At 40.2% G+C, this 141,260-nt stretch overlaps 8 protein-coding genes and 1 long non-coding RNA gene across 31 annotated transcripts in view; 5 read left to right on the forward strand and 4 right to left on the reverse strand.

Moving 5' to 3' along the window:
* The first annotated feature begins 901 nt into the window (after positions 1-901).
* On the forward strand, positions 902-4,636 carry ASDURF (ASNSD1 upstream open reading frame). Its single transcript, XM_085066000.1, has 4 exons — positions 902-1,069; positions 3,222-3,275; positions 3,831-3,906; positions 4,496-4,636. The coding sequence occupies exons 1-4, from the start codon at positions 995-997 to the stop codon at positions 4,564-4,566; spliced, it is 276 nt and encodes a 91-aa protein (XP_084922126.1). The 5' UTR covers positions 902-994; the 3' UTR covers positions 4,567-4,636.
* On the forward strand, positions 4,589-8,318 carry ASNSD1 (asparagine synthetase domain containing 1). The gene is made up of 3 exons (XM_085065995.1): positions 4,589-6,070; positions 6,963-7,144; positions 7,989-8,318. Exons 1-3 carry the CDS (start codon positions 4,589-4,591, stop codon positions 8,248-8,250), a joined length of 1,926 nt encoding a protein of 641 aa, XP_084922121.1. The 3' UTR covers positions 8,251-8,318.
* Positions 8,319-8,557: 239 nt separating this feature from the next.
* Positions 8,558-13,547, reverse strand: OSGEPL1 (O-sialoglycoprotein endopeptidase like 1). The gene is made up of 8 exons (XM_085065996.1): positions 13,226-13,547; positions 12,825-13,074; positions 11,799-12,186; positions 10,709-10,913; positions 10,479-10,627; positions 9,783-9,913; positions 9,570-9,641; positions 8,558-8,707 (listed from the first exon to the last, which is right to left on the reverse strand). Exons 2-8 carry the CDS (start codon positions 13,034-13,036, stop codon positions 8,617-8,619), a joined length of 1,248 nt encoding a protein of 415 aa, XP_084922122.1. The 5' UTR covers positions 13,037-13,074; positions 13,226-13,547; the 3' UTR covers positions 8,558-8,616.
* Positions 13,548-13,936: 389 nt separating this feature from the next.
* Positions 13,937-20,622, reverse strand: ORMDL1 (ORMDL sphingolipid biosynthesis regulator 1). Of its 3 annotated transcripts, none has more exons than XM_085065999.1 (5): positions 20,489-20,622; positions 20,183-20,251; positions 18,914-19,107; positions 16,400-16,551; positions 13,937-15,402 (listed from the first exon to the last, which is right to left on the reverse strand). In XM_085065999.1, the coding sequence occupies exons 3-5, from the start codon at positions 19,085-19,087 to the stop codon at positions 15,267-15,269; spliced, it is 462 nt and encodes a 153-aa protein (XP_084922125.1). In that variant the 5' UTR covers positions 19,088-19,107; positions 20,183-20,251; positions 20,489-20,622; the 3' UTR covers positions 13,937-15,266. The 3 variants fall into 3 exon arrangements, with proteins under 3 accessions (XP_084922125.1, XP_084922123.1, XP_084922124.1); XM_085065997.1 differs by having other exon boundaries at positions 18,914-19,094; positions 20,489-20,560; XM_085065998.1 differs by lacking the exon at positions 20,489-20,622 and having other exon boundaries at positions 18,914-19,094; positions 20,183-20,338.
* Positions 20,488-64,612, forward strand: PMS1 (PMS1 homolog 1, mismatch repair system component). Of its 5 annotated transcripts, none has more exons than XM_085065989.1 (13): positions 20,488-20,547; positions 22,832-22,985; positions 26,891-27,073; positions 28,988-29,090; positions 30,211-30,374; positions 41,757-41,873; positions 45,613-45,735; positions 46,823-46,966; positions 48,190-49,085; positions 52,998-53,453; positions 53,976-54,106; positions 62,265-62,425; positions 64,191-64,612. In XM_085065989.1, the coding sequence occupies exons 2-13, from the start codon at positions 22,854-22,856 to the stop codon at positions 64,380-64,382; spliced, it is 2,802 nt and encodes a 933-aa protein (XP_084922115.1). In that variant the 5' UTR covers positions 20,488-20,547; positions 22,832-22,853; the 3' UTR covers positions 64,383-64,612. The 5 variants fall into 5 exon arrangements, with proteins under 5 accessions (XP_084922115.1, XP_084922119.1, XP_084922118.1 ...); XM_085065993.1 differs by lacking the exon at positions 20,488-20,547 and adding an exon at positions 20,704-20,845; XM_085065991.1 differs by lacking the exon at positions 20,488-20,547 and adding an exon at positions 20,814-20,833.
* A 32,502-nt stretch (positions 64,613-97,114) lies between these two features.
* Positions 97,115-103,663, reverse strand: MSTN (myostatin). The gene is made up of 3 exons (XM_085066001.1): positions 103,184-103,663; positions 100,984-101,357; positions 97,115-98,883 (listed from the first exon to the last, which is right to left on the reverse strand). Exons 1-3 carry the CDS (start codon positions 103,554-103,556, stop codon positions 98,503-98,505), a joined length of 1,128 nt encoding a protein of 375 aa, XP_084922127.1. The 5' UTR covers positions 103,557-103,663; the 3' UTR covers positions 97,115-98,502.
* LOC146434461 (uncharacterized) lies at positions 98,806-100,314 on the forward strand. The gene is made up of 3 exons (XR_014853391.1): positions 98,806-98,926; positions 99,453-99,534; positions 99,679-100,314. It is a non-coding gene; the product is annotated as an uncharacterized LOC146434461 (long non-coding RNA).
* Positions 103,664-109,447: 5,784 nt separating the features above from the next.
* Positions 109,448-140,812, forward strand: AKAP19 (A-kinase anchoring protein 19). Of its 16 annotated transcripts, none has more exons than XM_085066027.1 (8): positions 109,448-109,627; positions 109,986-110,079; positions 113,233-113,313; positions 120,231-120,270; positions 121,418-121,491; positions 132,906-132,978; positions 133,571-133,647; positions 136,993-140,812. In XM_085066027.1, the coding sequence occupies exon 8, from the start codon at positions 137,151-137,153 to the stop codon at positions 137,412-137,414; it is 264 nt and encodes an 87-aa protein (XP_084922153.1). In that variant the 5' UTR covers positions 109,448-109,627; positions 109,986-110,079; positions 113,233-113,313; positions 120,231-120,270; positions 121,418-121,491; positions 132,906-132,978; positions 133,571-133,647; positions 136,993-137,150; the 3' UTR covers positions 137,415-140,812. The 16 variants fall into 16 exon arrangements, with proteins under 16 accessions (XP_084922153.1, XP_084922157.1, XP_084922156.1 ...); XM_085066031.1 differs by having other exon boundaries at positions 133,578-133,647; XM_085066030.1 differs by lacking the exon at positions 133,571-133,647.
* The window catches only part of HIBCH (3-hydroxyisobutyryl-CoA hydrolase), a 40,196-nt gene continuing 39,746 nt past the window's right edge, over positions 140,811-141,260 (reverse strand). For both annotated transcript variants that reach the window (XM_085066015.1, XM_085066014.1), the window contains exon 14: positions 140,811-141,260. This exon is cut by the window's right edge and continues 1,521 nt beyond it. The gene's annotated coding sequence lies outside the window, so the exon portion shown is untranslated.

Here is a 141,260-nt window from a genome sequence, read left to right on the forward strand (position 1 = left end):
GAACATCCTAGGTGGATGGTCTTAAACACTCATATAATAATAAAATCATAGAATCATTGAATGGTTTGATCTGGCAGGGACTTTAAAGATCATCTCGTTTCAACCCCCTCCCATGGGCAGGGAATAAACTGGGTAGCTCAGAGCCTTGTGCCACCTGGTCCTGAGCACTCCAGGGATGGAGCTGCCACAGCATCTCTGGGCAACCTGTGAAATGTCTCATCACCCTCTATATAAACAATTTCCATCAAGTATCTCACCTAAACCTGCCCCCTGACAGTGTGAATCCATCCCCACCCTTGTCCTGTCACTACATGCTCTTGTAAAAAGTCCCTCTCTATCTTTCTTGTAGAAACACATCATAATGAACGTAATAAAAGATATAATCTTAATATCTGTAAATACCGTATCATCGATATCTCCCCTGGAATACCTTTAAGCAAACCACTTAAAGGGGTTTGAGGGCCAGCTGCTCGACATCAGCCCAGATTCACCAAGCAGCTCCTTTCCTTTTCGGGGTGCTCCGACACACTCCACAAGGCGGGGTACAGTTTCCAAGCCTCATTCCAAACATCTTTTCACCGTGGGCCTGTCCAGGAGACGGTGTGACAGACACGGTGTGACAGACACGGTGTGACAGACACGGGGTGACAGACACGGGGTGACAGACACGGGGTGACAGACACGGGGTGACAGACACGGGGTGACAGACACGGGGTGACAGACACGGGGTGACAGACACGGGGTGACACGGTGCCACACGGTGTGCCAGCCGGCGCAGTGCTGCCTTTCCCCGGGCGGGGGCGCGAGTCCCCTCACGATTCCCGCCATCCGGCTCGCGCCCCCGCTCGCGCCCGGCCGCGCCTGCTGATTGGCGGCGTTCCTCGCTGCCCCGCCTGCGCATGCGCTCTGCCGCGCGCGGCCCGAGTGGCGGAGGGTGGGAGCGTGAGGGGGTGTCGCCGCTGCCGGGTGTGAGCGCTCGGTGTCCGCCGGGGCCATGTCGGGCCGCCCGCCGCGGCAGGAGGACGGGGAGAGCGCGGCGCTGCGCCACAAGGAGGAGCTGAGCCGGCGGGTGAGCGGAGGCGGCCCCGCGGGGCCCTGCGCGGGGAGGCCGGGCTGAGGCGGCTCCCGGAGTCTGTCGCCTGGGATGCGAGCGGAGTGAGGAAGAGGAGGGCGGTGCTGTCAGGGAGCGGGGCTCCTGTGCCGGGGTTGTGCCTTCGGGACCCTAGAGCGTCCCGCGTGTGGCGAGCCCGTGTCGCCTCGCTGATAGCTCGCTTGTCAGGTTGGCGTTTTGGGTCTTGCTGCTTCAAGTTGAGCTTGAAATGTCAGGTGAGGCGCAATGAGGTTTTTCTCATAGAATCACAAAATATCGTGAGTTGGAAGGGATCCCCAGTGATGGAGTCCAATTTCTACCTTGCACAGGACACCCCAAGAGTCACACCGTGTGCCTGAGAGCATTGCCCAAAAGCTGTTTGAGCTCTGTCAGGCTGGTACTGTTGACCATTTCCTTGGGGAGCCTATTCAGTGCCCGACCACCCTCTGGGGGAAGAACCTTTTCCTACTATCCAGCCTAAACCTCCCCTGACAGAGCTCCAGGCCATTCTCTGTGGTCCTGTCACTGGTCACCAGGGAGAAGAGATCAGTATCTACCCCTCCACTTCCACTCCTGAGGAATTTGTAGGCTGCTGTGAGGTCTTCTCTCTGTCTCCTCCAGGCTAAATAAGCCAAGTGCCCCTCAGTTGCTCATATGGCTTCCTTGTAATACCTACTTCAGCTTCATCTGGCCAAAATGTCCCAAGGGATTTCAGCTGCAGAGGCTGATGCTCCTCATGCATCTGTGTCCTCATCCCTGGTGCCCATCACTGGTCCGTATACAATCTGCCAAGCCCTGCAGAATTGCTTTCACTCAAAAAGCCATCATAGCACCCTTACAGTATTTGAATGACACCTACAGGGAAGCTGGAGAGGGACTCTCTGTCTTCTACTGTAACGGTAGGACAAGGAGTAATAGGTACAAATTGAAAGAGGGCAAATTTGGGTTAGATACTTGGCAGAAATTCTTTACTGTGAGGATGGTGAGGCACTGGAACAGGTTGCCCAGAAAAACTGTGGATGCCCCAACACTTCAAGTGTCCAAGGCCAGGTTGGATAAAGCCTGGAGCAACCAGGTGTAGTGGGAGGTGTGCCTGCATATGGTAGGGGGATTGGAACTAGGTGATCTTTCAAGTCCCTTCCAACCCCTTAACATTCTGTGATTCCATGAAAAAGTTACTTCTGTATGGCCATGTTGCATAGAGACAGTGATGCTTTTGATTGCCTGAGAAGCTGCAAAGCTGGACCATCACAGAGCTACAGGTTGTCATTTCTGTTGTGCCTGAGTGGCTGGTTTAGTCCACAGCAAAGGATGGCACTGCTGCTTTGCATGCTGGTATTCTAGATACAAAGACTGATGTAGCTGCTGGAAAAGTTGTACTTTCAGTGTGCCATATTCAGCTTGGCTGACCTAGCTCTGTGGCAGCTTCCTACTGTTGCACCAGTTCCAGGAGACACAAAGGGAGAACAGAGAAAACCATATTGTTTGCTTCTAACAAAAAGCATTAAGTGCCCTCTGAACAAAGTGTGCTGCAGGTTTGGCTTTTATGACAGTCCTTCTGATTATTCTTTAGCATTCACAGCTGCCATTGTGAAAGAAAATGGGAATAACTGCCTCATCGACCAGTGGAGAACAGAGTGGTAAATCCCACTAAGGAAGTTAATGTAAAAATCCAGAGCAATAGAAAGGCTCCCATTGTTCCTAATACAGTTCTGGAGTATTTGGGTTTTCGTTAATTTCATTTTGAATCTGGAGCATCCCTGTGATTATAAAGTGTGTTCTTGATACTATGCTAAATTTTGTTTTCTAAAGGTAATTGATGTTGCATTAGTTGTGTACATGTTCTCTTCCAGGGGCAAAAGTGTGCTCACTGATTATAAATAGCTACAGGTACTCTGGCTTCCCAGAGGCTTTTGAGGGTAGGAAAAATACCAATGCATGCAACTTAACCTGATTCTAGAGAAGTTAAGTATGCAATTTTTATATTTATTTTGTCCTCAGTGATTCATTTGGAGAGCAGCAGCTATACATGAATGTAGCTGTCTTAAAATATCAGTAGACATGTTCACCACCAGGATTATGATACGTCTTGTTTTTATCATTAAATTCAAATGTATCTTTTGCCTTTCAGATTAAAGAGCAGAAGGTTGTAGTCGATGAGCTTTCTAATTTGAAGAAGAACCGGGTAAGGTTTTACAAATTTGCTTTTGACTATTTCATTTTAACGGAGAAATAAACATATAGACAAGAGGGGAAACAAAATCAGAGCATGCTGTCTTTAATTTGTTTAAATACAGATTTTAATACACAAGTGGTCTGCTGTTCTCAGAATAATTTGTCCTGCAAATGATTTGATTATGTATACTTCTGCAGTGTAACACAGTATGTTGTTGGGGGTTTTTGCTTTTTTATGTTTTATCTTAGTTATTTCATTAAGATGTTTGAGCTGTTCACAAGGATTCATGAGGTATTCTTACTTTTTCTGTGCATATGTTTAAAATAGAATGTGATCCCTCATGGATGAGGAAGAGAGAAATTCAGAATTGTCTTGGGTTAAGTATTAAATGCTTTTGATGGTTAAACATTCAGCATCATTAGAATGTTGGTGTTGTCAAGGCAGAACTTATCCCTTCACTTTGATAGCAGGAGTACATCATAGTGGACCCACACCAGCTTCTGCTGCAGTGTGGTTCCAGAATCTACTGCTTTCCCTTAATACAGTGTGGCTTTTGTTTTACAGAAAGTTTATAAGCAGCAACCCAATAGCAACATATTCTTCCTTGCAGACCGAACAGAAACGCTGTCTCAGTGCAAAAGTAAGTTTGCAGTGTAAAAGTATCTCAAGTAGTGAATATTTAAAAGCTTCTATTTATAGCTGATTTCAGAGGTAGATTAAAATGAGAAACTGGCAGCTGTGTGTCAAATACAAAGTAGTAGAATGGATAATAGAGGTGATGGAACAACTATTAGTAGAGCATAAATTTAGAAGTATAAATTTAATTTTCTGGATTGAACAATGGCTACTTCTCTTTCCTTTGATTTGGATTAATACTGTGGACGTTTTAATGGTCAGTTCTCTTTTCTTACTACAAATGTGTAAGTCATAGTGATTACATAGGCAGGAGTTGGCCATTCCCATATTGTAGTGTAGCTTTCTTCGGAAGAAAAAAAAATCATAATCTTTGGACAATTAAAGAGGAATTAAGCTACAGTGAGCTTATATAGTTTGTGTTAGTAATGATGGAACACAAACATAGTACTTTGGTTAATTAGTGTTTTAGGTTTATTACTTTAATTTAACAAGTGGTTGCAATTACTAATTTCTTATATATACTCTTAAACTTGTTTGCTCATAAACTTTCCTGTTTATGAGACTAATTATTTGTATAATTTTCTCTTACACAGATACATTAGATGAATTAAAGAAGGCACATCAGGAGCTGGAGAATTCAGAAAAGGCTAAAATCAAGAAGTAGTTCATGTGACTTCCCCGTTGCAATGTGTGGTATTTGCTGCGCTGTTACCTTGTGCAGCCAGCATGAGATTTGTGACTTCCTTAGTGAAGACATTCTCTGCCACTTGAGAAGACGAGGCCCAGACAGTAGCCAACAGTTGATAAAAACTGTGTCTGATCTCTCTTACAAATGTCTGTTTTCAGGCCATGTGCTTCACTTGAGAGGACTGGTGACTCCTCAGCCCCTGGAAGATGCCGATAACAATGTTTTTGTTTGGAATGGAGAAATTTTCAATGGAGTGCATGTAGGAGATCTAGAGAATGATACTGAAGTAATGTTTCGTCACCTGACATTATGCAGCAGTGAAATGGACATTTTGTCACTCTTCTCTTCACTTCGGGGTCCCTGGTCTTTTATTTATTACGAAGCACCCAGACACAGTTTATGGTTTGGTAGAGATTATTTTGGTCGTCGTAGTTTGCTTTGGCAGTTCAGTAATGAGTTTGACAGTGCTTTCTGTCTCACATCTGTAAGTGGTTATTCTAAACTAGGCAACCAATGGCAAGAAGTCCCAGCATCTGGAATTTTCAAAATTGATCTCAAAGCTTGTGCCACAACTAAATCTTTGTCTTTAACATTGTTTCCATGGGCGTACAGCTGCACAGAGAAAGCAGTAGAAGAAACATTCATTCATGTTCTTGGCCAAGTGTCAAAAGACTTACCAAACCACATACCTCTCGTGGTGAATAAATCAAAGCTGTGTCTTAGAGCACCAGTTATACCCTTAAACAAAACAGTTTCTGAAGCTTCAGGTGAATGTCCAGGCTCTAATTCTAGTAACATTAACCATGTGGTTTCTGTAGACACCCTTCAAGAATTTCTTGCAGAGGAACATAAGAAAAAACTAGCTTGTCAGTTTATTGATGTTTTAAGTGAAGCAGTCAAGAGACGAGTTCTGTGTCTCTTTAGAGCTCCAGATGAGAAAACAGGAGAAGTTCCAAGCATGTCTCATACGAAAGCACATGTGGCAGTGCTCTTCTCTGGTGGCATTGATTCAATGGTTATTGCAGCCCTAGCTGATAAACACGTGCCTTTGGAGGAGCCAATTGATCTTCTCAATGTAGCTTTCATGATGAAAGAGCAAGCTAAGCACAAGGGTACCACTAAAAGACCCACCAGCCATGAAGTACAGCTTGATTTGCTTTGTCCTCAAGAAAGCTGTCAAGATCTTGATGCTAACACTGGTGCTCATTTATCTTGCTTTGATGTTCCTGACAGAGTCACTGGTAGGGCAGGACTGAAGGAATTAGAAGCCATTAACCCTTCAAGAATCTGGAACTTTGTGGAAATTAATGTTACAGTAGAGGAATTGAAAAAAATGAGAAAACAATGCATTAATTACTTGATCTACCCACTGGATACAGTCTTGGATGACAGTATTGGCTGTGCAATGTGGTTTGCTTCCAGAGGAGAGGGTTTCATTAATAATCATGGAGAACTGAAACCATATAAAAGTCCTGCAAAGGTACTAGGTTTTTTGTTTTGTTTTCTGCCTTGTTTGACCTCTGAATGCAAAAACAGTTTTGTTGATTCAGAAATCAGCTGGGATCTTGGCTATTCATAAGGCTTGTGAAATTCAGTGTCAGAATAGTTTTGTAGTATTTGTGCAATTCTAGAGTTAAAAAATGCATTCAGTTCGTTATGTAATGTGCATGGCTTTTCAGTGAACTTGGATAAGCATCAACATGAGTAGGAAAAAAATAACCACCATCTATCATTTTTTATTCTGATTTCTCACGTCCCTATTTCTGATGGTTTGGGTAGGGAAGACTGAACTGTTTAATTTCAGCTGTTGAAAGCACAGTAATGGGCCAGATGTAATAGTGTTTTTTCTCTTGATAACATTCTACTGTACTTATTGAGTAGTATAAGACTTTTTTACTTTGTGTAATGTAGTTGTTACTAACCCAGTAGCTGGTAAATTAATAGTACTCTGGGTGTACATTCAGGTAACTGTTTTACAACATAAGACATACACATCATCTTTGGCAACAATTTTTTTCATAAAGGCTGGTGTTGAACAAATGCTGTTTATTATCATAGAAACTAATAAAGACATTTTTCAAATATATGTATTTGTGATACATATGATATGATTTTGATGGTTTTTCCCTGCTCCACTAGCAATATTTGTGTGTACTTCTAGATCTGATTTTGAACATGTTTCAAGTTACTAGTGAATTTCCTGGGAATTGTTTCAGGCTTTGTAAATGTGTAAGGTACATCCTCTCAAGATAAGTAATACCTATAGAAGATGTGTGTTAAAGTTATTCTCCTTAAGATGTAGTTAAACATTTAAGATCTGTTACGTATTAACTTGCATAGACACTAAGATTTCTTATATTCTGTTTCCTTAGGTTGTGCTTACAGGAATTGGAGCAGATGAGCAGCTTGCTGGGTATTCTCGACATCGTGTTTGCTTCAGAAAAGATGGCTTAGAGGGTCTTAATAAAGAACTTGAAATGGAGTTAGGTCGCATTTCTTCTCGAAACCTTGGTAGAGATGACAGGATTATCGGTGATCATGGAAAAGAAGCCAGGTATTACTGTTTTAACATGGAGCAAAACTGGTTTTGCCGGTTAGATGCAGTTTTTAACACTCCCAACAAAGTTTTAATTGAAACTTCTCTGTTTTATTGTCTCTAGCTCTGTTGCAACTTTGTAAATGTGTACAGTGTTGTGAAGTTTTGTGGTTTTGTTTGTTAGTGGTTTGTAGCATACTGCGGAGGAGTTACTTAAGGAAATCTAGCAACTTGATTTCCATCTAGAAATTTTAAGAAGCAGCTACAGATGTTGAAATAGGCAAATTCAAGCTGGTTTTATCATTTTAAGTTAAACAGTCTTCTGCACAATTCTGAAGTGTTCTAATGTGGACCTTTGGGGAGTGTCTGTAGAGAATGACAATATAACATAGAAGCTGTGTATTACTGTCCACACAATGAAGGCATGATCAATATCCACTGCATTTCCTGACTGTTAAGTCTGAAGAGTTGAAGAATCATTTTATTTGTGTCTAGTTCCTCCATGCTACCATAAACTTGCAAAAAATTCCTTAGGTGTTGTCCAGGAGCAGAGGCCACTCAGGTGCATGAAAGGTTTTTTCATGGGATCTTTGTGCCAGTGTTTTTTCCAAATCTGTTCTTAGTTGCACATTTTCAGTTCAGCACAAGAACAGTTGCAATGGTGGATGTGTAGTGCTCTTAACCATGCATGGGATTATGTACAAATGCCTGAAATTCAGAACGGTATCAGAATTTTTTTGTGTAAATCTTTTTGTTTCAAAGTTACAGAGTAATTTCACAGAGTCTTTGCATGTGGTAAAGGGGGAAAACCAAGACTATTCCTATGAAATTCTCTATTTCCCCACATCTGTTTCTCTTCCAGGTTTCCTTTTCTTGACGAAGATGCTGTTTCATTCCTCAATTCTCTGCCTGTCTCAGAAAAAGCTGACTTGACTTTACCTCGAGGACTCGGTGAGAAACTGCTTCTGCGCCTTGCAGCCAAGGAGTTGGGCCTGACAGCCTCGACTGTTTTGCCAAAAAGGGCTGTACAGTTTGGATCTCGGATTGCAAAACTGGAGAGCAACAGTGAAAAAGCATCTGACACATGCAGCAGACTGAAGTTACTTTCAGTAGAGGACCTGTAGAGCTGTATCATGAAATGTTGCACTTATTCTATATGCAAATCCAGTAAATCTTTCAAGTTTTCTTAGAATGTTTGGTCTGTTCTTTTTACACACTTGGACATAATTATTAATAATCAAAGTTGTACATGTGTATGTGTATGAGGGAGTCACTATAAAAGCATCCTGTACTTTTAATTTTTTTGTTTTAATAGTGAGATTTGCTTGTTTGGAATAGTAACTGGAATCACTGATGATAGCACACAGCATTTGTTTCTCTGACAGGTGATTTTCAACACTTGTAACCCAAGCACTGTCACTAAACATAACATATTTAAAACAGTTTTTATTGAACAATTTATAGTTGCGTTTACTTTATTAAGTTACTCTTTAAGATGCCAACCATCGTATCTTTTTTAATTTTGGCACCTTGATGGAAGCTTCTTCAACTCTTTTTGAAATATCAATTCCAAGAGGAGCTCTAGAAAACAAAATTATGTATTTGTTAAACATTAACATCATTGCCGTATGACACAGATGTACATCTTCACAGATCTTTTTTACAATTAGCATGAGAGTCACAGTATTTCTGTACATTCCCTGCACTTCTAAGACTGTTACCATTAAAACAGTCCAGCTGAAGCTGTACCTGGAAACATCTTTACACTGAGGAAATATTTGCATTTGTAGCCCTTCCAAATTCTAGAAACAAAACTGTGAATTCAAAGCCATCTTCTGGGGGATGTTGTTTTATTTAGTATCTGATTTTAGTTGTTGCATTCATCAGTGAGATATAAAATTAATTAAGACACAGAGATTTGCAGGTATCTTTCTATGATAATCTTAAATAATGTATTGTCTACAGCAAGTAAAACTTAGTCTTTTATTCACTGAAATGTACAAAGGAAATTATTTTTGAAGTATTTTATAAATTTTTACGTGAAAATTTTAATACTATTTTTTTTTTTTTTGAGACCATCCAAGTATGTTTTCCTGGAAAGGGAAAAGACCTACAAAAATTCCCAATTTTAAGACCAGCCGGTACTTTTGAAATACTAGCATTGTGTTTGGCCTTAAGCCTAAGATCTACACAATCGTAGGAGGGCACATGGAACTGTTAAGATGAATGGTAAATTTAGTTTCTGAGCCAAAACAGATATAAATGCCAGCTGTGATCATTTGTATTTAACAACCACCTTACAGCACCTGTACATTTTCAAATTTGTATGTGCTGCAAAGTGACTCCTCAGCAGCTTGTGCCTCTTTTTGGTTGTGACCTCCCTCCCCTTTTGCTGGCCACACTGCCCAGTGAGGAAAGAGGCTGGGAATGCAGAGTCACTCACCTTGGTTCGTAGCGGATGCCATCAGTACTGTGCAGAACACCCAGTCCTGCACGCAACCTTTCAATGCCATTCCTGAGCGAGAAAGCAGTTATGCAAAAATGTGTGTCACAACTCTGAACACCTGCACACGGTTCAGTCACCACAAAATGAGGTTCCTGACTGATGTCAATTTTAAATGTTGCAGGAGTACATGCAAAGAGAAACAACTCCTACCATGCAATCATAACACCATTATCAGTGCAGAGTCTTGGAGGAGGACACAGTAAAGCAAAATCATTTGCATCTGCCAAATTCTGTAGACCTTTTCGGATATACTGATTACTTGCAACTCCTCCTGATACAACCTGACAGCATTTCAAAGAGAAAAAAGGCATTAACTCAAAAGTACTGATGGGTTACACATAACTAACATCCTGTTTTAAAAAGGGTTATCAGCTGAAGTTCAAAGACAGCAATAAATGCTGCATTTGTAGATTAAAACATACCAGAAGAGAGTATGCTAAGTGATCCTATTATGCTAAAACACTTTCCTGAAGTATGTCAGTCTAGTGGAAGGTGTCCCTGCCCATGGCAGGAAGGTTGGAACTGGATGATCTTTAAGATCCCTTCCAACCTAAACCAGTTTATGGTTCTACAGTAACTAGAACAGCCATCAACTATTGGGGAGCACAAGGTCAAATTATGTGGCCTAAGTTGTTATGGGAGGTTAGATTAGATGGTAAGAAAATCTCTATCTAGCTTAAAACCCAGCTAAATATTTATGTGACTATTACTTTAATCCTGGTACTTTAACAATATAATACATGCTGAGATCTTCCTCCTGACAAGGTAGAAAGTACAACAAGGCATCTGCATCTTAAAATGATGTTACAGAGTCAAATAGAAAAAGGAAAAAAAAGATATACCCACCAAAGTGGCATTTTTTGATGGTAAAATGCTGTTTTTGACGCAGAACAGCATGGCTCGGTATGTCCTCTGGATAATATGAACAGCTACTGCATGCTGTACAGCAGCAGCAACATCCTTAACACAGGACAGGATCTCACCTTCTTGAATACCTATAAAAGTATATGATCAAAGGGGGGTTCCTGAGTATAGGTCATCAAAAGCTCAGTTTGTATCAGATTACTTAAAAATACCTGCTTCTTTCTCTTTTTGTACAATGGCATTATAGACGAGGTTCTGAAGTCCAGAGAAAGAGAAGTTGCAGTTCTGATAGTGCTGCATGGGCAGTTGGAAGGTGAGCAGCTCCTGGTTCCCAGTCTGAGCCAAGTGCTCTATGGCCTTCCCCCCAGCCATGCTGTGGCACTCTGGGTGCTTTCTTAAAGACAGTCTTCGTGCTACCTGAGGAGATAATAAACAACAGACTTGCAATCACTTCCTCCTGGAACTGTATTGCTGTATTGTAGTCCATGGAGTAAAACCTGACTACACAAAATCCAACCTCATGTGAAATTACAAACAGGGCATGGTAAGGATAAGACATAACACCAGCCCAGCGGGGTTTCTTTTTCCCTGGAGTATTTAGAAATGCAATTCTAGAACAATCTGGGCAAACATAAGGATCAATACATTTTGCAGGATTTGTAACTCCATTTTTAAGCTATAGGAAACATACACGGACTATCATACTGTATTACCAGATACACAGGAGCAAAGTTGGTTTCAACGTTTGAAAATCCCCTTTCTGACTCCATGCACTCCCCCAATTTTTTAATTAATGTGCACAAATGCTGTTTAAAAACTGTGTCCGAGAATAAATGCGTGACCAATTTTACAGACTGTACTCAGCGACCCAGAAAACTTAAGATTCTGAAAGCCAAACCATGCTTTCCAAAATGTAAAAAATAAAATTAGTAAGAAATGTTTTAAGATGCATTGTTTTAAACATGACAATATCCTTTAAAATACCTCTATCAATCTTCTCAAATTAATACAACTTCTTTGTATAATCAGTATCAATGAAACTTCCAACACCAATTTTGGGTATGTTGACTGTTTTCTAAAATATAATTAATGTAGGTATGTTAAAATTGATGGTTTGTGTGCCTTTTTAACAGTCTTTTGGGTTTTAAATCTATGGTATTTCAAAACAGAAAAAAAAAGTTACATAGAATTCGTATTGCATTGAACTGCTGTCCTCAGGCTGATGACAACACTACTGTTATGTAGTATAAATGCAATAAAAGGAAGAAAACAACTATGTTCACTTATGTAAGGAAATACTACCTTATCCAGCATGTCACCCGGTGCAATATCGATGGACTGTCCGAGCAGGAGGAAATCTGAAACTCCTCGTGCTACTGCTAAGAGACAGTGGCCTCCAGAGATTAGGAGAACTAAGAAGGGAAATTCCAGGTGATGTGTGAGCCTGACAGTCAGTGCATGAGCCTCCATGTGATGGATGGGGATGAAGGGCTTCTGGTGCCTGTTAACCAAGCTCAGGCTGTACTGCAGCCCCACGCCCAGGCTCAGAGCTAACCCAGGTTTCACTGTAGTCGCCACAGCTGCAAGATCAGCCACAGAAACACCACTGGCATGAAGGGCCTCTTGTACCACTTGCTCGATGTTTTCTCTGTGAAGCTGCTGTGCCACCACAGGAATTATTCCGCCTGCTCTGGTAAAACCAAGGAATTACAATGCATTACAATGCATTGGTATTTCATAACAGATAGAACACCATAAAAATAGTTTTCAGGCACCTCTTAACCTTGTCATATCCTGCCTGTTTCCTTAATGCATTCTCAAATGCCTTGTTTAGTGTCAGGGGCACTAAAGAGAGCATAATTATCAGTGAAACATCAGAAAAGGATGTAACTTGCCCTTTTTTGATACAGATGCTTTTTAAAAGTATCTCAACACTGTTCCAAAACAATATAACTTAATATTCACAACCCCTCACTTGTCAGTTCATGTTCTTAACCACCAATGCTTATATGTGATTAATTTTCCCTTGATAGACGTTTGGTGGTTTTAACAGTAACAGTGATTCATCTTTTATTCAAGCTACAGAAGTAATCTGTCTCCTTGTGAAAGAAAACACTGGAGGAAACTTGTTAAATACATTGCATTTCTTTCCTCCCCCTTAGCACTGACTCAGGCAGTACGTGTTGGGGCCCAAGTGATACAACTTCACACCTACCCACCACCTACCGAGTTTTATGGAGCAGGGAAGACTTTCATATGGATATTATAAGTAACAATAACAATAAAATTGTTATTAAGGCAGAAGCCTTGAGAGAAATCTATTCTTACTGTAAATGAACTTCCTTCTGACAGTGCAGTGCTTCTCCCAGAACACAGCCAGCTTCATCCACCACAGCAGCGCCGGTGTCGTCACAGCTCGTCTCTATTCCCAACACCAGTCTGCCAAAACGCTGCTTTCCAGAGTGAGCAGAGCTGCTCCTCAGCCACGCAGCTCGGCCGTGTTTAACTGACTGCAAAAGGCTTTTGGCAACACCGTTCATTGTTTATAATCTACCTGGTGGTTATGTCTAGAAGAGAACTGTATAGTTTATTGTTACTGGAGGGTTTTCAAGAACTTGTTCTGCTCTGATAGTCTGAAGAGGTGGCGTTACTTTTAAAGTTATGAATGGTCACACGTGACATTTCAGACCCTAATAAAAAAATAGTTGGGAGGTAACATCTTGTTTTACCTGAATTACGTGTGACGAGAGTTCCTCACCACGCTTGCTGGTGGTGCTGCTCGCAGCCCTAAGGGAGGTCACAGCCCGCCCGTGGCCCGCAGCAGAAGCGCCCCGTGGGTGCTGTGCGGGCAGGGCAGGCCAGCTCTGTCCGCTCTGCCGCTTCCCGTCACGGGCTCGGCCCCATCCCCTTCCCCGCGGACCCTCGTCCCGCCCCGGCCAGCGGGGAGCGGCGGCCGAACGCCCCGCCCGTGTCGCGATCTATCGCCACCCCAGCGCGGTCCCCGTGTCGCGATCTATCGCCACCCCGCCGCGGCGCTCGGCTCCGCCCTGCCGGGACACGGGGCGGTGCTCCGGGCTCGGCGCAGCCGCCGTGCGGGGAAAAGGCCTGCAGTACGCAGCCCTCCGCGACCCAAGGGCTTTGTCCGCCCGCCCCCAGGCATCCCGGCCCCGGGAGCTGCGGACACCAAATGCGGCCGTGGCTTGAACTCCCTGCCCCCCGGACACAAGGGAGCGACTGTCAGAGGTAGCACAGACTTGTGGTGGCCGTTAGTTAAAAATCAGCCGCTTTAAAAAGTTACCGCTTTCTGTGCAAACACCACAAAGAAGCAATTAATTCCAATTGCTAAAGAAAATTCGTAACTCATTGCCCTTTTTCTTAACAGCATCTTTATCGATAAATAGCCAGGAAATTACTGTAGCAAGAAAAGACATACACCACTGTGGGCTTGTCTTTTTTTATTTTTAATTTTTTTTCCAGCTCACTGGCTGTCACTGCAACCGAAATGTAAATCAACTCTTAAATGGAGTCTTCCGTTAAATCTGAGCCCATTTTGGCTGGCAGACGTAATAGCAGACTTCAAAATTCATCCTTTTTCCACGACAGAGAAATAAGTGCTCAGAGCTGTAGATGTACCTCCTTCACTCTAATTCCAGAGCTGATTATATACAAGATTACCCCATACTACACAGTACCCCTAAAACACAGCATTCCTCCACATTTCCAAGACATGCAAGTTATCTATACCTCTTTCTGTAAAAGCATAGTTAGTCCGTGTGATTTGCCTACTCACCTACTTCTAGTTCAGCTTCTATTCTAGCTTACAACCTACACAGTTTCCCATACATGTTCTGACACTTGCTCTGTAACAGAGCAGCCTCTCCTACAACAGCAGCCATCCTTTCCCCACCACCTCACAGGCCTCTCAGCTACTGAAAAATAACCCATGGGTCAAAATCAGAGAAAACAGTCAAAAATCCACACCTAAAAAGAAATCACAATTTTTCAGGATGTCCCATTTACACATAGAAAAGGCAGTATTCTGGTAAGCAAAATGAAATAAACATAACAGTGACAACTTGTAAAAGTGTACATAAACCAAGCTATCGAGTTGATGTAGAAACCCCCTGAGCTGGCAGTTGAGGACTTTCTTCAGTCGTTGTGACAACAAAAAAATTTTTAAAAAATCCAAATCACAAGAACAGAGAAGGCAGGAATTATACCATCAATTTATGCTCGCTGTCACAGTACTCACTGTGAGACAAACTTTTACAATGCAATAACAAGCACAACCACCTACAATCCATACAGCAGAAACGACCTAATTTCACTTAATCTAAGAATGTGGCCTCACCAGTCCTTGGCATTGAGGATCCTGGATTTATATGTGAAGTTACCACCCGCGTAACGGATGATGGGTATTTGTGAAACACTGCTCTCCATTTCAGCTGTTACTTGCACCTTCCTTACAGCCACTTGCATCAGCCACACGTACAGTCTTAGTGGGGATTAGGCTTTAGAGCTGGGCCTGCCCAGTTCTTCATGGAAATCTTCCTTCTACAGGTTTCCAATCCACGTTTAAGTATTTGAAGGCATCTTCTCATAAAGTCGATTTTCATCCTAGACAATGCTGCAGGAAGCAGGAATTGTATCTCAGACATAAAAGCATCTCTCCCTGACTACGATGAGATGCTCAGCACAGCAGACTACTCATTTCCTTCACCCGGGAGCAGCAGTAGCCATGTCAGGGGTGGCCAGCGTTGAACCTTCTCCTTAGTATTTATTGATGCCAAAGAGTCGAACACCATGCAGCTGTGGCAGCTTGGGGATCAGCACGGTCAGGAGAGAGGCTGTGTTGAGGATAAAGTGTGTCGGATCATACTTGGTATAGAAGCTCGTCAGGAAGTACCTGCAGGAGAAAAGGGAGCAAGCTTAGCTGATGGCAGCCTTGTCTAAAACACATACAAAGCATAGCTGAAAAAGTGCTTTAGTGATCAGTAAGATTTTACTGTTAATGACATTTAGTCCTGTATTAAATATCTCACCCGAGGTTCTAGAATTTCTATAGAAAAATTCTGGTCTAAGTCTCTTCTTCCCATACTTTTCAAGGTGCTAAAAAGCAACTTTTAGTCTACTATTTTCCTCTAGCACTCCTCCCCACCTTTTTTTGAGGAGTTACATATATTTTTTCAGTTTGTGTCCCTTACGAACCAACTTTCTGAACATGGTGCAGGATTTTCCCTCTGCTCTCCCTCTGCCATGTAAGTGGACATGTAAATTTTCTTCAGGGACAAACAGAAAGACTTTTAGAGTCAGATAATATGTATGTATCTGATTTTTCTTAGTCATACAACCACACTTTTGTCAACACAGACAGGTGCGTAGAATTTCTAAGCCATAATGTAGTATGTTAGTGTAAATAGAAGACAGTATGTATGAAGAAAAACTGACACCAGACCCCATTCACTGAGGACTGACACACTCCTAGTTCACTAACTGGAAAATGGTTAATAAATACTGTCACAAAAGAAATTAGATTTTCAATATTTATGACTTCACAATCTCTTAAAGAACTTCAAGAGTTAATAGTAAGTTTTCCGCACAGCATTTCTAATCTTTAAAACCTGCCCCATTAATAACTGTTTACAAACTTCTGCTTCAGTATGTGGAGTGTCAAAAGCAGCAGAAGAAAGATTGTTGATTACATGGCCTGGAAATACATACTCCCTACTTTTGTGATGTAGAAATAAACAAACAAACAAGCAAGCAAAGACAGAAAATAATTTTAGACTGTAAATTGCATCCCATTACGTTGCAGCTTTTGAAATCATAGCTTTATGATTCAATTAATCTATAACATATGTTATAATACATGTTATTATTCAATAACACAGTTTTGAACTCACAGAATTATAGGAGAGATTGTGAAGAACTTCCTTGAAGATGTGAATTGTACTCCATAATCCAGTTGCTCCCAGTGTGTTAGTAACCTAGCTTTCCCCTGATCAGGTGTTTCAAAAGGAGTTCCCTTTACTGCATGCAAAAACACATACATTCCCTGGGGAAAATAAAAAGCGAATACAGAGGCACTTTTAGCTATATTTTTAAGTAATTGTTACATAGTTTAATGCATTATTTAAAAAAAAAAAAAAAAAAAAAAAAAAGAGTGAGTCAGTTCTCACCCAGAAGAGCTGCTAGCCTGTAATGACAAATTATTGAAGAGGAAGGAAGAGACAAGAAGTGATTTGCCCGAGACTGTGCAGTCAGTGGCAGAGTCAGAATTAAAGCCAAAGTCTATGTGACATCCAATCCACGCCCCTGCCTTCTACATTAGCTATCAAAAATTCCATGAAATCAACAGAATTTTAACAAGTACAGTAAACAAGTGTGTGGCTGCTGATTTGTACCACCACTTTCCTAGCGCAGTATTAACTGAGTGATGAGTAAAGTGTGCACAAAGCAAAAATCAACCTACAAATATTTCCAATATCCCAAGAACTCCTGAAAGCTTTCTCTGCCTCCTACCAGCTTCAAATCCTTAGAAGCTGACACAGCATTCTGTTGAATATCATCTGTCCATCTCTTTGCTGCTTCTCTTAAACCATGCTGGACTTTCTCGGTGACTGTTCCTGTTTGATGGGAACATGCTATGCCTGGTTTGTTCTGGAAGATCTCTTTGGGCCTCTTGGTTTCAAATAGGGAAGTACACCCTCTTCCAGTTTTAAAAAACACTTGTTTTCTATCAAAGAGAGCACACCAACTCCAAGCAAGTGTCTCTATCAGAAAATATCTAAGATTTCCTTTTCTTTCTTATGCACACACAAACATTTTTATAGAAAGCTTTATGTAGAAAAAAAAAATCACATTTCTTCCAAATTCTTATTATGGAGGTGAAATCTCAACAAATCACTTCATGTCTCCTTCTACCTTTTTTTTGAGGAACAGCCTCCAGACCAGAGCCCTGTGAACCTACGACAATTGAGTTGTTTAATCAATTTTTTGATTCATGACATTTGCAGCGTCTCAGTTTGAATAACAATAAGGACACTTTTAGGACAGATTGAAATGCTTACTACACATTTTTTTCACAGTGGTACTTGCAGAAAGAAGCACCAGAAATGCTTTCATGGTCAGCTAAGAGTTTTCCATTAGTGGAAACCCAACTTTTTTTTTTTTTTTGTCTAACCATTCAAGGATTTGTTTCCAAAAGAAGTGCCATTTAAATGCTGAAATATCCCAAAGTGCAGTTTATACTCATCTTCTAGTGTTCCACTACAAAACTACTTGCCAGTGCATGCTCTCATCCCTGTTGTCATTACAGCTACTTGCAATGAGTTCAGTAAGGCATGTGGGAAATATTTAGTAATACTTGTCTCTGCCAACATCTTCTGAAGTCAGACATGTCTGATGCTGTCAAAGATAACATACAAAACACTCTAATGACAGTTACAATTCCACCAGTAGTTTTAAACGTATCTACAAAAAGCTCAACTAAAAATTAAAACTTTACATTCAAGCAGATATTACCCATCCTCAGTCTTTACAGTGAACTATCATTTACTTAAATAAGGAAGAAATATTTTTGCCAAGTCTTCTTCGCTGGTAATCTTAGAAAGCTGAGTTAGCAAACCTCAAGTATGATGTAAATTGCTAGATTATGGCCCTTTTTTCTCCAAGCATGGGAGGACCAATATAGACAGTTGCATTACTTTAAGTGATTACAACAAAATTATAGCATCCTGGGCAGAGAAGCAGAAAGCAGCTTACAAAATCTTTTGCATACAAAAGTCATCATGCAAATCACAACTCTCTGAATAACAAATGGTTTTAGGGCTGGGGTCAAAGTAGTCCAGTTTTTCCCACTGCTTTCAAGCAAGATTTCTCAATTGTCATGTATAGTGACAACATTGTATGCTGAAGCCATTCTGAATAACAATTTATGTTGCTTGGCCAGAAATCAAAGCTAGAAGAAATAGAATTCAAATGTTTCTCTCAAAGAAAATAGGTAAGGTGCTGAAATTCAGGATTTTGGGATGCTAACAGACTTATGTAGAAAAATTAGTAGATAGAATCCAAGAATTAAAAATGTGATGGTTTGTGAATTCAGTACAGCTCTCTAATAATACACAGAACACTGTCAAAGTTGGTTGGCATGATGATTTAATGTCTGCAACCCTCCAGAGTAATCAAATGTCGTTTAAAAGAATATTTCACGTCTTTAGTGCTTAAACAGGACGTGATCACATATCACTCCTCCTCCCCAGAACAGCAAATAATCTGTGGATGGGCCAAGCAGAGGTGGTGTTTTGGACAACAGGATTTCATTGCCCATTCAGATCGGCTATTTTCCTCTTCCCTTGCCATTGAAAATACACATGAAGAACAACTTCTCAAACTCTGTTCCAAGAGAGGGTACTCACCAGGTTGTGAATGACATTTGTTAAAGTCCAGGCGACAGGGACACTAAAGAAGGGAATGCTGAGCAGGACAATGTGCAGCATGCCGACTCCGAGCGCGTATGTCAGCCACATTCCACGGCTGTTCATCACCCGAGTGTTTGGATTTACCTCGCTGTGGGCAACTCCAACGTTCATTTTTACCCTATAAAACAGATCTGTTTGAAGACTGAGACTACTGTTACAGAGCAGTACTTAACATACACAATTTTCAAACATGGGGAAAAGCTGCTTCAAAGAAGCAAGACTGGAGAGACCACAGTGCCCAAACTAGGATGTACCTCAAGATCTTCAAAGTATGGTTTATAGAGAAACCAGTACAATGGGACAGTTCGGAACTGTTTGTTTAAAACAAGTCCAAACAAATAAAACTCACAAGCCTGCTACAGAAGGGACATTAAAAAAAAAAAATAGTAAGCTGTGATGTCAGAAGCTGAAGTTGCAAAGCTGTAAGAAACCAAGCTAGTAACTTTTGTCCTCTGAATAAGTTTCTCCATCTATGACAATATCCAGAGCTCTTTTCCACTTCCCATATCAATCTTCCTCCTCTTTCTTGTTCATGTAATGGTTAGTGAAGAATTCTGCATATACAAATTGCCCAACCACCTACTTCTAGAAAGAACAATGAAGCAGTAATCTACACCTCTTTCACTTGAAACAAAGTGAAGATTTCCTCCCCTACCCATCTGCTAGTTGTCAGACAGACATTTCCATCTTTTAAATCTGGCTGAAATTAGAGAACACGTTCAAAAGTTTTCTAAGCAACTGACACATGCAGAGATACACAGGCTAATTTCATATGCTGAGATATTCAGTGGATTGACAGAACTTACCTACAGTGGCACTCTCGTCCTATTGCAGTGAAATTTGTAATGATAATTAAAAAAACCCTAAACTATTGCTTACTTCAAACTCACGTGATCTCCGGGACTATGTATATTCATTTATGGGACCAGGATGAAGCTTGTTTTTCAGCAATCATCTGAATCAGAATACAAAAGCACTATTTACCCAGCAAAAGCAGCCTGCTTTTGGTAGGAAGTTTGTTTCTGACACTTACTTAGTGCTGTACAGAGCGTAAAACAAATATAAAATACCGAGAATTCTGCAATATTAACAGCAGCAGACTAAAACCAGATACGATGAGCCTGAGCCCGACCCGGGGCACGGCTGACAATGCTCAGTACCTGTCGCAAAGCACTGCAAGCCGAGCACTTGCAGGGAACACCTTACCTGAGATGGGCCAGGCGATACCCTGAGCTGTTCCTCTCTCGCTGGGATGCAGCGCCGCCGAGCCAGTGCCTAGACAGACATCTTGCCGTGACCCACCATCCCTTCCCCTCTTGCCCCACGCTCCCAGCCCGATCCGAGCGGCAGCTCGCCGCCCCGCCGCGTTTCCTCTGCCATCCCTTCCCTTCCCGGCCCCGCTCCGCCGCCGCCCCGCCGCTGCCCGGCCCGGCCGTGCCCGTGGCCTTCCCTGCAGCCCGGCGCGCAGGCGGCCCCGGCCGCCCGTCCCTCCGCCCCCCGCCGCGGCCCCACCTTTCCGCAGCCCCGCGGCCGCCGAGGAGCCGGAGCGGAGCGCCGGGCGCCGGGCGCAGGTAGAGCCCGCGGTGCCCGTGGGCAGGGCCGCTCGGGAGGGCAGAGCAGGGGCCGGGCCGGGCCGCCCGCACCGCCCACGGGCGCGGGGCGGGCGCGCAGGTAGCGCAGCCGCGGGGGCGGCAGCGGGAGAGGCGGGGAAGAGCTGAGGCCGCGCCGGGCTGGGGCGCCGCTTGCCGCGGGCGGCCGAGCCGGGGCGGCCCTGGGCCCTGGGCAGAGGCCGGCAGGCCCCGGGGAGCGGCGAGCGCCCCGCCTCTCGCAGCGAGAACCGGGAACTGCGGACGGCTGGTGTGGTTTGGGGTAAACTCGAGGGCCCTCAGGGGTTATCTGCAGCCTTTCGCGCCTTTTCTCCTCACGCGAACCGCAGAATCGCCTCACGGCTGCTGGGGAGGCCCCTGAGCAAGGCGGTGCTCTGAGGCAGGGGCAGTGCGGCTCCCCATGGCTGAGGGGCCAGAGGCATGGAATTTAGGGAGATTTTATCCCCGCTTTAGCTGAGGGTGTGTAGAACCGCAGCTGTTGGCGTGTGGGACTTGGTGTAAAGGAATATAAGGGTTATATAAGCGATGAGACTCGCACGCAGAAAGTGCTGTGCTTTCCCACAGAGCACGGCTGTAACGCGTGTGGTGAAGAGGTACTGTGGTAAGGTGGTTTGAGCTGAAATTTGTGTTTTTCAGCTAACAGTCGTGGGTTGGATGCATTTCCATGGGTAGGAAGTCCCAGAGATCGCTCCCCACCTCCCAGCAGGTGTTCCTGAGATGTGGTCAGCGTTGCATCCCTCAGTTCGGGTCCAGGACAGGGAAGGGCACACCGGGAGATGGCTCCTCTCGCTAACTGCCTGCATCAGTTACACCTCATAGCAAATTTGTCTTTGAGATCTGCAGCGTTTCAGTTTTGAGACCCTCCTGTGTCTTAGTCAGTGTCTTTTGATGGAGACACCCAGCTCCCATCTGATTTACTCCCGTGAGTAAATCATGAAGCACTTGACACAGGAGTCCTGTACAATGTGTGAATGCCTCAAAACCTGCCTCTCTGAACACGTGTATGTGATTAATATTAGTCCATCTTCAGCAGCACGCCTTTTCTCCTGCTCCTCTTGTTTTCCAGTCGGTAGGAAAATGATTTGTCAGATCCTTTTACCACATCTGAAATGGAAACTCCCTTTGCAATGTAAATAACATTAATAAAGAGAAAACCCCTTTGTAGCTGTTCCTAGAAAAGTTTCAGTGCTGTTTGTGCTTCATAACACTGTATTTCCTTCCCCCCCAACCCAAGTAACCACATTTTTACTTTGTCTTTTATATTTAAAGAGTAGCTGTCTTTAGAAGGATGTTGAGGCAGAGAAGTGTCCTGTAATTGTTCTACGAGCTGCATATAACCTGCAGGGTAGTGATGCTTAGGGGTGTTGGCTGCAATCCCTCACCAGGTCCTGGGTGTATCAGGAGGAAATCTGTGTTTGTTCCATTCCTCCACGTGTGCTCATATCCTTGGGACAGGTGCTGAGTATGCAGTCTGTGTTCTTTAGCAGATACCTTGGCCTGAATCGATGGGGATGCCAAGACTGTCAGGATTGTTTCAGTGTAAATAGCATTATATAACATAACCCAGAGAAGAGAAGAAACCTGTTTGAACCAAGCTTGAGGTGCAAAGAGCTGCCTAGCACTGCTCTTTCTCCTGCCATTCTCATATGCATAAAAACCTGTGGTTCAGTTCTTCTGTGGCAGGCTACAAGGATCAGCAAAGTTGTTTTCCTCGGGGTTGGTTATTTGTGTCAACGTGGGCAGTTAAACAGAAATGCATATTAAAATTCGCAGGTCCATTTACAATCTATTCTTCATGGTAGAGTATCTCTATCATGCAGCAAGACTTTTATCACCCTTTGTGTTTCCAATAATTAAAAAAAGATACCTCCATTGGTTTATAAGGCATCTTCAAGTGAGAGATACAGTGACATAGAAATAGAATGACCTGCCTGAGGACACACAGTATGTTAGATCAGAGAGGCAGGATTGTAACAGGGAACTTTTTGGGGTTTGCTTTGGTTTTCATTTTTGCCAGGAGGTCACATTGCCATTGAATATGGTTTTTCTTCAGCACCACTCTGTTGCCTCCCCACTTCTCTCCCAACGCCTATTGACCACAGAGGAAGCTGTGTCCCACTGTAACATGAAAATTTCCAGTGATAATGTTGTGTTTTTCTACATCTACAAGTTCCTGTGAAACAGTTTCTTAGAAATGTGTAATTGTAGTGTTCCTTTTACATTATTTTTCTGTTATTTTTCTGTGCAGCTTCCCTGAATCTTATTCCACCATGAAACAGCTGCCAGGGGAGACAATTCGGCTCCTTTCAAGTTCTCAGGTGATTACTTCAGTTGTCAGCGTGGTAAAGGAGCTGATAGAAAATTCCTTGGATGCCAGTGCTACAGGCATTGATATTAAACTGGTAAGTCTCCCTCTTACAAAGAATTGGATATAAAATTAGATGCAAGAAAAGTTGTTCCATTGCAAATGTAGTTTTTTAGGCTATTGTGGTTTGGGGAATGATGATTATTATTGTATATTTATATGTACATATTTCTACCTCAAGTGCAAATGGTACAAAATTAGTTTCCATTAGTGTTTTTGAGGCCCTGAAACAGTAAAGCGTATTTGTGCTTCTGAGTGTATCTTGGGGAAAAAGCTGTCAGGCTCCTTTAATCTTCGTTTTCCTACTTAAAATTTACATTTTCCAACTAATAGCCTGTTTTAAAAGATGTTGGACTTAGGTTTGCTGCTAGACTGACATATTTAATGCTCACTGCAAAGGTGAAAATGGAAACAGTGGAAAAGGTTGATGGCCATTCTAGATGCTTTTGTGTTATAAATTACCACTTCGTCTCTAATTAGCATGGTGAACCCTAGCTACTTTTAACTCTGTTTTTATAAGCTGTTGAAAAAAGTTGGCATGTCACTCAAGGATAGTTTCTGACAGTAGAAAATACTGCTTTTTATAAAGAATTTGAGCTATTTTCCCCCAAACTGGGTAAAATGGGTAAGTAATCTGTTTCTCTTGCTGTCATATTTCTGCTTTTGCAGTGTTTTGTCAGCAGCTGTATACTAGCAGTATCTCCTGATTAGTACAAAGAAATTGTTATATCCTATATAAATGTATGTATCCAGAATTGTATCCAGTTTCCTTTTCTGCAGCTAGCAGTGAATGTATAGGATATTCTTGAATTAAATGTTAGACAAAGACGAAGGCTCTTAATTAGGAGGGCAGTTCAGTTTCTGCTTGTTTCTTTGTCCATGTCTCTATGTTTGCTGAATGAGTCTAGAGTGTTTTCCATCTGAGGATGATTTCCTGCAGATGCCAAGGATCATGTTTGTTATTGCCTTAAGTGAGCTGAAGATACTGTCTTTGCTATAGTTTGTCATAATCTCTTCTCAGTATTTCAATTGCAGAGTAACTTGCTTCATGAGTAATTCCAAAGTGAGTAGTGTGTGCACATTCATGGGGATAAGGGTATTTGAGCCAGATCCTAGGAGCTGATCACTAACTGCTAGAAGTGAAAGAAAGATTTTGAAGCTTTCCAGAATGATTGGAACAAATCTTGCAGAGGAGAGAGCCCTTTAACCAGTGTGGGTTTCACAGCACAGTAACCAGCTGTTTTCATAGTGAGAAGTCCCAAATCAATTAAAAAGAGATTTTCACCCATTTTCACTGCATGAGTCATCGACACTACTCTTACACTCTTTGTTAGTCCAGCCCAATCCAAAACACTGTAGTTCCAAACAAGCAAACCTGGCTTTATTTAAGTTAATAGCGAGTAAAAGAGATTCGCTGATTATCGTTCTGTGGGTACTAGGGGGGAAGAGAAAACCTCCACTCTGCACAGCTCTAGACAGTAATGGTGTAAAACAATGGACTTTTTTCTGGTATTTTTTAATGGGAAATTAAAATAACTTTGACCATGTAACAGAGGTCAGTGACCACATTAACTCTAGATTAGTTCAAAAGCATAGCAGAGAAGAAAAACTTCGAAATTCCATTTTACAGCTTGATGGGTTTTGCCTGAAATGGCAGCATTTTCATTGTTTTAATCTTTTACATATGGAATAGGAGAGCATAGTTTACCCAATTTGCCTGAACAAAGATAGCAATTACTTTTTTTGAGACAGAAGACAGAATGGTTCTCAGATAGAAATTGTGGCAGTGGTGAACTGTATTGGGACGCTTTGGATTGGGTTTAATGGTTGTTTCTGTCTTCATTGACCAAATGCCCATAGGTGATGTTATTGGACATCTTTGCACTGTGTATCAAAGCTGAATCATACTATTTGGCATCAGTGACCTGGCAGGGCAACTTCAACATTTCATGAGTTCATAAGCTTGGTAAGGATTTAGCTCGTGGAGGATGGAAAAGGGTGTTACAGAATACAAAGTTAAGCACTGTAATATTTACATAAAATGTGCACAAGTAAAAATGAATAAGATTAGGAGAGAAATAGAGAATCATTTATGTAACATTTTGATTCAAGATAAATCTTACTTTTTTTCAGCAGCAGAGTGGTCTGAAAGTAAAAATTAGAATGGAAAATAGGGGCTCATTGTAAAATTCTCAAACCCTTCATTAGCACATACAGCAGCAGGGTAGACAGTTTCCTGCCTGTATCTCCTCATACATTTTTATGCTCAATTGAGGTGTATTGCTTAGCTCTGTTTTGCTGCACGGTAGGAGGTTGACTGAAACATGAGCAAAAGCATGGTTTTTTTCACCTGAAGACAGCTTTTGCACCATTCATTAATACAGAAAGTGAAATGTACCCGTATTTCTGTTGTGTTTTGTGTGTTGTGGTTCTGAGCCCAGCACAGAGGCTTTTGATGTTTCCTAAAGCAGTTTATGTGTGAATACAGATGATATCTTTAGATACCTTTTTGTTGTTTTTAATGGCATAGTTTTTTTACTTTAAGAAATAACCTTGTGAGCACATTTTTTCATAACTGTTTTCAGTATAGGCCCAGGTAGGACAAAGTTTGTTCTGTTTAATCAATCAACTTTCAGTGATCAAGCATCACATGCTCTGTGCAGCATCAGTGGTGGTAGCCACTGTTTTAAGATATCCTTTCTAGCAAAACTAGTTTTAAGGTCACCTAGATGTATTACATTCTACAGCACTTTTTTTGTGAATTCCATCATAAGCTTTCCAAAGAGCTGGTCGTGCTTTTGTAAAAGAAGCTTAGTTTGTGATCCTGCAGCTCTGATTACTTGCTCCTCCTGGCTTGTGGTTCTTCTGGGTGCTGTTCACTTGTGCAGATTGTAGCATAGCTGCAAAGATTTTTGGTTTTTGCTACATTTGTTTGAGATGTTATAGAACCTAAATTTCATCTTTCTTATAGATGTTGTAAATATCCAGGTTTTCAGAGTTTTACGCTATTTATGCTGGTGCTTACTGGTATGACGTATTTAAACTGGATTTCAGTAAAATATGCATTGCATATAAGTAAAGGTAAATCACAAAGATTGAGCTTGGCTTCCTTGAAAGCTGCTTTAAAAGAGCCTCTAGGAACGTTTACTTCTTTCTGTAAAGTACTGTATCTCTTTGCAAGCTTTTTTATTACCCTCACCATTCATGCCTTGCCCCCCATTAGAATTTCAGCTTCTGTATATTGAGACACAATATAGAAATTGGAAAATTTAGTGGAATCACATAAATCAAGATTGAAACTGAAAATGGTATGAAGTGAGGGCCTACGGAATTCAATGGATGCAGGGCTGCATTGATTTCAAAAAAATTTATACCAGTTAGGTAAGAGAGGTGAAAAGAGGTGAAAAATCTTCAGCTTTCCAGCTATAGGTCTCTTTCTGAGCTTAGGTTTTGTCGTTTCCAAATCACAGGATATGAATGATGTTATTTAATTAGAGAAACTATCACTGTGTGGCTAGCACAGGTTTTTCTCATGAGAAATTTTCTTGTGTTTTATAAATAAAGATAAAGTTTGGATGTTGTTGGAACAGTGTCCCAGAACTTGGACAGTGCAGGCCTGGCCAATCAGGCCTGGGGGAAAGCTTCTAACTGACCAATCTGGGTGACTTTTGAAAACTCTATATATGTGATGAAATCAAAACAATAAAGGTCATTCCTTCTTGCCACTGAGAACTGGTGCCTTCATTACTCTGCTAGCTGCTCAACAGCAACATCACTGTTATCTTAAGATGTCAGAGTTTATTTTGGTTTTTTTTTACTTAAGCAGAGACATTTAATGGTTGCTCAGTTCCTCCAAGCAAGCAAAACTTAGCTGCTTCAAACTTGTGTCTTAATTTAATTTGGTTGTTTTACTGGTCCTTTGTGTTTTGTTCCTTTTTTTAGGAGAATTATGGGTTTAGCAAAATAGAAGTAAGAGACAATGGCAGTGGAATCAAGGTTGATGATGTTCCAGTTATGGCAATTAAACACTACACCTCAAAAATAAGCTCTTCTGAGGACCTTGAAAGGCTGACAACATACGGTTTCCGTGGGGAAGCTTTGGGATCGATTTGCAGCATATCAGAGGTGAGAACTTGCTATAAACATGTAGCCTTTGTGTTACGATTTTTGTTGTCTCTGTGTGTTCATGAAAGTTTTATTGTGTGCAAAGGCTGTAAGTGTTCCAGCAGCCTGCCAGGGATATACTTGTGTATGCTGCCTTTCTCCTCAGCCCCAGAAGCCACGTCATAGGAATTTCTTAGTGTTCAGTTAGTGTTAGTCCTGCCTTTCTGTGACACAGGTCACAGGAGTGCTCTGGTTATTTTCCTCAGTCAGAACAAGTAAGAGACAGATTGCATAGTATTTTCTTTACTTTCATATCAGGGAGTATCATGTCAAAGAGTATGGCTGAGTTTGCTACTTGAATTAGAGTAAATCAAGAGCAGGTTATGGCCAGGAGAAATAATTTCAGGGAACCGATGGCCCACATAGCCACCATTCCAGTAACAATTTCTGCCTTGTTATCTTCCTGATCAGCAGTCATGGGATCTTGCTGGGTTCCTTATTGCTCTTTGACATGTATGTGACTGCAGTTGCACAAACTTTGTCCCTGTGAGTAAACAGGAACCTGCTACCTGACCTATCTGAGTCTGAGCCGTATGTTTGTGTTAAGAGGATTGGCAGTGTACTGATATTCGCGACTTAACTTGTTGGCTAGAAGGTAATAAGTTTGTTCAAAACCATCTGAAAAGGCTGCTAAAGGCACAGCATCTGCCAGATCTGTTGTGCTCTGCCTTTCTGTATTCTTGCTGCACCAAGGTCAAGTTTTGGATTCAAGTCTGCTGAGGATTAGATCATGCAGGAAGGTACTGATACCTGTGTCTGGTTGGAACCATCAGCTGTTGAGGTCAGGAGCGATGATGTTACAGCTTTGACCCTTGATACCTTGGTCTGCATTCAGTTTGCACTGAGTAGGAGTGGGTTGTATATTTGGATGGAGATTTCCAAAGATGCTTTCAAAAGTGTTGGTGTTTTGATAGATGATGACAGACCTCAATCACTGGTTCCTTCTAATGAGCTCTCAGAGCAGAATGCCATCTGTTCAGAGCTTCTAATCAGCTCTATGGTACGTTTCATAAGAGCTGGGAGGTGGCCTAAGTCTATGAAGTGCTTTAATAGGTATTACTCCTTGTATCAGTAATTATATTAATTAGCACTCCTGGCATTAATTGCATTCTTCCTACCCAAACTGCCCCCTGAAGTTTCAGTTGGAAGGTACTTTACTATTGGCCCTTAAGTAGGTCTGTAATACTGTAATTTCCAATTAATCAATTACTGTTTTTCTCTCCAGGGGCATGACTGAATGCTGAGTGATTCATATGAGACACTAAAATAAACCAAAATATCCTGAAACTCTATATGTGTGTTAAACTTTGCCTTTCAGATGGTTAAAGGGCAGTGGTTCTGTTGTTCACCATGTTGGTACCTGAACTCTGATTTATGACTGCTCTTGCTAAAGCAATCAGTGTTTTACCTTAGTAGCTTACAAAACATACTATGACTGATTGCCAGGTATAGTCAGGTGTGGAAAGATAATATATTGTTTATTTGAGAGTAGTCTTTAAGTTTGTGGAATATCACTTGAATTTAAGTTGTCATAGTGTGTTTCTCTCACAGAGGGTAAAAATGCAAAACTGTCAATTGATTTAGTTTGTTTAATCCCTGCCAAAATAGAAGATAGAGCAGTGTGTGTTGTAGGTAGTAGGAATTGCTATGCTTAGTGTATTAGAATGATAGAAATGCTTTTAGTTAAATGGATGGAAATATGCAGAATATTTCTGTGCCTGTAAGGAACACGTGTAGAAGGAAAATTTTACAAACTAATTAATTGTGGTGACTGAAGTAACAGAGTGGTGAGTGTGGTAGCAAAGCTTATCTAAGCTCATTCTGAACTTTGTCTATCCCTGATTAATGTAGTTTTTTTTAAATCACTCTCTTCAGGTCTTGGTCACAACAAAGACAGCTGCTGATGATTTCAGCATTCAGTATTCTTTGGATAGCAACGGGCGTGTAACTTCTAAAAAGCCTTCCCATCTCGGGCAAGGTAGGATATCACTGTTCTGGTGTTGCACTGTGACAGAAGTGCTTTGTGTTTCTCTGAGGCTCTATCTGATGTTGAAATACCTGTTGGGTACATAAAGGCTGAGTATGAAATCTTTGCAGCCGTAAACATTTCTTGCCTTATGTCTGTCAGCTGAGAATGTGTTGTCATAGCATAAGAAATGATACGTCTTGGAAGTTGTTCTAGATTGTAATTATAAACTAGTTTCTCCTTCTCTGACTCACTTCTTCAAGCTGACAGTGGAAATAAAACCTATAAAAATTAAATGCTTCAGGTCTATATAAACATGTGAAAGATTTGTTTAGTTCCAAAGTAATATTTCTGTATGTAGCAAAATCCTTGCTTAAAAGAGGAAGAGTTGCCCTGCTGCTATACGTAGGAATTGTTGGAAGCAGCATGGCTGTAGGACCAGGCCAAGTCATGGTTCTTTCTAACCTGCAGGAAGGGTGTGTACCTACTTTTAACTAAGGATTCTTTTTAAGATTAGGCTGTAGTGTTTTCCATGGCCAGAAAACCTGCAGATTGCATTGCCTTATCTTTCACTGAAATTGTTGAATTCTCTGAGCTATATTTAATGCTTTGCAATATCCTTATGGGCTAGGAATTTGTGATCGTGTTGGCAGATGAATATTCCTCCTCTGACTGTGTACCGTACCTTGAACAGAGGTATCTGGCACTTCAGGTACTACCCTAGAGCAAGTGCTTGTGAAGGCCCTTAATGTACCACAGTGTTCTTTTGCCTCCAGATATGCTCAATTAGATTCTCATCTGTTAATCATTTTACTAATGGAGGCTGACTTACGGACTGAAAGAGTCTTCAGCTTTATTTACTGCTGATTCTCACTGTTGGTGAGAATCTAATGTATGAAAGGAGCCTTAATGCTGCAGTCAGAGCCCTAAATAAAGGAAGGGAATCAAAGCTCTTGAGATACCTTTTTGGGGGGATGACTGCTAGTTTGGTCTATTTCCTCTCATGCTAATAACCTGATTTAGTGCAGTGGCTTACAAACATGTCTGTTCAAGTAAAAATAGCTTCCTCAATACCCAGTCAATGATATGCTTTCAGTGTAATTTCCATTTATGTTTTATCACCTGCTTGCAGGTACTACAGTAACAGTCCTAAATTTGTTTAAGAATCTTCCTGTAAGAAAGCAGTTTTACTCAACAAATAGAAAGTGTAAAGAAGAACTGAAAAAAGTCCAGGATCTACTGACAGCCTATGGTATCATAAAACCAGACCTGAGGATAACATTAACACATAATAAGGTAATAATGAGGGTTTTTTCTGTCAGCTATTTTAGGGATCAGTTTCTGATGAATCCTATGCAGTTCATGTGGTAGTTCATACTACTCTCTGTAGTACTTATATAAAATCTTTCATTCCTAAACATTTTCTTTCATCATAGCTTTGTTTTGGACTTCTGCTTTTACTTTTCATAGGTGTATATTTATAATGGCTACAGCTTTTGATGTTAAACTCATAAAATTCAGGCTCAGATATTTTTGGTCTCTTGCAACAGATGCCTGGTTAGATACATGAAGTGTAAAAGTTACTTTACATGCTAGGGGTTGCTAAAGATGTTGGTGGTGTTTTGCAAACAAGGAAGTGCAACTTTACTAGACTATTGGGTCTAATAAAGTGTTAACCAAAGCTACCTGAAAAAAACTTGCAAAACTTACTTATTAGCTGGAGAGAAGTCTACCTGGAGAGAAGCGATAGTTCATACAGGCAGCTTGCTGTATTCCGAGTCATAAGAGCTTCGGACATAAGCATGATTTTATTTTAAAAGGCTTAAAAATTCTAAACAGTTTGAGTCATTGGTGTAAGAACAGTAAGGTATAACAACAGGCTTTAGTGGAGCTAGTTGCTCTTGGTTTAGACTTGGGAGAATGAATGCAGAGGTTATTTGGAGGTTGCATTAACTTCACAGCATACTGAACTGTAATTCTGCAGCACAGCTACAAAAGTGACACACACAGCCACAGGAATGACTTGTTGAGCAGTTTGCTTTAACCTGACCCAAATTTAACATAACAAATTTCATTGGCAGTGCCCCGGCTTGTTACACCTTCGAGGGGGAAGTCGTGCTAAGGAATTTCCAAGTTGCCACAAAGTAGAGAGTGACATCTCGTGGCCAGATCCCTCAGCAGTTCCTTTTCTGTTCTCAAATAATGCTGTTTGTTGATATTTGTCATGTTAATTGAAACTTTTGATCAGTTATTCTATCAATAAGAGAATCACGCTTCAGTTCCTTTTCAGTGGGAGTAGTAAATGGCACTATGTGCTTTTCTGGAATTACAACCGATTTCCCTTCCTTTTCTGGACTTGTTTAACAGGCTTTGATTGTATTTAGGTATGTATTTTTAAATATCAATGTGTAGATACTGTGAAAAACTAAAGCTGGCTACAGAATTAGTATTTCAAAGCTGAGAAAGTAGCTACTTGTAGTCTTATTTCATTGGGATTGCTGAGAGCTTGAAACCAGACGTCTTGGAAGGTGTCTCGTTCTAAGGTTGTATTGACAATCCTTGACATATCTAGCAGTGGTTCACAATACTGGTCTGAATGTTGGTTTGTAAAAGTTATTTTGTCTTATTGGTGGATTGTTTTTGCCCTCTTTGACAGGTTGCAAAGGAGATATACTTTATGGTATTCTGATTTCATCCCTGTGATCAGACTATTGAGTATACTGGGTGGGTTTTTTCTCTGCTTAATTGAATACAATGGCAGTAAAGTACAAGAAGGTGATCACACATCTTTTTCACAACACTTCCTGCAAAAATGCTGTGAAGTGGCATTATAGTTGTCATTGCATGTTGGGGGATTTTTGGACCTATCCTGTTAGCTTCACAGGTACATTCTTCAACACCCAATGTGAGGGGTTATGTGAATGGCTACAAAAGCTATCTCCAGGCAGTATCATTCACTGTAATGACAGAGATGGTGCTGATATTTCATACTCTTCATTTTGCCCTGCCAATCTTTTGTTCATTTAATTTATTTTAAACTAAAGGAAAAGCAGTGAGAAAGTGCTCAAACATTTCATCACAAGAGGTCGCTCAGTAGCTATTGCTGAGACAGGACAATTAAAGGCTTAAGTAGACAGAAAGTGTAGTTTGTGTATGTGGAGATACTGTAAAATAGTTTGAAAATTGAAAACTGAATTGAACTTTAAAAAAATTGAACTCAGATTCCTGTCTTTCTACTGCCTTTGGCATTCCTTACAAAATACAAAGTTACCTATTTAAAAAAATTGAAATTCTGAATTTCCAGTGTATAGCAGCTTGCAGTAGGTCAATGTGCATTTGTTTTACCTTATGACAGAACATGAATATCCTTTATTTATTTTTCCTTTAGATGCTAAATATTATTGTCATTACAATTACTAATTTGGATCAGCAAGGTTTTTTTTTATACAGACACTACAGCATATCTATGCTGTAGTAATACTCTGCTGAATAGTAGTGTTAGTGATTTTTTTGTGTGTGTGTGTCATATTTTTGTTAGACATGTACTAGGAGAGAGAATCAACTTCTTAGAATAGCTTTACTTTTTATGTAGCTCATAGATTCTGTGTTCATTTAAAAGACAAATTGTATATGCAATTATTCAGAGGAGTTCTTAGAATCCCAAATTCTTGAGGCTGAGCCAGTACTTTCTATTGCAATGGAAGAAGATGCTTGTTGGGAATATGATCATGTTCCGAGGCTTAAAAAAGCAAGAAGATAGCAGAGATGAGCTATTACACAAGAAGACAAGGAAAGATGGATTGAAAGTCTAGAAAAGGTAGTAAGTGAAAAAAGTGTAAATGAAAGTGTATTTCAAGGTAGTTTTCTCAATAAATTACTAGTACTTTTTAAAAAAGCCACGGCAGAAAACAAAGCAGAGAACACCTCCCTCCCACACCGCCCCCCCCCCGCCCCCCAAAAACCAAATTCCCCTAGATTTTGAAGTCCTGTATTTTATATGAAGTTAACTTCATATAAAAGGAGAGTGGTGGGCTGGATGGGGTTTGAGCAACTGGTCTTGTGAAAGGTGCCCATGGCTGGGGAGTTGGAACCAGGTGGTCTGCATGGTCCCTTTCAACCCAGACCATTCTGTGATTCTGTGAAAGCACAGCCCTGGCTTTACTGAGAAACAATGTAGTAAGGCTGAAACTGTCATAAAGTGTCTGAGGTTAGGCATCTGAAAATGGTTGCCTAATTGATTCCAGCAGAAAATTACTTTGGTAAGTCAGGCCTCTTACTGAGCTGGTGAAGTATAGATGCTTTTCGGATGCATGATACATTGCATGTTTAATTTCCATCATGTTTGATTGGGTCTTATGCTTTTGAATGAAATTTCCAGGTTTTTTTTTTCTTCTTGATACATTTCATATCTCTGTTAGTTTGGAAAATATTGCCATTAAGTGTAGTTCTTCACAGAAGAGAAATCAGACAATCCTCTTCCAGCCTTTGGGTTGGTTTTTAGTAGGTAAGAAAATAGATATTCCCTATTCTTCCTCAGATTTATTTGTTGTGTCCTCTCCATCAGTAGGTTTCCTAGATAGGAAACACTCAATTGCTCTTTCTGCTTAGAATGTTTTGTTTGCATTAGCAATAAATAATGAATCACTTTGCAGATCAACCCTTGAAGTACTATTGCTATTTTGACAACTTGGATTAGTTAGTGCTCCTTCTTTTTATGAAGGTTTATCCTGCCAAGACATTCTTTGAATACTGATAATGTTGATCCTCTTGCCAGTATGGTTATGTTAGAAAGAGGTATTTTTCTTCTTTCATCACCATGTTCCTTGAAAGCATATTGAATAATGAGACAGCCAAATGGAAATAATTTACATGAGTATTCAGCAAGTTTATTTAAAGTTAATGTTATCTGAAGGCGTGTTAAGAACATTTCAAAGTCAGCTACTGCTTAAACTGCCTCAAACCCTTCAGCCCCAAATGCCATGTTCTAGCAACCTGTGAGCTCTGGCTGTGTTTTACCCAAGGTGGTAAAACAGCTTCTAGTAATTCCAGCTCTTCCCTGGAACTTCAGTTTTCATACTCTTCTCTGTTTGATACCTTGGCTCACTCTCTACAAACGACTGACGTTGAAGAAATGCCTTTCTGTTTTGTAAGACGGATGATACGGAATGCTTTAATTTTGTTTCAGTTGCCTTTATTCCACAAATGCCAAAATGAGCAAGGACACCCAGTAACTCTACCTATTTTAATGTCAGATATTGTAGAGCCAAAAAATTTCAGTAACAGATGGTTTAGATGGTGCCTATCAGCAGGTCATACCGTGCACAACTGGTCCCATGTCTTGGGCAAAGTACAGATGGGCCATAAGTAGGCTCAGTAAATTTTCCAGTTTCTGTTGAGGAAAACTCAGCATAAGTGAATAATTTTTTTCCACTGTTTTTCACACATAACATTTTGAAGCTTGGTCACACGCAGTTCTGCCTAGAACTGTTTCTTGTTTGTTTCTTAAGAGAGTCACGAGTTAGAACTTTTGGATGCAACACCCATTTAAAAAGTCTTATAATAACTGCAGGTGGTATTCTTACCCAAAACCCCTTTCGTTGGTGGTGTTGGCTTAAAGGATGCCATCTCTGTGTTTTCTTTACAGTAAGTCTTCTCTGTTTTCCAAAGTTGAATAATCTTACCCAACATTTTGTATTGAATAATCCAAATCCAGGTTTTTTCTTCTGTGTCTCTGTCCTCTGTAATAAGTGTGAATTTTTGGAGATACAGTGAGTGTGTTAGGGTAAATTTACCATTTTTAATAATGTCATTATACTTTGCATTCATTCATTGTGCTTCCAAACTCTGCTGGAGCTGCATGTTGAGAATAAATCTGAATTGAGCAGAAATAGCAGCACATAAACTCTATCTTGAGTTGGAAAGGCTACTCTGCTTAATGTAATGATGATGAATGAAATCCCTTCCTAATCTGTGTGTCTTAAAATATACAGGGGAATTACGATTAACAATCTGCAGTGCTCTGCAGCCAGCATGCTTCCATGCTAACTTGGAATACAGCTCAGTCTTTGCTTCCATTCGTTGTTCAGTGGCTTTGCTGAGAAAGTCAAACAGAGAGTTAATTATGGTGTTTTTTTGTGCTGAGGACACCTGTCCACTAGGAAATGCGCTGAGACCCTCAACTCAATTTACATCAGCCAGAGAACAGCTGCCAGATGGTAACTACTTTTGGTCACTACCAACCTGGTTGAATTTGAACTGGTGACCCAGAGGTGAAATGCTTTATATCCTATTACTAATTCCTTGAGGTTTCCAGTTTCTCATCCATCACTTTTTACAAATGACAGCACAGTATATGTCTAAAATCTCAAAACAATTACTGTTTCACATATGCAGTGTGTGTTGCAGAATCTGAGAAGTGTCTTTGCAAGGCTTTTGCACTCACACTGTAGACTTAAAAAGGTTAGTGAAAAAAAGGATGTTTCCAAAGCTGCTTGGCAATTTTCGCTCTTCTTTAGCAATGTACTTTGTCACTGTTGTATATGTTATTTTTGTTAACTACTGTTTTACAAAAGGCTTTTAAGCCTCCCTTTATTTAGATAGAATTCACTGTGATGTACATTTTCTGAATCACAGTTCTGTGTTGGAAACGGTTTTTTGACAGTAATTTATTTGTTCAAGAGACTTTACTTATTTATTTTTTCCTCTGGCTAGGGAAGTGGAATTTGATAGAATCTTAGAATATCTTGAGTTGGAAGAGACCCACAAGGATCACTGAGTCCCACTTCCCGAGAATCCCACCATGTGCCTGAGAAGGTCGTCCAAATGCTTCTGGAGCTCTGTCAGGCTTGGTGCTATGACCACTGGCCTAGGAGCCTCTTCCAGTGCCCAACCACCCTCTGGGGTAAAGAACCTTTTCACAGAATCATAGAATCATTAAGGTTGGAGAAGGCCTCCAAGAACATCAAGTCCAACTTTTGACAAAACACCACCATGCCCACTAAGCCATATTGTGAAGTGCCACATCTGCTCAGTGTTTGAACACTTCCAGGGATGGTGACTCTACCACTTCCCAGTATTGGAGCCCTGTTCCAATACTTAACCACTCTTTCAGTAAAGAAATCTTTCCTAGCACCTAACCTGGACCTCCTGTGGTGCAGCTTGAGGCTATTACTCCTTGTCCTGTAGCTGGTTGCCTGGGAGAAGAGCCTGACCCCTACCTGGCTATGACCTTGTGTGGTCATAGTGGTAGAGAGTGATAAGATCACCTCTGCACCTCCTTTTCTCCAGGCTAAACACCTCTAGCTCCCTCGGGCTCTCCTCAACATACTTGTGTTCCAGACTCTCCACCAGCTTCATTGCCCTTCTCGGGACACACTCCAGCACCTCCATGTCTTTCTTGTAGTGAGGGGCCCCAAACTGGACACAGGACTTGGGGTGTCGCCTCACCCCCCTTTCTGCTGAGTGCAGAAAGACAATCACTTCCCTGATCCTGCTGGCCACACTGTTCATGATAGAGGCCAGGATGCCATTGGCCTTGTTGGCCACCTGGGCACACACTGGCTCATGTTCAGCTGCAGTCAGTCAGCACCCCCAGGTCCTTTTCCAGTGGGCACCTTAACAGCCACTTTCCGCCAGCCTTTAGTGCTGCAGGGGGTTCTTGAACCAGACCCAGGTTCAGGACTGCCACTTCATGTTGTTGAACCTCACACCGTTGGCCTTGGGCCCATCAATTCAGCCTGTCCTGATCCCTCTGCAGAGCCTTCTGCCCTCCAGCAGATCAGCACTCCCACCCAACTTGGTGTTGCCTGCAAACTGACTGAGGGTGCACTTGATCCCCTTCTCCAGATCATTGGAAAAGATATTAAACAGGCCTGGCCCTGGCACTGAGCCCTGGGGAACACCAATAGTGACCAGTTGCCACCTGGATTTATCTCCATTCACCAGCACTCTCTGGGCTTGGCAATCCAGACAGAATGTGTCCAAAAAGAGTGCACCTGTCCAAGCCATGGGCTTCCAGTTTCTCCAGGAGAATGCTGTGGGAGAGAGTGTCCAGGGCTTTACTGAAGTTTAGGTTATTTCCACAGCCTTTCCCTCATGCACTATGTTGGTCACCTGGTCATAAGTGGAGATCAGGTTTTCTGAGCACCCATGGCTGAACATGTGTGGTTAACACAATCAAAAAACATATGGCTCCCAATAGTGTAATTCTTGAAAGGCTTTGAAGACAGGTGTTACCAGATGAAGATCTTTGGCTCCTTGTAATATTTATTAGCTATTCTCCTGACTTGCCTCACCTTTTAACTCCAAGATTTCTCCAGTGCTTGGAGAAATCGAAGCATTTCTCCACTGTGTCTTGCTCAAGAAAGCCTTTTCATTGAGAGGGTGCTCTCGTATCACGAAAGGGATATCTGAGTAAGGAATACACTGGAATTTGTAGAATGAAAAGTGCTGTGGAACATGACCTCCTTTCAACAAATCCCCTTGATAGCTCTAATATCTGATGCCCATGGGACAGACAGGTATGTCAGCTGCATCTGATGAGGGAAAAATGGTGCCTTGAGTTACTCTACTGTGTGTCTCCACTGGTAGTTGTCCAAACACCACTTTGAAAATAGAGGGGACAACTGATTCCTTAGGGGTGAGTATAAAATATCTGGCAAAATAATTACGATTATTTTCATAATTTTGCCTAGTTGCATAATTTTTCTACAAAGTCAATTGAACAATTGGAGTAATTTCTGTTTTCAAGGGCAGTTTAATAAGGGTTCCCTTTTTGTAAGGTAATTTACCATTGATTTTACAACAGGACACCAGTTAAGGCATGGAACTGAAAAACATCAGTGCTTTTTAAGGCTGGGATTCTAAAGAGTGTGGTGAAGACCTTAAATTGGGCTGTTCTTGATCTTAACAGATTGGTTTTCTTCCACTGCAGAGAACATGCCAGCCCTTGGAGCTGGGTGTCTGTGCATCATTAAGCTGAAGAGCTTGTGAGACATTGTACAAAATGATGTGGTTTTGTTTCCCTTGGGCTCAGTTCAAAGCTGGGGTATTGCTGCCTGGCTTAGTTCCTGTTTGTGTACTCTCTTAACAGTAGGCAGCAATGTCTTCAATTGAAGCCTAATAAGCTGCTAGATTTTAAGTCAAGCTAAGGAACATACTGGCCCAAAGAGTTACATTCGGTGAGATCTCAGATGCCAGGGTGGCAGGATTTTTGAAGGAGCAAATTAGAGAGACTCTGAAATGTAGTTCTCTTTTACAGAGCTAACTCACGTTACCAGCCTACAGCTCATGTACAACTGCTTGCTCAACTGGACTTTTACACCCTTAAACTTTATTACAGGGTGAATAATAAAACTGTCTGAAAATAAAGAAAGAAAATAGCTGGGGTTTGGGTAGTAAAAGTCTGCTTCATTTCATTAAGTCATGGCTATTATGTAGTAATAAGGTAAATGGAATGAGTCATTTTAACTTGTAGTATCATAATTGTGCTGAAGTAGACACAGTTGGAAACAGCATCTAGTCCCAGCTCTAATTAAGATTTTCCTTTTATCTGGGATTGCAAATCACTGTAGCTGCTGGTAGAAATTCTAAAATATGAAGGATAGTTAGGGATGCAGAGCAACTGCTTTTTTTTTTTTTCTGTTGGGATCTTCGAATAAAATAATACTGAGCAGCTCTTAATTCTCTCCAGTATTGTATAACAGGAACTCTAGTGTGAAGAGGGTGCTCTCTTTCTCCACGCTTTACACATTTTTCAAGGAATCCTTCTGCACTATATGGATTCATCCTGAAATAACAGATACCTAGTCCATGTGTGCATGGAGTCACAGAATCATTTAGGTTGTAATGTACATTGTCCTCCACATAAGTATGCATATGTCCTAGGGCTGCATGGTGGAGAAGTAGGTACACACAGACAATTATCTTCTGCATATGCCCAATAGATTTTATATGCATTATGACATTTTGTAATATCTGGATCGTGCAATCCCCTTCAATGAAACAAGGAGAGAGGTGGTATATATTTGGCTAGCTCTTGCAAAACCTAAGATGGGCCATATGTAATAATATATCTTGGAGTAGGCTGTTTCTGCAGCGTCATCATACTGACTAGAGTCAGATTCTTCCTTGGCTCATCCTGGACACCCGCTTTATATGACCTAGAAAAAAAATATGGGGGGTGTGTGAGAGGTGTATTTTTAGCTAAAGTAAAGGGTATAAGCAAGGTTAAAAAATAGGGTATTGCAGGAACTTCATGGCAACACTTTCCAAAATAAATGAAATGGAATAGGCATTGTTTCTCTGTGAATTTTTTAATGCCTGTTGATACATCTGGGGAGTCTTGAAAAAGAATTTTCTCCAAATTCCTATGTTGTTGCTTCATAATGTGCAGTCAGGGCTACTAAAAATGAGTACACTCCGTATTCCGTCTTTATATAGTATAGAAATGTAGGAGTTCCCTAGCCTCTTTAGTATGTAGGCTTTAATGTAACCTACAGTGGTAACTGTTTCCTAAAATTCTGTCTGTAATATTGAGTATAAATATCTGGTGAGTATATGACTATATAAAAAACTAGTCTGAACCTATTCCAGTATCTACTTTTAGTAAGTTTGCATTTAATAAGTTCTCATTTTCCACAGCTTTCTTAAAAACACCTTACTCAAGTAATCTTTTCATGGTTCTGAATATCAGCCATTCAAGCAGGTCAAGCAGAGTAATAACCTTGCATTAATCAGCAGCTAAGATTTATATCTGTACCTGCAGCATCACACAAGGATACGCTAAAATAAACAGCATGATGTTTATATTAGTCATGTAACAAGTGTCTTTCTCAGTTTGGTCACATGCATTTAATTTAAAATATATCCAGTAAAGAAAAAAATCACTTGGCACTTTCTGTTTCCATTTTAAGTAATCAATTTTAAAATAGAAGCAGTACAGGATATGTTTTATAAGAGGAGCTATAAAGAAGAGGACAGATTCTTTCATCACTCCAAAATGTCTTTGAGGAGGCTTAGAGCAGGTGTGGAGGAGAGAGGCTGAGAGGCAGCCCTGGGCTGTCCTTTGCCTCTGCTTGCTCCAGAGCACAGGGAGGACTCCCTGCTAGAGCTGTGGACACCCAGCCCGTGGCTCTGGCTGCTTGTTTCTCCTTCTCCCCTTTTTCTATTCACTGCCTTCCCTGATGGAAATTGTGCTTTATGTTTGAGGGGTTCTCCTCGCTGTAGGACAACTGAGCTGTGATCCAGCATGTGCAAAGGCCTGTAAGGCTGTGGGATAGGAGATGAATTAGATTCAGGCAGGACTAAAAAGCCCCACTTCAAAAATGCTGCAGAATGTACGTGGAACTGGAAAATTAGAGATTTGAGGAATAGTTTAGGGTCAGCAGTCTCAAAGCTTTACAATTCCACCTGTCCTGTAGGAAGGGAATATCATGTTACAGGAGCACTGTGTTCTTCTGTGGAATTCACCCCTGAAGGCCAGCAAATATCCCACTGGACAGGTGGAATTTTAAGGCTATGTATTGCATTTCTTGAGATGGGTGCATGTGTATTTTTTGCTCTCTCACCATCCTTTCACTTACCATCCTGTACTTGAATACTGTGAGCTCATTTTGAATTTATGGGACACCTAGTACCTACTGAAAATATAAATTTTAGCAGCACTGAAACATCCAATTTAAAATGCAACATGCTGCATTATTTTTCCTTTTGTGTTTAAAGGTTGTACACTGAGGCAGCTAACAGTGACAGTGACAGACAGGATCTGAGTACAGCAGTCTCAGTTGCCTAGAAGCAGAAAACCAACTAAGGAAAACATATTCATTGTTGATACACAGCAATGAAAGTCAGCAGATTCGGAGCTAAATTTGTGACTGTTTGATATAGTACTTCTCATTAGTGATAGACAGAATTTCACCTCCCAAAGAAGCTAATACTTCTGCATAAGTGGACTTGACAAGTAACTTCTGTTGCAAGTTGCAATTCATATTGCCTCACTGTATTCATTAAGTCTTTGCAATAATATTTCAAGAATGTAGTTAATACAGCAGATATTCCTTCATCCTTCTGACTAGTATGAAGTTTTCAATAGATAAGTAACTGCTTTTCTAATATATAGTTCCTTACAAATTGCTTTCCTTTCTAAATGGCAGGCTTGTCATAGACCTAGAGCATCCAGGTGAGAGCTATGAATGGACAGCTAATAGCCTTATCTCTACCAAAACAGCCTCTTTGGTTTAACTAGCATAAGCATTGCAGTGCCCACCTTCAAATGCTGACCATCCTGTGAGAGACATGTCATAAAGCCTCAATTTATATGCTCAGGAAAAGCACAAAGCCCACTGCTGTATAGCTAAGAGGAGAAGTAGTATTTGTATTGATTTGGTTTTAACAGTTGCTTCAGGTACAGAAGTCCAGAATAGCCACGGAACATCCATGAATACAAGCTTTGCTTAGTTTTCCAACTGCTGTGTGTCTAAATAAGTAGTATGATATGAGGAGATGTGTCAAAAGGTGCCATATCGAGTCTGTTAACACTGAAAGTTGTGATTTTCAGAGGGTCAAGGTACAGAATGTTACATATACAGTGTGTGTGCAGTTGCATATGCATGTTCATAGACATGACATGAGTTCAACAAATATAATGTCAAAAATTTGACTCTGTGCCATTTGTTTCAGGCAGTTATTTGGCAGAAGACCAGGGTGTCAGATCACAAAATGGCCTGTATGTCAGTTCTGGGAACAGCCGTTATGAGCAGTATGGTACCTTTTCAACACTGCTGCGAATATCCTGAGGTGAGTTTATTAAACTTCCTTCTCCCAAATTCACTTCAGGTCTGTCAGTGAAGAGAGCTAAAGAAATATTCAAAACCAAGAAGACTTTGAAAAAGAAGATGTATCTCCAGATTGACATCTGATTAATGCATTTGATTCTATTACTGTCCTCTCCGTAAAATTAATTGGTTTGGTGATTGAAAATCCACTCCAAGAATCATCCCATCAGGACTCATGTGGCACTGATCAAATGGCAGTAAAAACAGTTGTGATGACAAATGCAGAATTGCTGATTGCTCAGAGCTGTCTCATTTGGGATTCCTGGCCCACAGGCAGGTTGTGCTCTGATTAATATCTGAGCATTTAGATCGTTCTCATCTTCGTGGCCTCTTAGCCTTGTACTCTAAAGAGTATCCCCTCAGTTGCAGTGGGGGCACCTGAGCAGCAAAAGGAACACATACTTAGAAGGGCAAGTCATGCAAGTTTTCCCCCAAACATGTATTTCAAGGAAATACTTGCTAGTTTTCAAAAAATTCAGTGTTCTTGGCTTCTTTTGCCCCTTCTTCAGATGGCATGATACCCTCCTTTGTCTGATGTTTTCAAAAAGTATTTTATTCTGCTTCCATTTTTGTTGACGTTTTTATTAAATATTTTTATTAAAGGGGAATTTTGCTACCTTGTAACCTTCTAAGTGGCATTTTCCTATATCTTGTAGTAATAAACCTTAGCAAGATGAGATGAATCACTGTAAGGTCACAATAGCTCTTAGACACAACTTACCAATGCTGCATTCAGCATAGTGCTTAATAATATTATCCAGACTTTAAAGTCTGCCTATATATATGTACAATTTAATGGCATTATTCAGATTTAAATCTTGAGTGTGCCAGAATGTTTGTATACATGCAGTGAAATGAAGGGGAACAAAGCAAAGTAATTTCTTGTTCTTTACAAAGTTTTACTTGCTTATGTCTAAACAGAACATCCAGAGCTGTTCTTACCTGAATGCAGCTTGGATGTGCCCACAGGACAAGTGCAGGGGGCTCCAAAGAGAAGATAAGGGGGTATTTAGAAGGGACTAGCTTGGAGGAGGCACTCAGGTTCTCACATTACTTCTCTGCTATATCATGAGGCATCCATATTCCTTGAATAGAAGTTGGAGAACATTCCATCTCTCTCTCTGTCTCTAAATAGTGTGTAAAATACCATGTGCATCATTTATAGGTGTATAATTGATCCATGCATAATGTCGACATTCAGAAACTGTGGACATTTCTAAGCTAAGCAGCCAACAGTACAAAGTGACAGAGTTAAGTTGCCTGTGTAACCATTTTTTCCTCCCTTCTATGCAAGTATTGGAACAGGTATTTAAGGGCAAGGCATGTGCTGCTTTTTTTCCTTCCCACTTGGTCCATGTCTCATTTGCTATACAGACCAGAGGGTAGCTCTTTAATTCTTTTAACTCCTACTTGTTCATTCTGTACCTTCATGCTCCTTTGCTGCAAAGTCTACTCTGAAGACAAATCTAATCTTGCTGTTCCTTAATGCGGAGTTAAAACTTCTTGAACAAGTGATCCAGGGATTTTAAGGAGTGGCCTTCTTGAAAGCATATCCATTATGAGCACTGAATGAAATAGGAACACATTTTAAATTAGCTTTGAAGCGTGCAAACTCGGGAGCTAGTTGTAAAATGAAAAGAAAACGAAGAAAATGAAGAATTGACACAACTTTTTACGTGTGCAAGACGGTATTTACACTTTTCAGATCCCCAGTCTTGTAAATGGATAGATTTATTTATTTATTTTTAACTTTCACACAGGAAATTTCCATAGTCTCCTTTTTTCCTATGAAGGTCAAGTTTAGCAGCTACATGTGCCACTGGGAAAAAGATAAGTATTAGAGAAAGGCATTCTGCTGTCCACCCATCACAGATATATTTTATTACATATATCTTGCGGCTTTTATTAAAGTATTAATTTTGAAAACAGTTGGTCTAGTTTGAAATCAAGGTTTCATTAATATTTTTCAGTGTCTGTAATTTTGTCTTTGTACTTCATATACTTTTGTATATGAAAATTCTATGAAGACTAGTTTTATGAATTGCAGATAACTTTTAATGAGCATACTGATATTCAACATGGCTGTAAATAGTAACAGCAGTCAGCCATTTCTAAATCTGGCAACTTGTTAAATGAGTTATTTAGAGACTTTCAGTTTTACTTGAATGTGTTCTGTTTATGAAAACATTGTTTGAAGTGAAAGACTTGTACAAGTATTTGTGAATTAGAAAAAGAGCTTGAAGCATAGAGGAGGAACATTGAGGGAGGATGTGCTAAAGTTACAGAATAAAATCTAGAAGTGCTGCATGATGTTTTCTGATAATCATCCAACAGATACTTGACACCTCTTTAATTTGACCAGTGGTGTTTGGTTCTGTGCGACGTTGCTGACCAGAACACGCCAGCTTTAGCACAGAATGCTTGGTACAAGGTCAAGAGGGAGCAAGGGAGCACATGAGCAGATAGCTGGTGTGACGTAGATGAATGGCAAGGATAGGCCAAATCCCATGGATTTTAAATTCCATCTCAAATGCATGATAATTTGGATTTTAGTAAATACTAGGGGTTCTGCCAAAAGCAGAGCTTATGAGGACTCGTTTCTGTATTCAGTGATCCACCCTGCTACCAGAACATTCTCCTGACTTTCCCATATCTCCAAACCTCCCTCCTCATGATGCCCCAGTGTTCGTTCACCTATTAGTTTGGGCAGGTGTTAGAGGGCAATGTGTGGGGCAGGATGTGGGCTGCCCAGCATGCCAGTTCTTGTGTGCTGGACGGTTCCTGGCTTTGGAAAAGTTGCAATTGCCTTTTCCTTAATAAGGTCATTATCTTGAGGCTGTTCCCTCCAAACAGCTGTCAGTTATCACGGGAATTGTGCAAATGCATCTTTGGGATTTCTGCTGCTTTATCAGATTGATTTGAAATCCATCCAACAGTTTCGAAGTTGCTTAGTGGGGGAGAGGGGGGAAGAGATAGGATAGGCAGCATAAATCATCAGCCTTATTTTGACCTGAAAAAACCTGTTAAAAGAATCTCAACAGAAAAATCTTAGAACTTGGAGTTCATGTTAGGTACACAAATCATGTGCTGTTTCCAAGGCTCCCTGGCAGTGCTGTGCTCACAGGTTCTTCTGCAGCCTGTGAATCGTGGGTGCTCAGCACTCTTGAGAGTCAGATGATTTGGATACAGGTGGTGTAGGTAAATTTAGGTGCCCTGAATAAATGCCCTATGACAGGCTATTTAAGGTGCTGTGTATGTAGAAAGGGAGGGATTGTGTGTTTTGGGCTTTCCCTGTATAGGGGTGTTTCACTGCTGCCCTGGCCAGCTTGGGCAGCACTCTGCCTTTGGCTTGGACTGAGCTTATGTTGGCAGCCCCACAGTCAGCAAGCCAAAAGCTGCTGGCCTGGCTCTCCACAGCCCTCAGCTCCAGGCAGCATCCTGCTGCAACTGGCAGTGCAAATGGGAAATACCTCAATAAATTGATCAAAGAAATCAATACAAACCCTTCTTTCTCAAACTCTTCTTTTTCTTACAATGCTTTTATCTTTGTATATTATCAAGATTGTATAACTGTCAAGAAGCAGTGCATGCATTTGAATGACTTGGACTGCTGTACAATTTTGTTTTACTATCTCACCTCTATGCAAAACATTTTGGGTTCTTTAAAAGACTTTTGCACTGTATTTGTTTTATCATTGCAGATAAATCTTTCTGGATTTCTCCCAAAAGCTGAGTCAGACAGTTCTTTGACAAGCCTTTCAAGTTCAGAAAGAAGTTTCATTTTCATAAATAATCGTCCAGTTCTTCAGAAGGAAATACTGAAGGTAACATCCTCTAGCTTTTAATTCAAGGAACAGAAATGTGATTTGAGGACAGAGACACCTAAGCAATCTACAAGTTTTTTCCCACATGAAGTAATAAAGAGTATCAGGGGTGAAGATACTAACATTTACAACAGAAAGCACTTCCACAAATCTGACACTGCTGGGGCCTCAGGTCTTTTCCATTTGAAGCAGTCAGACCACAGAGCTGGAGGAAGTGTTTTTAGGTGTTTAAGAAAATTAATTTCAGATGGTCTATTATTTGTATTAATCTGCAGAAATCACCTGTGCACTTTCCCATAAGGTAAAGAGAATTCTTCTGTAAAGTAGTTTTGATTTTGTCTACTTCTGTTTTGCTTACCAAGCAAACACCCATGCTTTCCCTTTAAATTTGTGTATGCATTGGGTAGAAATGAAAGTGATAGTGCAGCAGCATTGGCTACAGCTAGGCATTGTGTAGGCAGAATTTGATACTCTTGGGTTTCTCTCACTACTGAACCTCGCAGCACTTCACTTGGAGCAGCCTTGCTGTCCTAATCCTTGTCATCACCAGGAAAGAAAATCACACTCATGCCAAAGTGTTCCTGTAGGTTTTAAAGTGGACGCGACAGTAGTTTTCAGTTTGCAAGCAAAGCTTTGTCGATGTAAACCCTGAACATGTGTTGGTGTGTTAAATACTGAATAAGGCTAATCCATCTCCATGCATTTTTTGATGTGCCTGGTTCTTCTGAGAGAGTTCAAAGCTCAGCCTGAATCCCATGACAGAGATTGTTCTTTAACGAGAGCAGGGAAGCCTGGATTCAAGGTGGGATTCAGTATAGTACCCTACAAAGTAAAAGTACAGTGCCCTGCGTGGAAAATAAGCTATATATCACTTTTACTTCCATGCTGTGAAGGCATGGAAACCACAAGAAGCTGGCCTTTTGGTGATTATTCTGGCATACAAATATATTAAGGCCTTTTAAGTGTTTCTCTAACTTCAAAAACCAACAAGACCAGCAAGCCAGTTTATAATGTCAAATTTTGTTTCTGTGCCTTTTTGTCTATTTTATTGCCTTTACTGACATCTCTTTATTAAATCAATCTGTAGTTGATTCGACAGTACTACAGTCTGGTGACACAAAAGGACTGTACTCGTTTATATCCTGTTTTCTTTTTGAATATTACTGTTCCTGCCTCTGCTGTGGATGTGAATATAACACCTGATAAAACGCAAGTTTTACTGCATGATAAGGTAATAAAGGTTTTACTCGGTTTTTGAGTTGTCATCTTTAATTTATATAAGCATAATACAGGCCTTGGGACTACCAGAATGTTCAAAAGTAAACAGTGCCACTGGAATTTTGGGGGGTTTTTATAGTACATGACAGCATGCCTTTTTCAGAGCACGGTTTTGGTCAAAAAGTACTAAGCAGGCTAAGTGGGGGATTCTTCAAAATTAGTTTCCCAGTTGATTTAAAGGATTTTAAACCTGTCAGATATATGCATGTACCCCTTTGGTTTCAAATGGCTTTATAGTTAGATAAGCCTACGTGAAATTATGGTATGTGGCCCTACATAAATCTCATGCTTAACTTCATATTTAAACTAAGTAATCACTGTTTAAACACCACATACATTAAGGTGGGGGTGGGCAGGGGGGGGAGTTGATTTCTCATCAAAGCACCCTTTTGTCATTATGTGTACAGGTTATTGATGGCATCAATTAGGTGCCACAGAAATTAGAAAGATTGCATTGATGGTTATTAATGTACTTAATTCAAGGTGAATATAGGCAGTCACACCAGTATGTTAATTCTCTTCTTCATTAAAACCTTTTGTATTTGTCTGTGTGGCTCTTGTAAATGTACTGCCTGTTGAGTGTCACTTGTATTTAAATTAACACAGCCTTCTTACATGTGATCTAATTTTCCTTTGGCATTAGAAAAAGGGTTGAAATTTCTCTTCTCTCTTTTTTATCTTTTTTTAAAAATGTGTTTGTATTTTTTAGGGTTTTGATTTTTTTGTCTTATTCATTTCCCTCACTTGATGCAAAGTTGATTTGGAAACATTAACCATAAAAGCACCTACACATTCACATGAAATTGGATGTTACTGGTGCACCTGTTTTGGCTGTAAACTTCTAACTCCATATTAGGTAGGAATGGCTGTACCTGATACTGGTTTAAGCAGTCAGAACCCTGTTATAAGGAAAGCATTTAATTGGTTTTGTGATATCAGAGTAAACTAGTGAAGCAGAATACTCGTCACAAAATATTTGAGGCTGAAAGTGCCCAGTGTGGAGTCTTTTGGAATGTGTCAACAACTGAAATGCAAGAATCTGTCCAGATTTGTCTAAAAATTATTCCAAATAAGAGCACTTTGCATATTGTTCTGTATTCTCGGTATCTGGCAGTTATATTTCCAGGTGCACTTGTGTGTGCTTATTTTCTGTTTTGTTTCTTTTTTTTTTTCCAGGAATCTGTCTTACTTGCAGTTGAAAATGTGTTGAAATCACTGTATGGGCCACTACCTGCTACAGTCCCTGGTGAAAGTAATAAAACAGATGTTACCTCAGAAGACATGTTTGTTCATAGAACAGACCAAACAGATGTGGTTGGTAATGAAATGGGACCATCTGGAAATGATGAGCTACATGCTCATACTTCATTCCTTTCACTCAGCAGTGATGTGCAAAACTGTCACGCAGGAAAAAACGCAGAGATCTGCTTAAATCATCAGACATTTAGTGGTGATAATGTACACAGTCGCCTGGACAAAAGTGAGGTTGCTAAAAGTGATGCCTTTCCAGACAGTTCCTTGAATTTATTGTGTGAGGAGGGACACAATGGACAGAATATGGCTGATATTCAAAGTAACAGTGTTCCTGTGGACTCCGAGTCTAAAAAAACCTATGAGCATCTTTTGAGCTCTGATAATATTGATGGAATAGATAAAAATGAGGAAGTCTTAGTCCGTAAAGACTTACCTGAAACCTCTGCTGATAGTTGGAGTAGGGGAAGTGGATTTAAAGACAGTCTGGGAGACAAACTGGAACCTGTTAAGATTTTGATTCCTGAAGTTGGAAGGACAGCTAACAAGCAAAATGAATACACTGGTGAAAAAAGCAACAATCCACAAATCTCAAAGCTAAGCATAAAGAAAAAAAATGTGATAAGTGAAAAATTTGGACATGTGACAGCTTATGACTTAATTAATAGCAGAATAATAAAGAAACCAAAGTCTGCGTTTGAATTTTTCACACACGAATGTCGTCCAAAATTGATAAATGATAATCCAAAGACCAGCATGAATGACATCCTGCTGACAATTGAAGAGCAGTGGAAGAATTTGAGTGAAGAGGAAAAAAAGAAGTAAGTGTTCAGTCTGTGTCTTGCTTCTAAGTGTGGAAGCTACCAAAGAGTAACTTGGAGGGAATTAAAAAAATTGTAGCTTTCCCGTTATTTAAAAAAAAATAAAATAGAAAAATATTTTTTACTTTTCAAGATCAGAGTCACTATATGAGTTGTCATGTTTTGCTCTGTGCAGTTGTGCACTGCTGATTGGAATTACTCATTTTCCCACTGTGCCATGCTGCAGTTAGAGACAGTTTTGCTGAATAGTTATTTAAGATAACAGGTAAGAAAGTGTACTGTTGGAATCCTACAAACTTCTAAGGGCTGCCTTTACTGTGTCCCTCCCAATGCACTGTCCTTGCAAACCAGAATGATGATGGATGAGGCACTGTAGAGTTCTTCAGAGGTTTTTCAACTTTAATTGCTGTAATGTGAGAATTCTTTTTTAGGGACTTTAGTACTCAAACATCTGGTAAATTCCATTTCTCTAAAATTATGTTGTATCCCAACCTGGGCTACCTCAGAATTGTATTTGTAAAACCTGATCAAATGACACAAGGAATTACTTTTTCCCCTAGACAGCTATTCCAGTGCTGGTGCAGGGAGTATAGTGCAGTCTGAATTTTAATCTGTTTCAAACAAGACCAAGTCTCTTTCTAATTTGCAATCTGAGTAACTAAATTCTGTATTTTTCTAAAATGAATTATCACAGAGTTTGAAATCCATCTGCAAGAAAAGGAAATATTTGAGCAAAACACCTGCATTGTTCTGAATATCAGCTATATCAGAGTTAAGTAAAACCTTTTCACTTAGATTCTGATTTACCTTATTTAAAGTTTACTATGCAAGCAACATGCCATGGTCAAAACTCATACATGTGAGAAAGTGTCTTTTCCATCTCTCCATAAGCAGAAATATTAATGTAATAGAAATATTCTCCAATTATATCCATGCTTTTAATGAAATGAAACAAAAGGTTCTACCAGCTGTTTCAGAAAATTTTCATTTGCTCTGCTTTAGCTTTTGAGATTTCATGGTTGCTTTCCTGGTACAACTGTTATGTTAAAGAGTGTGCCTACAGATTAACTTTGCATTAGTTCAGGAAGACAACCTCTCTGGTAATCGAGTTTTCCTTAAATGTAGATTGAATCCCATGGATGTTGAAGGAAATGAAGAATTTACCACTAGTTGTATCTGCAGATTTCAGCTTTGGTCTACCTCTACATTTTATTTTCTTAAAATTGCCTCAGAGAATAGCAAATAGGAAGAGATATACAGACAACTTTTCCTGCAAAGCAGCAATCCAGAAGGACTTGTGGCAGAGAACATAAGTCGTGCCTTCCAGGTACTCTGGATAAATTGGGCCACCTAGAGGTAACAACAAATGTATATACATCAGGGCAGCCCAAGTGCCACAGCCTTGGGCCACATGCATCCTTGCTGGCACAGCACCATATTTCCTGGGCTCGGGTCATCCAGCCTTCTGTGATAAAGTCCTGCCTTGTGCAATGGCTGTGCATGGTTTCTGCATCTCTGGTTCTCTCTGTGGCCCCTCCATCGGGTCTAAATTAATTTAAATCCCTTTTGGGAGTAGTACAAGCACCAGATGTCTCGTAGTGACACAGGATGGCCTTTTCAAAACAAGCCAGCATTTATTACACAACCGGAATGTCAAATGTTATGGTCTTTAGGTTATAATAGAGGAGAAAAGCTCCATGCATGTCCATGCTGGCAGCATCACATATCCCCCTGCTTTGCAAAGGATTTCATTTCTTGCAGTCACTCAGCTCTTACTTAATACAGCTTGCATGTGTTTCTGGCCTTAATGTTTCCTGCACATCAGGCTCAGGTAGGAGTGGGAGATATCCCTCCAAGTGCCATAACAGTGGCAGGAGCAGTTACCCTGAAGGTGTAGGAAAGGTTCAAAGCTACACACATGTTGTCATGGGACTAACAAATCACCTTGTCAGCACTCTGCAGTAATTCTTCATGAGTAAATTTGTATCTTGGGAGAAACGTTTTTCAGGTAGCATGGTCTTTGCTGTCAGAGTTTGCTCCAAATACTCAAATGCAGATTATTTGTTATATAAGGGCTGAGAGACTTGTATATTAAAAGGGTTTTTTTAGTGTGCTGATTATTTAGTTTGGGTTTACAATGCAAGGGGAAAAGGATATATCGTGGATCCATTTTTCTAGTTAAAACAAAGCTGCCTTTGAAACTAGACTTCATTCTAGTCTTCTGCTCTGTACTTAGACCCAGTTTTGCAAATTTCCTTGGCTTTACATTTTGTAGCTGCAGAAAAAGATCCTGAATTTGCAGTTTTAATTCACAAAGCAGAGAAAAGCTGTTTTTATAGCACTTGTTGATTGTATGTGCCTCTGTGGAAGGATTTTCAGAAGGGCAAAGGTGTTCCCTCATAGTTTGTAAATATGCAGTTTTTCTTTGGTTCTGAGCAAATCACTGATAGTGATGTGTATGAATTTGAAAGATGCTCACAATCCAAGTTTGTAAGGCTAGAATTTTTCTGGTGGTAGCCTAAACTGGCAGGCAAGCTGGACTTTAGAAGTGCTTTCATTTTGAATTACCAATGACCACTGAAAGCTCGGTTCTCTTACACTTAAATATTTTCCTGCATTACAGTTAGGTCTATTCAAAACAAAGTATTTACTGATCTGGTCAAAGCTGTAAATGAATTTAGGATTTAAAAAAACTTCTGTTCAAGTGATTTCATCCATTCATTTTAAAAGGAGCAGATGTTTTTTATCTTAATGTTTGCTCCATATTTTCTAGGACGTGATTTATTGCAAGAAACTATTTAAGCTGACTTTTTTAGTTAGCTAAATATTGGTACCATATGTGAATGCTAGCACATCATAATTAATTGCAAATGGTGACCCTTTTGTTGACCTTAATTTTCCAGCATGCATACACATAATTGAATCAAACTGTTCCAGCAAGTAGCAATAAATAAATATGACCAGCTAAAAGACTTATTTCCAATACTAACATATGATAATACTACTTTTTTTTGTTTCGCATTAATTGAAGATTAGACTGGTTTGAATTACCTTCTAGAATTCAGAATATCAAATAAGGGCAAAAAGAGGGAGTTCAGCAAATCACACCCTTTGCTTTCAGAAAAGTAAAATTCAGTAGACAAGCATAAAGCTGGGACGTATAAAAGTTTAGTTATCTCTCTGACATTTATAAACTCACTAAGAACCCATTAATGTTGTAAAGGTTTAGTATGTAGTAATGTTTTAACCATTTAGACAGCATTTAGGAATAGTTTTTAATTGAGTGTTTTTGAGAAATCTGTAAGATTGATCATTAGTTACAGAATTCCATGATAAGCATACATATTCTGTATTCTTACACTTAATATGGCTAATTTTAGGCCATTTGAATTCAAATATGCTTTTATTAAGTAAGGGCTGAGGCTTGGGAAATTATTAAAGCTCTAAACTTCTGCCAGCCACATGGCCTCCCCCGGAAGTCCGTAGGGCTCTAGAAGCTTAAATGACTTTGTGAATTGAGCTGGATGTGCCTGTGACACAGAACTCCTTCCAAAACTCCATATTTGATTACAAATTAAAAAAGGGACTGAGATGAAAAGCAGCTTGCTGTAGATCTTTATATGATGCAGTCAATTCCTTATAGTAATAGTTCCTCCCTCTTACAGTAATTCATGTTTTGCTGGCTGTCATGGTGAAGGGAAATTTCCAGCTTGTGTTCAAGGTGTAATGTAATAAAGGCATAGTGGCCATCTCCATCACAGTGGGCAGCACATTGATGTGGGCACTTGAATGGACCATGGATGTTGTTCTTGGCTGTTGAAATGGTTACCTTGCCTTCTGGCTTAGTGTGTTAGCAGTTGGGGTCTGGAGCTTCTTATCTGCTGATGCTACGGGCTTGTTTTCTCTTTGAAGTTATGAAATAAAAGCCACTAAGGACCAGGAACGGTACAACAGAGAGGTCAAGAAAGCCAACACACAGCCACTGCACCGACCAGCAAAGGAGGCAGAAAAACACAAACCCAAGCTAAAGAGTTCTGCATCTGACCAGCAGAAGCTTGACAAGATATTCCATGACCAGATTGAAAAGAAGGGGAGACTGGAACAGCCTGTGAAAACTGTGACAGTGCCTTTTTCTCTGAGTTCCTGTAGACGTTACCTTCAGAGACAAGAGAAGAAGGTTTCAGATGAGCACGAGCTTTTCCTGATCCGCCGTCAGAGTTTTCCTGATGTCTGGATACTTGCTACTGAAAAAAACGTAAAATTGCTGAATCCATATAGATTGGAAGAGGCCCTCCTATGTAAGAGATTATTGATGAACCATAAACTTCCAGTACAGAAACTGGACAATCCAATTGTGTTAACGGACAGGTATAGTACTGTTGAGCAAAAATGTCTGTGTTACTTGAAGTATTTGATCATTACTTACAGTAAACTCTAGCAAGGCCTTTTTTTGCTAATGCTGTGATTATTTGTGCACTCACTTACCTGTTAAAACACATTTTTGGTATTTGCACTTTTATCTTGAAGCAATGAGCACACTTGGTCTTACTGTAGTTGAAATAAGTATGATTTTTGACCAGTTCCATTGGTAGCGCAGCAAATACAAATTCTTCCCCTAGAAGAAAATTAAATGCTCCACATTTTCACAACTTCCCTGTAGCTGACTTTCTCTAAAGGATTAGGAAATGGCTGATAGAAGTATTATTACTAATTGCCTAGGAAGTGAATAATTCTCTTTTTTTTTCTTTAAACAAATTGCTTTTTCAAAATACTTTTTAAAATCTCTATCTCTCCTTATCACTTGCTACCTTTTTCTGTGGTTTTTGCACAGTTTTAATTTTCACATAAGGAATGTTGGTTTTTAACACTTTGGGTTTTTTTTTTTTCCAGTCTTATTGGTGGATCTCAGTATATGGCTGCTCTTTATAAAATGCAGAAGAATTACCAGAGTTTCCATGGATCAGGTTATTTGTCAGATCCAAGGCTTGTAGCAAATGGATTCCAGATAAAAATCATAGAAGGTATGATGGTTTTAAAATCTATTGGTTGCATTTGATCTTGTTTCCTATGATTTAATGATTTAAATTACTGTTAATGTGGATCATGTTATTCTACATCACCTTGTCTTTTAAAGCACTAGCATCCTGCTTTCGTTAACACTGAAATTTTATTCCTTGGCAAAGAATGTAATCTACACGGAACACTGAGTAATGGAAACTGATGGCTAAACAGAAAACTTCAATAGTATTTCAAATAATGCTCTGAAATCCGTGTTTTCCTCATTTCCTTCTTGGTTTCTCAAAATGCTCAATGACCATAATTGCCATTCTGACATGATTTAGATTGAACTGGTAAGAATTCCTTAGTCCAGGCACCTTCTCCCATGGTGTTACTTGCAGAAGCTCTTGCAAATATGTGCTCTGCTGACTGCTCCTGTATTGTTGGGAAGTTGAGGAGGTCCAGTGAGGGCCTGGATCTGGTTAATGTCATACTTCTTTAACAAAACTGTAACACAGAGCCCAAAGGGGTCAGCAAAGAGATGGTCTCAGGATCACCACACCTTTTCTCAGTTTGATCTGAACTTATTTTTGAGGGAGCATACTTTTCAGTACCTCTTTGTTGATCACAGAATAAATGTGTTTCATATAAGATTATTTTACCTTACCAAGAGAACTCAAATGTTTATAGACTTTTTTGAAGAATGATTTCTAGGGATGCTGTTGGAAACATGGGGGCAACATACCCAGTGTTGGTTCTGCAGACCACGAACTCTATAGCAGAATTCCAAGAAAAGCAAACATCTTTGGGGGTAGCACCTAGTTGACAGCTCAGGGAAAAGATTGGCCATAAGAGCTGTTAGAAATGCTATAGCTTCATGTGTTACAGATCCCCACATATGTACAGTGATGACAGATGTACTGTAACATATGGGATCTTTTAAGGGTAGGTACAAAAAAGGGATGTAGACCAACTCCTTCACTCAGAGGCTGGCTCTTGAGAAGAACAGAGCCAAAGCTGTTTTCCTTACTGAATCTTGCACAGCATAAACAAACTTTCTGACTGACTAAATCTCTACATAAATAACAACACCTTTGTAGAGGAGGTGTTCATGGTAATAATCATGAAGTCACTGATTAGGTACATAAAGCATGTACTGTAAGAGGCAGTTCTTACATGGTTTATTCAGACTAGCAAATCAAAAGCTGAGGAGGTCTATCATTTGTCCTTAGACAAATATGGGAGAGAGGGATTGTGGCTTAGCATTTTTCCTCACAAACATTTTTTTTTTTTACCTCCTGATATTTTAAGTCTGCTCAAAATCTAGTTAGTGTAACTAGATGTGAGTAAATTGAATGTGAAAATTTGAAGACAATTTCTTTTTCATCCTGGGTGAAGAGTTTAATTTCTAGTTTATTTCTAGGCAACAGCGGAGAGTTGTTGATCAGTCTTGTGGTATTGCAGATGTGTCATGGTTTAACTCCAGGCAGCAGCTCAGTCCCACACAGCCACTCATTCACTCCCCCCCTTCAGTGGGATGGGGGGAGAGAATTGGAAGGGCAAAAGTGAGAAAACTTGTTGAGATATAAAGACAGTTTAACAGGTAAAGCAAGAGTTGTGTACAGAAATGAAATAAACAATTCACTGCTTCCCATGGGCAGAAAAGCCAGGCTCCATCACATGTCGTGGTGACTTGGGAGGACAAACATCATCATGCTGAACATTTCCCACTTCCTTCTTCTTCCCCAGCTCTGTGTGCTGAGCTTAATGCCACATGCTCTGGAATATCCCTTTGGTCAGTTGGGGTCAGATGGCCAGCAGTGTCCCCTCCCAACTCCTTGTGCACCCCCAGGCCCCTCACTGGTGGGGTGAGGAGCAGAAAGGGCCTTGCTGCTGTGTAAGCCCTGCTCAGCTGTAACAAAAACATCCCTATATTACCAACACTGTTTCCTGCACAAATCCAAAATATAACCTTACACTAGCTACTGTGAACAAAATTAGATGTCTTGGCCAAAACCAAATGGGAAACTACTTTTAAGACAGCTTGATTAGAGCAGCATTGCGCACTATAATAGCAAAGGACTTGACACAGTAACTGAGGAGTAGTCTTCCAGTCCTGTGTTCCTGAGACATAAATTAAAGGAAATGAGACCTTGTGAAGAAACTCTTCTCGTTTGGTTTACAGTTAGTGAGAGTAAAAGTGCTTTGTATGCACTGTGGAGGTTGATGAACCGTGGTCATGCACTTGATCAATACCATGGGGATAGCCCAGTGAAGAATGGGAATCTAATTCAGTGCTTTGTCCCAGTCTTCTGTTTTAATGACTTGAGTGAAAAGTTAACATCTGAGTCTTGTCCGTCATGTTTACAAGCTTCTGCTGATGACATTATAGTAGTTACAGCCTCTTTTATGAAAAGAGCATACCACTGCAGATGAAGGCAGAAATACCAGCAAACAAATGGAATTTCTCCCAGCTTTTTTTCCAACTGTCCCAAGGATTTTTACTTAATACTTCATCAATCCCCCCTTTCGTTTCTTAAACTTGTCCCTGAAATGCACCGTCTTCTACAAATACTTATTCGAGCTGATTTTTAGAAACACAGTTATTAATTATTAACACTCCTAATGTGTCCGTCTCTGGGGATTTCACTGTGCAATTTAAGCTTCTTTAATTCATAAATTCTTGTACAATCTTTACAGAAAGTGACCTGCAGACCAGGAGTGATTTTTCCCACTGAGACCTGAATATTCTGTAGGATTAATCAACTCTGAGAGAACCAGTTTGTTTCATAAAACATTTTTCACTGTCCTTACAGAAGCCTTACTTTTTTTCACTGTCTGAATTCAATGTCTGGTTTTGTGGGTTTTTTGAAATTCAGACACATCCTGACAGGCATGCAGATGCTGTTGAACTAAAATGTGCTTCAGAAAGGTCTTGATTCTTCAGGATATCTTGTTAATTTTTTGGGCCAGAGGTTCTTACTTTGCATGGTGGATGATAAAGTCACAGCTTGCTGTGGAGAGGTCCCAGATTGGAAATACCCTTAACCCATGGAAGCTGGAGAGTTTGTCTTTAGCAGCATGCATAGGAGCACACAGAACCCCATTCTCTGTGCACACAACCTTTGTAACTAATTTTTTCCCAACTTTTCGGATTAATTGGATCAGTCCTAGTATTGCTGTTTCTCAACAGAAGTGAACTATCAACTCTTTCTCTCCGTCAGGGTCCACTATAGTCTATTTGAAGGTCTGTATTTTCCTTTGGGACTTCAGCCCTGATAGGCTCATATTAGATGTTCCTTTCTGACTACTGATTAATTTTTCATTAATAGCCACTTACTAGCACTTATTGGTATGTATGGCTTCCTTTTTCATCCTGAGTGAAGAGTTTTATTTTCTGTAGTAGAAAGTTTACTTTTTCTAAGAGAACACAGAGAACCTCTTACGTCACAAGCAAATTTGTTCATTGATTGATTGATTGATTGCTTAAGGTTTCAATTTCAATGTGCAAGTGGTATTTCTGGTAATTTCTTCTTGCAAAATAACAAGCCTTTCTGTTGATCCATGTGACTAAGTCTGTGATGTCATCACGAGCTCTGAGATAATTCCCAAAAGAAAAAAAAGGAAACTTAGCTGCTCCAGTTTGACATTTGGCAGTTTTAGTCATAGAAGAGGCTTTCCTTGGCCCATGGTGGTCTCTGAAGAGGACTTTCAGTCTAGTAGGTTGCACTGATTATTTGTTTGAATCTCTACAGATATTCTGCTGCCAAAAAAGGAGGACTTAGAGTATTTCTGCCCATTATCATATATGAATTCTACTCATAATATTCAGATACTAATGTGGAGCACTGGACCTGTTGCCTTTGGTATTGTGCACCCTGCTAGGAAAGTTTCCTAGATTACTAAAATGATTTAAATTTAAATGTAGGACCACAGAGTTATTCCTTATTTCTTTGTGGTATTGAGGTGTTGTACAGAACTGACTGATATTTATTAAAAAAAGCCCTGAGCAGCCGCCTTATTTGGAATGTGACTTCAGTAATTACTGCGTTGCATTATTCTTGCATCTCAACTGATCTTTTTTAAAAATGCTTCTTTGCAGTTCAGAATCATACTTGAAAAAAACTCCACCCATGGAGTATTAATTTTTCTTTATTTGGATGACATGTTAGGGGCAGTGTCATTCATAGGATAAAAAATTAGTAATTCGTCAATCTTGCATTAATCTTGGGATTAATACTCAGAAACTGAATCTTACTCCATCATAGTGTTTGGAATTCATAGAAATACAACCATGTTCTTTAATGGCCAAGACCTTTTAGCTAGTGGGGTGGTTCTGAGGTTTATTTTTTCTCATAATTTACCAGTAATTTTTCTCACAGGCCTTGGTCTGAACCCCATGACACCATGTAGCACCAGATACACTCCTAGTGGGTTTTTGAAAGGTCTAATTATCTGTTTTCTTCCTGCCACGAACTCAGTTCAACATGGAGTTTTGTTCTTGTTCTGCCATTTTGATAGGAAAACTGCTTAAACTTCCGTATTTTCACAAATGCACCTTTGGATGTTTATTTTCACAAGAGTGTGGGAGTTGCAGGCCTCACTTGCCTATTGTTTCATTTGAGGATAAGTTTGCCTTTTGAATGTCTTCTTGCTAGAAGACAGAAAGGTAATTTACCTTTACTCTCTTTAGAGACTCTGTATGACTGCAGCCAAAGTTGTTCCAAGTATCCTAGATAGCAGGAAGTGCCCCATCTGCTTCATGTTTTTGGTAGACTAAGATCTTTGCATTGTCTCCCTGTTTCTCTTCATATTAACTGCTCACCAGTCTAAGGAATTTTCAACTAGATTTTTCTCTGGATAGCTCACAGTGAAAATCATGTTATGAAATAGCCAAAAAAACACTTCTTGCTGTCAGTGTGTCAGTTAGGCACAATCAATGGTCTCTTTGTGGAATGTGCTAGTTGTTGTAACTTGCAAAGCTGTGACGCTGAGCTCCACTCTGTCTTCCACTGCCCTCCCACCCCCTCATGTTCTGGCCTTACTGAGGCTCCAAGTGATGCTACCTTGGGGAGAGCAGTCTGTTTGCTTTTACTTAATAAAGCAAATTACTTAATTCTCAGTGTTCTGGGATCTGCCAGGCATTTGTTTGCTCACAGTGACCCCTACGTGCAGGGAACATTTCAAGAAGTAAGATGGATTACTTTCTGTCCAGCTCTTCTGGAGATGTGTTTGTTATATGTGCCTTCACTGCAGATCTGTCTGTTTGCCTTTGGGAAAGGCCTAGAGAGAGATGGGAATTCTTGGCTGGAGAGGAGCTGAGACCAAGGAACACACCTTACCTGGGATTGTACCAATGGTGGGTCTTGGGCCATGCTCCAAGGCAGGCTTTTAGGGTACAATTCTCTGCTTGATATGTGTAGTCAGCATGAGTACGTAAAAAAATATGTGTTTATAAGGCGTCAAAAGCACCAATAGGTAGATAACCCATTGTTCTTGGTAATATAAACTGCCTCAGCTCTCGTAACCCCCAGTGGAAAATCATGCTGCAATTTAATTTCAGTTTGATTTTGACTGTAGACTGGGAGATAGGCAGTGTTACAGTGTCACCTAATCTAGGTGGCAGTTGGAAGGGAACAGCTTTCCTGGCCATCAAGAAGGAATTATCCAAAGATGATTGTAAATGCTCTGTTTGGAAAGAGAAAGGGGAAATTTTTAACAATGAGAAATCCACATTTTTAGTCATTTGAAAGCTAGTTTATTTGTTCATGGAAATACTTTCCTTGGAAGTTGCAAAGTATTTCATAGAAACTAGCATGGAAACTGCTTGAGGACTGCTGTTTGAATACTCAAAAATCTTAATACATATTTTGTCAAAAATTTACAAGTACACTGAGGCTTGGACATATGCTTATATCATCAAGTGTTGCCATTATCAGAGTTCCTGCAGAGACTTGTAGATAAATACTTGTTAATCAGCATGCAGCTGGCCTCCTTTGCAGTCTAGAGAGAGTTAGCAGAAAAGGAGAGTGGCACACAAAAAGAAATACCAAAGAAATAAACTTCCCTTAACGAGGGTTTGTATTGCTTGTTCTTAATTAAACTCTTTCAAGCCCACTTTGACTTTCACATTAAAGAGGAAAATTGTAAAGTCAAACCTGGTTGGCCAGATTTGCAGATGGAACAATGGCTATTGGTGAAGCTGAAGAGTATATGAAGAAATGTTTTGCAAATCTGGAACCTCACTATCATAAAATTTTAAAGGGAAGCACTAGAAATACAAGTCTTTTCACTGAATATCTAAATACTTGAAACTTCAAATAATTTGTCCTGTCTGTTGTAGCATATAGAGGGGTAATTATTGAAAGGTTTTCAAATAGACTAAGTTCTAATTTCAGAGACAAAGCAGCATAATCAAATGGTCTGGAATAGTTTCTCAAATCTAATCTGTAATTAAAATCAAAAATGGGACAAAAATGAAAAGAGCTGAAGGCGATTTTTAAAAGAGACTTTGTCTTTTCCTCCTGTCCCTTATTGGCAGGCTTTCCCACAGGGAAATACTAGCATAGTACATCATCTTTTCTTACCTTTATGACTGGCAAACTTCCATATAGTTTAACATTTTGCTTCAAGCTGAATCTGATTACAGGTTTACAGTATTACATAAAAATAAGTCTCTGCTTGCTGGCTGTGATTAGAGAAAGGCAGCTTGAAAAAGAGAAGGAAGACAAGGCTGGGTGAAAAAATAAAGTTTTAGATGTAAAGCAGTGTTGAATACATAGCTAGAAGGAAGATTATGTGATTTTTGAGGGGAGGGGAATGGGGGGTTGTTCTCTATATTGAATTCCCATTGGTCAAATTAACTCGTGCCACGAAGCTTAAAAAGGCCCAACAGTATTACTTCTCCAGTGACACACCCACAGTTAGGAAAAGTTTCAACCTGCACAGTCATCCTGTTAATCTCTGCTCTTATTTAATGATTGTCAAATAAACAGTGCCTGGACTCAGCTTCATTCTACCAGCTAATGAAAGTACATTTTGCTGACTTATGTTGCATATATATTCTCTCTCACTTCTGAAATATTTCATGTTGTTGCTTGGATAAGGAACGGGAATTATCCCTTGTGACAGTTTGTTAGTTTAATCCACCTTGGAACAATCTATTTGTCTCTAGCTCTTTTGACTTTACAAAAACCATTTGTGACTCGGGCTGACGGTAATTTATCCTACCTGGAGCCATTACATGACAGTGGATTTATTTTCATTATTAATTCAATTTTTCTATGCTGTCTCTATGTTTTACCTGTTAGACTAGTAGTGGAGGAAAAGGGAAGGTAGCTGTGCAGGTTGGGTTGAGGTTTCTGTGCACTCAACATGAGTGAGAGGATAGTCTGAAGGAGTGAATGAGAATATGTGAGCCTGACCACCAGAGAACATGCTTCTGACTGGGAGTGGGATAAAAGTTGCTGTATGGGAACAACTTCAATCAATTTTTTTTCATGTGATGTGAATAAGAAGGGAAATCATGTGGACCTCTAAGCTTGAATAGATACTCTGTTAGAAAGGCTATTCAATTGTTTTATCATTCCTACTCAGAGTGGTATCTGCTGTAGCAGTGATACCATATGAATGATAATAGGAAGTCAGTCACAGAGCCTCTAGTTTCATGGGCTTGAGTTTTTCCTCAGATGTGGTAGGAGAAAAAACTGCTTTTTATTTCAGTAGAATATGAATTTTTTATTATGACATTTGGACTCTACAGATGTTTAAACCAATTACATAGGAAATAGTGCCAACACTGTTTTAATTTTTTTCAAACTAAATTGTGTTTTATTGCTAGCTTCTACTTTAATTTTATGTATGTTTAATAAAGTCACAAAAGCTTTCATTAAAGCTGTGCTCAAGACTGGGAATTCTGCAAATGTTTTAAGCATTAAACAGTGCCAGCTAGGATTTGGATTAATGTAAGCTGAGACATTTGTGATGTGAATAAACACAAATCATCATAATGAAACATTGTGCAAATAAATGCTTTTCATTCCAAGGGAGGAACAAAAAAGTTTCCTAATTGTATTGGACTAAATTACTAAGTGACTTGGAATCAGTTTAATTTTCTGTGAATTGCTGTAGAATAGAAATTAAAGCAGTACATGAATTACTGTTTTGTTTTTGTATTTTCAGGTGTTTCGGCTACAGAAAGTCATCTGGAAATAGATGGGATGGCAAATTGTCTACCATATTACGGAATTTCTGATTTGAAAGAAATTCTGAATGCAGTAGTTAACGGAAATGCAAAGGAAGTATGTGAATGTAGGCCTCTCAAAGTGATAAATTACTTGGAGGTGAGACAGAAGCTTTCTTTTAAGTATTAGCCAGCTAAACTTGTAATAATTCCTTAAACAGCTTCAAATCTTTCTTCAGCTTTCTGTTTTAAATAATGCCATTGTGTTCTAAACAGAAGTCACTTTTGAAAATGACAATATCTAATCTTCTCTGAGTTGTGTATTTCTTACCAAAATACTTCCATTAGACATACCCAAAAGCAGGCACCAGTGTGATACAGCACATGCCAAAAGCTGATGCCCACAAGGTATTTCTTCTGTAGAGGCACTTTTCTCCATGTTAGAATACAGAACTGCCACAGAATGGCAGTGACTTGTGTTAGTATTTTATATTCAAATAAATAAATTGTTCATCCCGAGAGAATAATGACACAAAGTTTCAGAGATAACTAATAGATGTGGTACTAGTTAAAGCTGGAGTAACCAACAGTAGTAGTTTTCTATCATTTATTGTCTAGCTGTCTCACTAATGCTCTTTAATACCAATTCTTAAGATCCCTCTACAAAAAGGTTACCAAAATACATGTAAAGTCTCTTTTTACTTAAACATTTATAACATGCCTTCCTTAATCAGGTTACTTCAAAATGGGACCTAGGCACATATTTACACAGAATGAATATTTTATCTTTTAAGCATTTATTATCCAAATCTCTCCCTGTCTTTTGGGGGCAGTAAGCTGCTTTTGCAGCAAGTGATTCTGTTATGTACTACTGAACCACTCTCATGCACTCATGGAAGAAACTTAAAGAAGGGATAAGTTCAGTGTTGAGACAGGAATGGTTTATAAAAAACCCAAACAGCTATAAAAGCTGTTATTCATAAATAAGCACTGAATTTTCTGACCGTTCTGGGAGGTAAACACTGGAAATGCCATTCACTGTCATGTTCATAATCACAACTTCTATTATACATTTCATGCTTGAGCAGGCAGCATGTCTACAGCTTTTGCTGTCATTGGATAGATGCAGAAGAAAGAACAGGGTAATGGTTGATGAAGCAGCTTTCCAGGGTATCAAACAGTCCACAGTGATCTTTTTTGCACTTGGAGGAGTGGGAGAAAATCTCAGCCAAAGAAAATGAGATTATGTAGATTAAATCATGGTGAATGCTGCTCAGGTTTGTACAGTATGAAGGGCAATTGTGTGGCATTTTTGCCACGTGCATTTCTGTCTAGGCAACGTGGCTTAAGTACAGAAGAGAAGGCAATGGCAGGAAGGCCCGTCTTGGAGAAGGACACAAAACTTCTTTTTGAAGCTGCTTAGTTTTTTGAGGGTGAGTGCTTTAGCAGTCACTTCTGCTTTCTACTTTAAGTGGATGAAATAGACCATAGTAAATACAACATTAATCTGTGGTTTTCTTGAGTATTTTTCAAAGTTTACTTACTGACTGCTTGACTTAATTTTTGATCTTTCTAAAGTTTATAGTGTGAAATGTGTCTTGTGAACTGGTAAACATCTGCAGCTGATGCTGATGACAACAGGAAATAAGATCTTCAGAAACACAAAGCATCTTGGAAAAGTAGGCTAAAAAAGTGCAAACATGACCAGGGGGCTGACTGTGCATGCCTCCATTGTAGAAATGTCATGGATTGACCAGTAAGAGATGTTTAGAGTTACATTTAGATTTGGAATATTTATCAGCAGAAAAGAATGACCTTTAAACAGTGTGTGCTTAATTCCTGCTTTCTGGTAGCCCCAGGCTAATGTGGTAAAAAATGGTACTTTAAAACTATTGGGGTCTTGGTTTTGTTTTTCCTTTCCACAGGGAGAAGCAGTACGTTTAGTTCGGCAGCTGCCCTTACATTTGTCAAAAGAAGATGTACAAAACACAATTTACAGGATGAAGCAACAGCTTGGAAAGGAAAATAAAGGCTGCGTTCATGGTCGTCCTTTTTTTCATCACTTAACAGATATTCCAGAAGTTGACAAGCACAACTCCATGGAAATTATTCAGTAAATGGAACATTTTGTTTGGGGTCATACTTCTCTTGCTTAATTTTGATCACTACTTTGTAGTTTCAGTATGTTTTGTGCAAAGCTTTTGTATAATGACTTCTCATTGTTACATGTTCACCTCCTAAAGACTTTATTTAAATAAAAATGCTGCTTGAAAACTGAAAATAAATACTGTAGAGAAACAACTCATCACTATTTTTTAAAAAGAATTTATTAAAGAAATGTTCTCAACTGGTTTCATCCTTCTCTTATTGCTGCAGGTTTAAGAAATACCAGTATGTCAGAATTTTTTAGATATGAAGTGTTTAGAAGTTGCTTTCAACAGAGCATGGCAAAGTTTGCTATACTAAGGACATCAGATGTTAATTTTCAGAGGAATGCCAGATAGCTGTAAGTATTTAAATATGGCATTGCCATATGCATTTATTATGGTTAGACTTCTATGGTGATTTATTTCTATTTGGAAATTCATAGCTCATGTAAATGAGTATTGACAGTCTTAGTGTCCAGCCTCCACAAGCTCCACACTTACAGAAGTGCAGTTCGTAAGAGTATAGTGCACTTTAAAAACTTTGGATCAACAAAAAGTGGCCAGTTGCTTGAAAGCAGAAAGGATCTGAGTCACAGGAGCACAGGTTAGCACTGAAATCAGATGCCCATGGATGTTTATTGGTGCAGTGCTATACACAAACTGTTTGGGGGTGGCAAACATAAACTGTCCTCCCTCGGGGAAAATGTGGCATAACTAGGGCACAGTCTGCTATATAGAGAGCTACTGATTTTGGTAAACTGGTTCATTCTCTTTCTACCAGAACACAATGTTTACTCCTCTATTTCAAGTAGTGGCCTACTTCTGTAAACCTACCCCCTTAGGCCTTCTGTGCACAGCAGATGCCCTCTCTCTGGAAGAGTACATTTTAAAAGTTTCAAGACAGCTCATCTGAAAATTCCTGTCCATCTCCAGCTGTTGTTTGCAAATCTTGGCACTATGAAAATGTGGTGGTAGGACCTAGCTTTGTAGTGTTTCTGTGGCTGCTGGGTAAATGGTTGAAGGTTGCTGAAAGGCCCAAGTGCAAGCTTGTTTGTGGACAGGAGTGTTGGACCAGACAAGCAAATGTAGCTTTTGAATATGTAAACCACTGATGCTGAACTGGTGAACTAATTTAAGAAATCTCATCACAGCCATACATCACAATATGTAAATCCAAACCTGAAAGGCAATGACTATCTTTTTACCAGAGCCTGTTGCAATTGGACAAGAGCTAATGGTTTTAAGCTGAAGGACAATCAGTTTAGATTAGATCTAAGAAAGAAGTTTTTTACAATGTGGGTGGTAAAACACTGAACAGGTTACCCAGAGAGGTAGTAGATGCCCCATCTGTGGAAATATCCAAGGTCAGGTTGGATGGGGCTCTAGGCAACTTGATCTAGTTGAAGATGTCTGTGCTCACAGCAGGGGAGTTGCACTAAGTGACCTTTAAAAGGTCTAACTCAAACTTTTCTGCAATTCTGTGATTATTTCTTTATGCCATTAAAGTTTTTATCCTTTTCATAAAGAGCAAGGATGATCAGAGGGCATGAGCAGGATATCGTTCCAAGCTTAATGGTAAGCAAGGTACAAAATGAGAATGTCACTTGCAAATTGGACACTTGGTGGCTGTAAATGTCACTCAGTGCAGAAGATGTGAATTTTTAGAATCGAAGTGAGAAGGTGGATGGAGATAGAGGAAGGAGACGTGACCCTTGGCTCTGATGGGGAAACAGGATCCCAGCCTCACATTGGATGTAGAAGGTTATAGTTTGTTATTTTTATTCTTGTTGGAATACAAACTGCGAGAGTTTAGAGAGTAGCCATTACCATGAGAAAAGCCAAAAGCAAGCTGCAGAATGGAAATTTATCTCCTGACTAAGTTTGTTGGAACTTAAATGAATGTGTGCACCACTTTTATTCAGTTTAGCATATAATATATAGTATTTCATGGGATTAATAATTGCTGGTTCGTTTCCAAAAGGTGAGATAACTGTACCCCAATAATACTGAAGCCAGTGATAATATCTTTGATAACACTTAAATATACATCAAGAGAACAAATTGTTTTAATAGGTATCCAGGCCCTAGATTGAGGACAAAATGTGATTAGCAAATGGTATTCAGGTGCTAGGGTGAGTTTAGTTGCTATGGAAGCAAATTAGCATCAGGATTTTCAGTGGGTGCAGGTGCACCAGGTTAGGCAATTGGTAGGTGGGTCTTCCTTCCTTTCCTGGCTCTGTTTGCTGTCCTTACACCTCAGAGAGCTGCTGTGGATTTCTTCCTTCGGTATGCCTACATACAGGTTTTTTTCTGTCTTGGTGGGATGCTGGGGGATTATTGTGTGGCTGGGTGCCAGCACTGACTGCTGTAGCATGGCTTTGGAGCTCCAAGTCTGGGTGTCTTCTCACCACAGTACTTGTGGTAGGGAATGAAAGCTGCAATTGTGAGTTACACTGATGCTCTGCTGATGGGAGATGGCTGAGGACAGGGTGGATCTCTCTCTGTGCTTTATCTAGTGTGGACAAAAGTAAATGTTACTTTTTGTTCCTAGAGATGTTCTCACTGATGCCTCTGGTGATGCATCCATTTTATGTTCCTTGTTTAAACAATAGAAGTACCCCAGCTGTAGGTTTATAAGCTGAAAAGAAGTTAAATGGAGTGCTTGGTGTTCCAGTTCCAGAGAAGGATGGCACGTCAGTTTCCTGCAGGACTCACTGGTCAGGTGTTTCACTACACAGTGAACCCCACGAGGCTCTTGGGGAAGCACACAAAGGCTGCCTGACCTGTGGTCAGTCTGTCCCCAGCTCTGTGGGCTGTTTGAAAGGGAGGAGAAAACCTGACATGTGCAATGCTGAGTGGACTTGGATATTGTTGTAGTTGACCCCTTTCCATAAAAGGAGAGGCTGCGGAGCAGGGCGTGGTGGTCGCATGTCCCAGCGGCCAGCGAGTGGCAGCCACCTCCTTGTCCCCCACGAGTGGCCGGGCTGGGGCATTCCAGGGACTTCTCGTATTTGCGCTGCCCTCTGCTGGCATTTCGGTTTTGTACAATTTGGACTTAAACAGGTCCGAGGCTGACCATGGATGAGCATCCTTCCTTCCTTTGCATCCCAGCAGGTCAAAGCATTATTGGTTACCTTGCTTCTCGTGGTGTGCGTGTTTGCTTTCCTAAAATGCACCTAGTGCAAGTAGCAGTGTTCCCTAGGGGAGAGACAGGAGCTTCCCAGACTAAAGTGTGATCTCATAGCAAAACGTACCAAGCCTTTTGGCTGTAGATAGCTTTGCATTTTTCAGAGGATTGTTTGTATGACTGGTTGGGGCAGGGTTGGTTCTGGTGGTGTGTTTGCTGCTCAGGTGTCCCCCTTGCCCAAATTCTGAGAAGGTGCTCATTGCTTTAATAGGAAAGCACTGAATATAAATTTTCTTTATAAATACGGGAAATCCTCATGGAAAAAAATATTTTTCCTTGCATTTAAATATGGGTATAAACATTAAATGGAAGTAGTACCTTTTACAGGTTTGTTTTCTGAATGCAGTAGGAATGTTCATTATGAAGATTCTGTTTCCTCTCAGTTAACACTCTCCTAGTGTGTGTATGAAGGGGTTTTGACTATTTCTGTTTATTTTTTTCGTTTTATCATGGACAGCAGCTGTTCAGAGAACTATAGCAAAACCAGAGGAGCATTTAAGTTATTTCAGGAGCACCTAGCAATCACTGGCAACACTAAAATCTAGATAATGTAATTTGGGATTTGCTAGAGTGGATTCTTCTCTATTTCCATATTCTGATGTGGAAAATTTAAAGTATCTATCAATAGAATCAATACTCCCAATCTCTTTATTTAGTTATGCAAGCAAACATTCCTTAGTCTTAAGGATTTAATTTATTTTTTCGTTGAAAGCATACTGGTATTAGTTTAATGAAAGATAGCATCAACAGCTTTTTTAGGTTTTTGAAAGGGTTGCAGTGTTTGGTCTTCAGAGTTTGTTTTATCTGCTGTAAAGCAGGTCAGATTTTGGGTTTGTAGTGGGGTTTGGTTTCTTTTGTTTAATAAACTTACAATTTTCAATTTATTTTTTGGCTGCAATAGAATATTGAAGAGTTCTTGAGAATTTTGTTTCTTTTGTATTTAGCATTTAACAGGATGGGTCAGCAATTATGAGAAACTTAAGGTAGATCCATTTAATTTTGCAAATGGAAGGCTACCAGAACTTGCTTTTATTTTTTTTCCCTGCTCTCCCTCTCTCTGTAAGTATGGAGTATCATATCTGAAATTATGGAGAGTATAAATGTGGAAATGTTAAATCTTTTGTTAATGGCTTCGAATTAAGCACACATTGTTGCAGATGATTTGGAGGACTTATTTAAAGTAAATATACAATTTCAAGCTCAATTATCATTCATAGTTTAACCGAACATAGTGAGATATTCGGTCTGTGAATTTGATACAGTGTTACTTCATAATTACGATGCTTTTTGACAGTAAATTTGATATAGAACAGTTGCTAAAGGAAAGCTGCTGAATAGTGTGACCAACCATTTTATGGGACACATCTGGTGCATTAGTTCAGGATGTGCAGTGCAGGAGAACAGAGCCTTTTGCCCAAAAGGAGAAGGAAGCTAACTCCACATGTATACGTTTTGGGGACATGCAGGGAGGTTAAACAATTACGAGTTAATTGTGTAAGCTAATAGGAGGGGTGTTTGTAATGTCATTTCAGAATAGCTAAGGAGGAAATGGAGGAGAATTATTGTTTTAAAATCTCAAATGAACGGCTTACACCTGTTAATGCTACATTTAGAACAGCTGTTTCTTTTATTATCAGTAAACAGATGCAGAAAGTAATGGAATGTTTTAAAGCAATATGTTAATCCTGTCTTCCACTACTGAATATTCTCACAATGTCATGATTAAATATTAACTGTAATGCTGCTGTCATCTGCAGTTAAAGAATATTTACTTATTATTTTAATCACTTTTTATTTGAAGTTGTAAACGTTTATCCAAAGTTATTGGAGTCTTTCATCAACCCAGCCTAAATATTTTTGCACATCAGTAAGTTTATTGATTATTTCATTGGACTGAATTACTCAGTCAAAGTAATGCCGACTTTTGTTTTGCTCAAAGATTATTTCTGTATTTGAAATTTCACCCTGAAATGAAACAAGCTGCATTTATAAGGGGAGGAAAAATAATTGTTCTTGAGGGCGCAGGCTAGCACACATTTTATATTAACTCCATATGAAGTTGATTATAGGTGAAGCTATCCCAGAGCATACTCTGTTAGGTCAAGCACTGCTGTTAGGATAGTACAAATCAGGTGATACAGCAGAGGGTCTTTTTTTTTTTTTTTTTGTTTTGTGTGAAAATAGTTTTCATTTTAGTTCATTGTTTTTCAAGTGTGTCATGCTACCACAATTTTGAAATAAACAGAAACTATGAGTCTGACTATCTCTTAGAAAGAAGTATCTCAAAACTGCAGATAAATATCGTGTACTTAAGGGGAAAAAAGTAATCAAAACAAGTATTTTAAAAGATGCAAGAATTAGTGCCTAAACTGACCTGAAGTTTCCTAGAAACCTGTACTGGCCACTCAGATGGCTCAGAGGTGACAGTAAGAGTTCTTCAACTGGAAAATGTATGTCTTCATTTTAGAATTGTAGTATGTGTAAATGTTCTAAAGCATGCAGCATTTCAATGAAGTAACATGCAATGGTGGAGCATTACTAACTCACCCTCTAAGAACGGAAGCACAGAAGATTAATGCTGTTTTACTTGCTTGGCAGATTAGTTTTCAGGAAATGCAGAGACCAACGAATATGGCAGCTGCATTATTAAAAATACTGTATTCAAGCCCAGGTCAAATTGTTCATTCATGCATGGTGTAACTCAGCATTAATTGAATCATTGCATTTTTTACATATTTTAGATCACCAATATTTTTTGCTTCAGCACTTGAAATTCCTGATAAATTACTATATTCACAAGGGGAAAGGATTTTGACAGAGGAATGCTTTATAAAGCATTCATATGTGAGTCGTTGCTCATCAGGTCATTGCAGTAATAAAATTGCGTTTGTAGAACTAAGATTCTGTCCTAATTGTAATGTCAGGTAGCCTGTTTTTGAAAGATTTCAAGATGCTTAGGTAAAATTACCTAAAATTATACAAAATAATTAAAAGGGGATGTCTTCCTTTATTCTTGTTAGCTTGATACTGCTCATGTTAGATGAGTGATGTTTCTGAGGAAAGGTAAGGGTTTATTTTCTCAAAAGAAGGGGGAAAAAAGCAAGGTAAGGAGAAACCCCCTCATGTCCATTAAGTAGATTTAAGAGTCCTGTCAGCACACTTCAAGAGAAAATTCTTTTTGAAATAATTTGAGTTTTTCATAAGAAGTAGTTTTTGAAAGGCAAATAGTTCCAGCTTGTGAGGAGCAAATCTAGGCATGATTCCTGTCAAACTTTGCCAGAACAGACTAGTAGTAAATGGATTATTTCAAAGGAATATGTTTTTGGGGGTCTGTTCTTCCCTTAAGAATTGAAATCCTATTTAGTCAGTTAACATTCCTGATGTTCTCTGACACCTTAGGTGTGTGTCATTTATAACAGGAACAAGTTAATAGTTTCTAAGGCAAGTGGAACTGTAGAAAACTGTTCCCTCATCAGAGAAATGCACAGTTACTTCTCCCCCAAGAGTGTTACAGAACCTTTCCCTAGTGCTTCACATTAAGCTAACCTTTCCCTAAAGCTTCACATTGAGCTTCAGAGTGCCCTTTTGGAAAACTGCTTGTCCCAGATCCCATTGCCATTTAGGAGAGCTGTATCTTTTATGCTTTATTTACAATGACCTTTGAGCAACTGAAAATGCTGCCAGCTCCTTTAGAAAGGGCGGCTTTGAAATTTCAGTTTTGATCTATGTTTGCAAATAAGTGACTGTGATTATGCATCAACTATAACAGCAATAAAATAGATACTGACCTTTTACAATAATGGTATTTTGTACTCTTAGTGAGCTTCACTGTAGAATCTGAAAATGCTTAATAGTGCACTGGCCACTTGTAGGTTATGGAAACTGAAGAAGCAGCTCAATCAGCCTTGAGAGGGATGCAGAGAGCCCCAGACACTGCAATTCAGTTTTAGACTTTTATTTTTACTATGATGGGCATGAACCTAATGTTTAATGGGTGTGTGCAGTTCATTCTTGCCTGATTGCAAAATTCTTGTGGAGTCCTCTGTATAATTTCTTACTTTATATTAATCCAAGTCATTAGAAGTTATGCATCTTTTCATTATTGTTGTGTCCTGCTTCTTCTGGGTTTATGTAGGTGCTCTGTGGCAACAAAGTGTTGTGTTAAATTCCTTAATCATATAAAGTAATGAAGGTTTCAAGCACCACTAGATTTGTGGTGCATCTGTGTGGATGCAGAATTAATAAGGCTAAATTCTGGTCCATCAAAGGAAAGGTTTAAATGATGAAATATATTGCAAGAACTGTCTTGCCAGTTTTCTTCTAGTTAGCAGTCTAAGTCTTTTAACTGTAGCTCAAAAATCTGGAGCAAGTATTTTGGCATAGCAGTTTGTTGTAAGGAAGATTTAATAGCTTGTTATGTCCTATTTCTATAAACAGAAGTCATTTAGAGTTCAGCAGATATATTTAGAATCAGCATTTGTGCTGGTAGTTACAAGCTGAATAAAATAATCTTTGAAAAGCTCAATATACAGAAGGGAATATTCAGGTTCAAATTTACCTCACAACTAATTCTCTTTTAAGAGACATAGGCATTCTCACAAATAGAAACACAGGAAATCGAGTATCATGCTTATTATTTTATTTTAAAATCTTTTTAATAATGGGGTTTTGTTGTGTGCAAATTTCAGTAGTCTTAAGAGAACTGTGTGACTATTGCTGTAGATAGGTCTGTTCCCTAATCTTCATAGAGGAAGATTTTTTCCCTGTCTCAAGGAGTACAGTGTAAGGCCCAATAAAACAGCCAGAAGCTTTGGAGAGGTGTTCTCTACTTTCAGCTGGTTTGGGACAAAATATTAATACAAGTTTACATTGAGTGATTTGTAATCTAACCTCTGATTTGTTGACTTCAAGGTATGCGTGATAACCGAGAAACATATGCAAAGTCAGTTTAAGATACGAGTTTTATAGCAAATAGTAAATTAAAACCATAGTGACCTTTTAGTCTTGCTGATCATGTGCATAAGGATGTTCATGTGTTGCCCTGTACTAATCACAGTGACAGGTCTCTTGCTCAGGGAATAGCAGGCACAAGCAGTACTCTTGGGTAGTTGTTCTTCTACTGCATTTTTAATGGGAAAAATTTTGCAGTTAGTATTTTTATGATAACACCCTGATGCAATTTTTGCATATTCTGTTCTGGAAAATTTAACAATTCTTTTCTTATGAAAAAGGTTTTTACTTAGTGGTGCAAATAGTTATCAATGCCCTAGTTCAAATTTCAGTTGTTATTGCTATCCTGATTGCTGGCTCTGGCCATGTTTGGTGCAAAGGATAATAATTTTTATTATATCAGTTCTGGCATAGATTTTGCCAAACACTCCAGGAGCTTGTAAACTACTAATTAAAAGCATATTAGATACTGCACTTAACATGTTTTTCTTCCTGTATTTTAACACAGTAACTGCTGTAATTTCTTTTATATTGAGTGTCCATGCTTTCAGCATCACAAAAAATTTCACCCAGTAATGTGATCACCTCATCCTTAAAGAAGTGTCTTGCAAGGATGGTTGTGCAAATAGCAAAAACCTTCATTTTCTGTTCTCATATATAAGCAGTTCATTTTTCAGTTTTTATCATGGTTAAATTCTGATTGTTTCAGTAAGCCTCGGAGAAGTCTTCATGTAGGTGTATTGTTTTAAATGTCACTATTGAATAGGGAGAAAATATGAGTACTTTTTTTTTTTCCCATTTTCATTCTTTACAATATTGGTAGCTGTTCATCTGAGTGTCAGAAGCAAGAAGTTGTATACACAAATGAAGCTGTATACACAAATGAGTCTTGTGATGCCCCTTTGTCCCCTCATCAAACTGGAGTATTGGAAAGAGGACTGGCCATGTGGCTGGCTCTTGGCAAATCTGGGAACTGAACATGCTGATAGTTTCCCCATTTTGACTAGTGGGGACTCGAGGGGAAAATGATATGCTGGTACCAAATGATATATATGATGTGCAACACAAAAGTTTTCCTGTTTTCGGTTTCTATGACATGACCTGTGGGCTAACTGAAGAAAACATCACTGAAAAAGTGCTACATCTCCATATACAAGTGCTCCTATTGATACGTTATTTTTCTAAGATTTTGCTGAGTAAAGCTGTTTCCATACATAAGCGTTTTGGCCATCTGCAACTGCTTGTCAGTGAGCCTGGTTTGAGAACACTGGCTGTAATTGTAACCTCAGGAATGTGTGACCAGCTCGCGGCCAGCTGTGCATGCCCTGACTTTTCCCAGGTGTTAAGATACATGGCCATTTTTGTTCCCCTTAACCAATGGGGCAAAATACAGTCCTTGTTTTTCCACACCTTATATATTAAGCCTAAAAACTGCTGGGTTTTGTTATTTTTTCAATAGGTCATAGCAAACAACTACATGTAGTTGTCCATGTTGTTTAATCAATGGGTATATGTGACATAGTGTGCTGCATCTGTAGGATAGTATGTATTTTGAGAAATACAAAAAGGGTACTCAGTTCACCATGGTCTTGCTATAAATTAGCAGTGCTGACCCTGCAAATCACATAAGTACTCTTTTTTTATTGTTGTTGCTTGGAAAAGATTTTACTTATACTTCAATAGCATAGATATTTCTGCAGTTGAAGCCTCTTCAGCCAGAGTGAATTTTGATGCATTTTTCAATTGGTTTTCAATTGGACTTATTTTAATGATCCATTTCATGTTCCGAGGAACACTTACTAGCTGTCTTCTGCACAGGAGCCTAATTGGAACCTCTCCTAAATCCAGCCTGGAGTTGTCTGCATAGTGTTCTGCATTTTGTCTTTACCTGTGTAGTGCTTTCTTTGGTTTTGTAGCATTTGCTACATTCAAGGTAAAGCACGAAAAACTTGAAAGCAGTATGCGTGACCACAGTTCTTCTCATTAGAGGTGCTGGGACAGTGTTTCTAGTAATCCTGAGGACAAAATTTGCTCCATGGCCTGTGACACTTCAGTCGAGTAAAATGTGAAAACAATTTATGTACATCGTATTATTTATGTACAGTTAATTTGTGTACATCGTAGTTTGCACAGTGACTGTTATAAAAGGATAAACCCACGTCTCAAGTCTCTGCTTTTTGCTCTTATTTGCCAACAAACTGACATGATATCCACATAGTAGATATGGAAAAGGAATTAATTTTTAACTTAAACCAATCCTTTTTTTGGTCAAAATGACACATATTATTCCTAAAACTAACCTGCCCATTCGTATGAGTTTCTATGTCCATGGAAAGAACTCAGACCTCAGAGCAGATCTGTATTCTGTAACACATTCTGAGTTCTTAAATTACAAATTTCTGCCTTTTATGGGCTTTGAAAGCTTGCGCTATTGGGTTTGGTCATCTTTGAACAGAGGAAAGACACGCAGATTTAAGCCAGCACTGGGGTTTTCCTAAATGCTCAAAGTCAGGGATGAGCACATGTGAAAACTTTCATGTGCGTAAATGCTTTTCAAAATCTAGTTCTTAGGGACTCCAAAAGGATCGTGTAATCTTGAAAGTCAGTGAAGAATATTAGGCTCCTGAACACTTGCTTAACCCTTGAGAAAAGTACCAGAGCAATTTGGGGAGAAGAGGAGCACACCAATCCAGTGCTGGGGCCTTCTTTGAACATAAACCTGTAGCAACACAAGTTCTTCCTCAGAGCTGCAGTGATATGGAGCAGTCTTACATGATGGGTTTACATAAAAGACTGATGTGCTCTTTCAAAGGTATTTCTGTGGTTAAAAGTCCTGATCTATGAATCCTCTTAAAAAAGCAAGGGCTGTCCCCTCTTCCCCAGAATACAGAGAGCTGATGAGCCCTGGGGTAAAACTACATGATACAAATCACTCATGATTTGTGCCTCTGACTGACGTTGCTCCAGTGAGGACTCCCAGATATGTACTAGCATTGTGAGATTCCTGTAACCACTGGTCTTCGGTATTTTCTGTGAAACTTAAACCTAATGTTCGAAATCTGCATCAGCACTGAACTGTTCTGCCCTTTGTTTTCTGTTCGTCAAGGTGGCTTTTCTCATTAGCATAAATTACAAAGCTCCTGCAGCAGTAGTGTTGCCCATATGATATACAGCATCTCTGTTGTGCCCAAGGAATATTTACAAGCCAAAGAGCTCTGCTTTGCTTGATTTGGAGAAGCCTTTCGTTGTTTCTTCTTTCCTTTTCTCATTATAAGATAAAACAAATAAGGGGCTTTAAGAGAAAATATTGTAGACTAATGTAATACTTCTATTATTATGCATATCTGAAGTGGAAAAGTAAATCACCCAAAGGCAAGAAACTGACTGAGCTATACATGTGCTTTAGTTTCGTGCTCTTTCTCAGAGGCTGATGTTGGGAGAGGGAATAGGGATATCTTATGCTGCGTTCCTAACCTGTGTATCTTTATAGTGTTTATTTATTTTTATACCATCTGAGATGATCTCAAATGCTTTCTGTATGAGGAGTTAGGACTTTCTGGAGTAGGAAGCATTTTTTTCCTCCATGGCTTTTGAAAGATTAATAAGAACAGCTCTGATTCTGATCAGCTTTCATTACTGTTGCCTTCTGCTGTATTTTCATGAGAAGTTGCAGCCTAAGTAGTATTAATCTGCTTAGTAGTTGGGTGGAAGCAGAGAACAACTAGAAGTTGATTTCCCGTTTCCTGCAGCGCACAAACCCAGTTGAGCAGAGCAGTTAGCCTTGCTCCTGAGGGCTAATATAAATTAAAGGTCCTGAGCACTAGGGGTTGTTAAAATTCTCAGAGGGCTCTTTATAAGATGTTAACCCCCATGGTCTGGCCAGGCTCCAAACGGGGTAATTACATTCTTCCTACCTAAATTCCCCCTGCAATTGCAATTCGATGTGCTGGTATTCCTCACTTCCTCTCCTCTGCCGTGCCCCGTGGAACAGTTGTTGCATTTCATCCCAGAGGTACTTGCTTTTGGTGACTGATGGAGTGATCTGTGTGTAGAGTCTATAAAGCATTTTAAGAGCCTTTTGGATGAAATGTAATTTATGATGCCTATTTTTTTTTTAATTATCTGCTGTTTAAAACGAGCTGGGTTAATCTGAGCCCTTAATGTGCGTGAACTGTGTGCAACAGACCTGGAATGAGACAGCAGCAACAACTGTTCTCATTCCTCGATGAACTTTTTCCCAGGGTTTTTTTAGGTAAAAAAGGTAAAAGATCAAACTAAAAATATAGGAAGCTTTTCTAAAGGGTTCATTACAAAATAGGACAAATGGGAAGTATATGATAAGGCTAATATGATTTTTGCCTCAATTGATGTACAAATTGAAGTGTATATATACATCTTGTATATATAACATTCCTCCTGCTTAGAGATTCTGTTGTAACCTTAAGAGCAGCATCTAAAAGCTCATGTTCTACAAGTTTCTCTGTTTCTACCACTGTTTATACTAGAAAAGCTTTTTATTATACTAACACTATAATTTTCATTAAGGTATTACATCCTAATTTTAAGGAGACTCAAGAGTAAATTTCAACGTTACTTATAAGCAGATAGATATGTAGCTAGTACTCAGTGTTTAACAAGATAGTGAGGAATATGTGGATGTGCCAAATATACAGACTTCAAAGACAGTCTTCTCTAAATATGGGATTTGCTTATCAGATATGTGCAATGCAAATTGTGTAAAGTGTGGCTGGGGGACATCTTTCTGTTCAGTTTAACACTGGTTTCTCTTTTCACTCTTGAAGTGTCTAATACTAAGCCTAACTGCACTACATAGCAAATCTCTGTAGAGACACTAGCCTGAATGAGCTAAACTCTTCTTTCAAGAGGTCACTTGGTCTGTCTGACAGCCTGAAAGGTTGTTTATATCAGATATTTCTCTTCTAGAACATCAGCAGATAGAAATGAAAGAACAATATTGGTCTGTGCCATGATGTCCTCACTAATTAAGAGAGATGGCTCAAGGTGGTCTAAGCAGGTGAGCTACTCACTGATTTGTAGGGCAAGTTGGAGATTTTGCAGGTGACTTTCCCGGTAGCACAAGACATGTGTTTCCAGTCCCAGATAGGAAAAATCAGTCTGACCCTACACAAGTGAATGTGATGCACTACCTGAGCTCCTGAGGGGATTCTTTGTGTTGCCTTCTGAGTCAGGATGCTTGGAGATCAGCCATTTTCTGGTGCTGCTGAGGAAGGTTTAAAAAGTAAAAAACAGCCAATAAAGAAACTGAAAAAACTCTTATTTACATTAAAAAATTAAAATATATGTCTAATATGATACAGATAATTTAAAAGCCTGAAGCTTAAAATGTCCTTGCAAGGTCTTCCATTGTGTTTTAGTGAAAAACTGCACTATTAAGAACATATCTTTCTCTCTGATCTGTGATAAAAGCTGAAATAAATTTAAATATTTGCCACTAAATTTAGCTCAATTTAGGTGTTCTACTGCTTGTTGCTTAGAAAGGAGCCTGCACTAACTGCATAGCCAGATGTTCCTATGAGTTATACCTATGTCATCCTACTCAGTGTGGCTTTAATGGATTTTAACTTAGAATAAGAAATTTAGTTCTCTTGCCTATAATCTATGCAGATATAGTCTTAATTACAGTTTGCCATTAAAAATGCAAATTAGCTATTTGTATCGTTTTAGTACTGTAACCAATGTGCTTTTTTAGTTGCAATGTGTGATAGTAAATATTTGCATAAAATACTGCTGTGCTCTGACACTTTATAGTTACCATTACCAACGCAGTTTAAAAATACATGTAGTTTGTAAAGATATTACAGAAGGAGATTTGTTATTTTTGGTTAGTTTGTGTAAATAAGTATAAATAGCTTTCTTCACACTGGTGGTCTCCTGACAGGCACAAGAGCTCTGTACTCTCTCTTGACATCAACTCTCACATGCACTCATTTCTTCTAAGCATCTTAGAGTGTTTCTGTTATCTTATTTGTTTGAGCCTTGGCAAATCAGCATCCTTTCGTGTTTTGTACTAGCTTCTGTTGCCAGGATAAGACACAAATTCCTGGAAACTTTCATGCAGAAAAAGAAGTCCATGTATTCTAATACCAGAGGAACATTTATTTTATTGAGGAATGTTTTTGAGTAATCTGATAGAATAAGGTGGCCAAGGCTTTATTTAGACGGAAGGTGATTCACAGTAAGATATTATCAAGATGCATACACCATAATTTTGTGCATCTGTGGTCTTTCTAGCTCTTTTATGTTTTGTATATTTTTCCTTGCATGACATACATCTGTTTTCCATTAATTTAAGGATTAAACTTAATTTTTCAGAAATTAGTATCAAAACCCAGTTTATTAAATCTGTCTGTATTTTGAATTGTTCTTAATCCTGATACTCTATTATTTCAGTAAACAGTCTCTGCTGCTTGTGTTTTCCCCCCTCAAAGCTGTCAAACTTTATTTTTCTCCAGTAAATTCTCTCATTTGCTTTCTGTTCCTGCTTCTTTCATCCTCTCCCTGTAAAAGAGGAATGTGCTTTTTTTCTTCTACTCATTCATAACTTTTTCACTTTCTCTTGTTCTTTCCTTTTGTTATCCACAGCTGCCTGGGTGTTCTTTTTAAACTCTCCATCTACAGCTTCTTTACCCTGTAGCTTTCTCTGATGTAATTAACATTGTGATTAGAAATGCCTCTTTGTTGCACTCTAAATTTAGTGTTAAAGAACTCAGTAGAAGCTTTCATATCTAAAGTTGAAAGAAAAAGGTTTGTTCCTATTTCACTGTCTTCTACCCATGTATTGTCCTTTTTTTTCTTCATTGATACCATTCTCTCTCAACATGTATCTTCAGTGCTCCAAACTCAGATTTCCTTGTGTGGTTGTATGTAACTAAAGACACGGTCTGATAAAGAAATATTTTAAAATATGTTTAAAAATCAGTGAATTTGCATTTAGGGGATTTTTTGATTGGTTTTTTTGTTTGGTTTTTTTTTAATGATTTTCAGTACTAGTGTCCTAGTCGTTGCAGGAAACATACTTGAGAAATTTCAAGAAAAGCATTAAAGTGAATTTTCTCAGAGCCCCAACCTCCTCATATTTAGGAGATTATGTAGTCTACCCAGAAGAATAGATTATTATTGCAATTCATTAGAGTGAAACTGTAGAAGTATCTGTAGCTTCTCCAAAAATTCATCATCATTATGGGATGTTGTCTTTAATGACTGCTCTAAATTCCATTTCTTTAAAAGTATTTTGTTAACTTGGTTGTGGAGACAGGTGGATTTTTACACAAAAATTTTGTTGTGCTCTTGGGGAAACCAGCCATGCCAGTAATACTCACTTTAACTGAAATTGAGATAAATAATCTGAGGGTGACTTACTTAAGGTTTGAAACAGTTAACACTCTCTTAGGAGGAGATGAGGAGTAGATAAATGGTGAACAACTGGGAAGCTGGCTCTGAAGGACATGCTCGTGAATTTGGACACTGACTAATCTGTTTTGGCTGTTGCTGGCATGGCAAATAACAGCATAATGCAAAACCTTCCTGTTTCTTCCCACTCTGACGTTTTAACTTTCCACTGAGGGCAAGCAGCGGCCACGGGCCAAAGCCTTCCCAGGCAGAAGTGGGAGCAGCAGCCTCCCTCTCTCCCCTGTGGCTCTTCTGGCTCTTGTGCAGACCACTGCGCAGCAGAACACAGATTTGGGAGGTTTTCCCCCCTCTTGGCCAGCCTGGAGTCAATCTGTGACCTCAGCTGAAGCATCTGACCTGGGAAGGGGTGTAAGCTGCAGCCACATGGCTGTCTGTGCCCAGGAGCAAAACCAGACACCTGTAACTGTGTTGGGTTGTACCATCTTCCCTGTTTGCCTTGGCAGAGCTGCTGGACTCATAAAATCAACTAAAGCAAATTGCTAATGTGGAGATGTTACCATTTGGGATTATCTCGTACCGTTATCCTGTTAACTTTTCTCACTGTTAAATGCTGCCAGATTTGGGCTTTGGGTGGGTATTTTTCCTTTTGATTGTCTGTGAAGATGATGAGCTGGCTATATGACTTGTTAAAAAAAATATTATGGCAAGAATATTATGGGCTGCCTTGCCCTCAGGTCTGATCATCTTTAATGGTCCTGTTCTTGCCTTATTAGCACCAAATCCCTTTCTAGCACTGCAAGCTCTTTTGGCTCTTTCCCATAGAGCATCTGAAGGAAATGTTCCCTGAAGAGCTTCTCATCTTCCATTCAGCCTGGTTTGGTGATTTTTTTTTTTTTAAACCTTCTGATCAGTGTAGGCCTAGGACAGAGTCCCTGCTGTGCATGTCCTTTCCAGATGCTCCCTGTGGCAGCCCTCTGGAAAGCCACAGCTCCATCAGGGTCTGGCAGCCTCTGAGGACTCTTGCGTGTCTGTTGTGTCGCTGGACCCACACTGAGAAACCACCTGCCCGGTACTGGGGATTTTTGATCAGCAGAGCCTTCTGTATAGCTATTGCCTCAACTGGGAATAATGATATGGAAGGGATCTTGTGGAAAATATCTCATATCCTATGTTGCAATATGGTTTAGGTATGTTCTCAAGTTTTTTAAAAGGTAGATTTAGACTTTCAGTGTAACCAAATGATTTATCTTTTTTTTTTTTCCTCTCAAAGCCCCTGTTTTATTCTGAACCATGCTAAATTTTGCACTTGCTATGTGAAAAGATTTTTGTGGCTCAATGTAGAGAAAAATGAATCGTTTTCATAATTTCCTAGAACTTTTTCATACCGTCCATGTCTTTTGCCTACTCCATAAAAGTAGTAAATTTTACCAATCCTGTCTTGATAAAGTTAGCCTTCATCTGTTTCAGATTCATCTAACTATATTAAGACTAGCTATCAAATAACAAGGAACGTGTTAAAGTCCTGTTCCTCTGAGACTCAGTCCATGCTGCTTCCCTTCAGCAGTTCCTTGGGGTTCTTTTGGGTATTGCTATTTAGAATGAGATTTATGCATTTATTTTTTACCTGTTGATGCAGAATTGTAGGAAGGGTTTTTGGTCTGCTCTCTTCAGTCTTCAAACTAAACTTTTTTGTCTGAAGGTCAATGTAGAATACCTTTGAATCCCATAGATGAGTCTGTGGGGAATAAATTTCATTTCTGCTGAAACATTAATATACCTTCAAAATAAATCTGTGTATATTTGCAATGATCCTTGTTCTTTCACCCACCCTGCCCCATCATCCCAATTAGCTGGAGAAATATAGGTTGAAAACTGAAGTAAAAAAAAGTCTGTCTTGTTCAAAACAACCAGTCAACCAACCCTCCTGAAATGAAGGTAAAGCTCTGCCACCCTTATAAATCAATAGGGAGGATAAACAAGGTACAGTCACACCTAAAGGAATATTCATGCCAAGAAAATCTAATTGCAAGCATTTAGCAAATGTGCAGTTTACGCAGATCAGTGTGGGCAAAACATTTTCAAGACCTCTCTATGAATTGTTTGGGTTTTTTCTTATCATATTCTTCAAGAACAGGAGATATTCTGAAAACTTAAGGGAAAATAGATTGCTCATAGCTGGTAAGTCATGACTGTAATTAATCAGAATCTTGGGATGATAAAATTCATACATTTTCTCTAGGGTCTGATTTGCTTCTCAAATAACCTCCCATATTTTTTGGTTTTAGCAGTGATGTCAATACCTTGGATAAAGTTTGGCAAATGAACTAGATTACTTTCAAATTTTCCCAGTAGTTCCTTACATCATATCATGGCTCTAAAATAACTAATTTTTGTCATCATGTTTGGTTTGTACTTGTGATTTCAATTCCCAAGTTGTGTAACTCTCTCAAAACAGCTCAAGCCTGATTCAAAGTCCTAGAGCAAATGTAGTTCCAAAAATGAGAAGAGGGATTGGCTGGTGTTTGCATAAATAAAACTGTTCTTTGCCTTCATGCCTGTACTTGGAACGATGCTTGAGTGAGTTACTGGTGCTGAGGAGTAAGATCAGTAGCAAGACAATCCTCAGGGATGAGGTTTCTGTTGGAAAGGGGTGTCTAAGAGAAGTTTGCTTATGTAAGTTTGGTGTAGGTCAGCAGATGGGTGGCTTCAAAGAGCTTCAAGGAAATGTTAAATGAACGCATATAATGTGTTCTTTAAATCACAGAAGATTGGGTTGGCATGACAAGGTTTTGGTAGTGGGGGTGCTCAGGGTCTTACTCTGATTTGATTAGTGATAAATTCAGCTCATTTCTCCAAGTCCGGTCTGTTTTACCTGTCATGGTAATCCCTGCCTTTCAGCTGGTGAACCTTTAATTATATTTTATATTATATTTTCTCTCCCCTGTCCAGATGAGGAGGGGAGTTATAGAGCAGGTTTGGTGGGCACCTGGCATTCAGCCAGTGTCAACCCACCACACTGATGTAGGAAAGCAAAATGGCAAGTGCTTTGGGAGGTTCCCTCTCATTTACAAAGACCTAAGATAGTAAGAGGGCATTGAAGCAGGCATGAAGGGAAGTGAGTCTTGTATAAATGTATTTAATCAGATGTAAAGTTAAGTTAATGATGAATAATGTCTAAATACATTTGTAAACAGGTGCAAAACACTCTTTTCCCCTGCCTGGAGAGCTGCCACTGTTATATGATAGCTTAATATTTCAGCTAGAACTACAGCTGGAAAGGCAATGATATTGAGTGATTTTCATTATCCATTCAATGCTGCTGAAGTGGGCATAGCCATGTAAAATAATACTAAAATAAACTCATCAAATAGACTTTGCAAAAAGCTTTGCAAAACTAGCTTTTTTAATTATTTCTTTTAATTCGTAAATAATGTGTATTTGTGGAAACCCCTCCAAAGAGCTCTGGGCTGCTGATTAAATTTTTAGGTAATTTATTTAAACCTGTTTAAGCCTCTGAGCTACAGCTATAAAAGGCCTTAGCTCAGAATTTGTAGCTGCTGCTGCTCTCCCATGTCCAAGTGGAATTTGGGAGTGGATCACCAGGGCAATCTGATAGCAGCTCATGATTGTATTCTGGTGTTGCTCTTATGGCAGTAGGACTCTGGTGAAGATGCTGCATAAGCTTGCAGAGGAGGTGCTGCCCCTAATATAGGACAGATGGGGCAGTTGTTAGAGTAAAGCTAATTATACAATCAGCAATAATTTGTTCTCAAACTCCATTTCTTGGCTTCACTGGGTTTATGATATAGGTGTTCAATTTTGGTGTGATCATAACATTAACTTGGGGGTTTTTTTATGTATTGCCTTATAATCAGAGCATCTATTTTTATGATCGAGCATGTATTAGCCTTATAAAAACCTGCACAGCAAAGACTGTAATGTTCCTGTGGCTAGAAGAAAAGCAAGAAAGCAAAAACATCACTGGCTAACTGAAGATTACTATTTTAACTTTAGTATTGCTTGCATGAGCAAACTTGAACAGGACTACTTGGTTTTAAAGTCTGAGAGAAGTTCTTAATAATAAATATTTCTTGTAGCCATGGACTTATGGACCAGGGAAACAGGTGAATGTTCAGGGGCTAAATATATAATGTAGCTTAGCTTTCCACCAATGTTTTTAGTTTCTTAGCTGTTTCTAAATGCTTGGTTCAACGTGTAACAATGTGAACAAATGAAATGTAAACATCATCTTTAGAGTGCAGGATATTACCTTGTGTTATCCGAGTTTTGTTTCAGCTTGAATAATATCAATGTCAGTCTGAGAAAGCAGGATATCAAAATACAATTGACCAATTATCCAGGTATTTAGAAAGCTGTAGTTAATTCTGTAAAGCCAAATTTGTCCAAAAATTTTATGTTAATGGCAGATAATTTATTACCTTGGAAAATCCATTCTGCATTTTAAATAGGATTACCACTGGATTCAGAAGGATGAAAACCACTGCTGAAATGTATCAGATTATTCATGGCCCATAGGGGAACTCTGCACTGTAGAAAAGCAGGTGTCTCCTTTCACTAGGAAGGCTTCCCATTACAGGAACAGGATTCAGAAGGAGAAATGGGTGTTTGAAGAATCCTAGAGGTTTCTGCTTCCTACTCCTGTACGTCCTTTTTAAACAAACTTTTGGAAGGATGAGGGCAAATTGTGTTTACTTGAGTTTTGTGCTTACATAGCAGAATTGCATTCTCTTTCAAGTAATTTTATTTTGGTGGACTGCTTCTTTCTGCTGGTGATTTTAAAACTAATGTGGTTTAGTTTGTTTTCTTTACTGTCACTTCTCATTATGCACAGAGTGTCGTGGTTTTATGATGCAAATTTTTTCCAAATTAGCCATATTCAAATAATTTTGGTAGGTATTATATGAAGAAAAGCTAAAAGCAGCAGATCACTGTTGAGCATCCCTCCGTGCTCAACATAAGACAAATTGTGTGTCTTTGTGGAAAGGCAAGAATTACCCAACACTGTGTGCAGGTCCTGCAGGAAGGCTAAGAAGCTGGCAACAATCCAAAAACGTACCTTGAGTTGCATGATTGCTCTTGGGGTAGGTCATGGGGGTGATGGTGTGTTATCCATCCTTGTCCCATCAAGGAATGGTTCATATTTTCTAGTTATTCTTCCCTTTCTGTTGTATGTTACATTTGGAAGGAGTAATTCTTCCAGAATTAAAGTACATTTTGTCCTAAAAACAAATGTCCACCTGCAGAGGTTATTCCGGAATAGTTCTTTGATAATGTTTTGTGCTGAAGAAGTATTTGCAGTTTGTCTTCTTGATGAATACCACTAAGTCTCTGCCTTTATAGCAGGTCACTTGTGATGGTGTTCTTGAGGCATTGAGTTGGTTTTTATCACCGGATAGGTTTTTTAGGTGTAGGGATGAAAATTGAATTTCCAGTTAATATAGGGTGGTAATCACCTGGTAACACAGAGCTTCAGAGAAATGGACAGATTGTAAAATGCTTGGCGCTCTATGCTGTGAGATTAGGTGTCGACAGCATTCTTTTGGGGTGATGTGAAGTCTCTGAGGAAACACCCTGGCAGCTTTTTATCCAAATCACAAAGGAGTGTTTGGAAACAGCGAAAGTGCTGGGGGAATCTTTGCAGTGCTATGCTCAGAGTAGATGTATCACTTCAAGATACAGTACTGGGTTTGCCCCTTCGGTGATTTAATTCAGGTTACTTGTTTGGAACTAGGACTTCTACAGCTGCAGTCCCCATTGCACACCAGTACATTGGCCCTACAGAATAGTTAAGCTCTGGTAAACTATAGTGATGGTGGAGGGAGGAGGAAAAAAAGTGTTTTAGGGTGTTTCAGTTTCCTACTGCTTGTGGAGTCAGTTCCCCTTCTGGAATAGTACTTTCAAAAGCAAACTGTATTTCCATTACTAGTGTATCCTCACTGAAAGACTTAAGATATTCTAAGCTTCTCATTCTGTAGGGAATTTCTTTTTTCTCAAAGGCATTTGGTGGTGTAGGATCCTTCTGCTATAGGATTGTGCACATTCAGTAAGGAGCCTAATTTAATCAGGGAGTATAGAGCTAGTCAAAGCTCACAAATATTATGTATGCTGTAAGTAGTACATGTTAGGAATTAGAGAAATTATTTAATTTTTATATTTTTAGAATTTTCAAAAATTTGTGTTTGTGGCATGGCAGTGGTGGGTTTGCCCTGGCTGGTTGCCAGGTGCCTGCCAAATTTGCTCTATCACCCCTCATCTGGACAGGGGAGAGAAAACATAATAAAAGGCTCATGGGTTGGCATAAGGGCAGGGAGAGATCACTCACCCATTACAGTCATGGGCAAAACAGACAGGACTTGAGGAAATGAGTTGAATTTGGTACCAACCAAATCAGAGTAGGGTAATGACAAATAAAACCAAATCCTAAACACTCCCTCCCCCAGCCCTCCCTTCTTCCCTCCCAAATTTCTCTACCTTTTCCCCCAACAGTGCACAGGGACGGGGAATGAGGGTTGCAGTCAGTTCATCACATTAGTTAGGGAAACATTGAGTGTATCACCAGAAATTCCAGGAAGATTAGGCTGTTTGTGTCCCTTCCAGTGTCACAGTCACCCCAAAAGAGCAAGTCTGGAGCATGGATTAGCTTCTAACCTACGTTTTAGCATTCTATGATTGTGGTATGTGGTATGATATGAATCATAGTTTCGAATGTTTTTATGATTTAGTCTTGAAGGTAGACTTTTGCATAGTTTTGTTTTAAGAGTTAGCTGGGAATTGAAGTGTGAATTAGGGTAAAAGGCTGCTGCTTCAAATTTCATAATTCTACTGGTGGGGTTAAGAACAGCTACTAATATAGCCAGAGGTACATTTCCAGATCTCAGCATTTCATACAGGGCTTCCTGAAAAGAGGAGTGGAAAAATCATTCAGTGACTGTACCATTGGTGAAGGATTGCCCTAATTTCATTGTGAAGTCTTCAGCAGGATACAGAAGCTGTATTACACTTCAATTTTTCATTAAGGTTATTTTTTTTAGTTCCAGCTTGTGATTGGTGGTGCATATACGTGTCTACAATACACATTTAGGGAGGATGGACTTTCTAGTTAAGCCATTTAGAAATATTCTACATATGAATCAAAGTCCATGTATCTAATTTTTTTTTGTTTCAATGGGGAAATTATTAGATTAACTACTGATAAAGGGATTAATATTGTTAAATCATCTGTGCTATTTTTTTTTAGTTAAGTTTCTGTTTCTTTGTATGGTACTTCATGTGGCTCTACTATGATTACTACAAGCCATGAAGTCTGCTTTTAGCATCTGGCAACAGTCTGGAGTTTTTAAGCAGTGGCACAGAAGATAACAGGGTATCCCTTTGTCAGAGTGCATGTGTATCCCAGTCTGTGGCAGTCAGAGTTCACGCTTACAATCATATGAAAAATAGGTCTTTGAAATACTCAGCTAATTATGGTTTTGATTAAGGTGTAATCATTCTGCTATATATGATAGACAGTTTTAGTGAAAATGTGAGTTGTAAGGGAGAAATATACATTAGAATTTTCTCTCAATATTTATTTCAACTGATAGGTCTTTCTCATTTCTTCATTTGTGCAGCGCTAGTTTGGGTAACAGGAGCATGGGGTTGTTGTGCTGCCCTTTTTTAGAGCAAGCCTGCCCTGTCCTGCTGAGTGAGGCCATGCATTAGCTGAGAAAAATCTGCTGTACTTCCCAAGGGTGCCAGGTCAACAGCCTCATGATAGGGTCACTTAGTGCATTGAACAACACAGGAGTAAAACTGTCAGAATTTTGTAGTCTTAAGTGTAATTTACTATAAATTATAGCCTGCTCTGTTGAACTCTCTAGCAGGAATGAAACTGTGGAATAATGCTGAAGTCAAAGCTGTGTGTTAAAGCCACTTTCTCACCTAAAGGTTTATTCGCGGTCACATTGTCCTTTAAACACAAATACGTGAAATATAAAAAAGCATTAAAAATGTCCAACTAAAAATTTGACTTTGAGCGGCCAAATTCTGCCAGCTTCCTAACAGTAAGAGTGGAACTTCTTTGTTGTTAACAGATATAGCCAAAGGAAGAGTGGGTAAGAACATATATACAAAGAGCTCAAAACAGAAATCTAGGCTCCTGGTTGCTGAATAACAGTCCAAATAAATGTTTGTGTGTTTCCATCCATTTGCTCATGTACGTTTCCTGGTATTACCAAAAAAATTCTGGGGATAAAATATATCTATTTGTAGTAATCTCTGTAGTGTGTTAAAGCAAGCCATCACAATGGCAATATCCTCTTACATTCTTTCCACATTTATAGAATCAAGATTGCTTGAGTATTTTAGCACAACTGAAATCTGGAATTGAAAACTTTTGTCTCACTTGTAAAATAATGGTCATGAAATTCAGATTCCAGTCCAGGATTTTGTTATTCAGTCCAAGGGGGTTTTATTCATTATTTTACTGTTTGCTTAAATATGACCATCTGGGCAGAGAGAAAAAAAAAAAAAATTTTTCTGTGCCTTTAAGTAATAATGCCAATAATTCTTCCAGCTATTCCTGCTGGTCAAGCATTATTGGAAAAGGTTAACTTTTTTTTTTTTTAATCATTAAAGAACATAATTATCTTTACAAAAATATTTACATAACTTCCTTTATTTTCTGAAGTCCATGCAGCTCACAGATTTGGGATGCTCACTGAGAGTCTCACAACCTACACCACTGTTGAATGGTGAGAGAAGATTTAAAAATTAATTGGAGCAAAGGGTGAAAATAATATTCCTCCTTCTACCTGGTGAAGGAGGCTTTACCATTCTCCCATTACCCCAAGTAATATCTAATTATTTATCTACATTAGGTAATAGTAGCACTTTATCAGGAGAATTCTCCCATAGCTTAAGAGTGCATTCATTCAGAAGAGAAGAAATACAGAATTTGAAAGGCTTCCCCATACTTTAAAAAACCCAAAAAACCAAAAAAAAAACCCAAACAAAAAAACAAATGCAAATGCACACAAAAGAAAAAGCAAACAAGCACAATGCCCACCCCCCCCAAAAAAAAAAAAAAAAAGAACAAAGCAAAAATCAGCAATACAACACAGTTAAGTAACAGGGAAGTAGGACCAAAATAATTTTGTTTTGTGTAGTTGTACCTTTGTAGGACAGGTTTGCTGCTAGGGATAACAATACTTAAGTGGTTTTGGATTCTGAAACAGATGTAGGTGCTTTGAGTGGCACCTGTATGTTTGTCTCAACTGTCTAAAGTACCTGTTTTCAATTTACTCAAGGTTTGGGTTGAAAAAAGGTATTTAGGGGTACTTTTTGGAAAATATTAATGCACTGTACATCCTTTCTGTAATTTGCAGTAGAAAGAGAATCTTAATACTAGGAGACTTTAAAAGATGCTGATCCTTCAATATGTCACTTTCTCAAGTCCCGGAAGAAAAGTTGCCAAGCTATTGGTATTATTCCTCAAAAGATTGTCCTGTTTGTGATAGTGTTAGGCTAATTTTAGAGAAACAGTAATTTCTGTGCAAGGGGGAGGTTGGTTCTCTCATTAAATGATACTTTTTTCACATAACTTTCTGCATATTATCTGTAGGATCATTGAAAACTTAGCTTTTGTGTAGAATGAAAAATGTGTTTCTCTATTGAATAGAAGTTTAGAGTCAATGCTTCAGTGCAGTAGGAGAACCAGTGGAACAGTGGCTTTTCAGATGCAATAAACATTTATTTTTCTGTCGTCATTCTAGCAATAATCAAAAATATTGGCGATTCAAGGTGTCTCATTCTGATTTCCATATTAATGCCACACAATCTTATTTTTGCCAAAGCTGCTCCTCTGTTATTCTGCCTCCCTCATTTCCTTTGCCCTATTATCTCAGTCACAGAATCATAGAATGGCTTGGGTTGAGACAAAACAGTTACCCGGGGTCATCGCATTCTTACTGAGGTGTGAGTAGCAGTGCCAGTGAAAAGTCTCTTGTGCAGCACATCCCAACCATCCTCCAGAAATCTCCAGGATTACTGGTGCTCTGCTGTGTTGCCTTTCCAGCAGATGCTGGGGGTGGTTAAAGTCCCATGTTAACCTGGAATTGTGAATTTCATCTAGTTCTTTAAAGGAGGCTTCCTAATTTCTGGGTTAGGTGTTCCATAACAGATACCCACCGTGATGTCTCCCTTGGTGGGCACTGATGTTTGATCCCATTGCCTCTGCAAATGCTCAGAGAATCCTAATTCCTCTGGCATGTTTATCTCTGGTAATGCTTTGTGTTTAGGCACTTTTTATTGTGAAAATGCAGTATCAGGTGCAGTTACAAGAACTCAGTCTCATGTGGCACAGCATTCCACCCTCCCTGCCATTATAATGGGCAGGATCTAATATGGAAAACTTCCAACTTGTGGTATAAGCAAGCTGCGGGTGAGCTGTAGACATTGGTGTTTGCTGTAAGCTGGTGGAGAATGTGTTGCTAAATCTCTGAGTGAGATCCATGGCAACGCTGCCAAGGAACAATTGGCTTCCAGACCAGAATTAGGGTCCGTGGGAGCGGATCTGGAAAAGCCTCGGGAAGGCTGCGTGGCCAAAACTGAGTAATTGCATTTTGTTGTAACTAAGCTCCTTCTTAATCACAGTTGAGAGAAATTTGTGGAACCAATTTTCAGTTGTTTTTCAGCTAAAGATCCGAAGTTCAGCCATATCTACCCCAAACAATGGGTGCTGAGGATTGCACTGTGCCTTCTATAGACATGATTTGTTTTACCTGTGAGGATTTGCATACTTGGTAGTAGCAATTACTACAATTTTGTTCAGATGAGGTCTTGTACAGGTGGAGGGGATGTAAAGTGGGCAGTCAAGGACAGCTACAGATTTCTGAAGCATTTTGTTAAGGCCAGTAGTCTTCACACAAGTACACTGATAAAAGTAAGTTATTAGGGGTATCACCATGGTGAAAAGAAAGTTGGGGTAAAAGGCACCACTTGGTGTAGGATCTGTTTCCAGACCAATACCCTGTTAAAAATTATGGTTAAGATGGAAAAGTGCTTTTGAAAAATAGCTCTTCTAATTTTGTAATGTTCCTAAGACTGCAATTGTAAGATATAAATCAGTAAATTAATCCCTTAAGAAGTTAGTCCTTTTTTTATGAGGATAAAATACTAAAAAACTAGGGGGGTTTTCCTAAATACTCTTTTCCTTGGAATCTGCAAGTGTCTTATGCACTATTTTAACTTTACTGTGAATGTTTTCATGAAAAATTTGGAACTTAAAAGAAAAAAAGAAGGAAAAGCAGGGTTTAATAAGAAATAATATTTTTGACAAGCAAAGAAACCTAAGTCATCTTTGGGCTTATCATTTTGTGGCAACTAGAGCTTGAGTCTAGGTTGATAAAGAAAGTTTAGACAATTTTTTGGGAACAAGAAGAGTAAGATGGTCTTAGAAACCAAAGGATGGTTCTGTGAGGATGCTTTAATAGTGTTCCTAGCTTTGATAAGGTATTGGAGGACTGAAAATACTTCAGTACAAAAAGAATTGATCAAAAAATAAGTCACAGGCTATACATATAACCAAAAAAGAGAAAAGGTAAGGCAAGTATCCTGAGGCTATTTCAGAGACAGCACAGTGACCTCAGAAGAGAATATTTTCGACAGCTGCCTTTTCTGTCTCCCTAGGCAAATGGTGTAACTGAAAATGGGATGTGCCATGGTATCAACAACCAGGTTAAATTAATATTATTGGTTTGATTTATGGAATTTGTTGGTGGCTATGGATACATGGTGTTGCAAGGACTCATCCATGAGATCTGACTACAGGTCAGTGTATAAAATTCTGATGCTGTGGCTGCATGTTGGGATATGACAAGAGGAACAATTCTGCATTGATGAAAAGCCCAGTTTTAGGATGCTCTTAGAATAATTGCTCTCTAGAAGGAAAATACTCAATTATGATCAAGTTATGCTTCTGTCAGTCAGAATAGCCCATGCTCTTTAGTACCTCTGGGCACACAGGGATCATGACTGGAATCTGTGAGATTTGTTACCCACCCTGCAGTGGGTGAACAACAGCAGCGAGCAGAAAGCTCTGGCCAGCCAGCAGCATGTTGTGGTAGGTATCACCTACAGCAGCACAGCAATGGGCATTTTCCCCTGGACTAGCACCTAGGCTGAGCTTTCCCACATGACTGCAGCATACAGTAGGCAGCTGAGCTCAGCCCGAAGGCATGTGTTTGACGTGCCTCCCACTCCTCCGACCACCTGGCGCTGCACAAGAGGCGAAGCTGCAACCTGATGCCATAATGCGTGACAGCCAGGTGTTCAGTTGTGCTGCTTCATATGTCAGCATTGCCAGATTTGAAGAATAACAGCGGGGAAAATGATGATGAAAATGGTATTAGGAGAGCAGATTGCTGTTTGACTGAAATCAGAATAAACCTCCTCTTCAAATGCACAGATGCTAAAGCATAAAGAACATCTTTGCTCTTTATGCTCTTGTGTGTGATGCTTAAGAGAACCTAATATAATGCCACAAAGTGCCCTGAAATAATGCTCTAACTGTCCAACTACTGCTTGGTTGGGAAGTTAATTGCTCCTCTCCTAGGTAAAAAACTAATATGAATTTCTGCAGAAAAAGTTCATGAATCATGAACCTTAACTGCATGCTACTAGCCAAGTTATGGGTAATTATATTTTGGGTTGCTACATATTCAGATTATGATTCAACAGATTATAGTTAAACTAGATTTGCTTTAGAACATCTTTTAATTTTTGCAAAGAGCAGACCTTTTCAGTTTAAGCATTCTTTAGGCAGAGGAAGTAAAAGTTCAGTGAATAACTTCAGTATCGTCATGGATTTGGGAAGATAAAGTCTTTCTTGCTGCCTTGGTTACATCCCTCAAATTCTTTATCTCCTTTAAATTTCACTTTTTATATTGTACTCAGCTCCTTGAAACACATAGAAGCAGACCACTGCTTGCACATGACTGCTTTACAGTGAATGTTATGCCTTAGATGATTTGAGTATATCCTCCTGTTTGTGTTGCAGTTGTCTCCCAAACTGCCTTTTTTTTAAGTCTTGCAGAAGCTGTCTACCAAGAAATGCCTCTGTAATGCTTTCCCAGCTATTCTTCCCATACCATCATAGCCTTTAAGTGCTCCTGTTAGTTTTACTGGTAGAACATGGAACATAATGCCAAAACCAAGAATTTTTATTTCTTCTTCGCCAGAAATCCTAACCAGATCTCACCCAAAGCCCTACAGGCCTCATCAGGAGTAACACGAAAGACACTGCTGAGCCAGGGCTTGTTCCTCTGCCTTCCCACAGGTAGGATTCATTCGAGCTGAACACTTTCAGTTCTTGAAGAGGGATTCCCTTTGCTTTTATGATAAATGTAAGAGGTGGTATGATTGATAAATATAATGGAAAAGTTACAGGTTGGAAATTTAACTTGGTTATTGACTTGTGACAGGCATTCTTATAGGGAGAAATTGCAATAGCTTTTAGGACCACTGATTACTTTTGATTCATAATTAAATTTAGAGCACAGAGAGCCTCTAAGTTAAGAACACAAGTTCAAGATCACAAGCTGACTAATGGACACTAAGCTATTTTATATTCTCTGAAAGTATTGTTTTGAAAGTATGTGTAGTGTGAAAGTTAGGTCAACTTCTAAAGAAAAGGAACAGTCTTTCCTGTAGCCTCAGAAACCTTGGTGGCTAAGGCTTTTGAAAATCAACCAGACTTACACCCAAAATGCTGCAAAGCTTGGTGGTGCTCTTGACACCTCATCTACAGAGGGCTTCAAGACTTGTTCTCATCTCTGTTCTGGAGCAACAAACAGTCAGGTTTTTCATTTCATACTTACTGTAATAGTTCTTCATCTCTCAACTTCACCCTGTCTAACCACCAAAGAGAATATTTCTGCTTAATTTATCAATACACCTAGTAATTAATTGGAGTAGTTCACTGTTGGGAAGTTAATTGCTCTGTATATTTGCACTTCTCCATTTCTTCTTGTTTTGCAAGATTGCTACAACAGATGTTAGTGTTATCGCTTATTTTGAGATTATTTAGAAGCCAACAGTAAACAGAGCTGTACTTCTAGTCTATTCAAATTCAGAAGTTGGCCTGTAGCCCTATCTTCTTCCTTTGGATTTTGTCAGGGCTTTTATAAACTAAATAGGAGACTGAATTGATGCTTTAGTTTTTCCAGAGTTTAATATCTTATTTTTGTGGATTCAAACATGTTACACTTGCCTTTCAAGTGAGAGTTAGGGTCTTACTTCTTGCAAAGGAAGACTTGACAGAAAAGCAGATGTAGTTGAATTAGTAGTTTCTTTGCTGGTGTTAAATCAATATATAGATATCTGCTTGCTGCAGTTAACATTGTTGGGAGGAAGTTAAAGTGCAAGCACACAGCTAACTTGAATCAGTTAAGACACATCACTAAGGTTCTTCATGACAATTTTGCTGAGTTACATGGGTACAGCGTTGTTTGTAAAGCTTCCAGCTAGTGCCTACATAATGTACTGTTTCCTAACTATATTTTTTTATTGAAATGTGCTATATTTATAAGTTGAGGTGGGATAATTTCGTTATTAAGTTTGTCCATCTAGCACTTCAGGTTATAATAACGTGCTTTGTTTTACTGTAGCTTTAACAAAATCTATCTGCCTGGACTGAGCTGTCCAAACCTAATCTCAAGCAGATTTGTTTTTTGAGATGTTTAGCCAAAGTAGGTCATTCACATCCAAGAATGAGTCAATTCAATAATCTTTCTGATTAAAACAGAAACCACCCAAAAAACCATCAAAAAACCCCAAACCCCAAATGAACAACCACAAACCCCAAAGCCAGACACCACAGAATTGAGGAAACGCTACCTAAAGCTATGACTGGATTTGGCCGTCAGTTCTTCCTTTGAAATCTGTTCATATTTAGCAGAACAGTACATCTGTGAAAAATTGCAGTGCATTTATGCTTAGTGGTGATGACTTGTGTGCTCAGCTGTTAAATTCCCCAAAGGCTCTGTTGAGCATGTTGGAAGTTTTCTCCCCTAACCGCAGCTTCCAGCAGAAGCAGGATGCTCTGGATCTGGTTAAGGGACAGGAGGGCAGTACTGCAGGGGGACTGTTCTGCCTGCAAAAGGGGCTGTGGGGCAGTGTGGGGTGTGCTGGGGGTGAACGTTGGCTGGGGTGGGATGGGATAAGAGATGCTGTGGAAAATGGGAGGGGAAATGCTACTTGAGTTGCAGTGTAACTGGAGCTGGGTAAGAGACAGACGTAGAGTAACACTGGAAAAGGACTGGCTCATGGTGGGAGGGGAAGAACTTGGCAGTGGAGCCAAGAGGAAGAGCTGAAGCAAAGTGGAGATGAGGGACTGCCCTGTTGCAGGTGTGCTCATGCATCTTGGGGCACTTGAACACTGCCTTGGAAAGCTGGATTCTACCTCGTTCATTCCTAATTGGGTTTATTAGGATGCCAGGCAAGGAAATGATGCTGTTTATTTCTCACAAATTATCCTTCCTTGGCTATTTTCATTATTATGAATATACAGCTTAACCAGGAGGTTTGAGAGCCATACAAAATATTCACAGATGCTGCTGAGGTCTCTCAGACCTGAGCCTTGAATATACAAGGATGTAACAGTAAGAACAGAATGAATCATTGACATCTTAAATTGATTGTCAATAAACACATTAATTATGAACTATTCAGCAGCTAAAATCAGCAAGATCAAAGCCCAGTGCATGTTCCATGAGTGGCCGCTTATCTGTGAGGTCAATATTAAAAACACAGGGGTCAGAACTGCTCCATGATAATTTCAAGTTTTGCAAAACATAGAGGACGTACACTGCATAAAATTTACATGGAGTAAAATTTGTCTGAATGTCAAGACGGCATGCTGGTTGGAGTAGGTGCTTTTTGGAATTTATATTACTTACTTTCATGTTTTAATTTTGTTTTCATGGATTCCAGGAACAAAAAATTCCATCGCTTGTGCACTGCCTTTGCGCAGGGTACAGCTATTAGCAGGCAGCCAATGATGTCACTTGTACGGGGGTAAGTGAATTTGCATTAGCTTTACTTTAGCTATCATGAATAAAAATAATCCTGCAGGTGTTGTGACAGGACTTTGGTGCAGACTCGGAATATATTTTGTTTGCTATCAACTGCAAACTCCACACTGCTGCATCTCTGCAGCTGTTGCTATATGAACTGGCCCAATTAAAGCAGTGAATGTTTAGCTACGAGGTATATGGGAGTTAATTTGCAGTCTCTGAATGGTTTAGGAGCCTCACACAAGGAGATGATAGTTCTATTGATAGTTCACATGAGCAGGATGGCACTACTTGGTGCCTGAATGTCACGAGTTAAAAGTCAAAGGGCAAAATGTTGGTCTCCCTTAAAGCCAGTGAAAGTCTTGCTATTGATTTAAATAAACAGAGGATTTCTCCCTTTATTCTGTAACTTTGGTTAGGAGGGGATTTGTGCTGTACTTTTAATTCTTGTGGCCTCACCAGGAGTCTGTGTTCCAAGAGTTTTCAGATTTTTATTTAGTGTGATGGTGTTTTGTGGGAAACTAAATTGAAAGTGTATTTAAGGGCCCCAGGGACCTGCTCTGGTGAACTGCATCAGGAGAAGCTGAACATCTGCTTGATGCTTGGACACAGCTTTAGCAGAACTCCTAATCATTCAAAAGAAATTGCAGAAAATCTGTTTGCTTTTAAGTTTCAAACCTCATTGCTCAGATTTAAGTTTTAATGTCCTTACATACAAATTTTTTTAAAAAGTAAAAAACTCAATACAAAATATTTACCACCAAGGCAGAAAATATATAAAAGAGGAAGGGAAAGAAAATAAAGGAGATTTGCAATTTTAGGGTGGTTTTACACAAAGGAAAATTCAAAACCGAATTCTGGAATATAACAAAAACGTGCATCATACTAACATGAAGATGTTTTTTAACAGTGAATGTGTTGTCTTAACAAACACCTGGTTTATCAGTTCTATTTCACATTTGAAATAAAATGGACTTTATAGTAAATAGATCTTTTTAATTTCAATTAACAATTTTTTTACTATAAGGAAAATGTACAGAATTTATGTGGAAATCCATGTATTATGTTTACTCAAATACAGAAAATACTTTGCTGCAAACTTTTAAATATAATAAAATGCATTTAATAGCAATCTTTTGTGGTATCATTATCATTATTTATGAACATAACATTCAAAATATGGAAGTTCAGTTGTGGATCAAAATGACCATAAAAACAGTAACCCAAAGAACCTTATAAACATGTCAACAGCCATCATTTATCCTAGATGGCTCATACCAATGTAAAAAACATACAAAATGTAGAATAATTCTCAACACATGGTTTACTTTGTTGCATTGTTCCTACATATTATTTGTGTTAAAATCCAGAAAATTATATTATGAGGAGAATAGTGGGTTTTGTTTATTAAACTAAAGTACAGGTTAATGTCATTCTTTTCTTGTGATGAACATATACCAACAGTGATTAAAAAATAAACATTTATTTACAAAATATTGATGCATACATATTACACAAGTCAGTTATATCAAAGTGGTTTTTAAACAATATCTGTAGCAACCAACTATTTGCATTGGTTTACCATAGTGCAAACGGTAATGTTGCAAAGGCAGGTTAAAATGTGGGATTTCAATTTGAATGTTGGACTTCTGTGCTGCCTTCTGTTTTCCTATGTCTAGAAAACTACTCCTTTTCGTTTAAAAAATACCTGTTTCTTGAGAATGTTGAATAGTGTACCTGAGGATAGGGCAAATTCATTATTAAGCCTAAATTCTTTCACTTATATAACTATCTTTCTATTTACTCAGCCTGCTTACGTAGCACCATTGCCATTGATTACTAACATACTAATGAGAAAAAGGAATGGAAACACGCTAAATACACTATGCCATCCCTAATTTCAGGATTTGTCCATTTATGTGGAATTTCATCTGATACATTTCACAAGTCTGCACTATATATTCAAGTGTTTAAGGATGATTCTGGTGGTATTGTGTAGTGGCATATATATTACCAGTATATATGTTTCTGTGAATATGATATTAAGTGAAGCTGTGAAGAAAGGAACCCAAAAGCCTTCTCCTTCTGTCCTCAGGTGAGAAGGAGCTGGCTTTTGATTACCAACATGTACTGAAACCTGCATATAAATTTGCATCCAAATGACTGAATATTGATTCCCTCATAATGTAAGAATTTCCTGTATTAAATCCGGTGATTTTGATTGTAGCTTTTCTGTTTTGGTGGCTCACAAGCAGCCGTCAGGTAATTACACTGTCCTTTAGTTCACATTCTGTAGCTGGTGCTGCACTAAATCTGTATGGTAGTGCACAGGAGGTTGGCAATGCCTTGTGTACGAAACTTCACAGTTTGAAAGAATGGTGAGGGGCTATAACTTTCTTTTTTTCTTTTTCTTTTCTTTTTCTTTGTTTTTTTTTTCTTTTTTTTGGTAGCTTCCACGGTTTGGGAAGCAGTGGATCTGACGAGGATCTCATGAGCACCCGCAGCGATCTACAACCATGGCTGGTATCTTGCCGTAGATGATTTGTTCTTTCCCGTTGAAGTACAGCATATTTATGGGGGACATCTTGGTGGGTGTGCAGCAAGGACCTGCCGAGCCTCTGGGGTTGGCTTGGTGCACGAGGTGGGTGTGCGGGTATTTTTGTAAAAACACAAATTCACATTCTCCGGAGCAATAATTCGCTTTGTATCTTTTAGGTGCGATAATCCAATCCCATCCGAAAGCTTCAAAATCCACCGTCAGCGGGTAGCGACAACATCGGGATTCTGTTGAGTGCTCATCGCAGTCGAGACCGAAATCTCTGCGGGACCGTTTTGGTGTGTCTGTAACTCTGACCTCTAAAAATGGGTTCTGTGAGGAGAGGAGAGGAGAAGGAATTGGAATCATTTTTGATGTAAGCCTAAATTCATTAAAAACATGCAAATAATATTTCACATGTAGGTGTGTCAAATCAAGATTCTGAAATTAAGTTTGCGAACAGAATTTGACCTCCTGCAATTCTGTTACAGTTATCTGTGCATTTCCCTGCTATTTCTCTATACAGAGCTCTAAGACCTGACTGTTTGTCTCTGAAATCACTGTAATCTCGGTGCTAACATAATTTCCATTAATTGCTATAAGAACATTTTGAAAATTTGGAGGATGCTGGATTTTTGCTTTTGATGTGGGTTTTGTCTGTTTGTTTTAAACTCCGTAATAAGAGCTTTTGTGAGTTCTTCTGAAATTGCCTCCATTAAGAGCATATTGAGTTCAGGCTTTCTGGATATCAAGGGAGGTTTTTTGCGCAGACCAAGGAAGACAAAAGTTGCTCCTTTATTGCTGCTGTGCATGAATGCCTCTACGACTGAATGAATTTGGAGTGGCAGCTAAATACTTGGACTCCTGGAAGAGTCCTTTGTCCAGGAACGTGCTTTTGGCAGGTCTCCGAGACACGTGCCTCCTGCCGAAGGTGTTTCCACAGTCACCAGCTGAGATTAGAGGGAAATTGCAACCTGCATGAGTGTGAATTTGAAAATGTTCCCAAAGTTGCTCCCTTCCACACGTTGGTGTGTTGGTTTGGCACTGATGGGGCCATCCCATGAAGACCTTTCCTTGTGAGTAAGGAGCAGCCCAGCTACTTTTGTAACAGAGTTTCCCTCTCCACAGATACCCTCCTTCATGGCTGTGAGCTGTGGAGCTGCTGGAAGAGCTCTTCCCAAAGGTAAATTAAATGGGGAGGTATCTGGTGAGAGGAGCACCCCTATTCCAGAAGCTGGAGGGAAGAGAGGACAAATTTCCTCTCCCATTATCAACTGTGCCTCTAAACCTGCTCCACCACTGAAATGTTTATTTATAGATGATGATAGCCATGGGTTATCCACATGTATCATCATTTGAATGGATGGAGGTGGTGAGGACATTCCTGATCATGATATCCATCTGGCCTGTTTCAAATACAGGAGATCCACATTTATATTGGATGTACAATTAAGATATCACAGTTTTTCTTTTAAGCTCTTTTTAATTATATTATACTGCTGTGAAGTTAAATGTTGCATAAATGTGGTTGGACACAATGACCTTAAAGGTCTTTTCCAACCTAAATAATTCTGCGTTTCTGTGAGCAACAGATTCATCTACTGCATAAAGTAAAAGTAGGGTAATATTCTGCATACTTTATTCAAAAGGAGGGATTACTTGGTTTTGATAAGTTCAGAAATTTTTATAGGTTGTAGATGATTAGTGATTTGCAGAAACAAATAGCAAGGAAAATGCTGCAGTTGAGCAAATTAAACCTGAAGTGCACCAGTTTATATTTATAAAAACAAACCAGATAGTTATTTTATGCTCTTTCTTATTATTATGACTCAGTTACTGTGTCAAGCAAAATTTATCTTTTCAAACATTTGTAATAGCTGGAATGATGCACTCTATCAAATATTAAAAGGTAAAGAACTTAACATTATAAAGATGATCTGTTCTCACTTTCATAAACAGATAATTCTTGTTATTAATAGAAAATGTATGCATATATTTTTCTATGCATACATACAGAGTATGTAGGAGCTCCCTTGCCTTCTCAGCAATTGTAGAGGCATCTTTTCTACCAGTGAAAGAATCTAAAGACTGTTTTTGTAGCTTTATGTGAAATAGCTGCTTATTAAGCAGTATTTGCTCTCAAAATTGAAAGCAATGTTACTTTGATAGTATCATCCACCAATTGCCAATACCTTTTCTAGTTAATACCTCTCAGTGTCCCTCTGAAATGCTGCAATTTCTTTCAATTTTTTAAATAGGGAAATGGAGGCAGAGGAATGCTATTGATTTTTTTGCATGCTCAGAGAGCAAAGAATGAAAGAATTGGATATACAGAACTTTTATCTTTCACTCTCTAAACAATGCATCCATTTTATCCTTAAAATAGAGCATAAATGCTTTTCAATGAAATGGGATTTTTCTAAATAGACTTACCAATCCATCTTCACCCGGTCCTGGGAAAGTCACAGCAAGATTCTGTCCGTTCTCATCAAAAGCTTTTATTTCGATGCCTAAATTGGATTCAGGCTGTTTGAGCCAATTTTGCAACACTGTCTTCACATCAATACTCTGCCAAATACCGGTGCCTGGGTTCATGTCAAGTTTCAAAGATCGAATTCCAGTATATCTTGTACCATCTTTCATGGGTTTAATAAGTCTCAGGATCTGCACAAACACCGTTGTAGGTTTTTGGACTTGCCTCAAGTATATCCACAATTGTGCCTTTACTACTTTGTTATATTGTATTTTAGAGCTAAACTTAAAGAAGCAACATTTTGGTTTTCCCTCCATTTGTACAAGAAAATCAGCTATAAATGAATGGAAAGAACAGATTACTGAACAGGGAACAACAAAAAAAAAGCATGCATAAACCTATTTTTTTCAGACTGTATAGGAAATATTACAATATGTTATAAAGAGTACCAGTAACAAAGTGGATTTAACTTAATTCATTTTCTGATGTTTATACTCTCCAGGAACTTTAATGGATATCAACAAAATTATTATTCTATCACCTACTACCAATTCACTTCTGCTGGTCACCTCCTGAGGACCTTCATAAAGCATGCAGAATAGCAACTTTGCATAAGCTGACTCAACATGTGTGTGGTGATCCAGCTATTTCTAGCTTGCTCCAAAGCCTCAGCCTGCTACAGACCATACAGCACTGGGCAAACTGAACAAACACTGAAATTTCTTTTCTCAGTGGGAAGAAAATAATTGAGATGATTAATAGAAGGATCATTTTGTTTTCATTTGAATAATATTAGAGGAAAGTCACGTGCAGTGCTGCGTTCCTCCTTCCTGTAGCCTACAATGCAGCTGTCATACCTACTCATGGCAATATCTTTCCATGCCAGGATAAAATGGGTAGTACTAATCCTAAATCGTGCAGGGCTTTAACATTCATAAATCTCATCACTTAAGATACCTGTCTCTTTAGTGCATTTAAAATAGCTCAAGGGCTATTTCTAAGAAGTAGGAAATGAACTCAGAGTAATGAAATACAATGACTTTTCTTAAGTCACTGTAACTATGTAGCAGTTTGATTAAAAATAGTTTTAAAGCCTTGAACATAACAGGCTGGAATAAAAGTGCAGGCAGACCTCAGCTTTGTGATAAGGCTGCAGTAAAATAATGCTATTAAGTGCCCATCTTAATAATAATTAGGTTGAAAAATTTCACTGAAAAATTTACTTTTTCATTTATGGATACATTTTTAGCTGGTGAGAGCAGCTGATATTATTCTAGTCTGCATATCATAACGATATCTGTAACTGCTAACATGCCTTATATGTCCTGTCATCTTTTTCCTTTTTGACATCATATTCATAAGTGTTATTTAAAAAAACAGCTGCCATAGCCAAATACTTTAGCTGAAGAAGAACATAAGATACTACAGTATTAGCTGTGCAAAAGATACTTGATAGGAGCCATAGCAGATGTTTAGCACTCAGAAGATAACTCAGAATCTGCTCATTCAGTAAATGCCTTCATTCTTCCTTGGCACGACTACGTGAGCTGATTGCTGTAGCACGGACATTTTTACATTTAAGTCTGTTACACACGATATTTGCTTTAAATATATAGTTTTAACTCCGAGGTGGGTGGTGCTAGTTTATGGGATCAGCAAAGAAGCAAGAATTTAACTCTCTGCTTGCACTTGCTGTAACATGTTGCAGTTAGGTAGGTGCAGTGCTCTAAGCTGCATTTCTGTTGATTTCTATTGCCTCTAAATATTCTTGCTAGCAAAATCTCCCTCACAAAAATATAGCTCTCTCGTTATCTGCACTTGTACTTTATATTTGTGGGAGGAAATGCCCCGAGTGCTGCAGATAACGAAGTTGACTAAACTGCAGATCTCCCTTTGCTTTCTAAGGCAATGGGCAAATCCCGAGTGCTACAGGGCACACACATTATAAGAAGCCGACAAGAGAACAGTAAAACAAAGGATCGCAACACGGTCATCTGAACCTGGCTCAAATTCTTTAGAAATAACGCTCTCCTCCCTCCCTCCAGCAGACTTCAGCCAGCAGCCTGTTGGGAGAGCCCGAGGAGGAGTTGTGTGGCTCTACAGCAGGGAGACAACTCTCTCAGAGCACCGGTGGGAGGTGAAAGAAGCAGGGTTACTTACACTCTGTAGGCATTGTGATAATCGTTTCGGTGGTGGCGTGATAGTCATCATCTTCCAAAGAGCCATCGCTACTGTCATCTCTCTGGACATCATACTGATCAATCAGTTCCTGCAGTGGAGGAGCCTTGGGTAAAAGTTGTTTAATAACATCCCTGCTAATGTTAGGAGCTTGTTCCAGACGCAGTTTGCTGAGGATTTGAATTTTTATGGCTTCTATTCTGGAAGATTTTGTATTCTGTCTCCACGTACAAGCATTGCACAGTCCGTCCTTTTCAGCGTTCTCTGTGGGCTGACTACTGTCATCAAGAGCCACCGGATCGACTGAAATCAGCATGAACAGGTAAATATAAGCATAGAGCGCTAGCTTTTGCATGATCTCACATTCAGTGCAGCACTTTTCCCTTCTTTTTTTTTCCCCCTCCCCCTTTCCCTTTCAGTACTAAACAGATCCGTGAAAGCAAATGCAATCTGAGAGACAGCTTGCCACACTGGTGTACCTTATATATTCCAAGGGGGCTTTTTATACTCCAACTTTGATTAGGCTCATGTCGTCAAACCCGACGATTGGTTGCTGTCCCAACAATGAATCTGGCTGTCAGAGGGTAAAGCCCTGTCGATCACAAGTCACTAGACAGCATTTAGTTACAGCCAAGGGTGAACTGATTTATCTGGGTGCTTCGTAGAGGATATGCCTTCACATTCTGAAAGGATATATTTCCAAGTATTGTGGGCAGCAGTACTGAAAGACAGCACTGTCATTCTTAAATATTATGCCAACTGTGTATTTGTACTATGAATCAAGAGAGACCTTGCTCTAAACTTGCTTTAGACTTCTACCAATTTGTCTGACTTGAAAGTTTGTTCTATTTAAAAGAAAATCCCAAGGGGCTATTGTTAGCAGGCAGGCAATTAATACTTTAGAAATAGATTGCAAAGATTTGTACTAATTTATGTTGTTCAACAACTAATATGTATTCAGCAGTTTCTATTTCAGAAAACCTTACTGGGTTTTCTTAGACACTAGCTAAAGCAGTATTGGAGATTTTGTGCCTATCTGACACTATGCAAATGCCTCTCTTATTTGTTTGTCCCTTTTAGCATATATCAAAATCCACAGAACAAGTCCTTACTGAATTAACAGTCAGTTATGACAAATGAGTCTGTCCCCTCTTCATACTGTCTCCAGAATCCTGGGCAGAAAATTAAGTATCTTTAGTAGCAAAGGTATCTTTCAGGAATATCTTTAGCTACTCACTCTAATACTACACAGGAATAGTTCAACTTGCTTTTTTCATTATTAGTGAAAGAATTAAAAGACCTAAAATATTTAAATCTCTTCTGTGTATCTGTCTTCTTTTTTCATGTAAACTTTTATTTCTCTTCAAAATGTTTCTTTATTATGTCAAGTGATACATTTCTGTGCTTTCTTTTGCTTTCTACTTAAGTACTTAGAAATTGTCTTATGTCCTGCTTATATATCAAAAAAATACAGTTTTAATGTTTTCTGCATAAGAGAGATACATCTAGGTGTGACTGTATAGGTTATGGCTTATAAAATCTTACATTTGATCTTAAAATCAAATGTAGTTCACATTTTATGTGTTATTAGCAGTAATTATGGAACTCTCCCTTAGTGTGGAGGGTGAGGGTGTCAACTGCTCAACCAGGCTGCATATCACAGCAAACAGAAACCCTGGGATTTATATGTATTATATGTATTTGTATATTTGGAATCTAAGTATTACAGCGAAGGGAAATCCTGGAATTTCATGCAATATGCCAAAGTTTGCCTAAGTTAGGGCTGAATTTTTAATTTCTCACTGAGTTACTTTTCTTTTCCCATTCTGAGTACACCTAAAAATATGCTGGACAAGGTGTTTTGCATGTATTCATGTTAGAAAAACATTGGTAGAGGTGAAGATGTGGACAGAACTTTCAAAGATTTATTTTTTCTCTGCCTGGCCATTCATATTCTTTTTTGTATCACCTCTCCAGGGCATGCAAATTCATTGTATACCACAGAGCTGAGCCTAATATTCAGCTCATAACCAGTGACATAAATCAAAAGTATTCAATTCAAATTGATTGTCCTGCCCTGATGTAAAGTTGATGCAAGTGATAGATGTATCATGCTCACATATTCCAAGCATATGGCTTTGGGGTCAGGCCCTGATAATCTGATTTTAGCCAAAAGCCACATTTAAAGCAAGCAGTTTGTTGCCTTAGCTCCTGAGCATTTGATTTTTACACAGAGACCGATGCAGCTACTCTCAACATGTGGTGACATAAATGGGCTCTGGTTCACTAGAACTAGAAGTCAGGCTAAGTCTGAGTGTGCAGTGCAGACTGCCTGCGATGCCTATAACATATTTAAAACAGACTCTTAGTGCATTTCAAGTGCTAGAAATGTATTTTTATGGAAGATGCATAGGATGATTCACGGTGAGTATCTTTCTGAAAAGCACTGACCTCTTGGTGAATTTTGGGGGAGTTTACTTTGGGGTTTGTTTACTATTATGAGAGTGAATATCATAAAATTATTTTAAATTATTTCTTTATTTTAAACTAGAATGGCTTAACCATCTGGCTATAAAAGGGAATCTACCCCAAGTGGAAACTTTGACAGGTACCAGCTTCCACACCAGAAACAGTTTAAAGCAATGATCCATCAATCAACAGATGGAAATAATGATGCAGTCATTGATAGGAAGGTAATTCATTGTTCTGGCAGACCATGGCTGGAAGCCACTCGTGAGGGAGAGGGGCCAGAGAGGTGCTCAGCAAAGCAATGCCTCAGCACCGTGACTCCTCTTGGGCTGTGCTCTGCAGCCACACTTGTACCTCGCCTGCTCCTTCTCCTGCAAGGCTTCCCACTCTGGCTGGCCCACCAAGAACATGCAGAACTTCAATGTTCTTCAATGTTCTTTTCCTAATCTTCTGCAGAGAGATTGCATTAATCTGCAAACAAGAGGCCCTTTGCTCCGTTCTGTGCAGCATTTATTTATGGCTGCAGGACCAAGGCCCTGTCCTGTGAGCCTGAAACCCCAGTGAGCTCTGGACAAGAGCTCAACTTGCTCTCAGGTGACACGTGGTGCCCAACAGATCCTGCTGAGCACCACTCTTTAGGAGGCAGCAGCAGCGCTGGAGTGGTGACACAGGGACTGCTGGCTGAGGGTGACAGAAGCACCCCAGAATTCACCAGCAGCTGCATAATAGCAATATTTTTCCATTTCCCTCATAAAATGCCTTTCATATGTACTCTGAATAACTCTTGGCTGTTAGTAGAATACTTTTCCTTTTTTTGTGGTAGCTAGCTTATTCTTTTTTCTATGAAATTGCAAGAATTTAGGAAAGAGCACAAGGAGTTGCACTTGATCGGGAGCTATTGAAGGTTTTAATTTCTTTGATAATAATAAAATATGTGATTTGTTTTTCTGTCTGACTAGCATTGTAGTGTTCTTGGAAAGTGATGACTACAGAAGTAGGTGATAGAGGGGAGGAAAATAAGTGATGAAGTGACCAGGTAAAAGTTGTTCTCAAATGGATTTGGCAAAAAAATATTTTAAAAATACCCAACAACAACAAAACCCTAACATATTATCACTAGCAAAACTAAAGAAGAGTTAAAAATGAAATGCACATCTTACTGAACTTTATGGCATTTTAATATTATCTTTGGGATTTGTGTCATTCTACCCGTTGTGCCTGCCAATAGTGAATAGTATTCCCAATTCTGACTATGTAAAGATCACAGCTCAGGCCCCCAAAATCAAGCCATGCAAGAATGTTCCTTTCTAAAGGAAAAAGGCATACATCTGTCTACCTGGCAACCTCTCCTCTCCTTTCCCCCTTCCACCATAAGCTTTTGGAAAACATTAAAAAAAAATTTAAATTTAAAAAAAAAAAAAAAAGGAAAAGAAACCAAACCCACCCCCTACAAATCTGACTGATATAGAGGTTTCAAAGACATGCTGTAACTGCGAGTTCTGTGGAAAAACAGTGACTGTGCAGAGGAAAAGGAGATTACTAATGCCCTCCCTGAGGAGAAGGCAAGCAGAGCCCAAGCATTACCCATCCTTTTTGGCAGGCTCTCGTTAGCCAATGAGCTCGTGCTCCTCCAGCAGTGCTCAGCACGCTGCTCGCCCTGGACCATGCGCAGCCTGTCGCGCCTGCCCGCCAGCAATGTGCACAGGGACAGAAGGCTGCCATCCCAGCTTGGGCTGGGGGAGGACCAAGTGGCCATGGAAAGGAACCAGGACATTTCTGAGAAAAGGAGCTCTTTCCTGGCAGGGATGGGAAGGGACATGGGTTATAACCCTGCCAGCAACTGGACGACTTCATACTGCTGTAGGCTACATTTTCAAACCCTTCCTTACAGCCTGCAGGACCAGAAATTCACTTTTCTTCATTCTGTTGTTTAAGTTAAATGAAATAGTTCTCACAGTGGATTCACCTCAGAAGGTAGAACTTGAAGAAACAAACCAGGTGTTGTAAAATGCTCTGTAAATCCGTGATTGCTGTTTACATTGATTTCCCACCTCTGAACCAGCTGGCTTCTCTCCCCGATTTGCTTATAAGGAAGAGATAACATTCCTCCTGAGCTGCTGAGGAAGATACTAATTGCTTTTCTCTCACTTTTGTCAGCACAAAGCCTAATTTCCAGAATAGTGTAATGAAATTGATAGAAAACTCAATTTTAATAATTTTGGACCAGACTCATCTCTCTTTTAGTTGCTGTAAGATGGAAATAATGTTTGTGAAGTTATTTTGCTTGGAGTAGTTAAATTTGAAGAGAAAAATTCAGACATATAATTAAATGTAATGGAGTTATGGTGTTTGAAGTGCTTAACTATGAGTCCAGCAGTCTTAGCTCACCAGGTGCTTTCTCTTAGCCACCTGAATCACAAGATAAATGCAATACTTTGAACCACTCTAAGCAGATATAAGACTATGTCTATAAAACACTTAGAAAGGACTCTTGCAGTAACAAAATGCCAATAAAAACATCATCCCAATCACATTATGTAAATTCATCTACTTTAAGGCTAGAGTAACCACTTTTAAACTTATTACCATGAACTATAATATGAAAGCTGTAACTCATGTGAATTCTTGCTCTGTAACAAATGCCCTGAAAGATTTTGTCCTTTGCTATACTTCTTTTTTTTCCTCCTAAAAAAGTAGTCATATATAACCTTCTGAACATTCTGCTGCATCACATACTGGAATTCAACTTCATTTATGCTGATGATGTGAATATTTAATTCCCTCAACTTCCCAAGAAAGAAATACTGGTAAAACTTGGTTTTACCAGTTCTGAGTTCCAGGTATCCTATTTCACACAGGAGAAGAGCACACGTGGCTCATGCTATGGATGCCTTGGTACAGTGGCATCTGGTTAGGATATCCTGCCCTGCCTTCTGAACCCCTGCTGGCAGGTTGCTTTCCTAGGAACACCAAAATGTTCAGAAATCTGGGATTTTAAGTGATCTCCCCTGAGGTGTACTTGGGTCTGTGGTTTGAGCACCAGGACACAATGTGGCTCTGTCTGGCAGATGATTGCCTCCTCTTAGGAGCTGTGGGAGTCACACTACTGAGTCCTGCCTGCTAAGGAGTGTGTCACAGGCCATGACATGAGGTGTGCAATGCATAAAATGGGAGAAACAGGTAAAACTGGTGGCAAAGGGCTGCTGTGGCCATTTCAGCCCATGTTGCACCTCTCAGTTCACCCAAGAGATGCTGCTAACATCTGTAACAGGATTACAAGGTTGCCTTTAGCTTCTGACCACCTCCCTCCTGCCTGCAGCTTGTGTTGCCATGCATAACTGGGCCTGTGGAATGGGCCAAAAATGCCCTGTTGCTTTTTCCTGTCCTGCTTGTTCCAATCCGCATTGCTCCAGAACCAACCTGATACAATAGTTGAAAACAGATAGGGAACAGATAGGGAAGTATATTCTCGTTAAAACCTTTTAAAGAAGGATGCAGTTGTAGAGAAAGCTTCCAGTTTTTCTGAGTTCTTTTGTATTCCGGATTTTATTCTGCAGCCTTTTCTATGGTGTCTATATATCTTATATTATATCTTGTAAAAGAGCCTTGTTAAGTATCTACTTAATTCTGAGGATTTTGCCCTTCTTAAAGGATGCTGTCTTTCCTTTCTTTTCTTTACAGTTGTAGCTTTTCTGCTTTTACCTGAAATTCCTGACATTCATCCTGACTTTCATCTTCAATGTCTTTTAAAATAGCTGTGTCAGCTGCTGCATCGTTGATGGGAAACCTTGGATTCCTCTAAGGAGTGGTTACCGTGCTTGGAGATGTTTCACTTGTGCATTTGAACAATCAAAGCGCTTGAAATACCAAAATACTTTGCCTCGGTGTCACTAGCTACAAGAATGCTTGTATTTTCTGCAAGGCACAGCTCTTCGAAGGGGATTTTCACCCCAGGAGGTCAGTGATTTTGTGTGAGTGGCCTGTCCTCTGCTGGGCTGTTCTGGAACAGCATCTGTTGGGAAGCGAGGGCTGCTGCTCTGAAAAGTCTTTTACCTTTTCCTGTTCCATTTTCCTTTTTTTCTTTCTTTTTTCTTTTTCTGTTTTAAATACATAAGTGGTTAAAAGCGAACGTGTTCCTGAAAGTACAGCAAAATGCGGTTTTGCAAAATGTAGTGAATTTGACTCTGTTTAATCTTTCCCAGTGTCATTATGGACTGAATTAATTAACTTTTTTGATCAGAAGATAGCTATTTGTGGGATAGATTTGGCTTCTCCTCCTAAACTATCCCTTTTCTGCCCTCCCTATGCCCTGCAGGCCTCCTTTGCTTTGGTCCCACTCCATGGTTTTGCCTCCACTGAAAACATAGGCTGAATGGGAACAGACTGCAACATCTGGTACCCACTTGTCTGTAAGTGATAAGAAAAATCACAGCAATATAGCAATATATAGAGTTAAGAAAGCTTTTTTCCTCTTCTACTTACTTGCACTGGTGACCAGCAGGTGCGGTATCACCTCACCTCTGGTAGGGCTGTCTATTACCTGGCCAAAGAAGTTATTTTCCTTTCACTCCCCCAGTCATTTAATGTCATAAGTGTATAATGGGAAAAAGCAGGAACAAAAAGCTGAGGTTTCTGAGGAAGCTGCTGCTTTTAAAGTCAGACCCCAAAGAATCAGGTATTTATGAAAACTCCTGTACAAAATAATGCAGAGACAGGAAATCACATAAGCTGCTTTAGGGTTTTGTAAGAAAAAGAGCAGATCAGAGACAGTAAAACTTCTTGATGTATTTGATTCCCATTTGGAGGAAAAGAACATACATGCTACATTTTGCAATAAATTAGGTACCTTTGGAGGATTTTCACAGAACTAGTACAACTGTTTAAAGCTGTTGGGGCATCCAAAAAGAAACACAGCTTTTACTCCCTCTCTTTTATTTATATCTTTCCTTATTTGTTGTTCACTCCCTATTGATGTAGTAAAAATGTTCCCTCTTTATGAGCTCCATTATGAAACATCACATAAGAGCATCAACTGAAGGAAAGCTGCCTATACTGGCTAAAGCATTAGCTTTACTGCCCTTTTCTCTTGGGAATTGCCTCTGGCTCCTTTTGTAGACACTTCAATTCCTTACCATTTTGAAGGCTGATGCTTTAAAAATGTACAAGTTTGCTTTTGGTTTTTTGTTTTTTGTCCTTGGGATTTCAAGTTTTTCTCTCCCATCAGCCTGCTAGTTGGCAGCATTATCCAACTGGTTGATAAGAAACAAGGATAAACCACAAAGGAATTGACTGTTTGGGGTTTTTTACCTTCAGTAACAGACTTTCAAAGCCCCTCTACCAATCTGCAGAGATATAAAACTACTTCAGAATTAACTCTTCATAGCAAAGAGCCTGACTCTCTCTGTATCTATGGATATATGCCCAAACTCATGGAAAAGATGTAAAGATTTCATACTCTATGCAAATAATTGAAAGGATGGTTAAAACCTAGAATCCACATAGTAAATCTGAAATATTGCAGTGGTTGTTGCTTCAGATCTTAGTTTTGAGATGTCCTAGCATAATGAAAGTTAGAGAATGGCTTTTAAGTGAGTAGAATCTGAAAGAGTTAACAGAGAAAAGTATTCCATGGATACCCAGATTAGTAGATACAGAGTTATTTGTTTGCTACTGACTTTGTGATAATTACACAAAGCTTTTTTTATGTCAAGTGAACTTTGTAGCAGGGTTTTTCCAGTACACAAATTGGAGGAGCTTCACAACTGCTTCTGAAGATTGGAAAAGAAAAAAAGTACTGCTGCATATGAAAGCTGAAGTTATGATCAATCAAGAATATAATCACTTGACCAAACTTTTAAGGCTTTCCAGAGCATATTAATTAAAAGATGGATGGTGCAATTAGGAATGCAATGCAAAATGGAAATAAAAATTACTGCAACAAATTACTTCATTACACTTTCTACAATTTACTGAGCATTAAGAAATGGAAACATTTTGTCATTTTGTCCAAAGCCTCTAGAACAAAAGAAAATTAATTAATAACTATTGAATTGTGCAGTTGTCTGCTTTGCTAATTCTAAACTTTAATTTATGTATCTAATGATTTATATGAGTGACTCCGAGAAAGCAGTGTGGTAAATTTTAACATCTCAATAATAACTTGGTAGAGAAAAATTGCTTCACTAGATCCTAAACTGTGGTAAAAATTACTGTGTTGGTATATCTGTAGTTTTATGTTTAATTAGACATGCAAGGAAAAGAGCAGTTTTCTGCTCAAAAGCTTCCTCATTGCACTGATTGGTTTAAGAAATGAGATTTCCTTTCTGTATAGCCCTTCTCTCACATCAGTCAATCAGGCATTAGCTGATGTGGACCATAATGTCACTAAATACTTTCCACAATTGTAGTATCTCATGAATAGTCTATGTTTCTTATAAGAAATAAGGTGTATCAAAATCATGTGAAGGAATTACTTATTTCAGTTTGTATGTGGAATTGTGTGAAATATGTATTTGCTGTTCATATAGGAAGAATGTTGTACTTAGAAATGCTAATTATTTAGTGGTAGGTAGCTCTTCACTTTGGGCTAACATTTAGTGTCACCTGATATCAATATAAATTAATAATTTATCAATTGTACCTCAGATAAGGAGCTTCTTTTTTGTTCCCAGTTTGAGTACTGCTGTATGGGGCTAAATTTCATGTTCTTTCAACCATTTAACACTAACAAAGTGTAACAAAAAGAGGAAAACTGGTAGGCAATTTTACAGCCTCTCTTGTGAGTAATTTTGAAACAAGCATATTACAAGGATGTTGGTTTTGCATTATGATGTGCTGTGTTTGGAGAAGCCTTTTCATGGCCCCAAGCTGTGTTAGCCCAGAGTGAAAGAGAGCAGTGTAGTGACTACAGACTTGGAGGATAATACCAGCAAATGCCATTGTGTAACACAGAAGTTGATTTTTATTTTCTAGACAGAATCTAATTGAAAAGTGTTTTTTTTCAGTATAAGGGTGTCATTTGTGGTTTCCAGACACTGAGAAAGTCACCTCTGTCAGTAATTTCTCCATACAGCAAGGAATGAGGTGTGTCCTTTCTAGTTAGCTTATAAAGGATTAGAGTCCCAAAATGCTCTGTTTGCAGCATTTGGAAAGAGATTTGCTTCCTGCAAACAGCCGTCTTCTTCAGCTGGAGCATTAGAGCCAGTCATTGTCATTGGGCTGGAGTTGCTCTTTGGGAACTGCCATTAATATGCAGTTCCTACAACACACCCATCACGCTTCATGCACCTCTTCCCTCTCAAATGGGTGTGTTGGCCATCTGCAGTGTATAAATCACAGCAAACCTTTCCCATAGCCTTCTTCCTTGGGAAGCTAACAGGCACTGGTCACTGGGACCAGAGTGTGGCTGGATGGATGCTTGTGCTGGAAGGAAGGGCAATCACCCTTATTATCCTAAATTATCACAAGATAATTTATCTTGTTCTTTTTTTTCTGTAGGGAATAGCTCTGCTTGTTTGGTGTTGGTGCTTCAGCTCTGTATCATTTTTGTCTCCCTTCTCTAGGTTTACTCTGTGGGGAGTTTCTTTTTCTGAAGATGGAGTAATCAACAATATTTTGCAAATGTCTACAGTATTTCTAGCAAGGTAACATATAGATTATACAGATGTAGATAAACTAAAGTTGTCTTACATTTACTCATTCTACACACTAGTATTTGGAAGTTAGAAAGCAAACAACTGCAAGGTGAGGAGAAGTTTTTAATAAAACTCTTCACAGTGACATTCTCTTTAAATAATAACAGTTCTTTAAAAGAATAATAAACATGAAACCCTGTAAGCTTTGCAGGTAATTCAGTTGTTCCTCTGGCTGACTGACTACTCCCTGCTGCACAGTTTGCTCCACAGGTTTGTCTGACTGGAAGGCAGAATGAAAGCATTTTTCTCCAAGTGCTTTCAGTTTAGCTATGGCCAAACCTCATGAGAACTGTGGCTCTTAAAAAGCAGCAATAAATTATTCTACTTTGGGTGGTACTGGCTACTTCTAAGACATGGAAATGTCTTGAATCTAGAAACAAATTTGCATAGGTTAGATTTGTGCAAACAATGTATTAAGTTTTTTCAAATCATGTAATAGTTTTAAATACTACACTTGAGTTTTCTGGGATAACAGAATACTTAATACCTCTATCAGTGACATACTTTAAAGGCAATTTAACAGTGCATAAGAACCCAAAATTTCTCAAAGGTGAGATTTGATTTCCCTATAAGATCTGAAAAGTACTTTTTGTCACAGGGTAAAAGTAAAATGTAACATTATTTTTACTACTACCCAGTGGTGTATCATGCATCCAGAGTATACACCACCTGTGATTTTGCCTGCTGCATGCTCAGTGTTCAGGAAATAAGCTAGAATAAATTTACTTTCCATCTGCTGTATGTATGAGTGTAGGAGCAGCACGACTATATTTAAAGAAAATTCATGAGGAAAAAGAAGTATTTTGGAGCTTAAATAAACAGACTTTGTTCACTTGGCTGACGCTCAGTGACGACTTTTGCAAGAGGCTGAGAACCTCCCAAAATGTCTTTTCATGGCTGTAGGAATGAGCATGGGGGGTTTTGATTTTGGGGATGAGGATGGAGAATGGATAGTGTTGCAGTGCAGTAGTACCATCATCAATGTGCCTGTGTAAACATTTCTGACACCATCAAGTTCACTGCAGGGGGTAGCACAAAACCTTGCTTGTAGTTTTCTGCTAGGAAGAAGCAAGAAGCTATATCAATACCCAAAAAGATGCAAACAGCTTTTCATAAAATTCTTTATTCATGCCTGTAATACTGACAGAGTCCAATACAGAGATATTATAACATGAAGTGGCTTTGTTCTTTCAAAAGATGAAATAACAATGAATTTGAAGCATGTTACAGGTATAAAAAAGTCCCAGTGCTGATTGAAGAGACCAAACCTTGTGTGTACTTCTGTTCTTTAAGAAGCACACACACAGAGCCATGAGTAAATACTAATAAAACCTGGCAAAATATCACTAAAGACAAAATATTCCAGAGGCAATGCTATCAAAATCCTTTGAAACTGAATTAAAAGATCATATAGATTTGCAAAAACTGTGTGGACCAGGGTCCAAGAGAAGTCAATTCTTGACTTTAGTTTCCAGTGGCCTTTGCCCTTTTGCATCAAGCAGGATCTTCTTCCAAAAATAATTTCCTGAATGCAAATGACCTGTTATAGCACTTATTACTTGGGGTATAATGTTCGAAACAGGAGTGACCCTTAAATTAGTTGACGAACACATATGAAACTTGCAACTTCTAATAATAGTGGGGCAAGTCTTCCATATGTTGTTATAAATTTCAGTCCAAGATGATTAACGTGGCTCACAGGCTACCCTTGTAAGATGATAGAAGAGATATTTTTGCTGCCTCTCCTGAGAGGGCTAGTGTTTCAGATTATTTCCAAACAAGCTTCTTCCAAGTGAGAGATGGTTCTCATTTTTTTGTCACCTTAATAAAAAGGTGATGAACGCTCTCTTCTTAACTGTGCCCTTATATGAACATCAAACAAACATAATGACAGTGTGATGTGATAACAGTGTGTATGTGCTATCCATGAAATAATGTTATATTCATAAATACAAGTCATTAATTTATTGTGCCTGTCCTTATGTTTGGAATAGAGTGCTCATATTGTAAGCTTGCAGGGAATCTCAGAAGTGAATTCAACAGATACCTCTTCATTCAAAGTTATTTTTATATATAGTAGGTCTCTAGTATATTTTACATCAATTCTGTCCAAATACCGTAGGAAAAAAATCTTATTAACTCCTTTATTAATTAAAATCAAGGGAATAGTAAATTGGATAGCAAATTGTTTACAGCCATAAACAAGATGGCCTAGGATGTTTCTTTTGGTATAGAAAAATGTGGCTGATGAAGCTCAGAGGATCAGTTTGGGCACTGAAGAAAGTTTATTTGGTTTCAGAATCTTAAAACTTGGGTCTTGGCTGTACTGAAATAATTGCTAATTTTGTAACGCAAATGTGGATTCATCTCTTCATTATATGAAATCTTGCTCCAAGTCACTATGGCAAACTGAAGAGGCAATTTTCTGGTACTGTTCTCTTAGGTATTTGGGTGACCTTGGACAAATTAGTGTTTCCCACCCCACACCAAGAGCAGCAAGAGGACTAATTATTGATTAGAGACTGTATAATTCCTAGCACCCTCAGCAGCTGTCAGCCTGCTCACTTCCTGGCCGTGCACCCACGGAGCAGCGCTCTGGGAAGGCACTGGAGCCAGCTCCGAGGGAGGTGACACATCCCTGCTGTCACTGCAGCACAACAGAATGTCGTGTGCCCAGTGCCATCCCCTGGCTCGTGCAGCACTGGCTCAGATCACTCTGCACAGCTCATTACTGCGTGCAGACAGTGAGCCTACACATTTGCCACATTTCCACACCCGTTCCCCTTCATTGTCCCTCATTTCCCCACTGTTTAAAGTAAATCTAATTTTCCGCTTGGTGGACAGTAGTGAGAACAGAATGTGTGGTGTTCCAAGGGAGTGCCCCAGTGAGACCTCTGTGAGCAGGAGCTGGGTAAGGCGATGGCAAGTGGTACAGTTATTTATTTGCTGGTAGTATGGGATGCTGTTCCTAGATGAGATAGATAAAACCACTAAATATTCTTGTTTGGCTGAAACTGTTCATCCTGATTCATCCTCTCTGATTCAGAAGAGCTGAGGCTTGAAATGCCTGTCTGTCTGTGGATACTGTTGACGCTGGCTGAAAAGAATTTGTCAGACTGTGTGTTTGTGAGCTGTTAGCTGTGCCACTTAGCGACTCCTTTAGTTGACTAAATGAAGGCTTGTTTTGAAGCTAAGTGACACAAGTTCTGCTGTGGAAACTGCATCCAGTTGTTGGCCTCTCTTCACAGAGCCTGTATTTGAGTAAAGTTTTCCAGCTACTAAGAGGTCATGCCACATACAAGTAGGATCTTGAACTTCAAACTGCGTGAGATGAACAATCTTTAATTCAGACATCAAAAAGCAGACTTCTGACATGAGGGCAAGGGGAAGAAGGGACAGAAAGAGAGTGAAAAGTTATTCAATTTAATATTAAGCTATGGGGTTGTTTGCAGACTACCTGGGATAGAATGGCCTTCCTGGATTTTTTGTAGTCCATTTGTCTCTTGGAGATTATATTACTTTCCTATATTAACTACTTTATTAAAACATAACCATATAACCATACTGAAACTCACTCCAAGACACGTCTTAGTTTTATGAGCTATTGGATCATGGATTATTAGGGTACAAAACTCTGTGTGTGTGTATGTGTGTGTGTCTTTGCTTATCTGTCCTTGTTAAAACTTGGGGCCACGTCCCAAATCAATGCAATACAGGATGTCTGATGCCTCTTGGTGTCTGCAATCTACAACAGCAAATGCTGATCCAGAGAGGTTTAATTCTCAGATAATGCTCATGACATTTCTCTTATGTGCACTTCTGCTTGGATAACAAAACCAGTATCAGTTCATACTGACCCAGGTGTGCTCTTTTGCAAGCCAGAGCTTGCTGAAAAATGGACAGAGATTGGAGCTACCACCATTAAACTTCCAGGGATAAAATTTGGTGGTTTTTGGCAGGCTTCTATAAACAAGATTTTGCCTTAGGTCCAAGTTTTCTTCCAGCCTAAACCCTATAATTTCTTTGCCTAACCCAATGATTAGGCATCTCAGGGCATATTGGCAGTGTACTTCAGGATGTTTATTTTTGTTGTAGATCTGACTTGCCCCTAGCTCCAGCCCTGTCTTAACTCAGCAGCCTCTGCCAGTCCCAAGCCTGTAAGTGCATCCACCACCTGTCAAAGGTGAACACTATATCTCAATTAACACTGGCCATGAAAACCTAAGTATTAATCCTGGTGTTATACTGTTCCAAAGCTTATTCCCCAAACCCTTTACTATTCAAATCATGCCATCTCAATTTCTAGATTTTTTTTGGCAGTAGCTGATCTTAAGCTTCAATGGCTTGTTTAGAATTATGAATATTAACAGATCAAATACTTTGAGTCTTTTTAGTCGTAAAAACTTTTCTGCATGTGCTCAGATTAGCTTTTCTTCAAAGTCCTGCCTTAATGAAGTAAATGTGTAACAAGCTTATGCCATCTAACTCCATATTCCAACTGAAATATTCTTTCCATTGCTGTATTTAAGGTAGGAATGGATATCATAAAATTAACAAGAAATTGGAAAAAATGAGTCTTGAAAGCAGAACTGTGGTCCAAAAAGGCCCCTGAAATGTGAGCACCATGCTCTGTTGAATCTCTCAGCATAGAGTAACTGTGACACAGACCATCCATAACTAACATTTATTTCAGCAGAGTTGTTCTACTTGCTCATGATGTCCTCAAGACAGTTGTGTCCCTCCAAATAAATGACTTTTTCAATGTTAAAGGGTTTTTTTTTCTCTTGAAATGAAATTGCAAAGTTGTGTATAGGGGTCTACCTATAGCATGAATGAAACTCATTATTTTCTTCTTTGCCATTATGTGGTTATAGAAAATATTTCTAGTTATGACCTCCAAAAAATGTTATTGCATCTTTCTATTTGATCTATATAATGTTATAAATTTCCCTATGTACAAGAGTTCTGATTTGAAGATGATGCAGCTGAAAACCTCGTGATACAGTGGAAAGGACATCTAATATTGGATGGTATTTCAGATAAGATAATTAGATCATTTGGGTATTGAATAATGTCTAGAGATGTCAAAATATTTATTATGTGAGGCAATCATGATGACATTGTTGGTAAATTAAACTCTTCTGAAAATTAATTTTAAATTTATCTTCTCATTTCAATGACAGTTGAACTCATTTTATATGAGTTTATAAAGGAATTTATTTGCCATTTGTGCTACAAAAGGTGATGTTGGTGTATGAGAAAAAGTACAGCGGGCTTGATCTCAGCCAGCAAGGCAATTTAGGGAAATGGAAGTTTTCAGCAGCAGCAGCAATAGCTCAGCTCCAGTCACCCATAAATCTCCCCGCCGGCTGTGATTCCTCAGCATCTGTATCCTTCTGTCCCCTGTCTTTGCTTTAATGTATCCTCTGAGGGAATCACTACCCCAGCTTCCTTCTAAGGCATCTTCTGGCTCATTTGCTATTTGAAAATCCATTCGCCCTGTGCTCAAAGGGAGCCAGTTTTACTGCCCACCTCATTAGTGCACTGAGCAGTTCAGACTGCATGGCAGGGGGAGTCCTTGGTGGTCTCTCCACGGGTTGCCTGTGATATCCCTGCAAGTGAGGGGGATGCATGCCTGCCCTCGAGGAAGATTTAGCCTTGACCATAAAAACACACAAGAAGACGTTTCAAGGAATGTATTAGTTCTTAGGGGCAGGATGACTTGCTCTGAACGAAGTTGGGATGAAATAATGTGGTGGGTTATGCTCAGGGAACAGCCACACACCCACCTGGCTGCTCATGCCCTGCCCTCTCCTGCTGGATCTGAAGAAAATAGGAGGAAGGAAAGACTCATGGATGGAGATAAAGACAGTTTAGCAGGTGAAGCCAAAGTGAGGTGTGAAAGCAAAGTAGAGGAGGAGAAGGGAGGAGTTGTTTCCTGTAATAATGTTGATCTCAGTGTGAAAATTTGAAGGTACGGATGTTGGTACAACGTTCCTCTGAAGCACAATTTCTCTACAGTAATGTGCATTAATGTCCACAGATGTTACAAAACTGGGAGGAGCAGGGTCTTAGTGTGTCACTGTTCTGCTGCTCCACAGCCTCGCCTGCAGTGATGTGTCTCTTTATCTCTGCTGGGAGGCAATTTCCTATTTAATAATTAATTCTAGTATCTTTTTGCAGCAACAACCCTGACAGTGATTTTTATTTTGGAGAAGGAAATGTTATGGGAAGATTGGGCCTTAAGTTCCTCTTATTTCCCTGTATTGTTTCCTTTGTGTGGCACTTTTTGTACAGCTACTGCTTTGTTGCTGCCCTCAGGGCTCTTTGTTTTAGGCGTGCCATGAACCATATTTCAGTGTGATTCTTGCTTTTTTCTAGCCAATGCTTGACTCTCACAAAGCTATAATTTTCAGGGTAGAAAGAAGATGGCTTTGTTTGCAGCTCCATGTCTCAGGGAAGCCTGATCTGATGTTGTATTGCAGTGCACATCCCAAAATTTGAGTTTATTCTAGGAGAGATCTAAATGCAAAACATTTACCCACTTTTTCTCTGTCTGTCTTTTCAGCTGACTGTAATTCTGGTGGGTGGCTTTTCAGTCACAAATCTCTTTTGATCCTCTTTGCAATATTCTAATGCCTCATGTTTGGTTAATCCTCTTGCTGTGCTGCTGCCTGGGTTTTCCAGGGCTGCAGTTTGCATGTCTGCCTAGCCTTCATGCCTTAGTGCTGTTAGGTACTGATAAAAAATTAGGTAAAAGAGGACTTGCATATGAATTAGGAATATTTCCGTGGCTGGTATCCTGCCTTATTTGAAGAAAATGTGATTAAGATTCTGTATTTATTTTATCTATTTGTGTTTTGCAGCCCTGCACACGGGGTAAGGATGGTCTGTGCTCACCAGGAGGTAAGTGCCTGACTGCACAGGCTGGTGCAAACCACACCAGGGCTGCTGCTGGGCCGTGGGGTGGCAGAAGCCACATGTGTCTACATTGACAGTGTATGCTCAGACTCACTGCTGACCTTCTGCCAAACACAATCTTCAGTTTCATATATAGACCAAAGCAAAAGCTATAGCTGCCTCTTCCTCAGACAGAGCTCCTGGGAGTTTTATTGCTGCTGTTTCAGTTTTCCTCCATGATGAATGTGCAGCACAGCTGTGGTGATTTAGCACTCGGCTGCTGTGTACAGCACAGAAGGAGCCATCATGTAGAAAAGTGAATATCTTCTTTAAAAAGCCCAGCTCTAGTTATTGCTATGGCCCTGAAATTAGCCCTGGAGCTCAGGCCAGGCTGTGGGGAATAGGGTACACTTCTCTGTTAGCACAGAGCCCTGGCTGGGGCTCACTGCCAGGGAGTACTTCTTAGCTGAAATGGTCAATCTCCTCCTGCTGGAAGAAATGCCACCCTTCTGGAAAATTGTCATCTTCAATGAGAATTAATACTTGATTCCTTGGCTGCTGCTGAGTTCCTCATGGGTCTTTGCTCTGTGGTTTCTCAAAGACACTGACACTAAAATTTGTGCTCCTGGGGAGAGTCACAGGGAATCAACACCACTCTCCAGTGTAGGACACAAAACCTGGAAAACCCCAAGAGCACAAATTTTATTTTAAAGATTCCCAAAATTGCCCAAATAGATTTCCATTGCAAACTTTCTAATAACTTCTGGATTAATGGCTAATACAAATTGTAACAAAAGCATCTAACAACTATTACATTTAGTCGGATAAACATTTGTGCTGTGTAGAAATGTGTCATTTATTTTACCCCTCTTCTTGATTATCTTAGAAGTCTCCCATCCTAAATGATTCTATGATTCTGGTTTCTTCTTCTTCAGTTTGATGGTAAGTATAGGTTGTTCTATGGGAGAAAAGAATGCCCACATCTTTCATCACATTTATTTGAGCGGAGTGCCTTCATAGTGTAATATTGTCATCATTATCTTTTTAGCACATTTTTAAGTATCTAGACAAATTTTAAGTAAATAATGTTGTTTTTTTCATGGAAAATTTTGCAAATATGGTGGCTTAAGCAGTTCTAAATATCTTTGCACAGGTGTTGCTGACTGGATGAAATGTATTTCTGCAACTCAGCCCCTATCCAGTGAAGCCTGCAGGACACACTGAAGTGTAAGTAGATGAGTGAAACTGAGCATGTTCTTCAATTTCTGCTGCTAAATAGGGTGATTTATCAATTTTTTTTAAAAAAAAAACCAGGTCTTTCCCCAAATGTTTCATTGTGATAATCACAAAGTGCTGGGGGTTCTTTAATGGGTACAGAGTTCAGTGCATACACTGATTTTTTTTTTTTGTTTCTTCTTTGAGTTATAGCTGTATATGCACATCTAACTAACACCAAAAGAAGTAAAACTAATAGTAATGCGTTAAACATATTTTAAATATTTAGGATTTCTTCATACAAGAAAGTAGAATTCGGCTTTACATTCATATTCTATTATATTTTAACTTAAATTTAAAAACTATCAAACCTTTTTTTGAGAGCAGGAGGATGGAACATTCCAAAAATAATCCTGATCCAGAAATCAATGTTGTGCCCTAAGGTTTGGAGCAGTCGTGCAATCCCCACTGTCGTGCACTTTTGGTAGTAACAGAGTTGAAAACTAGGGCAGCACTGAGTGACTTCCATGGCGTGTGCTTGGGTATCATATTTGTCCTTACTTTTATTCAACCTGGTTGCAAACATCAAGGAAGTATTTTAAAGAAATAAAAGCCCTGAGAAAGGCTTTGGTAAATCTCAGTTGGGCATAGAACAGAAAGAACAATTGAAAGCAGTGTATAATGAAACAAAAATTAGGTAAAAAAGAGAAAAATCCATAGCTGAGGAAAGAAACATTTTTCCCATCCACAAAGTTTTTGAAAACAGAGCCTCTATTTAAACATCAGTTCCTTAGTCTATAAAGCTGTTTTGCAGTGACCTCCTTTGCATCATGGGTTTGATTTCAAAACTCTACCAAAGTAATTATTACAAGGTGATCACAGCATATCAGGTACAACTTCAAGGCTTTTGGATTATTAGAAGGTTTTAGTCAATTACAAAAATCTTCAGGGCTTTCTAGCACTTTAGACTCCATATTGATTCTTCTCAGACTGCACAACATTTCCGAACCCGTACAGTTAGTGGATTACTGCACGTATAAATAGATTTTGTAAAGTCACCATGTGACTGTGGGCATGCTGGGGGGAGCTCCTGGGGCAGAGAGTGCTTGTTGTGGCTTCCCTTTAACTCTTCAGCTGAATTAGAAATATGTGCCTCAATACAGCTCTCCTTAATACCAGTGTATGTGTGTACAGTTAAAAAAATGAATTGAGAAACAGAGCAAGTGTTTCAGCCAGTGATCCCTGACTAGGGATTGAGTTGACAGTTGGATTTGGACAAATCCATGGAGATTTGTAGCCCTTTTTTGAATGCCACATCCCTTCTCAGTGGGTTCTTAAATTAACTTAAGCACTGCTTGGGAAAAATGACTGTATTTTCTCTGCTTTCTGTCAGAAAGGCAGAGAGTATCTGACCCAGGCTTTGTGGTGTGCAGGACTGATGGACTGACCATGCAGGCAGCACCTTGGCAAAACCAGAGCATGTGCTGCTGCTGCCACCTGGCCAACCACAGCACAGGTCAGAAGGTGTGGAAGAAAGCTGGGGTTGCTGTAAATTGGGCACAGGTACATGGGAGGGAGCTGAGGCATTGCCAGGCAGAAGAGGATATCAGTAGCCCAGAAATGAGAGTAGGATATTGTGGGTCTGTAGGTCTATTAGACAATTCTAAGAGGAATTGAAGGCTTGGAGAGGGGTTTGCAGACATGGAGGAACTGTGAAGGGTAGCAGGTGGAAGAACAAGGACAGGAACTGTGAAACTGTATCAGAGGGATGGAGAAATCAGATTTCATTTATTCTGTTACCCTTGGACAAACTCATTAAAACCTTGCCATCTGGTGCAGTGGTTGTTAAGTGACAAATTTGAACTCAAAAGAAGTAGGTTAGCAGCCTCTTACCCAACTTCCTCTGAAGCTTCAGCATAGCTATCATCAGTCTGGGTACCATTCCAGCAACACCAACACCATTCCCTGATTTCTGGGGTTCAGTTTGCACCAGTTTCCCCCATTGCAGATGTATTGATGCTGCATCCACATCACTCTTGGGTGAATATGTGTACACAGCGCAGGGCATGCCAAGAATTTAGAAGGTTTGGACCATATTAGAGGAAGATCAAACAAATAACTAATTAAAATAGCTAATAAAATAAATACCAGATCTTATGACAATAAAAAGTCAAACTTACTTCAAAACCATTTCCACTGGAGGGAGAGTGCCTTCCTTACCCCTACAGGAAAATGCTTTCAGCCACTAAAATTCAGGAGAGGGGTGGAAGAGGCAGCATTATCTGTGAAGCTGTGTCACAGAAAAGGCTTTGATGCCTGTGTCCTCCCAAAGCAGTCTGTGCCCAGCAAAGGTTCTGGCACCCTGGCAGGGGGTAGGGGACCTTGAAGCCCCATAGCCCCACTCTCTGGACAACTGCTGTGCCTCTGAGGCCTCCGAGCAGGGGCTGGGGCACCTCAGATTTGGGTATTGTGGTTTTCAACATCACAGCGCCCACATCTGGCCCCAGCCTTGCACATTGAAGTGCTTTACAAGCTAAATATTTCATTGACTGCCTGGCTGGTGCCTGGAGGTAGTCATTTCAAATGGATGCTCTGCATTTAAAAAGACTGACTGCTTTGCCTCAGCCCAACATAATCAGCTGTCTTGCAAACTCCACAGCTAATAAAATATTAAATCTGTTTTGGCACCCAGAAATAAATACAGGCTTGAGAATCTCATCACACGTATCTCCCTCTCCTTAGTTCCCTGTCCCCACCACATCACACTGAGGTGCTGCTGCTCAGGGCAAGGCTTTTTGTCAGGTCATGACATGGGAGATGAGCAGTGCACCAGGACCAGGGTATTATCTGTTGGGATGCAATGAAGTGATCCAGTCAGGCACCAGCTGTGCTTGCAGCCTGTGCCACGCGGAGGAAGGCAGCCTGTGGAATGTCTGCCCCACGGCTCCGAGTTGCTCAGTGGGAGCTGCATTCATTTAAAAGCTGAAGTTAAAAGTAGAGCCTCACATTAGAAACCAGGCTAGAATAATAAAGAGCACAGTAGCCATAAACCTCCACAAAAGTTATTCATAATTTAGTTATCAAATTCTTGTTTAAAAACTGTATATAGTTTAAAAATCACTGTTGTAATAATACCGCTGTGTTAATGCAACGTAACCGTGCCTTTCCAGTACTTCATCTTGTTTTAATTCTCAGGGCTAAGAGTTTATTTAATTTTTCTCCTCTAGCCACCTACAGGTGAGCTAAAACAGTAATAAAACATCTGCATGAAATCTGCCCAGGTCAGCAGGTCCCAAGTCAAAGCCCCTTGAAATCAAAGGGCAAAGTGTCACCATCTTTAACAGGGTTTGGGGTCAAGCTCCCCAGACCTGCCCCTGCAAACACTTGCAGCATGTGCTTAGTGCCCAAGGGGCTTAATCCAGGCTGGGGAACTCATCACTTAAAAATCACACGTGTGAGGACCTGAAGCTGACGTGCACCTGAGGTTGCCTGCCCTGGGAATTGCTGCTGAGGGTCGAGCTTTGGTCTCCTTTGCACCCCAGCCCCAGAAACTTTCCCTTTGGTCTCTAAGGGGTAGCATGGTTCCCATTAGAGCTGGATGAAATGACACAGCAAACGCAGTGTGTACAAAGCCTGCACGCAGCACTTGTCAGCACAATGCTTTCTCTGGGCCCCAAAGGCAGTAATTAGTAAAATATGTGGGGTTCTTAATTCCCAGGTGCACTGTGTGCCAGTAATGAGTGCAATATTGTGTGCTGTTGTTGGCTGGGCACAACAGCTGTAGCAGCAGTCCTTTCATACAAGGAACTGCTGGATTTTGTTGGTGGAGGTGTACAGGGGTGGCTGCCTGCTCCCTGCCTCCCAGCCTTCCAGGCTAGGAAGGGTTTTCCAGCCACTGGAGACCAGAGGGATGTTGTTCCTGTTTTTCTGCACCTCTCCATCCCCTGTCTTCTTACACGATCACAGCAGTGCAATGGATGATCTGTGACCAGCAGCTACAGTTACAGTAGCGTTTCTCTTGACTAATGTTACCAGTGTAGTGTTTTCTTTGGCTTTGAAAACACTGCACGAAATCCCTTGGCAGGGCTAATGGCTAACTGGAAATGTGTTAGAAATCTACTTGGCAATTAGAATTAGGCTTGACAATTGGAAACCTGCTTGGCAATAATCACTGAGGTGCTGCAGCACATCCAGGAACAGGCAACAGAGCTGCTGAAGGGTCTACAGAGTCATTCATATGAGGAGGGGCTGAGGGAGCTGGGGGTGTTTAGCCTGGAGAAAAGGAGGCTCTGGGGAGACCTTATCTTATAACTTAGACATTACTAAAGTTCTAGTTCTTATTCCCTAGAACGACCTGAAAGGAGGGTGCAGTGAGATGGGTTGGCCTCTTCTCCCAAGTAACAGCAATATAACGAGAGGAAATAGCCTCAGGTTGTGCCAGGGGAGGTTTAGGTGGGATATGAGAAAAAATCCCTTCGTCAAAGGGGTGGCCAAGCATTGTAACGGGCTGACCAGGGCAGTGGTGGAGTCACCATCCCTGCAGGTATTTAAAAGCTATATAGGTGTGGCACTAAGGGACATGATTTAGTGGTGGACTTGGCAGTGCTGGGTTATCAGTTGGACTTGATGATCTTGGAGGTCCTTTCCAATCTAAATTATTCTAGGATTCTATAAAACTATTGCCTAAATACGTAGGAAGACTCAGCCACAGCTCAGCACACACAGTGAAAGCAAATGCTAACTCCAGTGAAGGGCATGAGCACAGTACCCAGCCCTGCAGGGTATACCCAGGGTATCTGTTTGCAGCCTCTCTTATGAAATAGTTTTCAGTTTCAGCATTGCTTTTATTTTTGAAAAATTGAAAACGTTATTTTAGTTCACTCAGCTCCTTCATTCTGTAAGCCTTCTTTTGGAATGTGGGCGTTTCCTAAAAAGCTTTGGTATAATTAATACTTTTCTGTGCTTGTACATGATTTGATGCTGCCTGACAGGATAAAACCAGAGAAGCATCACCCAGGCCTCTCCCCCAGTCTTTTCCAATGTTTTCTTCACTTTAACACTCACCAGTCCTTACGTGCTCAATGCATTCTGTCACCTCAGTGCTGTCACAGGGCTGAGTGGAGCACATGATGGCCTTGAGCTTTTACATGGCAACTCCATTCTTTGAACATGTTTTGTCACATTTCACAGAATGAAGGACTGTTAGAGTTGTTGGAAGGGGCCTCTGGAGGTCATCCAGGGCACCCCTCCTGCCCAGGTAGGGTCGCCTGGAGCAGTTGACACAGGAATGCACCCAGGTGGGTTTGGAATATTTCTAGAGAGGGAGACTCCACAACCTCCCTGGGCAGTTCCAGTGCTCTGCCACCCTCTCTGTAAACTTCTTCCTCATGCTGCGGTGGAGAACTTGTTGTGTTTTAGTTTGTTGCCATTGCTCCTCATCCTGTTGCTGGGCACCACTGAAAAGAGTCTGGCACCATCCTCTTGGCACCTGCCTTTGAGATATTTATATTTACTGATGAGATCCCCTCTCAGTCTCCTCCGGACTAAATAGGCCCGGTTCCCGCAGTCTCTCCCTGTAAGAGAGATGCTCGAGATCCCTCAGCCTCTGCGTAGCCTCCGCTGGACCCTCTCCAGGAGCTGCTCGTGTTTTCTGTACTGAGGAGCCAGACCTGGACACAGCGCTCCAGATGTGCCTCACTAGGGCCGAGTAGAGCGGGGGGAGGATTTAAAGGAGGAGAAGCCAATGAGAGGCGGCTTTCCTGCCTGGGTGATTTTCCCCTTTTCCCCTTATTTTCAATGGCAGGGCCGGTGCGGGCGCAGAGGCGCGGCGGTCCCGCTGTCCCCGCTCGGAGCGGGCGCGCTGCGGCCAGGAGCGCACGGGGGCCGCGGGGCTGCCGCAGGTGCCGGCCGGGGGACAGGTCGGGGCCGCGGCGCCGTTCCGGGCTCGGCTGCGCTCCCGCCCCCCGGCCCCGCCCGGCCCCGCCGCCGCCCCGGGGAGGGCGGGGAGCGCCCGGCGGAGCGGCGGGAGCGGCGGCGGGCGCGGGGCCTCCCGGCGCTACCTGTGCGAGCGCCGCGGGGCCGGGCGGGGGGCCGGGAGCGCTCCCAGCATGGACTTTGACGGTGGGTTTGCGTCTTTGCCGTTCAGGAGCCCGCAGGAGGCGGCGGCGTCGGTGGGACGAGGGCCGGATCCCGCGGGCACCGCCGGAGGAAGGGGCAGCCCGTTGGCCGGGGATCGTGCGCGGCGGGGCCGGCGGGGCCACGCTTCCAGCATGCTGCTCGCACGGACACCGCCCCGCCGCGCCGGTATGTGCCCGGCTCCAGCGCTCCGGGATGGGGCCGGCAGGGGGGATGCGCGGCCGCCACCCGCGGGGCGAGCCGGCCGTGGGCACCACTGGCCTTCAGCCTCTTGGGGCTGGCGGTGTGCGGGAGAGCAGGGAGAGCCGTGCCTTGAGGTGGGGTTTTGCAGGACGGGCGGCGGTGCTGCTGCACTCCTCCCATCATCTCGCGGCTAGGTTGCCGGCCACAGACTGCTCCGAACTGAGCGCTCCCGTTGGGCAGCCTGGGCAAAGGTGGTACGGTGAACAGCACTGAGAATGGGGCGGAGTGGGAAGGTAAACGGCGTGGCTGCTTCCCTCCAAGCGGTGCTCCTGCTGTGGGGAAGACGTGAGACTACCGTATTTGCCGGCCGAGGTGATGTGAGGGTCTGTCAGCCCCTGCTTTGCCATGAGTACCCTTTCCAGGCTTCCACACAAACCCTTATAACAGAGTGGGTTATCTTCATCTGGCACGTTATAAAATACAAATTTAATAATGCAAGACCTAGCATGGCAAAAATTGTTAAGCGTTTAGAAATATTTTATGCTTTCTCATAGTTCGGTAAGTAGTAGTCCAAATTAGGTTTCTAAATATAGTAATTTAAAAAAAAAGAAAAATGCAGGGATTTATCCTGTAGCTTTAACAAAGTGGCGTTTTTAACCTTCAAGTACATACAAATTTGTTTTCTTCTGAAGATCACGTTCTGCTGAGAACATTCTTGCTTTAAAGTCACCCTGGTTTGTACAAGTTGCCCAGGGGGTTGGGCAGAGCCTCAGGCGCTCGTGTCTCTGGGGACAAGGTGTTTCAGTGGGCAGGGTCCTGGCAGGGAAGGGCTGGCAGTGGTGCCAGGCTGTGCGGGCACAGCTGCCTCGCCTGGCTGCCGGCCTTCCCGCTTCCCAGGCGCGAAGGCGGCAACTGCTGCAAGTGGGAGCTGGCACGTTGGGAGTGATGGAACTCCAGGAAACAAATACCGGGGGAGAGCCGTGAGACAGAGGGATTTTTAAGGCTGACATCGTTCTTTGTTGCAATTCTGGGCAGCTTTTGTATGCTTGAAGCATCTGGTTGTTAACTCCTCACTTTGTTCTCTTACTCCTCAATTTGTGCTTATCATTGGTAACATAGTTGTGATTTTAAAATGTGGGGCTGTTTTCCTGTGCATTCCTAGGTGAGATATGGAAAAATCTCTGGGCTTCTCTGGTGCATTTTTAATTCCAACTCCCCTTTTTATAATTGGCTTCTGGAGATCAAAGAACGGAATAGGGTTGTGTGCTGCTTTTATTGTGCTCTTCTCTGGTTGATCTTTGGCAGGTCTTGACCGCCTCCTTCCTTCTGACTTTGATTTGAGTCAGTCCAGAGGAGCCTTTGCCTTCCCGAGGGCATCACAAAGCCAGGCCGTGTCCCTCATTCATACCTTATGCTCTGCAGCTCCATATGTTCGTAGTTGAATCTTGTGACAGGCACTACAATAAAACCCGACCCTGTCAGCCTGAGCCACCGAGCTGCTCTTTTAGCTGCTGCTGCTGCTCCTCAGTTCCTGCTGGCAGGATCCCCAGGCTGGGCAGCAGCCAGCAATAGCTGCAGGAGGGGTTTTTCTTGCTCGTAAATATTTGTGCATCCCTTTTCATTGTCTGCAGCTCTGTCTCTGCCTGGCACCTGTGGAGGACAATAATGCACCTCTACGAACAAGGCTAGATCCTGAGCCTTAGTCTGAGTGTAAGTAGCTTAATGTTTCAAAGTGTTCCTGGAGAGGACTGTTCATAGGTAGGCTGTGACTCCACTAGTGAGTAGTTGGGATGGAAGTTTTGTAGTATATGTAGGAAAATTCCTGTTTCCACTCTAGTTCACTCCAGTGTTAAAGTACTGTAATAAACCAAGAGGCTGCTTTGTCTGGACCCAGTGCTGTGCCTTGGGGCAGTCTAACCTCGGTGTGGGAGCTGGCCACTGTCTCTGACTCCTTTAGTGGTGTGCCTTGTGTTTCCCCCTGCTGTGGGAAAATGTGTGTGGGAATGGTCTTCAGACTATGGATTTGCAGCTAATACAGATGGGAGGGGCTGATAATTACAAGAGCTCTGAGCTTTGCTGAAAGATGTGTTGAACCTGCATCCTTTCATGTTATGCAGGGCAAGGAAACAGCTGTACCTGTACGTCAAAAACTCTATATCCATTTCTGATATTTTGTTTTTCTGTTCACTCACCAGTTTTGAGCATTATTTTGTAATTGGGTTCCTAGAGAATTTTGGATCTCCTCTATACTATTAGCTTTCCCTTCCAAAGGCATTCCTCTACAGTTTCTGTAGCTGGCTTCCTTATGTATTAGCTGAACTTCCTGCAGATGGAGTTTCTGAGAAATTCTGCATCTTCTTCATGCCCTTTTTGCTACAACCTCACTCCAAGGCCTTAATTGCTAAGGAACTCCCTTGGTTCACTGTTACCCACCTAGAAAAAAGGCTTTTATCGACTGTAGGCATCCTGTTCATATAGGGGTAGTTAAGTTAGTGTTTCCTCTTGTCCACTGACTGGCAGATTCTTTACTGGTGCATGTTTGCTTGCTTGTATTCTGAGACATTGGGGAAAAGAAACGTCCAGCATGGAAAAATCAAGCAGAATTAATACTTTGCAAGTATTTTTGTCCAAATTCGGACTAACAGCTAGGGTAAAATGTGAGCAGAACCTATAAGAAGTTTTTAGCATCCTGTCCTTCGTGGCTGCTCCCTGAGCTGTGTGTGTGCAGTTCTGGTGAATAAACTGCTGCACTGGAAGGAAGATTTCAGGACAGGCTGACTGGGTACAGTTTTACTTTCATGAATTTAGACAGCTACCAAGCACACAGTGTTCTTTGCTTTTAACAAGACTTCTTTTTGCTGGATGAAGAATAACACTGTGGCTGCTGAGGGCTGTACCTACTGGCATTGCTGTTCTCTGAACTACTGATATTTTCACCCAAAGGTTTCTTTTGGTACTTCATCTTTGCTTGCTATTTTCCAAAGCTTGGGTAAGATTGCTAGAACAGTGCAGAAAGCACTTGTTTTTGCTCCTGGCTTCTGTGGTTGTGTGTCTTGGGGAGGGGGGAGACTGTTTCTTGATTTTTGTGGGGGTTTTGCCTTTTTTCTTTTTTTTCTTTTTAAAGTCAAGTACTAGTTTTAGCTTTCCAGAGTTTTTCAGCGTAAAAACTCACATCAACGCGGCTGTACTATTTAATAGCAAAACACCCCACTCGCACATCATAAAGTAAAGTAAGAAGAAACATTTTCTTCTCTCTTGTTTTTCCCTCTAATTTGAAGATTTTCGTGTTCCTTAACTGCATTGCCTAAGTGCTTGAGAGATGAAATTTGACATGGAAATTGCCTCCATTAAGTAACTCAGTATTCTGAGAAGGCAGCTTTAGGCAGGTGGGGTTCAGTCTCTTCTCTCAGGTACCAAGCAGTACATCCAGAGGAAATGACCTCAAGTTGTGCCAGGAGAGGTTTAGGTTGGATACTAGCAGAGACTCTTCACTGAAAGGGTGGTCAGGATTGGAACAGGCTGCCCAGGGAACTGGTGGAATGACCATCCCTGGAGATATTTAAAAGATGTGTAGATGTGGCTCTTAGGGACAGGTTTTAGCTGTGGACATGGCAGTGCTGGGATAATGGTGGGACTTGATCTGGAGGGTCTTTTCCAACCAAACTGATTCTGTGATCAGCTGTGCTCTTACTAAAAAGCCTTTTAAAGTAAACTAGAGGTCTGCCTCATTTTGAAAAGCAAATGTGCTGTTTCCCCATTAAGTTACAAACTTTCTCAGAAGCCTGGAAAAGCTTTATCAATGCTCGCCATGGAGAGGAAAAAGCCAGGCCTTTGAAATTCCAGCACGTACCTTGAGACTGATAACCAGGAGACTTTCACTTCCACGCTAATCCTGCACAGCAGTTGTTTGCAGTTGCTGCATCCAGCCCTTTCCAATCTGTAGCTCTTATCTCTTGTTGGCACTAAGCGACAGGAGAGGGAGGGGATGGCCCTGAGAGGAATGAGATCTCCAGTTTTGCTTTTCATGTCCTGAGTTGTTTTGGGGTATTTGAATATCAGTGATTGCCTGAGGTAGCAGAATCTTTGATATTGTGCTTGCCTTAAAGTAACTGTAGCTTTTTAAAACTTCTTTTTCCTATGATTAGGAGGAGTTGTTATACTAAATGTTGTGCAGTGCATCTCCTCGGTAGGATTTGCAGGATGGATGTTAAGGAGAAGCAGGGCTGAAAGCCTGGTGGGTTGGACTGCTCTGGGAGCTCTTGCCTGGGGCTGCTCTGCACGGGAGCTCTGAGTCCTGCAGCGATGGATGGGATGCTGTGCACTGAGTGAATGATTCATCGCTCTGCCATTTCTGTGCTGCTGCTCTCCTCGGAGCTGCAGAATATCCAAAAAGGCTGATGCCATGTGTGCTCCTGAATTACAGCCCAGCTTGTTAGGGAGAGGCAGGCAGAGGATGTTCAGGGTTCCCTCTCCATTACATGGAGGGTGTGAATATTTTATGTGGTTGGGTGCAATTCAGAGGTACAGATGACTAAGTGCTGTTTGGTTATCTCTGCTCATAGGTCAGCTGGGTCACCTGCCCAAACTCCAGTTGCATATCTTTGTTCCAGTGTTTATTGTTTCCATGATAATGGCAGCACTGGGATCGTCTGCTCTCCCTGTGTCCTTGAATGGTCCTGGTCTCAGCAGAAGGTCCTGGTCTCAGCAGAAGCTGTGAAAGGGAGAAGGGAAAGTGGGAGAAAACTTTAGAGGTTAGGCAAAAGATGAGGCATATTACCCTTCCTGTATCCTTGCTGAAATCGTCCTTAGCTGGACTTGCTGTGGGAGGAGGTTGGCATCCTGCAGACGGTCAGCAGCCACTTGCCCAAGCAGCTGCCCCACCCTGCGCCCAGGATTAGGTGCTGTATATGAATTGTTGCAGCCTGTCATTCAATCTAATTTATTAAGTGCTGTATCATCCTTTTACCTTTGTCAAAGTCAAGTTCTTTGTGGGAGAAAAGGCAAGCAGACTTGTGCAAGGCCAGCACTACAGATTCATCACCTTGGTAATAATGTGTACCTTTGACATCCTGGCGAGTGCTGAGTTCTGTTCTGGGTTCCCTTTGCAGAGTCCCAGACGTGAAGCTGTCTGTGCTCTCCTGGGGACAAGGGGACAACCTGTTAGAAGCAGACGTGGTTCTGGTAAGTGGCACTCTGAGCTTCTCCTGTGGATACCCAGGGCAGATCTGAAAGCCTCCCTGCTGGAGGAGGAGTCATATTTGAACCTGAGAGTTTGGCTCTGTCACAGCAGGAATTACTTGCTGCCTTCAGCTGGGCAAAGCTGCACATTTTGAAAAGCTATTTTGAAAAGTATGACTTATTTTTAATCCAGTGACTGCTGTAACAGAAAGTGTTACAGAAAGCAGTTTCTTACAGCATAATATTGAACTTCAAGATTTTTTCTGAGTTTCTTACGGATGGAAAACTTAAATGGCAACAGGAACTTACTTGCTTATGATGGCTACAGATGTTGCATAACAGCAGAACACTTGCTCTTCTGCCTGTTTTCATCATATGATGATGTCTTACAGAGGGCCGTGAAGCCCTTATTTTTTGATATCTCACTTTTACCTTTTTGTCATTTTTTTTATCAATGATTTTAATGCTTTAAAAAGTCTTATTTTTGGGGTTTTTTTTTATGGCAGTTATGGGATTAATGTTTTTTTTCCCCTCTATTTTATGCTGTCTAATAGTGAATTGCAGGCATCCTTTCACATTGTTTTGTTTCCTTCAGTAGTTAGAAATAAACTTACCTTGGCAGGAAACACTTTGCCAGGCTGGCAAAGAGACTGCTTAGCCCTCACATGCCAGGTGAGTTCAGCCAAAACTCCCTCAATACTTTCTCTCTCCTTGTATTATCACAGTAAATAACATAATAGGTGAAACTATACCTGAACTTATCCTTGGGAACTTCCAATTCCAATATGGAATTGATTATTTTTAGGACCTCCCTTAAAGTAATACACAGTGTTTGTTATGCTGAAGTTAAATTAAGCATTTAAAAACATTTTGACTGGACCTCCAGTAGTGTTGAGCACAACTAGAAGCCTGTATTTTTCAGATAGATAAATCAGCCTTTCACTTACTGCAAAATCTGTCTCCAAGAAGAGATGTGTTCAGGTTTGTGATGGTGCTGCTTTAGCTCCTGGTTGAGAGTGAGCAGAGCAGGCTGAGCTCGCTGACCTCTGGCTCCAGCTAAGCCCAGCAGCTCTGTCACATGAGGAACTGTGCTGCAGAGCTCTTGGCCTGAGCCCCAAACCATCCTTGCAGTGTCTGAGGCACAGCTGGGCACAGAGCAGAGCTTGGGCAATGAGGGAAACAGGCTCCTGTCACACCATTCTGCCTGTGCAGTTACTGCATGAAACTGTGCTGGGAGTAAAATGAGCTGGTTTAATTTGTGGGGGTTTTTCCCTCTCTGGTGTGAGCGTTGTGAGGAAAGGTAGAGATGTTAAAATCCCTGTCAGAACTTAACACCCTGGAGCTGAGTTAGGCAGAGAGGATTTAAACAACATTTCACCATGTGTGTGCAGGCAAGGGCTGTCAGGAAAACAAGGAAGCAGCCAGAGGGTTGAGGGCAGCTTCATTTGCAATCATTTCTGTGCCAACAATTATTAACTCCAGTGGATTGGGCAAACTGTAACACTCACTGCAGTGACTTGGAAAGTACTGAGCTCTATAAAGAATGAAATGAGCAACAGGCAAGAATTTAAACTAGGGTCGCTAACTTTGCTTTGAAGCTCAGCTGGTTTGGAACAGTGGAGTTGTGTTGTGTGCCTTGCTGTCTGCAAGCTTTAGAGCTCACCCTGTCCTCTGTGCAGGAGAGTTCCACCACCATTTCACGTAGCCCAAATAAAAAGGCAGAGGTGGTGAGTTCTGCAGAGGAAGATGCTGACCTTAGGGAAGTTCTCCCTGCCTGCTTTAGATGTTTATCCTCCCTCCACTCACATTCCATCCTTTCCACTAGACATGAACTGATCTGCTGGTGTCCCCTAACAGAAATCTGCAGTTGCATGAGGGAAACATTAAAGCAATGATCAAATAAATACTAACTGAAGCTGGCTTCTATTTATCAGACCTCCACTAAAAAGCTAAAAAAAAAAAAGAATAAAAAATGTAAAACTGTGGCTCCAAACTTGGATAAAAAATCCAAATCTGAATAGTCTATTTTAAGGGAAGTGTCACGGATAAACTGATAAAGATACACTGAAGCTGTGTATTGCTTTGGCTGGATCAAGACTGCAGCTTTCAGTATCAGCAGTGCTGAGTGGTACCTGCTGTTAGTGATTTTTTACCATGTCATACTTCAAACTACATATTTGTTCAGAAGAGCAAGGGGAAGTGATTTGTATTAATGTTTTATTAATGGTAAATATTGAAATTAGACGTACACAAGATATTACTATTAAAGCTTTGAATTATTCAGCTGTCTGAATTGCTTTCAGGTTTCTCCTTGGCCTCTGGTCTGTCTGCAGGTTAAGTTTGCTCAGTGTATGTGGTGGATAGACATGGGTATGAACTTCCACACAGATAAATGCAGCTTGTTGTGCAGTGAAGGGAATCCTGCTGTTTACTCATCTAATGGCAAGTCATTAAACCAGTCCTTTACTCATTTAATGACAAGTTATTAGAATAAAAGTCTGATAGCTTGGCTCTCCTGTGTATTGGGTGAAACAGCAAGGGCAGGTGAGCAGCAGGGTGTGTGTTACAGGCCTGGGAAATACTGTGCCTGCTCCAAAGCACTGGGCATGTGCTGCAGCAGGTCACTGTGCACAAGAGAGACTCACTGAGCTTCACTGAAGTGGTTTACAAACATCTCTCTGCAACACTGAGATGTCCTGGTATAAAGCTAAAGGTGTGAAAACGTTTGTATGGACTTGGTGATTTCTGAAACTCTTTAGGACTGACTTCCTGCCAGGAGCACCAGCTACCCCTACTGCGTGCTGCACTTCAGCCCTACAAACAGGTAGCAATGGTTTTTATGAACCAGCAAAGTGAGGAGAGGAGCTTGTCCCAGAAATCCGGTTCTCCTGTGTCAGCTGCTAGACCAGGGAAGTCCCGTCCTACCTGGGAAGGACCATTTGCCTGTAAATGGGATTGATTTCCCCTGCAAATATTTGCCTCTGATCAGGTTACTGGATTGGAGCCCCTATTTCCTCCAGAGTACAAAGGAAATAAATAAGGCTTAACATCTTTGCCATGATTATGTTTTCAAAGGCTATTTACAAAAGATCTTTAACTTTGGCTGACCCTAGCACAACGTCATTGGGTGAAGCTGGAGGGAACAGTTGGTTTCTGTGCTGTGCAGTCTTTATTTTGGCTGGCAGTCTGTTAACTCTGATAAGTGGGTAAGTGCATGCCAAGCAAAGTCAGGCTTATCGTGAGATTCTGCTTTGCCTGCAGAGAGAAAGTAGCCCCAGAAACAGTTTTGTAGGCCAGTAAACAAAAATCCATATACTAGAATTTGGGGTTGACCAATTCTGGATCTTGAGCAGTTGAAAAGGACCCTGTCAGGTGTTTTATTTGCTACTCTCCCTTCTCTAGATGTAGAGTTGTCCTGCTCTAGTGAGAACGGTGCTCTGGCTCTGCTGGAACTGCCTTGATCACAGCAGGCTGCTGCTGCTTTCCCTGCCCTCTCCAGGGAAAAAACAAAAACAGCTCTTGTTCCTTGTGAATACCTTCTGGTGGCTGCCCTGCTCAAGCCTCCTTGAGCAACAACAGAATGACATTGTGAATTAGTGTCATCGTGCCCAAAGGGCGTGTGACAGCCATGACACAGGACTCTGGTTATGGTGGTTGTGTGGGATGGTTTTGGTGTTTGTTTCCAGCATTTATTGCCAGTATTTGTTTGCAGTTTCAGGAAAAGAGCAGTGCACTGTTAGCTTGGAAGAATCAGACTTAATTTTTTTTCTAAGACTTTTATATTCCTAGATGGCTTACATCCTGTGCGGGGAATTGCATTCAAAGGCAGCGTGAATTCAGGTCAAACTTTGCCTACTTGTAGTAGATGGATGTTACCGATAAAAACATTTTACGCACACTGGGCAGAGATTTATTTAAGCCGCTTCTACAAGCGCCTGTAGTGAATTTAGGTTTCCTTTGAGCTCCCTGAGAACGGTAAACTATTTATTGCCTTTATATGAAACACTGTTTTGACAGATTTCCTCGGAAGAAGCACAAAAGGAGATGTTCTGTTCTTTGAAAATAACGAGAGCCACCGGCAAGAAGCAGCAACCCTGCATTGAACAAGGGAACCACTTCCAGGTTATCAAAACATGCTGTTGAACTGAATTTGCAGCGGCATTTTCCAATGTACCATGGGATGCATCAAATCCAAGGCTGCCTTCCAAGGTTCCAATGCTGTCCAGGATGAGAAGATCGGGGGAGGTGGCGAAGGGTGCACTGGGGAGAAGTCCTCGCTGCTGGCGGTGCCGGTGGAGGAGAAAGGCCCCTCGAGCGCCATCGTGCTGGACTACGCGCACAGGCTGTCGCGAGAGATCCTGGAGCAGGCGGTCAAGCAGTGGGCAGTGACCGAGAGCAAGTACAGCGACATCCCCTTCATCGAGAGCGACGTGCCCTGAGCCCTCAGCCAGCCTGGCCCATCTGGGAGCACTCAGTGCACATGAAGCACCCCCAGCTGTGCTTTGGGCATCTCTGTGTGGAGGTGTTTGCAGGGAGAGCCTGAGAAAATTTGCCTTTCAATGTAGATTGCTAACAAACTAATTGGATTGCAGTAGAACTTATTCATCAAGTGTCATTTGTTGTCAGCCGTATGTTGAGTATATTATGTCTTTGTATATGTCGGATGTGACCAGAAATTAGCGTTAAAAAGAAGATGAGAACACTGTGGCCACCCTGCACCTCTACAAGCACTGCCACAGAGGACAAAACGTGAATTATTTGTATGTTCTGCATAAAAGATCAGTGGCCTGTTTGTAGGTGAGAGGAACTCTCTGTGCTTGGTGAATTTGTCTGCGTTTTGCTAAAGTGAAACCAAGGTCTGCATGTAGCAAAGGTAACTGCTGTCATAAATTTTACTTTTGATTCCATGACCTAACTAAATCTGCAATCCCACAAAATGATGAAGGTGATGAGAAGCGTTAAACCCAAGTAGTAACCAAGTAAACCCAAGTAGTATTCAGGGAACCATATGAATGATGATACTATTCACTTCCATTGAAATGAACCAGTGAGAAACATGGCAGTGTTGTTAAGCAGCGCATTATCATTAACAGATGTTTCTGTAAACGCATGAAAGCTTGTCTCTAAAACCCTGCAGTAAGATAGGTTAATGACATCTGGTAGCTGTGTTCAGACCAAAGCTGGCTGGTTTTTTTGGTTTGGGTTTTTTTGGTTTTCTTTGGGTTTTCTTTTTGTGTTAGGGTGCTGGTTTGGGAGAATTTGGTTTTGTTTTACTGTAACCCAGAGAGGAGTGCAAAAACTACTGATGGTAACTAGTCAATGAACCTTCAAAGGTGTGACAGTTCTTTAGCACAATTTGTTTCATGGGAACCATGGCTGCATTATGCTGAAAGTCCTCTATGAAGTACCAGCCTTGGGACAGGACATCTTCCTTCAGCTCCTGTAGGCTGCTGCTTTCCCATTGGAAAAGCTGTTGATGGCAATGCCAGGATGAGCTTGGGGAGCCCCAGCCCTGAGCAGCGCTCTGAATGCAGAGTTAGGGACTGAGAGCCTTAGGCCCAAAGCTCCAGGGCTGCGTTCCTCCCCCAGTTGTTCTGGCTTGCATCCACACTGCTCCCTGCTTGCCCAGGACTCCAGCCTAACCCACTGCACTCACAGCTGGCATTCCACACATCAGCACACCATGAGTTACTCCTTTTCATCCTCAAGATACAACATTGCTAATGTTTTAGACAAAGTGAAGGCCTTCTAACAGCTTGGCGTTTCCCACCTGTTCGTCCCTCTTTCTGTGATGCCCAGTTTAAAAGACAGTTCTTCCTAGATCAAAGTGCTTTCCATTTTATGTTTTCATTTTACAGAGAAATGCTTTCCATACTGGCAAAAGCTGTTACTATTTTTAAAAGGTACATGTAGTTCTAGTAAATTATACAAACCATGATTTTTCAAGCAAAGGGAAGCAAGCAGAAAGAGGACCATGTCAATTGCTATTTTTAGCTTATTCTCAGACATAAGACAGTCTGTGAATTGAGCAATTTTGCAAATGTTGTGACAGAAATTTAGGTATTTCAAATTCACCTATATGGGGAAGTGGTTTTATCATGAATAAAGGGTGAAAAATGCTTCTTTGTGACACAGCACAAGGCTGCCATTAAATCCCAGTGACCAGCCTGGATTCCCAGTGAGTGCTATTAAGGCTGTTCTCAGGCTTTTGCTGGAAAAGGGAACAAAATCAGCTTATGCTGTAACGTCATCCTCTTTGAATTAATCTAGTCGTCTTCAAAGCCTTTTGCAAAGTGGGACTAAGGCTTTATGGTTCACTTAAATTCTCCAGCTAAGAGTGATGTTCCTTCAAGTTCTACAGTGTATAAATCATTAAATCACACTCTGTTTGCTCTAAAATACCTCCATGTATTAGTGTGAGTTAGAAAGCAAAGCCAAATCACTGATCAAGTCAGTACATATCAATTGGATATTGCCTGAACACAGTATTAAAAAAGGTTTCTCTTCTTATTCTAGCAAAAAAAAAAAAAGGGGGGAGGGGGGCAACCTTTCTAACATGAGTCTGGACTCAAAAATGTTAACTCTACTCACCACAGTAATTAAATCAAAAAGCCAAAGCTCCATAGCCATTGTTGGCCAGGTAGGTGAAGAGCAGGTAGAAAACTGCACTCACTTTCAGAGCACCTTTGGGTGGATCTGCCCTGGCGCTTGTACAACACCCTGGGGCTGCCAGGGGTGTTGGGCTGCTGCAGTGCTTCCTGTTGCCATGTCTCAGATCCTTCCTCTGGATGTAGCCTTAGCATCTGACACTCTTCAGGAATATCAGATGCACTTCTGAAAGCAGCTTCCCTGTTGGCAGGCTGCCACTGCAGGGTCCAACTGCAGGGCAGAGCTCTAAAACAGCCTGAATTTCCATCCCAGCATCCGTGCTGCAAAGCACTTGGAATTGCCCGGGGGAGGAAGATACCCAGGCACATTTGAAATGCCCCAGGACTGCTCCCATGTGGGAGAGCTGCCCACAGGGTGACTCAGCCCCTGCTGCTTGCTGCCCCAACCAGCTCCTCACCTGCAGCCACACCTCATCAGCCCTCGCTGGTGCCTGAAGATTCCAGCAGCTTCAGGATGGCTCTAAGTGCAATTCCAGCTGCTTTGTGATGCTTTCCGTGACACTGGCACTTCAGGGAAGGCATGCAGCAAATGGAAAGCAAACAAGCTTGCAAACAACAGGGAGGTGGCTTCTCACCAGGAAAATCATCTCTTTTACAGGATGCTGTCCTTATAAATAATGCACTTACCCTTAATAGAAAATAAATCTGTTCAGTACTACAGCATGGTGAGAGATTGAGGGAAATCTCTTTCCAGAGCTCTGCTCTGTACAGTTCATAGGCACAATACTAATACATAGTAAAAATAAAGACTTCTTTATCTAAATAAATTTAGATTATGCTAAGCTGTGCTGTGGTTTCGTAGAGTCACTGACAGTGGGTTTCAGCTAAGTTGCCATTGATTCTTTGACTTGATTTTGTGTAATAAAGGCACTCCAGTTTGGGACTGGTATACTCTGCAAAACTGTTTACTTCTATTTAGGAGTTAAAAATACATTCACTTTATATTTTCTCCAGGAAACAAGATTAATCTGAGTGGATATGATGTGACTGACTTGATATTCTAATAATGGTTCAAAATACATTAACTTGCAGCACAACTTTGTAAAGTTGACGATTCTGGAGTAAGGCACATCAGTATTCCCAAATAAAACACACTACAATATATTTTTACAATATTTTTTGTGGAAAATATTTTCTTGTGGACCAAATAAAATTCAACTTACCATCTGCTTGTATGTGTTTCATTTGAAAAAAAAATGCACAGACTGGACAGGATCTCATTACCATGAGCTTGGGATAATTCCTGTTCACATAAATTTTGGAAGCAACTGAACATGCAAGTCCAAGTTTATTAATTCAGAAGTTTGTTCTTTGTAAAATCTTGAAAGTCATTTACAATAAGAGAAGGTATGATCCCTAGTCCCTGGGAATTACTGCGTTTTTCATTAAATATAGCTGGCTGAAGACTGCTCCTTTTATACAAAAATAATGGACTTAACCAATATTTGAAAAATAAATTAAAAATAGCCATTGTTTATGAATGTAAAACATACAAAATTTTTAAAAATACAAGGGGATGTTTGCACTTCTTACAGAACCAGCCTGAGGTAGGAAGTCAAGTGATATTATCAGAATTACCCTAAGGGCATTAATGAAATCTCAATTACTTTTGGAACC

This window comes from Lichenostomus cassidix, chromosome 7, assembly GCF_008360975.1.
Source record: "Lichenostomus cassidix isolate B80296 chromosome 7, HeHo_3.0, whole genome shotgun sequence".
NCBI lineage: Eukaryota > Metazoa > Chordata > Aves > Passeriformes > Meliphagidae > Lichenostomus > Lichenostomus cassidix.

Coding starts and splice junctions, on each gene's coding strand:
- PMS1 (XM_085065989.1), top strand. CDS start 22,854: ATGAAACAGCTGCCAGGGGAGACAATTCGGCTCCTTTCAAGTTCTCAG. Junction 53,454..53,975: donor CCAATTGTGTTAACGGACAG/GTATAGTACTGT, acceptor TTTTTTTTCCAG/TCTTATTGGTGGATCTCAGT. Junction 62,426..64,190: donor AAGTGATAAATTACTTGGAG/GTGAGACAGAAG, acceptor TCCTTTCCACAG/GGAGAAGCAGTACGTTTAGT.
- MSTN (XM_085066001.1), bottom strand. CDS start 103,556: ATGCAAAAGCTAGCGCTCTATGCTTATATTTACCTGTTCATGCTGATT. Junction 101,358..103,183: donor TATCACAATGCCTACAGAGT/GTAAGTAACCCT, acceptor ATTCATTTATAG/CTGATTTTCTTGTACAAATG. Junction 98,884..100,983: donor GACCGGGTGAAGATGGATTG/GTAAGTCTATTT, acceptor CTCTCCTCACAG/AACCCATTTTTAGAGGTCAG.
- ASNSD1 (XM_085065995.1), top strand. CDS start 4,589: ATGTGTGGTATTTGCTGCGCTGTTACCTTGTGCAGCCAGCATGAGATT. Junction 6,071..6,962: donor CATATAAAAGTCCTGCAAAG/GTACTAGGTTTT, acceptor CTGTTTCCTTAG/GTTGTGCTTACAGGAATTGG. Junction 7,145..7,988: donor GATCATGGAAAAGAAGCCAG/GTATTACTGTTT, acceptor TTTCTCTTCCAG/GTTTCCTTTTCTTGACGAAG.
- ORMDL1 (XM_085065999.1), bottom strand. CDS start 19,087: ATGAACGTTGGAGTTGCCCACAGCGAGGTAAATCCAAACACTCGGGTG. Junction 16,552..18,913: donor CAAATGTCATTCACAACCTG/GTGAGTACCCTC, acceptor TATTTTCCCCAG/GGAATGTATGTGTTTTTGCA. Junction 15,403..16,399: donor ACAATCTCTCCTATAATTCT/GTGAGTTCAAAA, acceptor TTTCTCCTGCAG/GTACTTCCTGACGAGCTTCT.
- ASDURF (XM_085066000.1), top strand. CDS start 995: ATGTCGGGCCGCCCGCCGCGGCAGGAGGACGGGGAGAGCGCGGCGCTG. Junction 3,276..3,830: donor CTAATTTGAAGAAGAACCGG/GTAAGGTTTTAC, acceptor TTTGTTTTACAG/AAAGTTTATAAGCAGCAACC. Junction 3,907..4,495: donor AACGCTGTCTCAGTGCAAAA/GTAAGTTTGCAG, acceptor TCTCTTACACAG/ATACATTAGATGAATTAAAG.
- AKAP19 (XM_085066016.1), top strand. CDS start 127,276: ATGGCAGGGCCGGTGCGGGCGCAGAGGCGCGGCGGTCCCGCTGTCCCC. Junction 132,979..133,570: donor TAGAAGCAGACGTGGTTCTG/GTAAGTGGCACT, acceptor TGTTTCCTTCAG/TAGTTAGAAATAAACTTACC. Junction 133,648..136,992: donor GCTTAGCCCTCACATGCCAG/GTGAGTTCAGCC, acceptor CTGTTTTGACAG/ATTTCCTCGGAAGAAGCACA.
- OSGEPL1 (XM_085065996.1), bottom strand. CDS start 13,036: ATGAACGGTGTTGCCAAAAGCCTTTTGCAGTCAGTTAAACACGGCCGA. Junction 12,187..12,824: donor CAGAAGGAAGTTCATTTACA/GTAAGAATAGAT, acceptor TGGTTTTACCAG/AGCAGGCGGAATAATTCCTG. Junction 9,914..10,478: donor CATCAAAAAATGCCACTTTG/GTGGGTATATCT, acceptor AAATGCTGTCAG/GTTGTATCAGGAGGAGTTGC.